The sequence below is a fragment of the Gossypium raimondii genome, chromosome 5 (assembly GCF_025698545.1).
Source record: "Gossypium raimondii isolate GPD5lz chromosome 5, ASM2569854v1, whole genome shotgun sequence".
Lineage (NCBI taxonomy): Eukaryota > Viridiplantae > Streptophyta > Magnoliopsida > Malvales > Malvaceae > Gossypium > Gossypium raimondii.
In genome coordinates this window covers 19,573,934-19,718,112 of record NC_068569.1, presented here as the reverse complement: position 1 = coordinate 19,718,112, position 144,179 = coordinate 19,573,934, and the positions used below count along the sequence as shown (strand labels likewise).

At 32.0% G+C, this 144,179-nt stretch overlaps 12 protein-coding genes and 1 long non-coding RNA gene across 24 annotated transcripts in view; 10 read left to right on the top strand and 3 right to left on the bottom strand.

Annotated features, from left to right (window-relative positions):
* LOC105769630 (DIS3-like exonuclease 2) overlaps positions 1–740 on the bottom strand; it is a 5,748-nt gene extending 5,008 nt beyond the window's left edge. Inside the window, exon 1 of one of the 2 annotated variants that reach the window (XM_012590397.2) lies at positions 217–740. In XM_012590397.2, the coding sequence (XP_012445851.1) occupies positions 217–331 (115 nt within the window). In that variant the 5' untranslated portion in view covers positions 332–740. The remainder of the gene's footprint in view (positions 1–216) is intronic. The other variant, XM_012590396.2, reaches the window with a different exon arrangement.
* Positions 741–17,372: 16,632 nt separating this feature from the next.
* Positions 17,373–20,394, top strand: LOC105770108 (G-type lectin S-receptor-like serine/threonine-protein kinase At5g35370). The gene has a single exon (XM_012591167.2). It carries the CDS (start codon positions 17,538–17,540, stop codon positions 20,172–20,174), a length of 2,637 nt encoding a protein of 878 aa, XP_012446621.1. The 5' UTR covers positions 17,373–17,537; the 3' UTR covers positions 20,175–20,394.
* Positions 20,395–32,629: 12,235 nt separating this feature from the next.
* LOC105770109 (uncharacterized) lies at positions 32,630–34,589 on the top strand. Its single transcript, XM_012591168.2, has 4 exons — positions 32,630–32,741; positions 33,861–33,964; positions 34,084–34,234; positions 34,350–34,589. The coding sequence occupies exons 1-4, from the start codon at positions 32,723–32,725 to the stop codon at positions 34,385–34,387; spliced, it is 312 nt and encodes a 103-aa protein (XP_012446622.1). The 5' UTR covers positions 32,630–32,722; the 3' UTR covers positions 34,388–34,589.
* A 7,032-nt stretch (positions 34,590–41,621) lies between these two features.
* LOC128041180 (uncharacterized) lies at positions 41,622–42,257 on the top strand. The gene is made up of 3 exons (XR_008195841.1): positions 41,622–41,760; positions 41,839–41,923; positions 42,034–42,257. It is a non-coding gene; the product is annotated as an uncharacterized LOC128041180 (long non-coding RNA).
* Positions 42,258–57,601: 15,344 nt separating this feature from the next.
* Positions 57,602–59,371, top strand: LOC105770783 (flavonol synthase/flavanone 3-hydroxylase). The gene is made up of 3 exons (XM_012592121.2): positions 57,602–58,167; positions 58,277–58,604; positions 58,964–59,371. The coding sequence occupies exons 1-3, from the start codon at positions 57,707–57,709 to the stop codon at positions 59,174–59,176; spliced, it is 1,002 nt and encodes a 333-aa protein (XP_012447575.1). The 5' UTR covers positions 57,602–57,706; the 3' UTR covers positions 59,177–59,371.
* Positions 59,372–61,901: 2,530 nt separating this feature from the next.
* LOC105770857 (cold shock protein 2) lies at positions 61,902–63,025 on the bottom strand. Its single transcript, XM_012592211.2, has one exon. The coding sequence runs from the start codon at positions 62,790–62,792 to the stop codon at positions 62,235–62,237; it is 558 nt and encodes a 185-aa protein (XP_012447665.1). The 5' UTR covers positions 62,793–63,025; the 3' UTR covers positions 61,902–62,234.
* A 1,516-nt stretch (positions 63,026–64,541) lies between these two features.
* On the top strand, positions 64,542–67,889 carry LOC105765946 (pathogenesis-related thaumatin-like protein 3.5). Its single transcript, XM_012585233.2, has 3 exons — positions 64,542–64,598; positions 66,782–67,445; positions 67,620–67,889. The coding sequence occupies exons 1-3, from the start codon at positions 64,550–64,552 to the stop codon at positions 67,756–67,758; spliced, it is 852 nt and encodes a 283-aa protein (XP_012440687.1). The 5' UTR covers positions 64,542–64,549; the 3' UTR covers positions 67,759–67,889.
* A 6,614-nt stretch (positions 67,890–74,503) lies between these two features.
* Positions 74,504–80,283, top strand: LOC105769619 (O-fucosyltransferase 10). Of its 3 annotated transcripts, none has more exons than XM_052630008.1 (11): positions 74,504–75,152; positions 75,897–75,999; positions 76,199–76,266; positions 76,346–76,396; positions 76,486–76,574; positions 76,659–76,856; positions 77,070–77,274; positions 77,366–77,533; positions 78,305–78,472; positions 79,013–79,050; positions 79,183–79,363. In XM_052630008.1, the coding sequence occupies exons 1-11, from the start codon at positions 74,721–74,723 to the stop codon at positions 79,208–79,210; spliced, it is 1,548 nt and encodes a 515-aa protein (XP_052485968.1). In that variant the 5' UTR covers positions 74,504–74,720; the 3' UTR covers positions 79,211–79,363. The 3 variants fall into 3 exon arrangements, with proteins under 3 accessions (XP_052485968.1, XP_012445827.1, XP_012445828.1); XM_012590373.2 differs by lacking the exon at positions 79,013–79,050 and adding an exon at positions 79,563–80,283 and having other exon boundaries at positions 74,518–75,152; positions 79,183–79,373; XM_012590374.2 differs by lacking the exons at positions 76,346–76,396; positions 79,013–79,050 and adding an exon at positions 79,563–80,283 and having other exon boundaries at positions 74,520–75,152; positions 79,183–79,373.
* Positions 80,284–82,666: 2,383 nt separating this feature from the next.
* LOC105769620 (uncharacterized) lies at positions 82,667–84,374 on the bottom strand. Its single transcript, XM_012590376.2, has 2 exons — positions 83,538–84,374; positions 82,667–83,457 (listed from the first exon to the last, which is right to left on the bottom strand). Exons 1-2 carry the CDS (start codon positions 84,199–84,201, stop codon positions 82,841–82,843), a joined length of 1,281 nt encoding a protein of 426 aa, XP_012445830.1. The 5' UTR covers positions 84,202–84,374; the 3' UTR covers positions 82,667–82,840.
* A 4,209-nt stretch (positions 84,375–88,583) lies between these two features.
* On the top strand, positions 88,584–94,531 carry LOC105770337 (serine/threonine-protein kinase MPS1). 2 transcript variants are annotated; one of them, XM_012591496.2, is made up of 6 exons: positions 88,584–88,977; positions 89,311–89,688; positions 89,933–90,897; positions 91,500–91,700; positions 92,868–93,029; positions 93,726–94,531. In XM_012591496.2, the coding sequence occupies exons 1-6, from the start codon at positions 88,824–88,826 to the stop codon at positions 94,293–94,295; spliced, it is 2,430 nt and encodes an 809-aa protein (XP_012446950.2). In that variant the 5' UTR covers positions 88,584–88,823; the 3' UTR covers positions 94,296–94,531. The 2 variants fall into 2 exon arrangements, with proteins under 2 accessions (XP_012446950.2, XP_012446949.2); XM_012591495.2 differs by having other exon boundaries at positions 89,864–90,897.
* Positions 94,532–94,928: 397 nt separating this feature from the next.
* On the top strand, positions 94,929–99,940 carry LOC105770129 (biotin--protein ligase 2). 3 transcript variants are annotated; one of them, XM_012591190.1, is made up of 9 exons: positions 94,955–95,478; positions 95,573–95,634; positions 95,711–95,859; positions 96,023–96,143; positions 96,555–96,710; positions 97,268–97,313; positions 98,073–98,139; positions 98,716–98,792; positions 99,658–99,940. In XM_012591190.1, the coding sequence occupies exons 1-9, from the start codon at positions 95,117–95,119 to the stop codon at positions 99,698–99,700; spliced, it is 1,083 nt and encodes a 360-aa protein (XP_012446644.1). In that variant the 5' UTR covers positions 94,955–95,116; the 3' UTR covers positions 99,701–99,940. The 3 variants fall into 3 exon arrangements, 2 of the variants coding, with proteins under 2 accessions (XP_052486292.1, XP_012446644.1); XR_008195791.1 differs by lacking the exons at positions 98,716–98,792; positions 99,658–99,940 and having other exon boundaries at positions 94,945–95,478; positions 97,214–97,313; positions 98,073–98,113; XM_052630332.1 differs by lacking the exons at positions 96,555–96,710; positions 97,268–97,313; positions 98,073–98,139; positions 98,716–98,792; positions 99,658–99,940 and adding an exon at positions 96,325–96,547 and having other exon boundaries at positions 94,929–95,478.
* Positions 99,941–102,853: 2,913 nt separating this feature from the next.
* Positions 102,854–109,600, top strand: LOC105770136 (oxysterol-binding protein-related protein 1C). 6 transcript variants are annotated; one of them, XM_012591201.2, is made up of 10 exons: positions 102,858–103,702; positions 103,800–104,156; positions 104,235–104,328; positions 104,655–105,097; positions 105,362–105,517; positions 106,426–106,593; positions 106,692–106,832; positions 106,948–107,178; positions 107,585–107,698; positions 109,242–109,600. In XM_012591201.2, the coding sequence occupies exons 1-10, from the start codon at positions 103,211–103,213 to the stop codon at positions 109,395–109,397; spliced, it is 2,352 nt and encodes a 783-aa protein (XP_012446655.1). In that variant the 5' UTR covers positions 102,858–103,210; the 3' UTR covers positions 109,398–109,600. The 6 variants fall into 6 exon arrangements, with proteins under 6 accessions (XP_052487813.1, XP_052487812.1, XP_052487811.1 ...); XM_012591200.2 differs by having other exon boundaries at positions 104,652–105,097; XM_052631853.1 differs by having other exon boundaries at positions 102,854–103,702; positions 103,800–104,328; positions 104,652–105,097; positions 109,154–109,383.
* Positions 109,601–120,374: 10,774 nt separating this feature from the next.
* LOC105769617 (phosphatidylinositol 4-phosphate 5-kinase 1) lies at positions 120,375–125,041 on the top strand. The gene is made up of 8 exons (XM_012590371.2): positions 120,375–121,853; positions 121,945–122,109; positions 122,300–122,465; positions 122,657–122,767; positions 122,854–123,047; positions 123,130–123,260; positions 123,338–123,431; positions 124,076–125,041. Exons 1-8 carry the CDS (start codon positions 120,742–120,744, stop codon positions 124,377–124,379), a joined length of 2,277 nt encoding a protein of 758 aa, XP_012445825.1. The 5' UTR covers positions 120,375–120,741; the 3' UTR covers positions 124,380–125,041.
* Positions 125,042–144,179: the final 19,138 nt, after the last annotated feature.

The following is a 144,179-nucleotide window of genomic DNA, read 5'->3' as shown; positions in this document are numbered from 1 at the left end:
CACCACACTTAAAAGAATACCCAGAAAAAGAATTCTACAAGCAGCACACAGCAAAACATAAACAAAACTCGCTACAGTTCTAGAAATAACCTAGTAAATAAATAAATAACCCCACTAAGTTCTAATAAATAGCAAGTAACATCACCAAAAACTCAGTTTGAATATACAGAATTAGGCTTTTATCAGGAAAATTTAGTGCAGTAATATGAAAAACACCTGAGTTATGTTTGGATCGACGATTAGATCGTCGTTTTTTCTTCTTCTCCTTATCAACATCGTCAACCCTCTCAACAATAACAGACGACTCCACAACGCCGCTACCTCTCCTCATAATTTTTCTAATTAAAACTTCAAATAAAACCCCAAAAAAAAAACGAAAACGAAAATTAATTTGACAAAAAAACGAAAGAAAATTATAACCCTAGATCAAATAAAAACTCGGATAACTTCCAATTAGTTCAAAAAAATATTAGGAAGGCACCGAAAAAAAAAGAAAAAAAAAACAAAGGGAAAAAGAAAGGTTAGGGTTTTAAAAGAAGTTTCGAGAGAGAGAGAGAAAAGAAATTGTTTTTAATAGAGAGAGAAGGAGTGTGTGGAGGTGGAAGAGATAATGAAATGAAGATTGGTCGGCGGAAACATGGGGCGCCGACAATCGATTCCTTTGTCTTCCCTCTTTCTTCTCCCTTTTCTTTTTATTTTCCTTTTATTTTCCTTTTCTTTCACTTTCTTTCTCTCTCAGTTTCTTTTCCTTTTCTCTTATTTATATTTTCCCTCGTTTTCTTTCGGACCCTTGGGGAAGGAAAAAAAAGAGCGCGTGGAGTTGGGTGTGGAGTTAGGATAGGTAGATCTCGCAACACGTGTCAGATTATGAGGTGATAAGTTGTCGTGATTAGAGACGCTTGGGTTTGGTGTTCTGTTACTTCAGAGTTGTGCTACCCAGTGGTTTTGACATACCTTTTAAAAGTAATTAATATTTTAGTTTTTAATAATAAAATAATAATCTAGAAATTGTGAGTTAAAATGTACTTTAACGCTTCTAAATCCTCTAAATCAAAATTTTGATGGTCATGGATACTATGCCAATCCTCCTCATTTTATTTTTTATTTTAAGAGAAATTATTTACAACATTCTCTTTCGAGTTTTTGATTCCATAAATAAGAGAAGTGTCCCTATAAAGTTATAGTAAAATATTAAATATTAAATATTTTAAAAAGTAGACACATAACAATTTTTAAGGCTACTTATGGAATAAAAAATACACTGTCGGTATACCAAATAATAATTTTATTTTTAATTTATTAGGGATGATTTTAGAATAATACTTTAAAAATATTATTAGCAAGAATTCTTTATTGTTTTTAAGGTTAATATATCATTTGGTATCCGAGTTTAGTTTCAATGTCCAATTTGATACTCAGACTAAGCGATATCATGTGGCTTAATGAATATTTGACATGTGTACTCTAATTAAAAATGTAAATACTTAATCGAGACAAAAAGTTTAAATACCAAATTAAATATTAAAGTCAAACTTAAGAGCTTCGTGAGTAAAAAGAATTCAAGTGTCTAATTAAAAAACCTCGTATACTACCTTAAACATTAAAGTTAAAAAATTTTAATAATAAAGTTAAATTAAGTACAAATATTTTTTCTTATTTTTGTTTTTATTTGGATTAATGGACCCTAAAATTTTAATACTTCTACTTTTAAAATGTTTAATATTGTATGTGCATTAATTCAAAAACTTTTAACTTTACTAAAAAATTATAACAAAATTTCATTTTCAATACAAATTAAATTTAATTTTTAAAAGTATGAAAATTATTTTTAAATTAAAATATATTTATTAACTATTTATTCTATTTTATTTTAACTAATAAGTTGTTTTTAAAACTAGTTGCTAATGTTTAAAAATAGAATTTTAAACCTTTCAAAAAATATAAATTTAAACATTCTCCTTTTAAAATGTATTAAAACAAAATATTAAAATGATTTAATTACATATTTTATATTTTTACTTTTGTTTCTAAAATATTTTTGAAAAAGAAACATATAGTATAAACAAGTACATCTAAAACTTTTATACTTAAAATTTATTTTTGCTCAATATTTAAAATTTAATTTGTAAATTAATACACTTTTTAAATATGATTTTAAAATTCTTATCTTAAAAAATTATTGTTTTGTAAAATTAAAAAATCTAAAAATTACGCTCTTAATAAATCAATTAATATCACTTGTCATTAGTTGATCGGTCAAAATTGTTCCTTTAATAAATCTAAATATCGTTAACTTTGCACATATTATAAAAGTTAGGTTATATATTATGTATAAAATACATTTTACATATATTATATAATATAATTGTTGTAAAAGCTAAGTTATAAGAAAGCGTTTCTAAAATGAAAGTGATTCACATTGTGTGTGAAAATTTACTCAGAAATGATGATTTATAGACGAAAGAGGACCCAATGTGGATTCCTCATCGTATGATTGTTTTTTCTAGTCAAATCCAATTTAGATCAAATCAAGGTATGATTTAAATGTGATCAGATTCAAGACTTATGATGGGTTTGGATGGGTGACTGGGTGCGGTGCGGTGCGGTGCGTTTAGCTTACTTTTTGTCTCACGCTACAGTATCTAATATCACCGCCACCGCTGTTTTTACACTAACCGCAAGTAAACACACCGTTCATCCAAACTCACTCTTAAAATTTTGAAATTATTAATGAGATTGGATGTTACATAATTGTTGTTCTTAGTGATATTGCGATTATGCTATTTTCATAATCGCACGAGGCATAAAAGACGTAGGAGGTATTTTAATCTTGCTTATGCATATAGTATTACTTTTACAAGAGATTTTAGGAATAGTTTTGTTCTTATCCTCTTCAGATTGGTGGGTGCTCGATTCTTTTGTTGTTTTTACCTGCTCGCCGTTTTGGACCATCTTGGATTTATTTTCTTATTGTGGTAGTTGCTTGCAGTCAATCCAGATATACCGTGCTTGAGTTGTGACAAAGTCAATTGTCAATATGTTGTAATATTCTATTTACGCTAAAACTGAAACATTTTTCATATTGATGGAGCTTGTCCTTCATTGCCACTAAAGAGCATTTGTTGTTTTTTCTTTTACCTTAATTGTATAGTCTAATTCATGAACTAATGAATTTTCTCTTTAAAAAAATCATATAAAGCAACATAAAGTTGAGATGAATCTTAGTGATTCCAGAATAGTTGGTTCCAATTGATTTGGCTTCTGGATTTTCACAACTTCAACATTGTGTTCCTTTGGAAGATAAGGATTTTAAGAAATTTTAATTTAAATAGATATGTATAATTGCATATTTTATTTTTATTTAATTTTCATAATTCTTAATATATCTTATTTTATATACACATTATTTCATTTTTTAAAATTCATCAAATATTTTTATAGAATTTTTAGTTAATATTTTTTAACAAATGTCATCATTGACATGCGTTATAATCTTATAGTACCGTGCGTGTGTCCTAAAAATACGAAGATAATTTACAGAAAAAAAAACATTCAAGTACTAATTTCAGACAAAAAAAGTATTTATGCCTATATTTTTTCATTAAGGTTTAATTGCAATCTTAATAAAATAATGTCAAATTATCCATAATATTATCAACTTAGACTTTTTTTTTTAATCTCCATCCTATTGAGAGGTTGAGGCTCCAACAAGTCTCTATGATGAAGCTTTAATTTAGAGTAATTAATTAATACTAATGTTAAGTTGAGATTGGAAATAAAGTGCATCCATTTCACAATTGCCAAACCAAAGAAAAAGCAAGATTTGTTTTGTGGGAGGGTCGAATTGTCTCCACACCACCCTATACATAATGAATTATAGGTTTCAAATATTTTTAAGACATGTAATTTAATATTGGACGGAATGCTGAAATGACTGAATCTGTTTCTTAAATTAGAAAATTAAAAGAATATATTAAGTGCGAATTTAAAATTTCGACATTCAAATACTGAATTAATTATCAACCTAAAAATTAGATGAAAATTATTTACCCTTAAATTGAAGAAAAATAAAATAAAAATAACATAGAAAAATTTAATTAAAATAAAAAGGTTTTAGTGGCAGTAAAACGCCTCCCTTTCTATTCCATATATATAATAATTAATTAAACATAAAAATAAACAAGTTAAATAGAAATAATAATTAACCATCCTAAAATTTTTGTTTTGTGTCATAACTCATATTCGTTTGTTTTTGATACAATAGATAATAATTATACTTATATGGAAAATAATGAATTAAGTGCTAAATTATATAAAATTTATGTACAAAATAAATGTTAAAAATATGTATCTTAAAGAATACTTAAAGATAAAGAAATAAAGCTCTCTTGTAATTTTTAACTAATTCACTTGTATCTTACTTCTATGCTGCATCAAGCTGTAAAATTGATCCTAAATTAATCTTAAAATATTATAAGTTAATTCATGATCTAAAATCTTTAAGATTGCTCCTCTATAATATTTAAAGACTACATATTTTAGTCTTTTTTCCCCATAGTTCTTTTTAGGGTTTTGTGGGCACTGTTCGTGTTCATTGTACCATATCAATTAGGGTTTGTAGTGTGTCGCATTTAATCTTTTTAGGTTGAGTGCGATTTTAAAGCTTCTTTTAAGGTATTTGCGAGTAGTGGTTTTGTGAGCAATGGCAAATTCCATTGTTAAGCTTACAAGTAAATTCTTAACCTATATTTTTCTTTTATTTTTATAGATTTTGATACTATCATTATTGTGTTGAAGTTTTGCATTGAGAATGTGTATTGGGTTATTTCCAAATTATAATGATATTGTGCTTGATTTTTGCCGTTACCCTCTCCCCCTCCTCCTTTATAAGGTGGCGATAGAATGCGACTATTACGGTTTTTGGGAGCTTTAGTCCTTGGACTTTCATTATTGTATTTGTCTTTTAGACTTGTGGCCTATTCATTGCAGTTGATATTTTTTATTGAAAAAAAAACCTAAACAAGATCTTTCGATATTAATCAATTTCTCAAAGAAGTGTATAATCTTCAAACAAATTTCATTCAAGTCCGATTTTAATTCATCAATCGGATTGGCAAAAGAAAAAAGATTGCAGTCCCAAATTACGACGTGATTGAAATTTTCTTAATTGAACAAAATCTTTGAGGATCTTAATTTCACTTGAGTTAATATTGGGCACACAATTATGTGAATTATTTTACTATCACATTAAAAAATTCCTTCTTCGGAATCACTTATAAAGAATCCAATAAAAAGTTGATTATGGAAATTCCCACGTCATGTCCACCCAATTACAAAATAGGTAGTGCAATTGACGGTACCAATTTTTGAAGTTTTTGTCATTTTCATTTCACCTTTTTGTATCTTGGTAGGCAATTTTAATTAAGACTTTCCTCCTTATATATATAAATTATAATAATAGGATAAAATCTAAATAATAAATATAATTAATACTACTCAAATTAAGACCACAGTTAAAATACTGAACATTTTAACTATCAGACCATCACATGGACGTTCTTTTATATTTTAATTAAAATAATAATTTTTGGTCAAAAATAAATTTGGAATGTTCTTACGCCAATATAAAAGTTTGGCCAAAAGTCATGGTGGACGGTTCCTACATTGTAGTGGAGGGAAAGTATTTATTTATTTTGTTTGTTAATCCACTTATGGAAAAAAAAAAGACGAGAAAAAATTTAAAATTAGTAAAGAAAAAAAAAAGTAGTGGCTAAGGCTTACTGTTTTTTGTTTTTACTTGCCACATAATTCTGGAGGTATATGCTTATACCTAATGAATACTAAACACATAGATATATGTGTAGAATATTTTAACTGGTTTGCATAAATCATGTCAACCACATGTATTTCTAATTGTTAGTTGTATTGAAAGATCTTTTAAAATTAGAATATAAAAAGGACTTCATCTCTATCTTATTAATAAAGCTAATTTGACTAAGCATGGGATGCCTTAATGCCAATGGTGATTGAATGATGGGCCATTATAGTTTTAAAATCCATGTGTTGGTCATCATAGTTGGAGTATTCATCGTTTTAAGTATGGTCTGAGATTGAATTACACTAACCGCATTATTAATAGGGATTTATATTATTATTGTAATTTATCAAAAAGAAAAAAAGCATCCTTACAATTAAACTAACAAATCCTATGTTAGTTAAAAAAAAAAAGACAAAATGATGAGGACAATCGCATAAACTATGACATAAAATTTATAATATGATATGAAAAATAATTAAATATGATATAAAATAACTAAAGACATCTGAAGAACATATACATAGAATGAGTCATGGTTATATTGATGAATGATATTTTATAATAATACTCAATAACTATGTTTCTAATATAAAATTTAATTATTTCTTGTTTATTATGATTCATTGCACATAATTTATTAAAACAATTTAAAATAGAAAAAAAAATTATAAGATATTATTGTTGTAACACCCCTAACCCTTATCTGTCGCTGAAACAGGGTTACAGAGCATTACCGGACTTTTTATATCAAAAATAGACATTACATATTATTTAACATACATGTCATAAATCAATCATATTGTCCCTTATATGAGCCATCGAGGCCTAAAATATATGTTAGAAACAAATCGGGACTAAACCGAGTACTCAGAAAATTTTTCCGAAAACATCAAAATTTTTCAAAGAAATAGGGGGACACACGCCCGTGTGAAAATACCTGAGCATTTTGTTTTGAAATTTTAAAGTTGCAGGGGACACACGGTCAAACCACACGCTCATGTGTTAGCCGTGTGTCTCACACGGTCCAGTCACATGCCCATGTGTCTGGCCGTGTGGACTCAAAATGAACCTTAAACATCAAGTTTACCATTCCCTACAATCTTGAATATTAAACAACTAAAAAATCAATTGTTCAACCAATTCGAAACAAAATCAAATATCTTCAAAACATGTCAAAATAATCAACCTAGATGTCTAACCAATGTACCCTCATAGGTACCACAATTATATTATCAAAACATATTAATTTAAACATCATTCAAATCAAATTTGTAAAGATACCAAATTCAACCTAATGTTGCCTATATCATGTTCATTTACGCAATAATTTAAAACATGTCATAATATGACCTCAAATATAAACACATATTTATATGTGTATAACCAAAAAATATTAACTTATAATCTTATTTAAAATCAATCCACAAAATTATTAATATTTAGACACTCTAGGTATATGCCGACACAAATGAAAAAACATCACCACGTTTGAGTTCGAGATCATTGTTGAATGCTGAATCGACGATCAAAATTTAGTACTTAACCTACGCACGGAAAACAAAACTGTACACTGAGTAAAAACTCAGTGGTATTTCTATAATCTGAATATTTATAGACAAAAGATAATATAATATGTACATTTTAATTATAAGTAAAATTGAATATTAAAAACCACATTAATTTATACAATAACATTAGTCATTCAAATTTTCACTTCATAAATACATCATTCATACCATACTCAATTCTCATCATTTGTTATATAATAGCTTTTCACAATATGATACACATATCATTAAAGCAACAATATTGTTCATTCCATATGCAATTCATGAATACACAATTCACGTGTCTCAATCCATATTTCAATTCAACGGCCCATTTTCATTCCACATACCATGTCATTTCAATATCGATTATAAAACTTTATTATTCATTTACCCTTATTAACACAACTCGGACTCGGACGGATACACGGATCCAACCAAAACACACCAGTTTGGCACCCAGTGCCTCATCGGATAATTCGAAGTAATAAATTGACACCCAGTGTCTCATCAGCTAAACCGAAGTAAATTGGCACCCCGTGCCTTATCGAATTAATCCAGAGTAGTAAATTGACACCCAGTGTCTCACTGACTCGAAGTCGAAGAAATCCCTGAACTCTTCCAATCATATGGCATACCATCTATATCCGACTCAACCTGATACAGTTAATAGAGTTTCAATTCACTTTCCAAATACAACCAATATTCATTTCATTTCAAATAATCAATATACTCAATATATATATACCAATTCAATCAATATAAATTCAATAAATTCATCACATACTAAATAAATCCATTTCAATTGTAAAACACAATAATTCTCACCTTAATCACTTACCATAACATTTAATCAAAATACAACAATTAATAATTAGATTTGGATTATAGAAATACAAACCAAAAATTCCGAGCTATTCCTTGTCGACTTTATCTTTTCCCTTTTTAGTCGAGGATTCCGGTACGACGTTAGCTACAGAATTAAAACAATTAAAATTCATCAATATAACGCAATTTAATCTCATATTTAATATTTCAATTTTTACTCAATATTTGCCTAAATTCTAATTTAGTCCATAAACCGAGACTAACTTTATTTCTTCACAATCAATCTTATATTTTCATACAAATTCTACTTTAAACTAAATTTAACTCCCTAATTTCATTTAAATTCCTAAATTTCAAAATTTTCACAATTTAGTCCCTATTACTCAAAATTTACAATTTATTCTACAATTCAATCCTTTTTCATTTCTAACTTAAAATCTATCAATTTAATCCCTAATACTAAAATTATTCAACATAAACAACACTTAAAAACTTAATAATTTCTAAAATTTTGACATGAGTCGGGTAGTATTTAATACGAAATTCTAAAAATATAAAATTACAAAAAAGACTAAATTAACTCACCAATTGAGCTTTGAAATTTGAAACCCTAATTTCTCCTTTCTTTCTTTCCCTTTCTGTTTTCGTTTCTATCTCTATTTCTTTTCTATTTATTTTATCTATTTATTATTTATTTATTTGTTTTTATTATATATTATTATAATATATATACTTAAATGTTAAGTAAATATATTTTATTATAATATATATTAAATTTTACACATGTTTTAATTTTATGCCGCCTCATTTAATGCCAATGGTATAATTGCTTCTTTAGTCCCTTTAATTTTTCTTTAATCTATAATTCAACTTTTACTCTTTATGCAATTTAATCCTTTTACCTAATTACTCTTAATTCATGCAATTTCACCTAACCAAAATCTAATTAACTAAACAACTAATGTCGTAAATATTTTTAATAAATATTTACGAGTCTAATTTACTATAACGGAGTCTCAGAAATGCACTTTTCGACACCCGTGACTAGCGAATTGTTACAATTGTGATGATATGCATGTTAATTAAATATCTCATTTTCAATTTATTATAATATGGTAAAAATGATGATTAATATTTTCTTATGGGTATTCAATATTTATGTTATTAAAGTTAATATTTTATTGCATCGATCCAAGTGGGAGATGTAAGATTTTAGTTCATATTATGAATCAAAAGTATATAAATTAAATGGTTCAATTTAAAGTGGTTGAATTATTTAAATTAATAGACATTACATCTTATCGGCTCATTCGATTGCTACATAATTATATTGGATTAAAGTTGATCATATATACATTGGTCATCCTTATACTTACTAGGGCTACACATAAACTAATAGAAAGTTTTAGTCTCCTCACTAAGGGTTTATGTAACAAAAGAGAAAAGATTAAGAGAAAGAAATTAATTTATCGTGATATTCTTCTTCGTCAAATATAATAATTGACTCTAATTTTACATTATATTCGTCAAAATCATAAAATTATAAACTAACTAAAATTTGATTTACTTTGAATAACAAAACATATGAACACAAATACACTAGTTTGTAAAAAAAAAACCCTAATAACTTTTTTTTCTCCAAGTCGTTTGCTTCTTGTCTTTTTGTTATTGTCTACCGTACGTTTTTTTCTCCTACCCGTCAACCCTCTTTTTCTTTCTTCTTCTCATTCAGTCCATGCTCTTTTCTCTTTTCAGTTTACAGATCTATTTTGTGGGTATCTTTGTTGTCTTCACAAGTTGTGATGGACAGATGACGATGCCTATCATAGTTGAAACACCACTAACTACCGACAGTTTCTTTTAGAAAGTGGGTAGCTTTTCGTTGAATTCTTAATCTCTTTCTGTTTTGAGAGTATTTCAAAATAATAAATGATTTCATGAGTCAGTTTGGATTCGTGTTGTTTTAAGTTTTATATGTTTTTTTTGTTTGTTTTTCCATTGTTTAATAAGCCTTCACTTTTAGAAGTTTTTGTCTATTCTTGTAGTACGCTTTTTAGTCTTGCTTATACATGTAGTCTTGCTTTTGCGAGTGATTTTAGGGTTGATTTTGTTGCCGTCCTCTTTAGTTTGGTGGATGCTCGATTCTTTTGCCGATTTATAACCGCCGCTTTGGACCATTGCAATCATTCTTGATATGTTATGCTTGATTTGTGACAGAACCAATTGTCAGCGTGCCATAATGTTCTATTGATGCTGAAGTTGAAGCTTTTGTTGTGTTGATGGAGTTTATCCTTCAATAAATACATCAGGTGTTTGTTATTTTTCTCTCTAAATTATATCATCTCATTCATTGAATGAATTAATAAATTTTCCTTTAAAAAAATATACTAATCTGTAAATATCCCTAAATCTTTGTGATGGTTTTGGTGGATGCATCTCAACAATAAAATAATGTAAACAAAAGGATAGTCGATGGTAAAATAATAGGAATCGGAACAGGAGAGTTGAAAATTAAAGAGATGATGGATGGGGCGACAACTCACAACCAATCATGGAGGGGATTCTGAATCTAAATCCCGAAAACCAGCAGTTGCAGGCGTAACGAGATTCATGTACCAAATTAAGTCTTTCACATTATTATATGCAATATATAATCCAAGGGACACAACTTGCTGTTGGCTGGCGGAGACTTGAATTTAAGCCGTTTGCCGTTAGCAGCTACGGCTAGGCAGGTAGGTTGGCAATCAATGCAAACCCATCTGTTGGTATTTGCTAGCTCGGATTAAGATTTCTAGTCTAATAATTTATTATTACTCTGCACTGGTAAAATCAAAATCAATCCACAAGTTGTTTTTATGACTAATAGTAAGTCTAAATGATGTCAAATTATTCGTATAGTTGTTTACATAATCAATTGTATATTAATCGCCGAATAAACTTATTTTTTTTCAACAATTTCATTATAGGTTACGATAATGTTTGTTTTTTTCGACATTATATTTAAAACTACTCATAGCTCATCCCAAACCCACAAATAGGAGGACAATGCTGTTCAACGCATTTGAACCCATGTCCTCCTATATTGGCAATTGATATACTATGGGTCGAAAATGATAGCAGGAATGGTCGCAAAGTAATAAAAAAGAAAAATAAGAACACACGAATTTTACGTTGAAAACTCTTATCGAGAAAAGCCATAAACATAGGAAGAAAAATTCACTACTATTGAAAAACAACAGTATAAGAGGTTTTCGGCTACATGCGTTTTAAGAGTTAAACAATCCTGTTATAATCAATGCATAATAGAAGAAGCATAGTCATATACAGATTCAACTTGTGCAGTATGGTCCGTATCACATTTTCAACCCAGATCAAAATTTTATTTATTTAACAAGTGAGTTATACCTCAAGCTTTTCAGATCGGATAAAGTAGGATTCTAATCACACAACTCTAACAATAACAATATTCATACCAATCAAGTTAAAACTCAATCGGCCTAAGAAGCATATGTTTAGACTTAAAAATGTACGCGGATGACTAAACCATTAATGCGTTACTTAAGACATATACCAGCATGATAATATCCTTTCATTAATAGTACTTTTGTTTTTCCTACAACATTTGTCAAAATTAAACACCGACTTGTTACGTGCAAAAACAGTAAACCCATTTGATTAATTTGACATTTTATTATGGCTTTTTTGGGGGTTAAGAGTCAATAAGGCCAACTTGATTGTTACATTAATAAACCACTGTTCACTAATTTGATTACTTCTGTATTTGACTAAATCAAATTATTTTATTTAAAATTGATACATTTTAAGTAATGAAAGAAATTTTAATCACTCCATTCAACTTCCCCTAAACGCTGAAGTTTCAAAGTTTAAGCATGTTAACTTACGCCATTAATAGTTTCTTTGTACGGATTTCATTAAAATATTCGCCTTAAATTTGAATGTTTTGATGTAAAAAAAGTAACGTACGGTTCATTATGTAGGGGAATTTTATTCAAATCGACCTTTCGAGATACTATTAGGACGGAGACTTCACCTTTTACCTATCACTTATTTTAAATTATGGAAGGTCTACTAAAATATTAATATGAGACCCATACTTTCATCATTCTATATTATTGGATAATTAAAGAATCGGAAATGAAAATTAAGAATAATACAAATGAATCCATCAGTTTAAAATATTATTACGGGATGAAAATATTGATGTAACATTAAATTATTTAAAAAAGATATAAATAGTATGAAATCACTGTTTCGTACAATCACTTTTCCTCAAACAAAATATAAATTTTGCATGTCCCTATGGCTTGTAGAATAAGAGTACCACATGCTAGAAGCTATGTTATTTGAAATAGTTTGTAATAAGGCTTCGCATTATCTTAACTGTTTCATTAGTTATGTATAAAATTATATATTGTGAAATATCATATATTAACTCATATATATAATAACTTCTAATTTAACATACATGACACCTAATTTTATACATTTAATTTTAATTCATTAAATAATATATTTTTACTTTCCTTAATTTTAATTTTCTTAGAACCAGTCACTCTCTTAATATTTTCTCTTCAAAGAACTCTCTCTCACATTTAATCTATATTAATATTAGTAGTTATTAGTTGATAGATATAATATTTCAAAATATTATAGTAAAAAAATCCATAATTGTGAAAAAGAAAAAGCATAACTAAACTAATTACAAAAACTAGACTATCCCATCCAACGGGGAGGTCTCAAACAAAAGTAAATTATATGTTCTATGTTGGACCAAATTGACCAAGCAATCAGCTTCTTTATTATCCTCTCTTTCTACTGTCTAAACCGGAATAACATCTGATGGATCCTCCTAATCAAGGCAGAATTGTACCTTTCTAGAGAATTCGCTTGGATAACTATGACCACCTTGAAACAGTCAGACTGAATAAGCACCTTGTCATATCCTCACTCAATAAGAAGACTCAGACCGTCCAAAATACCCCACCACTCGCATAAAAAAGAGGACAATTACCCATAAATCTATTATAACCAATAATCCACTCTCCATCTCGATCACGAAAAATTCCCCCTGTCACCACGAACTCAGCTTATTTCTGGACAGATCCATTTGTACTCAAACATACCCAACCTTTAGCTAATTCAGAAAACGGAGACTCACCTCGTGTTTCATTCGTCTTGCCCTATAGTAGTAGATAGGTACTGCTTTGCCCAAATATATAAAGCGGTTTAATAGTTTCACTAACACTCCATGAAGCACCTTGGAAGATAAAAAATTTGAGATTCTTCCAAATACGCCAAGCAGTGATCCCGAAAAGACATTGCCAGTCCACATCTCCCAAACACCAGTCGTGCTGATTTTCAAGGTTAGAATCTAGCCACTCATGTATGTTACCTGCATAGAATCTAGAATACCAATCAAGAGGGATTAATTGGTCCCAAATATTCCTTGCTGTTACAGGACAATCCCTAATAGCATGTAACACATCTTCAGGACCATGATCACAAACCCCACAGGCTAAATCATGTCCTATTCCGCGGCGTGTTAATTCCACTTTAGTAAGCATGAGTTGATTGAAAGCAAGCCAAATAAATAATCTAATCTATTGGGGTCCTTGAAATTTCCATGAAATTCTTCACATAGGCTCTTTCGGATTCCATGATCCCTCTTGAAGCTTCATATAAGCATTTTTAAGGGAGAAACCACAAGTCGAAGTACCTCTCCAAATAATCTTGTCAACCCCGGTTGCCGAATGAGGTGGAGGTATCCCAACGATCTTCTGAATTATCTCCTCTAAAAGCCAAAGACGAAAGAGATCTAGATCAAAACCAAAGTTTTTGAAACTAGATTGGTGATTGAATTGGTTAGACCACAAGTTTCCAATTGGTCAATTAAATAATTTATTTAAAAATAATAAATATTAAAATAGAGAAAATTTGATTTTTTGGCCAATTTGTACCAGTTTGCAAGTTAATCGGTCCAATCCCTTGTTCTAGACTAATACCCAAGCCGATTCCTAATCCAATCCGACTAGTTAGTCCAGTTCTAAAAACAAAGACCAAAACCTATCAAATAATACTAAAAGCTTAATTATTTTCAATTTATTGTTTAGATGCTACTAGATTAAGGTAGTGTTTGGAAAGGCACTGAATAATTAGATTTTTGTGTAAGGGTGATATGTTTTGATAATTATTGTAGTTGGTGTGTCCCACTGAATTGAGTGTGATTGGAGCACCCCAATTACATGTAATTACGCATGTGAGGATTGGAGTAATTACGTGAGTAATTACATCAAAATCTAATTACTCTATGACTTTCCAAACACTCCTACATGATTTAACTTTTAAAATTTACTTTTTTGTATAAGTTTAAGTTATAAAATTATATTATAAGCATGAACATCTACAAGTGCTTAGGTTGATTATGACAAAAAATTAAAATTTTATTATAAATTCTAAATATTATATTTTAAAAATAATTTGTGTATCTCATAAAGTTATAAAAGATTATATTATTTAAATCCTAAAAAGATCTAATGTTACAGATGAAATGTATATTATAAAAATAATTTATGTGTTATAATTATGTTATAATATGATTATTTATAAAAAAGTTATAGTAAAAAATAGACTTAACTTATTTATGTGTCCATATTATACATTATAAAAATAATATACTTATTTATATAAAATGTTATAATTTTTGCCATAATTTATTTATAAAAATAACCTTTTAAACCAATGGCAAATAAAAATTATTTATGAGAAGTGTTAGTTATTGGACACATGATAAAACTATTTTTCTAAAAGTTATATAGTTTATATTATTTTTAATCTAATTTACGTAGTATAAAAGAGTTATAACTTTATATAAAAAATTTATAACCTAAGTTTCTCACTATATTAATTTTATATAAATTTTTATAATGAAAGTTATAGACTGCTTTTACTGTGAATCCAGTATTATGTGGTAGATGCTAGTTATATAAATACAAAAGTTTTTCTTATACGATATCGTGGGATATGATACCATTTGAAAGAATTGAGCTAGACATAAGTATCAAAGACGACTTGTGAACTCTTTAATTTAATACATTCAAAGTTTTAAAATGTGGTAGAGAACATTTGTTGTTTTAACAAAAGATTTTTCATATTAATCGTGTTAATGGATCGTACTAGCATGTTGCGTACTTCATAATTTCATTCGTAGGTGGAATTGAGATATCCATACTTTGAAAAGTACATGTAAGAAGAAGATATTGATAATTTTAATGATGTTTATTTATATTTAGATGACAAGGAACTCATCCAGAGACCAATGGATGATTATAAAGAGTATATGTTTAATGTTAAAGAGGAATACCTAAAAATATGAAATGCTAGAATAATTAGATAAATTTGCATATGATTTTATTTTTCTAGTTAATTTTATTAGTAATCATATAATTGACTACTTTCTTGAACTAACATTTATACTAACAAATTTTATAGGAATTAATATTTTTAAAAATATATAAATTATGTAAATGTTTACTTACAAACTGTAATTATAATTTGTACTTCGAATATTATATAGGAATTGCAATGTAATTATCACTCATCACCAAACAGTTTGGAGAATTATAATTTTTGTAATCACAAAAGAATGTAATTACTACCCTAATAATTACACTTTCACCCAATTACTTACTCTATATTGTTCAAACCGACGCTAAAGTTATCTTGCTAATAAATCAATGTATAATGATAAATCTTATATTAATTAGCAAACAAATTAAGAACATAACGAATGAATAAAGGTGAATGCGAATGGCTCAGTGTTAACAACGAGACCAAAGGCGTCCATGGGGGAATGGTGAGAGGACTAAATTGAGGTTGGATGGGGGCCTTTGAGATGAAGATAGGACTGCCAGATATTTTTCAGGTTGAAGCTTGAGCACTGCTTAAAGGATTAAAATTTGTTTGGGCACAAGGATACCGCCAAGTGGAGATTGAACGCGACAATACTTTATTGATTGCTATCATCCAAAACAGGTTAGCTGTGAGTAGCAAGTACAGTGAAGTTTGTCAAGCATACAAGTGGTGCTTCAAAGATTGGGATGTGGCATTTCACCAGATCTTGAGGGACAGCAACAAGGTGGTTGATTGTATTGCTAAAGAGGCTAGAGGCGAAATGGAGCAATTAATTATCCATGTAGATCCACTAAAATATGTGAGAAGTCTACTAGAAGACAATATCCATCATGTGATCATACATTGATAGTTGAAGATTGGTACTAGTACAGTTTACCCTTGGCTAATGTTTCATTATTTACCAAAAAAAAAAGAATTAAATTATCTCAGCACAAACAAACTACAAATTGGAATAATCTAGATTACGTACTAACTAAATGGATTAAAACCCACACATAATAATAGTTCATGGTGGGGATCAAAGACTCGTACATTTAATTGCGTATAATAGGTCTCCAACCTTGAGACTCAAAAACCAAAACTTCCGCCATTGTCAATTATGCCAAGGCCTTATTAACATTAAGTGATAATTAAATATAACAAGCATAACTTAATATGTATTCGGAGTCTAATTAGTTGTGATAATAAGGGTAACACTATTAATGAAAATATTATTTTTATATTTTATATTTTATCTATACTATGTATAAAATGGTAGACTGAATTGGTGTCATAAGTCAATTCAGCACCAACTTAACTGTGAAATTGCTAAAATGCCCTTGCTTAAAAAGAAAATTAATATTATTATAAGAGTATTTTCATATTTTTCATGCTTTTACATAAAGTTCAAATAAAATAATTAAAAATATTATTTGAGAATCAAATACAAGACCAACAATTCATATAAAAATCTTTATTATTTCACTAATAACCATTTGTTAATATATTTTTTAATGTAAAATATTTTTATTCACCCACCATTTTTTTTTTCTTTTTGATATCGAATCCAAATTGTTTAGTAGCTTATGATTTTACTCCTTGGGTAGAACTTTAAATATATTATCACTTTAACTATTAATCAATCAATATTAGTTCATATAAATATGATTTTATTTCAACCCATGGGAACAATCATAGACAAACATTTCACTGGCTTTGACCGGCAATGTTTCGTTATCTTACATGCCCAGTTGCTGTTAACATCAAATGAAACTGATTTTACTTTTATTAATCTGGATTTGTTCAGTGTGCACCTTCATTGGTCAACGCCTGCTGAGCACGAAGGAAAAAAAAAACAAATAAAGAAAACCATAGCAGTTCCGCCATTATCATCAACAAGGCCTCCATCGTTGAGTTCTTTTCCCCCACCTCTGATGGGATCCTTATTCTTTCTTATCGGTCTCCTTAATTTCTATCCCTTTTCCGTCTCCGGGGTTTCTTTCACGGAATTTATCTCCCCAAACTTCACTGCTTCACACTTTCAATTTATCAACGACAATGGCGCCTTCTTGTTCTCTCGTAATGGAACATTCAAAGCTTCCATCTACAATCCCAAAGCTCAGGAAACCGACTTTTATTTATGCATCATACACGTTGAATCCAACACCATCATCTGGTCAGCCAATCGTGATTCTCCCATCTCCAGCTCTGGCGAAATGGGTCTTACAATCCAAGGAATTAGCATTGTTAACTCAGATGGTCATCTCAAATGGTCAACTCCACGGTTAAAAGCAACGGTTCACGCGTTGGTGTTGACTGAGATGGGCAATCTCGTTTTGCTCGATCAATTCAATGCTTCTCTTTGGGAAAGCTTCCGTTATCCGACGGATACAATTGTGTTCGGACAACGGCTTTCGGTCGGGGCGAATCTGTCGAGTGCTGTCTCGGAAAGTAACTTGTCGACCGGTGATTACAGGTTCACGGTTACAGCTTCTGATGCAATATTGCAATGGTATAAACAGGCGTTTTGGAAACTGTCCATGGATACCAAGGCCTATGTGGACTCAAGCTATGATGTCGAGTACATGGCAATAAACAAAACAGGCCTATATCTCCTTGGTCGTAATGGATCGGCTGTTGTCATTCGGGTTAACTTGTCGACGACCAACTTCCGGATTGCCAAGCTGGGTTCTTCAGGTCAGTTCTCTGTAAGTAGTTTCTCTAGTGGCAAATGGGTTCAGGAATTTGTTGGCCCTATTGATAATTGTCAAATTCCAACAAACTGTGGCAAAATGGGATTATGCACTCGTGAATCAACCTCAAATTCCCCCACTTGTTCATGCCCCTCTGGTTTTCGTTCAGCTTCACAAAATATTGGTGGGTGTCTGCCAAATGATCGTTCTTACTCTCTACCCACTGCTTGTGATTCAACCAAAAATGTCAGCGTTAGCGAGTCAAATTCTTCGGATGTTTCCTATATCAAACTAGGCTCTGGTATGCAGTATTTTTCTCTTGTTTTCTCTCAGCCTGATATATACGGTGTAAATTTCTCAGTTTGTCAAGATGTATGCACGGGGAACTGTGCTTGCTTGGGAGTTTTCCACGAAAATTCTTCTGGTTCTTGCTACGTGCTTGAAAATGAATTAGGGTCCATTATATTAAGCGATACCGGTGCAAATGATCTTCAAGGGTATGTTAAAGTACTTGTTGGACCTACTTCGACTGATCCCGATGGCGACAATGGTATTAGCAACCAAAGGAAAAAGTTCCCAACAGCTGCCGCTGTGCTCTTACCTTTTACCGGCGTTTTCCTATTAGCTGCTCTAGTTTTTTTCTGGTCGAAAAGATGGAAATTCAACAAAACTGAAGAGTTAAAATTAGGCCACCAAAACTCAGTCTCGTCGGACGATCTCGATGGGTTTTACATTCCAGGCTTGCCCCAAAAGTTCAATTACGAAGAAATTGAATTGGCCACTCATAATTTCAAGACCCAAATCGGATCAGGTGGCTTTGGTGCAGTATACAAAGGCACGCTCCCTGACAAAACTGTTGTTGCAGTGAAGAAGATAACAAATCCAGGCACGCAAGGGAAAAAAGAATTCTGCACTGAAATTGCAGTCATTGGAAACATTCACCACGTCAATTTGGTTAAACTGAGAGGTTTTTGTGCCCATGGGAGACAAAGGTTTTTGGTTTATGAGTATATGAACAGAGGTTCCCTCGATCGATCCCTTTTCGGCATTGGTCCAGCCTTGGAATGGCAAGAGAGGTTCGATATAGCACTTGGGACTGCTCGTGGGCTCGCATACTTGCACGGCGGCTGCGAACATAAGATCATTCATTGTGATGTTAAACCAGAAAACATTCTCTTACACGATCATTTCCAGGCAAAGATCTCCGATTTCGGGCTCTCAAAGCTTCTAACACCTGAACAATCAAGTCTCTTCACAACAATGAGAGGCACTCGAGGTTATCTAGCGCCGGAATGGCTTACAAACTCCGCCATTTCCGAAAAAACCGACGTTTACAGTTTCGGGATGGTACTGCTTGAATTGGTGAGCGGCAGGAAAAACTGCTCGTTAAAATCAATCAGGCATACATTCAATGAAACCAACAGTGGCGGAGCCAACAACTCCTCAACGTCATCGGTAGCGGGATTGGTTTATTTCCCATTATTCGCACTCGAGATGCATGAACAGGGCAGATACTTGGAGCTGGCAGATCCGAGACTCGAGGAGCGAGTAAACAATAACGAAGTGGAGAAACTAGTGCGGATCGCTTTATGTTGCGTTCACGAGGAGCCTGCACTTCGGCCAAGCATGGCTGCTGTTGTTGGGATGTTGGAAGGTGGGCTTCCTTTAGGTCAGCCTAGAGTGGAATCCTTGAACTTTTTGCGCTATTATGGCCGCACATTTACAGAGGCTTCCATGGCAGAAGGGGATAATAGGCAAAGCGATGCTCATTTCGTGTTTTTTCAACAAGATAATGCTACTCGTAGTAGTAAAAATACAAGTGGTTCAAATACATGCCTTTCGTATATCTCTTCACAACAAATCTCAGGCCCCAGATAATGTAAATGGTGGTGGAACTTGGTCACTATTCTATTAAGAATTGGCAATGTTTGTGTATATTTTCCTGTAGAGGAAAAAAAAATCTAAATGTGGGGGTTGGCTGTATTTTATTCAGCTTTTTGTACAAATATTTCCTTGAGAACTATTAGAATCACAGTTAATATTATTAGATGTTCACTTTGCCTATTTGATGAAATTTATGTTGTTATTTTGTCTATTATGACTAGACGTATTGTAATATCCCGAAAATTACTACTGAAATACCCGAAAACTACTATAATAAGAAATTAGGTATCCTTGATATAGTAAAATAAGGATATAAAGTGACAAAAAGGGAAATTTTGAGTTATGCCAACATTGGGAAGTATATTATGATATATTAATTCAAGAAAGGATTAAATCGCAAGAGTGAGAAAAGTTTTGTTAACCAAGAGTAAATACTCAAAATTTGAGGGGGTAAAGGTAAATATGAAAAAATTGAAAGACCAATAGTGCAAATATTTTAAGGGTAGAATAATCTAGAAACTAAGGAAAATGGATGAATTAGGAACAAATTGAAAATGTGAAGAATTTTGAGGGACAAAATCGCAATTTTACCAAATTAATTGATGATTCAAGGGTGGAATTTTAAAAGATTATGAAGGGTAAAATGGTCAATTAGAGAGAGAGAACTCTAGAAGGTAATGATGATGTTGGTGATATTTTTAATTAATTAATTAGATAAATGTTATTTAATTAATATTTTATTAAGATTTTTAGTATTATTTTATTATTAAATGATTAATATAAAATGGAGGAAAGATGAAAAGAAATCATCATCTTCCCATGCATCCAACGTGAGAAGAAGAGAGAAAAAAAATTTTGCTTTCTTTACTATTTGGTCCTTCCACCAAAAATTTACCATTTTTACCTAGAAATCAAAAGAATTTTCATAGCCATCAAGAGAGAAAGATAACAAGGGAACTATGGGAAGCTAGAACATCAAGTTAGATTCAAGAAAGAGAAGCTGGAGGAGAGAGAAAATCAAGTTAAAGGTTGAAACTAATTGGACAAGGTAAGAACATCAAGATTTCAATATATTTTTAAGTTTGATATTATTGAAAAAGTATGGAAATGATGTTATAGTAGAGTTTTCTTAAATAAGGTCTTACGTTCTTGATATATTAGTGAAGGGAAATAAGAGACAGTGATAGGAAATATTATAGAGAAAAGGAATAAGGGAGTTATAAATTTAGTAATCAACATCTTGCATTAAAACAGTTTTAGACAGCAACAGTAGTCTGACTTTGAAAATTCACTAAAAATCGTAGAAATTGAATTAGAGGATAAAAAAAATGAAATAAAATTTTATTGAGTTTATTTTCACATAAAAGAGACAGAGAAAGCAAAAGAGTTTTATATTATGAGATATTTAAATTTTAGTGAGACAAGGTCAGAATGATTTCGGAATCTTCTGTCCTGACTTTGGAAAATCATCAAAAATTGTAAAAAAATAATTATGGGCTAAAATTTATATTTTTAGAATCCTAAATGAGTTTATTTTCAAAAGAAACAAATGACAACATTATACAAATTCTGTAATATGAGATAATTAATTTTAAGTGAAGAGTGGCCCAAACTGTTGAACAGTGAAACAGGGGAGATTTTAATGAATAAACTGTACTATTTGGCTAAACCAAAAATTCTGAAATTTTTATGGTAATAAGATATGTGAGTATAGTTTTGGGGAAAATTAACGGATCTTAATTTGGAGTTCCGTAGCTCGAGATATAAATAATTAGTGACTCTAACTCAGGCAGACAGCTTTGAATTTACATATGAGCAAATAGTGAAATTTTGGATAATGATAATTGAGTGTGTTATATATTAAGGATGTGGAATGAAGAGGAGGAGCGGGAAAATAGATATGAATGAATTGTGTATAATTGGTTATATGTTCGATTATAATTGATAAATGATGAAATAGAAATGATGCTTATATTTGTGCATTATTGGTCATGGTTTAAACTCATGTGGGAAAATAAAGTTTCATAGTATGTATGTATGATATATCTGGTATATGATTTGGCATGAAGTAATGTCATGAATGGTTTATGAATTAACACATGTTGGTAAGTTTGATACGTGAATAAATGTTGTGCTCATCCATGCTTATAATGCTTATGCTATATGTTTATTTGACTAATATGTTTGGTGTACATGCTTAGGCTTTGGCCAAGTTGTGGCTGAATTATGCCACGTTAAACTTATAAGTTATGCATTGTAATGATATGTTTATGTTTTGTGTAATATGCATAGGAACAAGTTTGGAAAGGTAACGAAATAGTAAGTTCATACTTGAAGGATAAAATGACGAAAAAGGGGATGATGAGTTGAATTGATGTCGTTATTTAAGCTAGAATGATATTTTCATTACAAAATTGAGAATTTCATAAATGTGTTAACGAATGATATAATTGATATACGTTGAGTTAAATGGTAAATACGTATTAGTATTGAACTTAATGACATTGAATTGTACGTGAATGAAATGGAAATGAAGCATTGAATTGCATGAGTATGTATCGGGTCTCGTAGGCCCTATTTATTATGATTAAAATATTTTGAGGATATATTGTGAAGAGTTATAAAAGCATGTTAATAATTTTGAAAGTTTTAATTTAGATGAAATTTTATAACTTGGTTAAATACGTTTACAAGTGGTAATGCCTCGTACCCTATTTCGGTGTCGAATACGGGTAAGGGGTGTTACACGTATGGGTAGATGTAAGTGTCATGGGCCGCAGTTCAAAGCCCATGACCATCGCACCAAATGCATCCGATGGAGGTCCATTGTGTAGATGGGGATCATTTGGCCCGTAAGAACTGGCTCGATTCGATAACCTGTTGGAAAAGCCTGTCAGATTGAAGTCTGGTTGGCCCGATAATGAAGATATGACAACTTAGGCTATTTTGGTAAATAATCTTAAAAGATTGATAGAATCATATCTTATAAAGATTAGATTAGATTTGATATGGCATATCTTGTAAATCCCATGATTTAAAGGATAAGGTGAATCTCGTCCGTCGATGTATTGTAATCTTGACCGTCGGTTTTAGGGAGCTCAACTATAAATAGAGATCCTCCCCCTCATTTGTACTCACTCCATTCATTGTTTCATTATTTTTTGTGAATAAGAGAATATTGAGAGCATTTACTCAAACACATTGGTGCACTCTTTTTGTTGTTCTTTGTAAGCTTCTTTTGGTATAAATTGTTTCCGCTCTACAAATTGGTGCATTGGATGAGTTCTTAAGGAATCCTCAGTTGAGTAAATGTTGACTTAGGTGAGTTTGGACGAACGAATTGCCTAAGGCCGCATGGATCGCGAGATGAAATATCTAGCCCCATGATAAGTGGTATCCGAGCTATTAGTTCGAAGGCACCGTTGGGATGCCAAAAGAAGAGTTCGAACAAAGGTGGGCCAAAAAGTCTTTGAGGGAAATGTTGTCGGCTATTGAGGAACGCATGGGTAAACTTGAGGAGTCCATAGAGGACACGAAAAAGTCAGATAATACACTTGGGGAAAGCATAGATAACTTGAGAGAGAGTCCAAGGACTTTGTGGCTATGTGTCTCACTTCCAATAGGGATAGCATGCAAGAGTTAATAGATTTCTAAAGGAAAATGTTGGCAGAAAGGAACGATGCTCTCGAAGCCATGGTGATAACTTTGAAGGAGAAAACAATGGTCACGACGATGGCTTTGAGCACAAGAATAGATGAGCTCGAAGGAGAGCTGGCCTTGTGCCAAGCAACCGTGGGAAAAAGGAGTGTCAAGTGCAGCACTCAGTAACGAGGATGTCCCAAAGCTGAAAAAGTTTGTAGGGACAAGGTCTGTATGTGGACAATTTCTTGTAGAGGATAGAAAACTACTTCCGTGCCAAAGGCATCACGGATGATGCGGTTAAGGTAAACACTGTTTCAATGTTTCTTACAGATATTGCGCTTTTATGGTGACGAGGTAGGACCACAGATAAAAGGCAAGATAAGATTGAGACGTGGCAAGAGTTTCAATGTGAGTTGAAGGGAAAATTTTACCCAGAATTTACCGAAGAAGAAGCTCGGGCAAAGTTGCAAGGGATAACGCAACAGGGCACAGTGGGGGAGTATGTTCGAGAGTTCAAGGAACTCATGCTTCAAGTTTCAGATGTGATTGAGAAAGAAGCATTCTTGCTTTCTAGAATGGATTGAAGCCGTGGGTCAAACATGAGGTGGAACAAAGAGGTGTCCAAAAGCTGTCGGAAGCCATGATGGTAGCGGAATCTATGGTCAAGCTTTGGTCTAGGGAAAGACAAGCTTGGGCCATCCAAATTCGAGGAAAGGGGCGTATGTGAAAGGGATTATAAGGAAGGTGTTGTTGATGGCAATGGCAACGGCGACAATGGTGGTAATGGGAAATCACGATTTGGGAAGAAGAAACCTAACAGTAAAAGGGACAAGTTAAAATGCTTTCTCTGCGATGGTCCACATATATTGAAGAAATGTCCGAAAAAATCAACGAATAAAGAAAAGCCGGTAGGTAAGGCCTTGGTACTTAGTTCGAGCACAAGGGGTGTTGAAGCCAATGAGGCTGAAAGTGAGAAGAAACCAGTGGAGTGCTTCTTATGTCATGGTCTGCATAGGTTGCGAAAGTGTCTGAGGAAGTCTGTCATCGAATGGGATGATAGAACAGACAAAAAGCCCAATAAGCTTTGTCCGAACAAGGGAAAAGTCGAAGCCAAGAGGGCAAAGAGGAGCAAGAATAAGCGAGTAAAGTGCTTCTTGTGCCGTAGTCCGCATGAGTTGCGAAACTGTCCAAAGCAAGCCATAGTCAAAGGAAATGCAACATTTGAGCTTAGTGAGTCATCGGAGGGGCTTCCACCCAAGGAAGAGGTGAGTTTGTCATCGAACTTAGAGGAAAAAGTTACGATGAAAACAGTAAAGTTGGGACCAATAAGGCTCAATTCGAGTGAAGCGTCGGAGTTGATCGAGTTATCAACAAGGCTTCCACGTATAGGGGTAGTGGGTGGTGCTTTGAACTTTAAGGAAAAAAAAGTGATGCAAGTTGGATAGTTGACCAGAGTAAATGCAACGAGTAGGACAATTCGAGTTAATAAGCGATGTAAGCCGAGGTAGAAGTCCCGAAAGAAAGGAAAAGCTAAGGCGTTAAGACGAGATCGAGGCGAATCAAGTCAGTGCCATTCGAAAGTCGCAACAAAGGCGTTGTAAGAATGGGTGGGGGAGAATGTCAAGGGCCGGAGTTCAAAGTCTATGACCATCTCACCAAATGCATCCGGTGAAGGTCTATTGTGTAGATGGGGATCATTTGGCCCGTAAGAACTGGCCCAATTTGGTAACTTGTTAGAGAAGCATGCCAGATTAAAGCCTGGTTGGCCCGATAATAAAGATATGACAACTTACGCTATTTTGGTAACTAATCTTAGAAGATTGATAGAATCATATCTTGTAAAGATTATATTAGATTTGATATGACATATCTTGTAAATCTCATGATTTAAAGGATAGGATGAATCTCATCCGTCGATGTATTGTAATCTTGGGAGAATGTCACGGGCCAGAGTTCAAAGCCTGTGAGCATCGCACCAAATGCATCCGATGAAGGTCTATTATGTAGATAAGGATTATTTGGCCCGTAAGAACTGGCCTGATTCGGTAACTTATTGGAGAAGCCCGTTAGATTGAAGCCTGGTTGGCCCGATAATGAAGATATGGCAACTTAGGCTATTTTGGTAACTAATATTAGAAGATTGATAGAATCATATCTTGTAAAGATTAGATTTGATTTGATATGGCATATCTTGTAAATCCCATGATTTAAAAGATAGGATGAATCTCGTCTGTCGATGTATTGTAATCTTGACCTTCGGTTTTGAGGGAGCTCAACTATAAATAGAGAGCCTCCCCCTCATTTGTACTCATTCTATTCATTGTTTCATTATTCTTTGTGAATAAGAGAATATTGAGAGCATTTACTCAAACACCTTGTGTGTGCTTTTTTGTTGTTCTTTGTAAACTTCTTTTGGCATAAATCACTTTCGCTCTACAAATTGGTGCCTTGGTGGAGTTCTTAAGAAATCCTCACTTGAGTAAAGGATGACTTAGGCGAGTTTGGATGAATGGACCGCCTAAGGCCGCACGGATCGCGAGACGAAAGATCTAGCCCCCTGACGTAAGGATGGGAAAAAGTGCTCGAGAAATGGTTTATTTTTACCTATTAATTTCTATGGAAACGAAATTTGATTTTAATTGAAATGATATAATTGAGTGCCGAAAGATTTTAAGATTTTAGATTTTGAGAAATTCATTAATTCATTAAATGGATGAGATCATTTAATTTAGGGATAACAAGCACATGTTGTACGAGTTGAAGGATAAGTGCCATCAACACAACAAAACCTTTCGTTTTAGCATCTATAGAACATTATGATACGTTGACAAGTGTAACACCTCTAACCCGAATCCATCGTCAGAATAGGGTTATGGAGCATCACCGAAATTTACAAATTAATTTAAATTTTTTTTTGGCATTTCATTTCATCTAACGTTCATATTTGAAACCAACCAAAATCAAAACATTAATGAGCCAACGTTGGCCAAATTAACTTATACATGCCTTTATAACCAGAATTAAATCATCCAAAATTACCGATAAAACCAATGGATAGTGTGATATATCTCCGACAAGTTTCCAAACCAATTGAGTTTTTGATAATCTGTAGAGTAAATAAATAAATAAATAAATAAATGTGTAAGCAATGAATGCTTAGTAAGATTTTATATAACTTAACTTTTCATAATTTCTTTATTTTCATTTGCATTTCTTTACTTTCCACGCTTATTCCATATGCGTGACACATAAGTCATAAACATTTCATTTAACCACAGTCACAAGCTAATGCATTTCCAAAGTCTTTTTCGAATTGATCACATGATAAGTTATTTCATAAGAAATTGTATAATCTAAACCCTACCATTTTTTTTAGTGAGCGCTATCATATTTTCACTTAAATACTTTCCAATTCAATGCATTATATAAATTATCATAATACCATTCAACCAATAGCTTGGCACTTGCCTAAGCATCAAGCAATAATACTAGTTAGTTTACTTGCACACATTACATACAAACTCATCATGCATAATTTTCTTGCATCAACATATTAAAGATAATCATACATTTACATGTCATGATATATATCATTCTCTTGTCGTTTTTCATAGACATATATCATTCATTTCACTATTTCGATATTTCATGTACCATCATTTTCATGAATTTCGTACATACCAGTAATAGTTCATTTCAAATTCATGTTATCTCACTTTAGAACTTTACCCGTTATATCATTTAAATATCAATGGTTATATTTATTTAAGATCAATACCAATAATAATTCAATTTCATGTTTTCTATTACCCTTATTATTTCCCATATTTATCCCGTTGAATTTCTTAGAAATTCGATGGATTTTTCAGATGTACACTTTTAGTGTACAATTCCGGGTCCGTCAATTCATATTCATGTGCACACATTTCCATTTCAGAGAGCACACTCCCGCGAACCTCATTCCTTACAGTAGGATTACCAGTCCAGGCTAAATCCCCTGTAATATAAACTCATCGAGTGTTGTCGGGATTACCAGTCAAAGCTAAATCCTCGCAACGACAATTACTCTAATGAGCTTGGATCCGAATTATCATCGAGCTAAATTGAGACCTAATTGATTACCCGTCCAGGGCTAAATCCATTTTCCACATATTCTTCGGGAGGGCTATATCAAGATCACCAGTCCGGGCTAGATCTTTTTCACACATATTCTTCGAGAGGGCTATATCAGGATAAGATCACCCGTCCGGGCTAGATCCTTTTTACCTTCAATTCCTTTTCAGAGATCCATCGAATTTTCCATCCATTCAACCAGAATTTCTTCCCCTTTTTATCAAATATATCACTGTTTCATCAATTTTCATACAATGAACATTCAAATCATATTCACATCAATAACAAGCATTTCAAGCATTTAAAAATATAATTCAAGTTACACGAACTTACCTCGTTACTTGTTCGTGTTTACAATTTCACTAATCCGATGTCTTTTCTTTTCCACATTCAAGTCTTGTATTTGAGTCATTCGGATCTTTCTAAACAAATTTGATCATCGTTTTCATTCATTTCATATTCTGATATATTCAATTAATGCTCTAGGCAAGATTACCATCTTGCGCCTAAACTTTTAATTAATGACGATTTTAATCCTTGGGCTCAGAAAAATAAATTATTGTAATTTTAGTCCTTGTTTTAAACCTAATTATTCCCATACATTTTGATAACAAACCATGAATTCTATAAGATATCAGAATTTTTCATAATTTCAACACTTTTCAATTTAATCCCTAAAACATGTTTTCACCCGATCTTGTTCTAAATTTCATTCAATTTTATAATTTAAATAAATAAACAATTCATTTCATGCAATTTGATCATTTTTGACATTTTTACAAATTACCCATAAAATTTTACCTTTTATTCAATTTAGTCCTTGAATCTAAAACGTGTAAATTATCCATGCTAATTGAATATTAATATATTTTCCTCCTTCTCCTCTCCATTCCACGTCCTGAATTTATATAACATGCTGTCCATTTGAGTCATAGTCACTAAATTATTTTTATCTTGAGCTACGGAACTCCAAATCAGGATCCTCTAATTTTATCTGAAACTATACTCACATATCTTCTTACCATAAAATTTTCAAAATTTTTGTTTCATCCAATAAGTACAGTTTATTCTTTAAAGTGAATATCTCTTTGTACAGAATTCGGATGATGTCCCCATTTGTTTCTATTGAAAATAGACTCATTAAGGATTTTAAACATATAAATTATAACCCATAATTATTTTATTACACTTTTTAATGATTTTTCCAAGTCGAATAGGGAACCCGAATTCATTCGACCTTGTCTCACAAAATTTATTATATCTCATAATTTACAATTCCATTACTTACACCATTTCTTTTATGAGAAACTAGATTCAATAAATTTAATTAAATATTTTATTCATACTCTAAATCGATTTTCATAATTTATGGTGATTTTTCAAAGTGAGCCTACTATTTACATTCAAAATTGTTTTAGTGCAAGATGTTTATTACCATGTTTATAATACCCTTATTTTCTTTCTCTACACTATTTCTCATCACTTTCTCTTATTTTCTCTTCACTAACATATCAAGAACATAGGACCATATATACAAAACTTTACATTAACATCATTTCCATACTTTTCAATAATATCAAACTTAAAAATATATTAAAATCTTGATGTACTTACCTTGTCATAGTGATTCCAATCTTTAACTTGATTTTCTCTCTCCTTCAGCTTCTATTTCTTGAATCTAACTTGATATTCTAGCTCCCCATAGTCTCCTTGTTATCTTTCTCTCTTGATGGATATGGAAATTCTTTTGATTTCTAGATGAAAATGGTGAATTTTTGGTGGAAGGACTAAATTGTAAAGAAAGCAAAAATTTCTTTCTTCTCTTCTCTTCTAACGTGAAATGCATAGGAAAGATGTTGTAATGGTGGCTTTTCATCTTTCTTTCCACATATATATACTAAATAATAAAATAATAAAATAATATTTAAAAATCAAATTAAAATATTAATAAACTAATATTTATTTATTTAATTAATCTAAAATATATCCAACATCATCATTATCTTCTAGATTTTCTCTCTTCTAAATGACCATTTTTCCCTTTATGATCTTTTAAAATTCCATCATTGAGTCATCACTCAATTTGGTAAAATTAAGATTTAGTCCCTCAAAATTCTTCACCTTTCTCAATTTGGTCATAATCATCCATTTTCCTTAGTTTCTAGATCATTCTACCCTTAAAATATTTACACATTTGGTCCTTCAATTTTTTCGTATTTACACTTTAACCCCTCAAATTTTCTTGGGCAACAAAACTTTTCTCACTTTTGCGATTTAATCCTTTCTTGAATTAATATGTCATAATATACTTCCCAATGTTGACATAACTCAAAATTACCCTTTTTATCACTTTATTTCTTTATTTTACTATATCAGAGATAATATCTTACTGTAAAATTTTTTGGGGTATTACAATAATTAACTCTATCACAACTCAAATACAACATATCAGAAGTGATTGTATACACTTAATACAGTAAGGAAATCAGCCCCGGATAGTCTAAGATAGCGGACATAAATCGGCAAAAGAACTGAGCATCCACCAAACTAGAGAGGACAGCGACAAAACCAATACTAAAATCACTCGCAAAAGCGTACTACAAGACTAAAAATCATACTACAAGACTACAAGAGTAAAAAACGTACTACAAGAGTAAACAAAAATTTCTAAAAGTGAAGACTTGTTAAACAATGGAAAAAAAAACAAAATAATACCTTATATTGACCATCCAAACTATATCGAAATCATTCATAATCATTCCAAACATAAACCATAACTCAAATACCAAATAATACATTATATTTACTCACCAAAACACATCAAACACAAGTGTGAGAATCAGTTAGCTCCCTATTTACTTACATTCACCTAGATACATGCCATATACTTAAAACAAAATAGTGGAGATATCATACTCTTTTCCAAGCCCTTGAGATATGATGAGATGTGAAGACACTGATCTTCAGCAAATCCTCACTTCACATTTTTACCTACAAGTTAGAAATAATGTGATAAGCTTGTGAAAGCTTAGTAAGTACAAGGAGAATTAAACTTACTTTTTCATTCATTAAGTATAAACAAAATACAAAAATGTCATAATAAGTAAGTTTAGAACTTGTTAGCAATAGAATTCTATACTAGACATCATTTATCGTACTTGGATTCATTATCATTTCAATGGCTTACCTTAATCTTGTCACAATTATCATAACTTTTTTTTATCTTTTAGAATTTATCGGATGCCCAATGTAGACTTAACAAAACATGCAAGATATGTGAAATTAAAACAAATATGCACCAAAATGGATAAGCAGAATAGAGTAGCACCGAAGTGCAATAATAGAACAGAACGACATCGAAGGGCTTTATTAGAACAGAGTGGCACTGAAATGCTTCAACTGAACAGAGTAGCACCGAAGTGCTTCAAACAAACAGAGATCGTGCTAAATGCTTCCTAACGGCATGCAATCTATATCCTACTAGTTCATATATTGTCTACATGGACAAATATAATAGAATCAATTTCTCATTTACACTTCAAAACATAATTATATAAACGTTTGAATTATTTTCAATTTAGTCCCCCATCAATTCAAAATTCAATAATTATTCTCATAGCAATTCAAAGTCATTATACAAATCATTCAATAACATATATCTCTTCATATATATATATAATATTCAATCATAATTTTTATCTTTCATATAAAATTTTTCTCATTTTACATATTAGTCTCCTTTTCGATTCTTTCAATTCAAAACATAATATTGCCTTATAGGTAATATCAAATAAATTCCTACACATTCACTAACTAATCTTATATTAAATATTATCATATTCATGTATAAGATTAATCACATAAATATTAATATAATTAATCTAATAAAGTTCTATACTTGTAATAATTAATTTTGATCGAAATTGTTGATGTAATTTGTTAGCTGTAAATTAAAAGAAAAGGAAAAAAATTGGCTAGGTCTACTTGACATTATTTTGGATTATTTCACAAGACACCTTCAAACTATAGTTTAAATTTTAAAATATTTTAATTGAGTTCTTGAATTTTCAATATCGAATCAATCAAGTTATTATATTAGTTTAACTAATAGTTTAGGCATAAATACTAGATCAAATATGAAGTTGGGCATATATAAAAGGAGTTGGTTTTGCATGCATAATTTAAATTTAAGGTATTAAAATTAATCCTCTTAAAATTCAATGATACATTATAATAAACAATCACAGCATGTAAATGTGTTTAAAATTTAAGCTAATTGAAGTAGTTAATTGGTATGATATTAATATTTTGCATATAGTTAGGTTATAGTTTAAAACGCTTGTGAAACAAACCTATAATTTTGGTGATATTTTTGTAATGGTTTGACTGTGAAATTCATTTTTGTTTTAATTTTTAAAATTTTATTATCGTATTTTTAAAAAATTAGAAAGTTATTATAATTATTAATAAATATATAGAAATCGATAAATTATCTATTTTGGTAATTCTTAATATTGACGTAACTAATTGTCAGTTTTTATCAAATTTAGAGTCAGACCCTTTTGCAAATAAATTGTTTTACACGTGGCGGTCGTAGAGAGTTTTCCATAAGCATATCGAATCATAACAAGACGCGTGTACAGTTAAACGACTGCAAACCAATCAAATTTAAGTCTTCCAACTGAACATCAAAAGTCAATGAAACGTTTAAAATACGCCGATTAGAACACCGCAATCGTCTCTTATATTTTCCTCTTTTTGGAGGAGAAGACCCTGGAGTTTTTCTCATGGCCTACGTCGAGGGAGGTTTGTATCCCTTCTCTCTTTCTCTCAAAATTAATTTTTTTACTTATAATATTTCAAATTATTGTTTATGTTATGAGATCTTTTAGTTTCTATTCGAAATTTGTTGCCGATCTTTTCTTATGATGTATAAGGATTTCTTTCTGGGTGTTGAAATTTAATATTGTAGTAATCTAATTAGGTATGAGAAAGGAGCGTATTTATCGTATTTATGATATCGGATGATTATAGATCGTAATTTCTTCTGAGTTCGCCCAAATTGGGGTTGTCTGTGATTCGACGATGTCTTTAATGAGAATTGTTCTAGTTTCGAACAATCTTGAATTTCTAACCCTTTTTTTATATGAATCTGTCTGAGTTATTCTTCTTCACGCTGTTATGCCGCTTTCAGCTATTATTGAGCCTAGTTTGGCATTGTCTTAGGGTTTGCGGGAACTCTGGTTTAAAAGAAAAAACTTTTTAGGTAACATTCAAAATGAATTCGAAATTTGAACCTATTTGATATTCTGATTGCAGTCCAGATGAAATCACAGAGTTTTTCCAAACGAGGCAATGCATATATTATAGTGTTCTTAGGTGCTTTTCATTGGAATCAACTCAGGTCATTCCCAAAAAGTTTCAATGGTTTTGCAAAAGTCCTCTCTTTGATATATCTATCGTTGTGTTTTCATTTAATGGTTCAACTTTTTCTTTTTCTTGTTTTTACATCTAGTGGTTGATACCGGCTAAAACTGTGATATTTGAAGACTGTTATTTCCTAATTCCTAATGTTATTATGAATTTGAAAGTTCTTTATGTTCTTCCATATGTAGCCCTAGCCCATGAGTGTATGTACGTGTGTTTTTGTTATATATCAGGAGGATATAGTTGTGTTGATTTACCTGTCTTGGGTTGATTGATTGTGGAGTTGCTGGTGATATTCTTAAACTTTGCTCTGAGTTTATGGATGACTATAATTGCATAGCATTCATAAATACATTGGTAATTTGAAGATAAGTTATGGCATATTGTCTTCGTGATGAAAAAATGGCCTTTTCGTTACTTCAGCATATTCCTATTTGTCATGTAGACTTCCCCTCTCTTCATTCATAAGGAAACATTTGTCCATGCATGTTTGTTTAGGTGTTTTGAAATCAAAGCGTTCAATATGGCGACTGAGAACTATCACTGATTTTTTCTGGGCAATTATCAATTTCATCGGAGTGTTCTTCTCGACCATGTTCTCGGTAAGTTTTTCATTTTTTCCTTTTGTCATTGACCTTTGTTTAGGGTTTCTGTTTTCTTTTTCATTATTTTGTTAGTCTGTATCAATCAACTGGAAACTTGACTTTTGGATGTGCATCAGATGGAAAAGTCCGATGCCTACAGAAAAGGCTTTGGTTCAAGCAAGAAATGGGATGATGGTCCAGGAGGACCTGGAAGTGGACCATATGGTGGAGGTGGTGGCCCACGACGACCACCACGGGGAATGGACAATGTTCGGGGAATTGACCATAGTACGTCATTTGCCCCCTTTTTTATCTGTTGTTTGTCACAGCTTTCCTCTTTCTTTCGTTTCTTTCCTTTTGATTTGTCCGTTAAAAGATTTTTCTTTCTGGTGCTATATTTCAGGTTCCCTTCCTGCCTGTGGCTCCTGCTGCGGTGGCTAAATGCTGCAAGCATACATCTTGTGCATGTACACTGTTATATAGCTAAAGTCCTCTTATTATAAGTAAGGATGTTCCACATGTTTTTAATGTCAATAGATTGCCTGTGAAACAGGCAACTTTGAACCTCTATAAAACCAGAGATGCTTTTATGTACTTTCAAACTTTTGCTAAATGGTGGGCTGATACTGCTCTGTTTCTACAACATGTCGATTTGATTCGAGAAACATGTTCCATTAGTTTCTCTGTGTGTGAACTCTGTTTTGAAGAGATTATTTAGGGATGTCAAGATTGTATTTCAGGTAACAGTGAGGAACTTATGCATGCCCACATGACTGGAGACCTAATACATTATTGATGTCTCAAACCATTTGAATAAGGGGTGAGCGGATCAAATTGAAGTGAACTGAATCAATCTAATTGAAATAAGTTGGCTTTTTCAGTTTATTCGGACAAGGTAATTTGTTTCGGACCGAATGCCATATCCAATACCCAAGATGAAATAATCATATATACGCAATGCCCAACATACTTCACACCTTAATTTAAATTAATTTTGAAACGAGTAGCAAGATTTTTGGGTTCACATAAAATATTAGTCGAAATCAGGTATTCACTTCTGATGAAATTAATTTTCTTTTGGCGAGTGTTTTTTTAAGGAGGTAAACGATTGATCTTGATATGTATTTTACTTTCATGGATGGAAATTGCACTACAATATCATAGTTAAGTCATGATTAAGAGATGAGGCAAGGTAAGTAATTATCACATCTCACCTCATGATTAATTATTGTTATATCTATACTAATAATAAGGCTCCATTTGATTTTTTTTAAACTTTTTTGAAAATTGAAAAACATGTTTGGAAATTAAAATATATATTATTTTCAATAATGAAAATAGAAAAACATGTTTAGTACACTATTTTTTTTATAATAGAAATATGGAAAATAAAATAAATATGTATACATTTATATGTATTTGAATCTTTGATATTTAAAATTTGTTGAAAATATAAATATTTATACATTTCAATGAATTTTGCACCACGAACAAATAATTAATAAATCTAAGAACTCTCATTTTATAAAATATTTTCAATGAAAGTAAATTTTTTATTGTTTCTAATTTTTATTTCAAAATTATTTTTCAAAATGTCAATTAAATACTTGTTTTATTAGTAATTTTCATTTTTAAGAAAATGAAAAACAAAAATAGTCTCTAATTTCTAAAGCTATACGGACAACTCCCTAAAATCTTACATTTGAGAGATAATACATGCTTAAAAGCACTCGAACTCATGTTTTGTTACATATTATATAAACAATAATGATGTCAATTAAGCTAAAACTCAACCAACTTTTCCCACTTTTAATCTTTTATAATGATGTTTCTTCCAGGGATAAAATAATATTTAGTCCATGAATTTGGTAACTTTTTTCAACTTGATCCTTAGACCTTTGCTCTACTTTAGTCCTAGAACCTGTCAACTTTTCCCAATTTTGGTCTTGATCTGTCATAATTTATTATAACAAATTAGGCTCTTTTCACTACTTAAGAAGCTTGTATTCAAGCATTTTTGTGTTATTTTTATTTATTTTCTGAAGTATTTAGTGTTTAGTTGCAATTGTATAAATTGAGCTTCTTGTGATCTTTTATGACCTATTAGGCCGATTTAGGCCTAAGGTGGAACTAACAAGTTAATCGAGTATGAAGGAAACAACCTAAGCCAAGGAGCCAATGACTTAGCCTGAATGTCGCAACATTCAACATGGAAGTCACAACATTGGAAGCTGCCTCAACCCTTAGTCAAAATTTCAACCAAGATCCACAAGGCAAGCTTATTGGCCTCATAGTCGCAACACTAGGATAGTAAAGTCGCGACATTCAACCCAGTCCCAAAGATTCTACAATAGTGTTTTTGTCCGAACAGTCTCATTTAATTGTAATTCAGATTGTAATCGACTTAATTAGGTCAAAATACACCTAGACTATAAATATTATGTTAAACCATCACTTTAACGAGCTCGTTTTAGGGTTTTAGATTCATAGTTTAGTAGATTTCAAATTTTTCCAAGGATTGTTTCTTTATTCTTCAGTTTTCAACTTAATTTATTTTCAATTTCGTTTGCTATTTCCATTTTATTTTCTTTTTGTTCGGGCTTCATTGCAAAGCAATAATCGTCATATTTTGTGGATCATCGTGGCCATTCAATCAATCACAAGTCTTGGATTCACCGAAATTCCTGAGAATTTCTTACTCTTTATTATTTTACATTGTTTGTGATGTTTGATAATTGGGTAAGATTAATCGTATATAGAATGACTCATAATTAAATCCCTAGGAAGGTTGGTTGACTGAAGTGAGTGTGGTTAGCTTAGGCTAGTGTTCATAAACTAATTAATTGGATTATGTTGAATGTACTTAAATCCTAGAATTAATGACTCTAAGAAGTTATTTAGGTAAATGAGACCGAAAGGGTATTCTACTTAGAATCAATTCAACTTAACCTAGTTTAGTTCCGTCAAGTGAAAAGATAAGTGGACTAAGTTGATTAATTAATTTAGTTATGAGCCGAAAGGTATTAACTAGGTTAATTCTTAATTAATTGGTAAAATTTCCGACTTTAGGTTAATCACAACCATGGACGTTAATCACCCTTCTGCATGTTAATCTTGATTGTTAATTTGAAATTTTTATTATTTATGCACTTTAGACCTTCTTACTTTAAAATATCAATTTTAGTGTTTAATCGTACTACGTTAAGTAGATTAGTAGCTACCTAGACTTAGCTTAGCATGTTAGGCTTTACTATTAATTTTTTTAAACGGACCTCCCTTGAGTACGATCCTCAAAATACTTCCAAAGTATTTCGTTGTAGTTAATTATATTATAATTTAACTTGTACACTTGTAGATACTGCGCTTCATTAACATATTTAATTGCATTATTTTAAGTCTTAGATTTCATCAAGGTATGATGATATGGCACTTTGAGATCATGCCACATCATCACTTGGAAAATTTTAAAAAAAATCTAAAATTAACAAATGGTTATCAAATATATATATTTAAAAATTCAAGTGATGACATGGTATAGTCTTAGAGTGGAATGTCACTACCTTAACGAAATCCAAGCTTAGGGATTAAATTGAGAAAAGTTGTCATATTCTAGAACTAATGTGGACAAAAATATTCATAGATCAAGGTGAATTTTTGTCAAATTTAAGGACTAAATGTTACTTTATCTTTTTAATACCATAACAATACCTTTTTTACCTCTCTTATACATACTTTTATTAATATTTTATTACTTTTCACCCACAACGGGGGTTCAATTTCTAGTTTATATTAGGGCTTTGTTATCCAAATAATATAAAAAATAATTAATTACAAAAAAGGTATGGAAAATAGATTAATTACGAAAATAAGTATTTACTACAGAGTTCTGACGGTGTCGCCTAACATATTGGTGGCACCAGACTAAAACATGATGTAAAATATTCAGGAACCTGATTTATAAATTTTTCGTTTCGATTAGCAGTTGAAAAAAGGGTTTTAAGGGTGCCGCCTGACAGTGTAGTGACACCAAACTTTAAATAGAGTAAATTGCTTCATAAACCCTCTTTATTTATTATTTTATTTTATTCACCTTTAACACCGAAAATAGAAAGGGCAAATTACCAAAAAAAGTCGTGTTTTTTCAAAATTTACCGAAATGGGCTGATTTTTTTATTATTTACCGGATTGGGCCATTTTTCGGGAAATCGCGTCCACGTCGTAGCGATGTCGAATGCGATGTCGAGGACATCGCGTCCACATCGGTAGCGACTGCCGACGTGGAAGGAAATCGCGTCCCGAGGGACGCGATTTCCTTCCACGTCGCCAGTCGCTACCGACGTGGAAGCGATGTAGGCCGCGCGTGAACAGTACCCTAACGGTCAAAATTTTGACCGTTGCCCCCCCAACGGTTAAAAAAAAACTATAAATACCCCCACCCCTTTATTTTTTTTCACAAACAAATCCTATCTAATTTTTCCTCTCTAATCCTCTCAATTTCCTTCCAAAATTCTCTCAAATCCATATTTAATTTCAATTTCCCCTCAATTTCATTTTTTTAAATAATTTTAAATTTTTTAATATTTTTTAAAAATAATTTTAAATTTTTTTATATTTTCATCAATGGCCGGATCATTAATTCGTCTTGATAGGAATCACATATCGGTGGAGCAAATGAAAATGGTAAGTATTAAATTTAATTTTTAAATATTATTTAAGATTTTTTGTAACACCCCTTACCCGTATTCGACACCAAAATAGGGTACGAGGCATTACCAGAGTTTACTAATTAATTTTCAGACATTTCATTTTTATCTAGCTTTCATATTTATAACCAATCAAAATCAATACATTAATGAGCTAACGTTAACCAATTTAACTTATACATGCCATTATAACCAGAATCAAATCATCCAAAATTATCGATAGAACCAACGGATACTGTGATATATCTCCAACAAGCTTCCAACTCAATTTAGCTTCCAATAATCAGCTAAATGTATCAAATAATTATATATATTACATATAATAATACACACATATATATAATTTTCATTACCAAATAGCATTCACTTCAATTAAAATTATTACGAATATAGCTCATTCGAGCTTACTGGACTAAATTGCGTAAATACCAAAATTGTGGATATTTTGGAAGTTTTCTATTTTCTCAAATTTTCACCCAATCTTGATCTAAATTAATATTTCATTCCATTTACTAATTTAAATAATAAAACAATTCATTTCATGCAATTTGTTCACTTTTTGACATTTTTACAAATTTACCCTTAAAGTTTTACTTTTATTCAATTTAGTCCCTGAGTCTAAAACGTGCAAGTTATCCATGCTAACTGAATATTCATATATATATTTTCCTCCTCCTCCTCCTCTCCATTCCACATCCTTAATTTATAATACATGCTTAGAAGTAACATTATCTATGATTTCACAATTTACTTGTAAATTTATTCAAAGCTGTCCATTTGAGTCATAGCCACTAAATTATTTTTATCTTGAGCTACGGAACTCCAAATTAGGATCCGCTAATTTTATCTGAAACTAGACTCACATACCTTCTTACCATAAAAGTTTCAGAATTTTTGGTTCAGCCAATAAGTACAGTTTATTCTTTAAAGTCACCTTTGTTCTGTTGTCTGACAATTCCGACCCTTCTTCACTAAAAATTAATTATCTCTTTGTTCAGAATTCGGATGATGTCCCCATTTGTTTCTATTGAAAATAGACTCATTAAGGATTTTAAACATATAAATTGTAACCCATAAATATTTTTGTACAATTTTTAATGATTTTTCCAATTCAGAACAGGGAAACCTGAATTCATTCTGACCTTGTCTCACAAAATTTATTATATCTCATAATTTACAATTCCGTTACTTACACCGTTTCTTTTATGAGAAATTAGACTCAATAAGATTTAATTATATATTTTATTCATACTCTAATTCGATTTTCATAATTTATGGTGATTTTTCAAAGTGAGCCCACTGTTACTGTCCAAAACCATTTTGGTGCAAGATGTTTATTACCATGTTTATAACACCCTTATTTTCTTTCTCTACACTATTTCTCATCACTTTCTCTTATTTTCTCTTCACTAACATATCAAGAACATAGGACCATATATACAAAACTTTACATTAACATCATTTCCATGCTTTTTCAATAATATCAAACTTAAAAATATATTAAAATCTTGATGTACTTACCTTGTCATATTGATTTCAATCTTTAACTTGATTTTCTCTCTCCTCCAGCTTCTATTTCTTGAATCTAACTTAATATTCTAGCTCCCCATAGTCTCCTTGTTATCTTTCTCTCTTGATGGATATGGAAATTCTTTTGATTTCTAGATAAAAATGATGAATTTTTGGTGGAAGGACTAAATTGTAAAGAAAGTAAAACTTTCTTTCTTCTCTTCTCTTCTAACGTGAATTGCATGGAAAAGATGGTGGGTTTCATCCCTCTCATATTTCTTTCCACATATATATATATACTAAATATTAAAATAATAAAATAATAACATATCATTTAAAAATCAAATCAAAATATTAATAAACTAATATTTATTTATTTATTTAATCTAAAATATCTCCAACATCATCATTATCTTCTAGATTTCTCTCTCTTCTAATTGACCATTTTGCCCTTCATGATCTTTTAAAATTCCATCTTGAGTCATCACTCAATTTGGTAAAATTGTGATTTAGTCCCTCAAACTTCTTCACCTTTTTCAATTTGGTCCTAATCCATCCATTTTTCTTAGTTTCTAGATCATTCCACCCTTAAAATATTTACACCATTGGTCCTTCAACTTTTCATATTTACACTTTAACCCTTTAATTTTTGAGTATTTACTCTTGGGCAACAAAACTTTTCTCACTTTTACGATTTAATCCTTTCTTGAACTAATATCTCATAATATACGACCCAATGTTGACATAACTCCAAAATTCCCCTTTTTGACGCTTTATTTTCTTATTTTATTATATCAAAGATAATATCTTACTTAAAGATTTTCAGGGTATTACATTTTTTTATTTATGTATTTTTAGATAATTATTAATTTATTATTTGTTATAAAAGTCTGAAGATCGGGTATTGGAATGCAATATCCGGAATATGCATGCTCCTCCATCACTGTTAGTAGAGAACTACCTGCGGGAAGCGGGTTTCTGGCACGTGGCGACGGTAGGCCGATGATGCAAGTTGGACCCGAAACTGACCAGTGCATTGATCGAGAGGTGGAGACCCGAGATGCACACATTCTATCTTCCATGTGAAGAGTGCACTATCACTCTAGAAGATGTCCATCTGCAATTGGGATTGTCGGTGGACGGGCGCCAAGTCACCGGGTCTGCTTAATCTAGCAATTGGGAGGCGGTGTGCTACGAGCTTTTGGGCGCTATTCCGGATAAAATGGATGGAGGTAAGGTCGAGATGGGTTGGTTACGTGACACCTTCCTTGATCCGAATGCAAATTCAACCGAAATTGAAAGAATCTAATATGCTCGATCATACATTCTTCAAATAATTGGAGGTTATCTGATGCCCGACACAACACGGAGCCGTGTACATCTAAGGTGGCTGCTAAAACTCGTTGATTTTAGAGGAGTCGGTGAATTTAGTTGGGCGTCTGCCGTTTTAGCAACATTATATTGGGAGATGTGCGGGGCGACGGGACCGAGGAGAGCAAACATCGGAGGTTGCCTGTCACTACTGCAATCATGGGCACGGTTTCGCTTTCCATTTCTACGTCCTCGAGTGAACCACCCATATACATTCCCACTCATAACGAGGTAAATTTTATATTAAATTTTGGAATTATTATGTAGATTTTGTAAGAATAAAAGTATGCTAAAAATTTATTTAATTAGGTGGAACCATCCGGCAAGTTATCGTGGATTACCGTCTGAACTTGAAGATATACGGCTTCTATTGGAGCAATGGTCGGAAGCAGAAGTAAGTATTATTACAAATAGATATTTTCATACATTCGCTAGTCGATTGATATTTAGTATTTAGTATTTAGTATTATGTATATAACTAATATTTCTATCATATTCATATAGTTTCAATGGACACCATACGAGGACCCGGCAATTCGGGCAGTAATCTCGGAAGAGTTTTTACAAAATCCAAACGCTTGGCACGCGAAAGTGGTGTTGATCAACTATGCAACCGTGGAGCCCCACCAGACAGACAGAGTGCTACGACAGTTTGGATGTAGACAACCGATTCCTGCGGACCCTGAAGTGTTTGACGATCACCACAAAATCGACCTTCAGCTATTAGGTACGGATTGGCCTAGATACTCGTCTGAGTACACGAAAATATGGGAAAATCAGCATGAATATCTACCTACTCGGGAACAAATCATCGTTCCGGAGTTAGCGTGCGTTCCAGAATACATGCCATGGTTTAGGATCCATAGCAAGCCGTATTTACTTACGCCAGAGGAGAGGCAGCGGCAAATACGTGTCGGAAGGGAAAGGCGCGGGCCTCTAAATCCAAGACGAGAAGACTACGAAGGCAGCCCCTCAACGAGGCCCAGACAGTCACCCGGCTCATCATCAGCGGCCATGCAATCACCGTCCCCAACGAGAGCACCGACGCAGTCACCTGACGCAGCAATTCAACAGATGATACCCACGCAAACGCCTTTCCCTATGATGCCAGGTGTGGTTCCTAGCCCTTATATGTACCCTAACCCTTACATGTATCCTTTTCCGAATCCTATGGCAGGTTGGAGCCAAATGTTCGGTTCAGCTCTATTTCCTATTATGCTGAGCGGACCGCCAATATCTAGGCCAGCGACGCAGGAGGGATCGCAAGGGGGGCCGTCGAGGAGCTCTCCTTTTTACCACTCGCCACCAACATATGGCTTTCAAACACCGTCACCGTTCATGATTCAAACACCTCCACATACACTATTCTTTGAAGGTGGATCATCGTCCCAAGTCCGACAACCAGATGTCGAACCAGAAGAACCACAATCACCACCGGAGGAATAACAACCGCCCCCGAAAGCTAGAGGAAGGAGGAATCTAGCGCATAACCGTCGACGGCCGCCATGTGGAACCGAATCCCCCGGGCATAGACATTGATTGCCGTATTTAAATTTATTATCTGATGTAATAAAATATAAGTTTATTTAATATAATAAAATAGAAGTTCAATTTGATGTAATAAAAACCCTAATTTATTTAAAAACCCTAACTTAATTTAAAACCCTAACTTAATTAAAAACCCTAACCCTAACCTAACTTAATTAAAAACCCTAAACCCAAAAAACCCTAACCCTAACCTAATTTAATTAAAAACCCTAACCCTAACCTAACTTAATTAAAAACCCTAACTTAATTAAAAACCCTAACTCTAACCTAATTTAATTAAAAACCCTAACCCTAACCTAATTTAATTAAAAACCCTAACCCTAACCTAATTAATAACCCTAACCCTAACCTAACTTAATTAAAAATCCTAAACCCTAGAAACCCTAACCCTAACCTAATTTAATTAAAAACTCTAACCCTAACCTAATTTAATTAAAAAACCCAACCCTAACCTAACTTAATTAAAAACCCTAACTTAATTAAAAACCTTAACCCTAACCTAATTTAATTAAAAACCCTAACCCTAACCTAATTAAAAACCCTAACTTAATTAAAAACCCTAACCCTGGACTGCATAAGTTGCTGCTCGTTTTGGAAATAGCGCCGCCAAAAGGAAATATGTCTCTCGCACAACCGATGTTATCGGTAGATGGTGCGTTCCTTTAAGAACAGAATTTATGTATTCTGCCAGGTTCGACGTCATATGGCCATATCGTAGGCCTCCGTCGTATGCTTGTGCCCACTGTTCGAAACGTATGTTACAAAGGTAGTCTGCCCCTTCTCCGTTTTGGGATCGTAAAATTGCCAACATCTCGACAAAACGATCTTTATTTATTTCATACCCTGCCAATATAAGATCATAGCGAATATTTTATACCACTTCTACCAATAAAACAAATTCAAATTGACAAACGAAATAATACAGTTATAGACTAAATACCCATGTTGGTCACTTATCGTCGTTCGCTCTTAGATGGATATTGCCTGTAGTAGTTCGAAGCAACGTGTCTTAGGCAATATCTATGGTGTGTGCGCTGCCACAAGCTTCCCTCTCGATCAAATGCAGCTAGTATATCGGTGTCCCGATCTGAAATAACACAGATATCAGGTTGGGGGCACACAGGTTTCCTTAACCTCGAGAGAAAGAAATCCCAGTCATTAGACGACTCCCCCAGTGTTATTGCAAATGCAATTGGAAGAATTCTCCCACCGCCGTCCTGTGCCACTGCAACCAATAGCCGATGAGTATACCTACCGAACATGAAGGTACCGTCAATTTGTACCAACGGCTTACAGTATGGAAATGCATCTCGGTATTGCTTAAAGGTCCAAAATAGGCGTTTGAACACTTGGCATCCACGTAGCAATCGGCCGTTGTAGTACGCATGTTCCGTTTCAAGGTCTGTGATGGCACCTGGGACGTATCTCTCTATCACCTGACACCACTGCCATATTTCATTATATGAAGCGTCCCACCCACTATGCATCTTCTCCAACGCCTTCTGCTTAGCTATCCAAGCCTTGATGTAAGAAGGCGTGTACCCCATTTGGCTATGGATATTGGCAATTATCACCGGTACTGAAGTCCTAGGATCTGCTTTTATCGTGGGCAGTATCAAGCTAGCTAACATAGTTGAATCCATTTTGGGATGATCTTGTGAAACACCTACAGAGGGAGTACATTAAATAATACAACATTGCAAAATAAAATTATTATTCAGATACATTCAATCAGGTACCTGCAGCACATGTATGTAGACCTTTGTACTTTTTTATCTCCCACAACCCTGTCCTTTTCCTTAACAAGGCGACGATTTTCCATGAACATGTGTCGTCTTGCACCACACACTTCGCCTCAAACTTATCAGATTTTGATTTAACGACGTGGTAATTAACGCCGTTTTTGATGCTATGCTATTTCAAAGCACCAATAAAACTATCTTTGTTAGTAAACTGATTACCAACTTCAAGTTCACCGAAATCTACCCCCAAACTTGTACGATCGCGCAACTGGTATGGTAGATCTGGCAACTCTAAAGCATCATCCGTTGACAGATCGACATTATGCATGTGGGTTGGAGGTGAGTATGCTCTGAATCGTGGATTTTCTTTTTCATCTGAACTCCTTTCAGCATATTCACCCTTTGTTGGAATCGACTCCGGTTCAGAAAATAATCTCACTTCTGCACCATCCGGCCTGGGCTCTCGAGGTGGATTCACATCGGAGTCATCTTCTAACCCACAATCATCTGCAGCGTACGACGTCCTCTCACCGGTTGACGTCGTAGGTAGTACGTCATCCATTTTTCTGGGCATTTGATAACGTCCCCAATTGGATGTAGATTGCCATCCACTAGAACTTGATGCGCTTCCCAAGACGTATTTCAAAGATCAAACGTCGAGCCACCGACGACATGTCCCATCCATCGGACAAAGTGTCTTGCGGTGGATATGCATTCGACATCGCCATCGAACATGGGTCGTTCCATATTTTGTAACTCACGAGTGTCGACCTGTGGGTCGTGTATACATCTCGAACAATGACGGAAGTACATCAGTTGGCGACGTAAATTGTACATATAACTCAATATAAGTTGCTCCACTAGCAAGATGAGTCTGCACCATTGCCTCCAAGCTACGAGCACATTTTATGTCGAACGAGTCATATGTCACTGGATCAACACAAGAATAAAATCGATACGTGATTGACAGAACTTTCATTGGTGTCGTTCCGAAGATTTTACGCCTAATTCTTTTACGAAGTTCTGTCAAATCTATGTTCTGGTTAAATGACAGTCGCACCGTATTCTCCGACAAAAAAACAACACAATTCTCGGTTTGGCAAACCTCACCATCGTAGTAAATAACAGCACTAATACGTTCACTCATTTTGAAACTCTAACTTTCTTAGCCTCTCTAAATTGTTTCTGCTATGACTTATGCATTCTAAGAACATTTTCTGCCTAATTTATAGCCTCAGCCCAAACTTGCTACTGTAGCAAAATCGCGTCCACGAGAGCGCGATTTCACAATTTCTTCCCAAATAGCATCCTGGTAGAGGCGATTTTATACTATTTGCTCAGAAACGTAAAAAAAATTTATTTCTTACATGACCTACTGTAGCAAAATCGTGTCCACGAGGGCGCGATTTCACAATTTCTTCTCAAATAGCATCTTGGTAGAGCCGATTTTATACTATTTGCTCAGAAACGTCAAAAAAAATATTTCTTACATGACCTACTGTAGCAAAATCACGTCCACAATGGCGCAATTTCACAATTTCTTCTCAAATAGCATCCTGGTAGAGGCGATTTTATACTATTTGACCAGAAACGTCAACTTGAAATAATTTATTCCGGGACCTAAAAACCCTAAAAAGCCTAAACCCTAAACCTTAAAAGCCAAAAAAAAACCAAACGTGAAAAATGCGTCAAAATCGCGTCCCCGGGAACGCGCCACGTGGCAAGACGTCGCGTCCATGTCAGCAGGTCGCGCTGACATGGACGCGATGTCCTGACACGTACCCTGACATCGCGCTGACGTGGACGCGATTTCCCGGAAAATGGTCAATTCCGGTAAATAATCAAAAAATCGGCCCATTTCGGTAAATTTAAAAAAAACGGCTTTTTTTGGTAAATTGCCCAAATAGAAAGGCCTCTTACCAATTAGTCTAAAAAATTTTTTTCTACCAAAAAGTATTTTGATAAAAAAGCCAATTCCAACTGAAAATAAATTTTATTTATTTTTTTAAAAATAATTATAATTTTATTATCAATTTGATTTACGGACACGGTATAAATTATAATTATAAAATTTTAGAAAAATTTTATTATGTATAATTTATAATTATTAGTTAAATTTATAGTTTTCAAATATAATGTGAATGAAAGAAAACTACTATGAATATTGTTAATTGTTAGACGTAATTTGAGCAAATAAATTATTTTTGAAAATTAAATAAAATTTATTTCAGTTGAATAAGTTTTTTACAAAAATACTTTTTAGTAGAAAAAAACTTTTTGGACTAATTGGTAAGAGGCCTCTCTATTTTTTGTGTTAAAAGAGAATAAAATAAAATAATAAATAAGGGGGTTAATGAAACAATTTACCCTATTTAAAGTTTGATGCCGCAACTCAGACAACACCCTTAAAGCTTTTTTCACTTGCCAATCAAAACGAGAAATTTACAGACAGGTCCCTGAATATTTTAGATCGTGACATTTTAATTTGATGCCGCCAATATGTCAGGCGACATCGTCAAAACACTATAGTAAATGCTTATTTTTGTAATTAATCTGTTTTCCATACCTTTTTGTAATTAATTAATTTTTTTATATTATTTAGGTAAAAAACATTATATTAGACGTATTTTGTTCTATATCCGTACTAATATAATTTTTTCAAGTGAGTTTAGTGTCATAGATTAATTAGATATTAACTTAGTTGAAAAATAATATGATTATATTTAGATATAAAAGATATAACATTAAATATTTTAGTAATTTCCCAAAGCTTGAAAATCTACCCACTAGTTCCTTATAATTTCTCCACAAACCCAATGTTTTACAATTGTGTACAATTTTATCAATAATTGTTTCTTATTTTTTATGTATTCTTTTATCTACAATTGTGTACATTTTATTAGTTTATTAATAATTATTAAAAATTTTAAAAATTATTAATTATTTTATATGTTTCTTTGTAATTTTGCCATCCATATAATCAACATGGTATAACATTTAATAATAAAAGTAATGAATCTCACTAAATAGTTAAAAATAAATTCGAATTGTTGGGAGGGCTTTACTTGAATACCATCCTTTGTCCGAATAAGACTATACTTAAAAATACGGATAAAGATACTTTTAATTTACTGAAAAAATTAAAAAAAAATAATGAATCTCATAAAATTATGAAATTAAAAGCCGTGAAAAACTTGTTACTAAATCTATCCCAAGAGTCAAACAACTCGCCCGACCTAACTCAATTTGGAGCAAGTTCAGACAAAAATTTTCTTGTATTATGTTAAAAATGAGGAAAATATAGTAAAATGACGAAATTAAAAAACACATTCCCAAAATTTAGAAATTGCACCATAAATGGATCCATCATTTTTGCCCCATGCTCTTGCTTGCTTTACACAAACTCATCATTATTAACATTTTGTGTGTGACACACTTCCATATTATAAATTTGAATTTATAAATTATCAATGATATTAAGTAAATAATTTTTTACTAAAAAATAATTTTAAAATATAAAAACAAAACGATAATAATAACTATATTTTTAACAAATATGATATTTACTAATAGTATACGAATTTATATCATATTTATTAATCCATCAAATATGCAATTTTGATTTTTAGATATAGTTTAAGCATTCTCCTCCTTTTATATCCATTTTTATTAGTACAAAAGCAGTTTATAAGAATCTAAACTTGAATGCTTGATTATGGTCTACAACAATGGTTTGTCAAAAATAGCAAAGAGAAAGAAAAATGTTGTGTGTGTCCCACCTTATTAATTGGATGCTTTACATTTCATATTATTTGCAATATATAATGAAAAAAATTAAGAACTATTGAAATGTTTGCCGTAATGTACGTTTCTCTCTATTTTGTCGGCATGGATTGGAAAAAAAGAGTTTGAAAAGCGCAGCGGAAAATAAATTTAGGAAAAACAGAGTTTTAATTTTTTTCAAAATAAGATCTTGGTTGTGATATCTAAAGCAATAAACACTTAATCAAAATTATACCTTTTTAATTCGTGTAGGATAAGCGCTTCGACCGAGTAGTCTTATCCGTTATCCTCAAGCTCACGTCTGCCGAGTGTAGACTCGATTCGAATTAGAAAAAATTTCATAAAAATAACCAATGAGATAATTTCGCAATTTTTCTAAACTTTTGAGTCAATTTGTAAATCAAAAAAATATCTCTAAAAATTTTCTGACGTAATCTCTTCAAAGAATTTTCTCTCTACAACTTTCTCTTGAATTTAAGTGTGTGTAAAATAATAACCCAATGCTTTCTTTATATAAGGAGAATTTAAAAAGTTCAATTATAATTAAACTTAATCACTTTAATATTAAATTAATATAATATTTATAAAGATTAATTTTAATAATAAGATAATCAAATTAATATTAAGTTAATAAAATAGTATTAAGATAAGTATTAAATTAGATTTAATATTAAACTATTAAACTATTATTATTATTGGAATAGTTAATCTGAAATCAAATTCTCTGGTAGAATTCCAGTAAGAGTGTAACACTTCCACTACTCAACTACCGAAGACCAACTGTCACCGGCAACTAGGATGCTGCTGTCACAGCCGTCGTGTTAAGTAATGCAGGTGCGACACCTTTACGGCACCCCAAGCCGGTTCGGCTACTGCCAGTTCGGTCTGGGTCAGTGACAACTCAATCGGTCTAGCCACCGGTTGGATCGTCGGTCCAGCTTCACATACCAGGCCTAGTTCGACCAGTTTTTGGGTCATGGTCTCGTTTTTTGCTCCATACTCAATTTATGGTCTCAAGTCCAATTTTCAAGTTCAATTACTCATTGGGCCAATTGTCTGACTTGAAAATTAATTTCTAAAAATATCATATTAACTTTAATTAATTTGATTAATTTAATTTTACCTGATCAAAATTAATTTTGTTAGGAATCAACCCGATTAAGCAATAAGAAAAAAATAGCGAAATAAATTGAGAAATTGAACACACAAATTTAACATAGAAAAAACTCCTTCAAAGAGGATAAAAAACCACGGGCAAAGATAATTTTACTATAATAACAAAAGAATGAAGAGACAAAAGATGGAGATAAAACTAAACCCTGAAAGTAAAGAACCCTCAAAATGTAAACACAAAATTCTCTAAATGTGTTATGAGTTATAATCTTTAATGGGTGTGTATTTCTAAGGTTATAAAAGAGCCTATTTGTAGGCTAAATTAGTAAGTCAAATAAACTATGCTAATAAATGTTAAATATATTATACTAATAAATACTAAATCTTCTAGAAAGAAAATATATTTTTTGTTTAACTTGCAAGCAATCTCTTAGAATTTAGGTCACACAACTCTAACAATCTCCACATTGACATTAATTCATTCAACGCCATCTTTGTCAAAGCCCACCACGGGCCTATCTTGAACTATGCAAGAAATTAACTGAGTTGAATCTGTGCTTAGAAGCTAGAAGACTCTAGCCTTCGACTTGTGCACTGCCAAATCAAAAATAACTCGGGTTTGATTTTCACGAACACAGTGCCCTAACTTTTCAAAACCTGCATCCAAAAGAGAATCTCTCTTCAACGAAACAGTCATACCATTTTCCCTCCTATGACCAAGTTGTCTCCGCTCCAAACGAGTTGACTTCGACTCCGTAACGAACGAGGGACGTCCGATTTCACCAGTCACTGTAAAACCTTCCAGAATATAAAGACTACCGGTTCTTTTACCTTTTAACAAAATGAGAGCTCCACAAGATACATTAATGTCGCTCGACTCGATGTTGATTTTGCATCCTTTCAAGTCTAAAATACTCAAGGAGATGAGATTCTTTCATAAATCAGGTACATACCTGACATTTGAGAGTGTACTAATTGTCACATCGTGTATCCTAATTTTAACAGTACCAATACAAATTACCTTACTAGATGAATAGTTTCTCATGCGCATAACTCCACCTTCAACCAAATTGTATGTGGAGAACCATTGTCTATTGGGATACATGTAGAAAGAACATCTCGAATCTAGGATCCACTCAGACGTAAGCTTGGAGTTATCGCTCGTTGACACTAACAAGAAATTATTACCACCTTCATCGGTCAAATTAGCACCAGCTACATCTTCCTCATTACTCTCAGCAGCTCTTTTATTTCATAGTTTATAACAATTTGCTTTGACGTGACCTAACTTTTTACAATAGCGATACCTTTTGTCTCGTTTCTTTGATGCTACCAAAACGGAAGTTGGCCTATCTGCCTTGTTATCCAAACCAAACTCATTGTCGAGTTTGTCCCTACTCAACAAATGACCCTTCACAACTTCGAACAAGAGTTTGTCTCTTCCATAAATTAAGGTCTCATTGAAAGACTTGTATGAATAGGGTAAGGAGCACAATAATAGCATAGCTTGATCTTTATCGTTAATATGAACCTCAACGTTCTTTAAATCATTTAAAAGAGTAATAAATTGACTGATGTAATCTCTAAAAAGCCCACATTCGTTCATACGAAACGTAAATAGATATTTTTTCAACACTAAACGGTTAGCCAAAGACTTAGTCGCATAAAGAGTTTCTAACTTTTTTCACAAGGCAAATGAGGTATTCTTCATCAATACCTCCTACAATACTGTATTCGCGAGGCACAACTGGATTGCAGACAATGCCTTTTCATCAAGCTCTTCCCATTCTGTTTGATTTAGATTCTCAAACTTTTTCCCGGTAACAACCTTTTTCAAGCCGGTTTGAATTAGAATTGTCATCATCTGAACTTGCCACAAATTAAAAATTTTCTCACCATCAAACTTCTCAATTTCAAACATTGTTGCTGCCATCTCTGAATGGGCTGATCTATGAAAATTAAACTAGCTCTGATACCACTTGTTAGGAATCGACTCGATTAAGCAACAAGAAAAAAAATAGCGAAATAAATTAAGAAATTGAACACACAAATTTAACATGGAAAAACCTAAACCCTCCAAAGAGGATAAAAAACCACTAGAAAAGATAACTTTACTATAATGGTAAAAGAACGAAGAGTACAAAAAATGGAGATAAAACTAAACCCCGAAAACAAAGAACCCTCAAAACGTAAACACAAAATTCTTTAAATATGTTATGAGTTCTAATCTCTAATGGTTGTGTATTTCTAAGGTTATAAAAGAGCCTATTTATATGCTAAATTAGTAAGTCAAATAAACTATGCTAATAAATGTTAAATATATTATACTAATAAATACTAAATCTTTTAAAAATATTTTTGTTTAACTTGACTTGCAAGCAATTTCTTAGAATTTAGGTCACACAACTCTAACAAATTTTTCAAAAATCACTTAGATTTTCTAAATTAAATTTTCAAGAAAATTCTTTAATCAAATTCTCTAGTTGAATAATTCTCACGATCACTTAATTTAATTCTACATCAAATAAATCGACTCAATTAAATTATTTCCAAAGTCGTAGAATTTTCTTCTTATTCAAATGTAGTCCAATTGAGTTTTTATTGAGCTAGTGGAGGGACCAATCAAACATATACAATTAGGCTCTAGTAATTGCAATTATGTCCAGAAGTATCGTTCCAATAATTCATAATTACTTAATCATGGAGTCAATCTACAAGAAGTACCATGATTGGAAACTCCTTATTGTATACTATTTACGAAAGCAATTTATCCAATTGCTTTGTCCAATGAGCTCATAATGTGTGTGTTACCCTCATATGATATCCTTGATTCCTTTAAGTTACATTTGCTCTCTCAACACAATCCTATTTTATCTCATTGTCACTATTGTGTCTTCCTAATGATTAATATGATCACTATCAACAAATGATTGTGATAAATTATTCATTCGAGAATAAACAACCCGTGGTCACGTTTCATATTTATCAATCCACACAATATCAATGAGAGGATATCATTAACTCTTTAATTGGCCTATGAATTCCACTATTGCTAGTAAAGTCATGCCATACACAAGTCATGTACCCAACATACCGACTATGGGCTCGATGATCTTTAGAGCATAAGCCTCCACTTATGTCAAAGCACATGATTTTTTTACGCATAGTCAGTGACTAACTCAAGATTTAGGTAAATCACACCATGAACGTCACAAGTGAATTAATTCACAAACTGATTCAAAATTAATTCATCTTGGGTCTAGTCCAATGTATCATTCTACCAATAAATACATCTATGTCTCTACCTGTAGAGTCAATTGCTCTAATAGCCAAGACTAGTCATCTCCCAAATTGAAATTGTAGACAACATAATAATCCTTCTCAGTATTTGAATCAAATGCTCACTTCGATTTTTTATAGGATTACAAACTTATTTAGATTATCTACTGAAGTAAGTTATCTTTCTCATAATGTAACCGTTCTTACAATGCCAATTATCTTCAGTTTGAACTTAGACAATTAATGAGCTAATATTTGTTTGTCACAATTTCGCTATGCATGCAAAATATAGAAGACATCAATACAAAAGACATAATATTGATATGTAAAATTAACTTTATGTATTTATTTATCGTTCAAATAAATAGAAAACAGTTGCATATTTACTACAATATGAGCACATTTCTCAACATGTACACCCTTCGGGAGAAAGAAAACCACCAAGGGTTTTATTTTGTTGTTCTAAGGGAGGGAATGAAAAACTCATCTTCAGAAGTGTGGTAAAGCTAAAGCTAGACCCTAAAAAGTATATTTTGGTGGAGTTAAAACTAGGCTAATGCCATCTTACTTTCTATATCGTCTGAAGGTGGAGGAGATTCATGATTGGGCTAAAAATTATATAATATTCTTAATCATAATGGTCATTTGGTCGTTTCTCAGGACATCTCTCTTTGAGGATATTTGGTTATTGCCTCCGTGATAAATGTGCAATAGGATATGTACCTGCAAACCTACTAAATGGCTTGAATGATCTTAGGCACTGGAAACAATGTGAACACTCATAGCCTTTTTACTCCTAGGATACTATTGCTAAGTATCTCCGAGGATTGTAGCTGGAGCCATGAAACTTTATCACTAAGTATGCGAGGCTCTTGGATCGTAGGTGGTAGGTCCCTCGCTAAGCTCTACACATGGTGTTCATGCTGAAGCCAAAACTGAAGGAGCCAGTTTCTTCTCCCGGTGTCAGCATTTCTTCAAACAAGTATGTCACAATAGTTGTTAGGTCCTCGACGGGTATGTAGTGCTTAACCACTTTTCTGATGGCTTACATGGTTGGATGCTAATTTTGTCTTTTGTAGTTTTTGCAAATATTGCCTCAAATAATAGAAATAAACAAATGAGGGTGTAACAATTCTAGTCAAAAAGTCCAGCTGAGAACGTTTACGACCTTGATAAAAGGTAAAAGGTGGTCGCATCCCCAAAAACCGTAGCTATGAGCAATGACAACTTTGTGACTCACCATTTTTTATAAAAGTAGGAAGTTATGTGAGAGATAAGTAACAATAGGCAAAAAAATGGTGCATCTAAATAGTTAAGAAAAAATAGTTATATAAAAATAAATGTTTAGTTCTAGTTTTATTAGTAGTGGCGGCTCAATTTTTGTCTTCTTATTGACTTGGTGGGAAAAAGGTTGCACCCCAAACAACCGTCAATTTCACACACGTGGCACTTATCCATAACTTCACTCGGTTGTAATACCATAGAAGTAGAAGAAGAACCCCCAGCCACAGTCAAGGTATCAAAATCCAAACTAAAGTCAACAACAACATCAACAGTGAAGGAAAAGGAAAGTGTTGAACCAGTGATGACATTTTTTAGGGCAGAAACCATGATAAAGTTTTCTTGTTCAGGTGAAAAACAATGGAGCGGAGATGGTGGTAATGTCATAGAGGGTAGAGTTATGTAAATCTTTATATTTTCCTTTGCCTTAGCATAAAAAAATTAAAACTTCGTGGGTATAGCAATAGTATTAATTGAAATTTTGTAATTTTTAAGGAGCTAAAAGAACGAATTTCCTTTTTTTCCAGGTCCAATTAGCAACCTGTTAGGGGTTTAATGGTTGAGTGACCATTTTGATCAATTTTTCTAACGATAGTGACTATATTGACTTTTGTATATAGTCAAAATAGGAATGATGCAATTTTTAAGGTAACTTTTGGTATAGTTTACCCTAAAATAAATCTCAAATTTAAAATTAAAATTTGATTTAATCTATAACGTGATACAAGAAAATTGATTTTAAATACAATTATATATATTACACTTTAATCCTGATTTAACTTTTGTATACAATGTAAGCATATATTATATGTATAAAAATTATATTTATCCAAAATAGAAATACTCAAAAAAAATTCTAATATACACAAGTAACACAACTAACTTACAATTAAATTTTAATGTAGGATGAAATCTAAATTTTCATATATAACATCTAGAGTTCATCACCCATATAATCACAAAGATGAAGCTTAAACTTTTGGATTATTTTATTTTTGAGGTTTACATAAAGTTTGATCATTTAAGTTTTTGAATTTGGTCACTACAGTTTTAGAATATTTCAAATTACTTATTTAGATAAATGTTTGAAGTCATTTTTATTTGAATTAATTTTGAATTTTAATCGATCCAAGTTCAAATTAAATAAGTTTAGACTATTGCATTTTAAAATAAAAATAGATTAGATCGAGTTGATTGAGCCAGGCTTTCGTTTCTAGATTAGATTTGGCAGATCTAAACCTAAAGTAACTAATAAAAGGGACTAAAAAAGAAATTGAAACTAACGTTGTGCAAATAATAAATTGGACAAATCCTACTCTTAAGCAATTTCACCTCATTCATTATTATTTTCATTCCTTCCAGCTAGCGACCTACCCTTGAGCCCAAATCCCTAAAGCTAAAAATATATATATGATATCGTGTATAATATAAATATTATTAAATTAAATAAAAATATGAAAAATTTGTAAATAAATACTAATGATTTTATTTAAACATAATTAAACATTAAACATAACTATTATAAATAGATATTAATATCTTTCATATTTAGGATCTTTGGTTTAAGGGTTTAGAGTCTAGGTCTTAGGTTTAGGGTTTTAACATTTATTTACAATTAATTATTATTTAATTATATTTAAATAAAATTATTAATATTTATTTATAAATTTTTCACTATTTTTTGCTTTATTTAATAATAATGTGTCATGTTATTATTCTACGATGGTACATAAGACTTATAAAACATCTGTTATAAGTATTATCAAAATTTACAAAACATATAAAATATTTTTGTTGGTAGAACATGTCTAAGGGAACATAAGGGCACTCGCCGTCTATCCATCTCCATCAGTGACGGTCGAACCTCCTCTGCCAAAAGCAACTGATCAATTCTACCCAATTAACAACTTTATTAGCACCTCTCTGAATGTATTGATGATTAACTTTCCACTTTTTATAGCACCAACCATATATCATTCTGATTTCCTCTACATTACTTACCCCTTTTTAACCCATTTCGAATACTTTCAATCAACGTCACATTGTCGCTTTCCAAATTTACCCGTCCGAAAACTCCGCTCCAAGCGAACTTTAGAGCTTCGAGAACCACTCTAACTTCAACCCAATACCCGTCGACATTTTGAAGACCACCAACCACCCTTCACTTGGTCCTCTAATCACCCCGCCAGTTCCCACCTTCGCCATATATATTGGCACCAATCATCCACTTTGAAGCTGGTAGTTGGCTGGTTGCCATCTTCCAACATATAAAATATTTTAAATATAATTGTTTACCAACATACCATAAATATTACAATAATTGTCGCCAGACCACTACTTTCCCCTTTGGTGGTCCTCGGCCTCACGCTGTTAATTTTGTTTTCATAAGTAATAATTTAATATTGTATTTATTGCATTCCAGAAGTTGTCGATATCTAGTAAAATAGTTGTATACTACTAATGAAACTGGATTCAATTACTTTTTAATTTTCAATATATTTTATTTCAAATTTAAAAAATTTAAATCGAATAATTATAGCAATTAATGAAAACTATAAATATTCTAATGAAATATCCTCAAACTTTAAATTGTTTGTAAAAAGCACATATATAGTTATTAGTTTGTTTTTTTTTAAGAAAGGTTACTACGTTGGTTTCATATGAATAGATTATTAGTGAAGTACATATACAAGCCTATATGAACCAAAAAGAAAAGGAGAGAACATATTGAATCAATTTATACTTCAAGTTCTAACATATTAGTTTATAGAGAAAGGTCAACCTTAAAATGAATAAGGTTTTATCGTTGTTATATCATATATGTTATTTTTATAGAGTTATCACGTCATAAATTTATTTAATAACAACTTTAAACTTATTATATTTCAGTTTTTGTTTTATAATTCATATTTGTGGTTTGGAGTTGGCTTTCTCAACTCAATAATCTTGTTTCCAAAGCTCAAATATGAATTCTCTTCTTAAAAGTGTAATATAATTTAATATGGTTAGTGTTGGATTATAGATGTAATGCGATAATAAGTAATAATTATGTTTTATACTAAGGCACGTTGTATTATTAGGAGAGAAATCAAATTCAAATTGTAAAAGTAAGATTATTGAGAAAAGTAACCATTAAATCTGATAAAATTAAATCTCATGGATCATAACATGTAAAATATCAATTGAATATGTGGGTACTCAATTAACTAATTCTGGTTTTGATGCTTACATTTTTGATCTCCTATCATAAGAAAAGAAACTCGTTTTATGTAAAAATCTCTAGGTACGTAGATTCTGTTCCATATAAAAATTATTATGTTTTTAGCAACTACCAATAGGTTGCTGGAAATTTTGTGTTGGATGTTTCGGCTCCTATATAATCATAAATAGTGAAGCTATTTTAAACATCTAACCAAGAAAAATTGAGAGAAATGGGGGTGGAGAGAGTGCAAGAGATTGCTAATTTCTCGAAAGAAACAATCCCGGAAGAGTTCATTAGGACAACGTACGAGCAGCCAGCACTGACTACGGTTCAGGGGACGGTGCTAGAGGTCCCGGTTATCGATCTAAGCGACCCCGATGAAGAGAAGGTTGTCCGAGCCATTGTGGATGCGAGCAGTAATTGGGGAATGTTCCAAGTTGTGAACCATGGCATTCCCCATGAAACCGTAAGGAAGCTGAAAGAGGTCGGAAAGGCTTTCTTCGAGCTCCCACCACATGAAAAGGAAGCTTACGCCAAGTCCCCAGGATCTCAATCCATTGAAGGCTATGGAACGAAGCTTCAAAGAGAAGTTGAAGGGAAGAAAGCTTGGGTTGATCATCTCTTCCATAAGATCTGGCCTCCTTCTGAAATTAACTATCAATTTTGGCCTAAAAACCCACCTTCTTACAGGTCTCGAATCCACATTTTTCCTTCACATATATGCGTGGACTAACCTATATAATATATTGATTTCATGGGATGTTTCCATTTATGTATGATTTTCTTTGGATAATGGCAGAAAGAATAACGAGGAATACGCAAAGCACATGCATGGGGTGGTCAACAAGCTGTTTAGATGTCTGTCATTAGGGTTAGGGCTGGAAGGGAATGAGATGAAGGAGGCTATGGGTGGCGACAACATGGTTTACCTTCTTAAGATCAACTACTATCCGCAGTGCCCTCGGCCGGACCTGGCGCTCGGCGTGCCGGCTCACACCGACATGTCTGCCATCACCATATTGGTGCCTAATGATGTCCAGGGCCTCCAAGCTTGTAAAGATGACCATTGGTATGATGTTGAATACATTCCTAATGCACTCATTGTTCACATTGGAGACCAAGTCGAGGTATGTTACAAAAAATTGTGTATAATTTCTATAACACTAAAATATATATTTTAATATCAACTTGAATATACTTATTGCAGGGGCGAAGCTAGAACAATTTTTTAGAGATTAAATGAAATTTTAATTTTTTATAGTCTATATCTTTACAATTTTTAAATGATTAAATTAAATTTTTTAATTTTAGGAAGCCCCAACCTGCGAACCCTTAGATTCGCCTATGCTAGTGTGCACCTTAAACAAAAATAAATTAGCTTTTATAGATAAAAATATATCATATGACTTAAAAAACTGTATAGTATTGTTGGGAAAATCACCAAAATTATCCCATTAATTGATCTATTATTAACGTACTTTTACAGATTGTGAGCAACGGAAAATACAAGAGTGTGCTTCATAGGGCCAAAGTGAATAAAGAGAAGACAAGAATTTCATGGCCAGTGTTTGTGGAGCCACCATCGGACTTAGAAGTAGGGCCTCATCCTAAGCTCGTTAATGAAGCAAATCCACCTCAATTCGAATCCAAAAAGTATTCTCAGTACTGTTTCTGCAAGCTCAACAAGACTCCCAAATAAGCTGTTTCTTTACCATAAATAAAATTACAGCTTTAGCTAAGCAAGCTTCCATGGCCAGCTCTGCAGTGAGAATAAGAATTACCGTATCTAGGAATATGTGTGTGAAGCTTTATGTACCGTTTCAAGTTCCATCCTTCTTCTTCTGTTCATTGCTGTACCATCTTTTCAATGATTATTAGGTTATCATTCAAATGACCCATGGTTTCCATCATTTCTGAAAACCTGCAAACAGTAAAAGACTAACGAAATAGGCTCACAAGACTTGTTTATAATCAGCATGATTAAGGCAAATTAAGTTACAAACTCTTTATTATGAATATGCGGATACGATCTTTATGCTTTAAATACATGGTTTTTTTTTTAAAAATTCAAAGACATGCGCATATTCAATGATTTAATTAAATCAATTGAAATTTAATATTTTAGTGATTCATAATCTAAAATAAAATAATTTGATTGAATTTATCTATAGAAAAGTGTAAAATGAGAAGCAGATAAGAGTTATTTATGGCTTAATAGAGGATATTTTTAATTAATTTAATTGTATTTTATTTATTTTAACAATACATTATCTTATAAAGACTTGACATTTAAATTTTTATTGTGTTAAAAATTAAAGATAAAATGTAGAATAATCTAAAATTTATATTTATTAAACAATTTAATTGTATTTATTAAGTTTAAGTAAAATTCACATGTACTCTCACATTGACATTTAAATTTTCTTGGTCTAAATAATCTTTAAATTTAATAATTATTTTCGCATTAAGAAATAAAAGCAATCTATTAAAAACGGGGGGGAGCGGGTGATCAATAGTGAATGGCCAAGGGATGTGACTAGATGACAAGTGAAGTGGTGCAAAGTGGAAGATCATTTATGAAGTATTTCTTAAGATATTTCTCGTAAATCCTAATATCACATTTTCAATAATTATTATTATATAGATAACTGTTGGTAGGTAAATTGAATGGTGGAAACGGCCTGTTCGGTTTAAATTAAAGTGTGGTTAATTGATGTCTCTATCATCTGTTTTGTTGGGCACTTTATTTTCTCCCTATAACGTTTCACATAAATAAGCCCTACCAACAGTTAACTTCAATGCTTGTTTTCCATTTTGATTTGCTTAGACAAAAATATTATGCTCAAAAAGCACGTTTAAACTAAAATTAAGTCCGTTTAAAATATGAGTCAAGCTTGTATTAATATAAAATTAAAATATAAGTACTAGAATAAATGAAGAGGTTCACTTGCATTAATATAAAATTAAAATAGTTTTACTATTTTTATCTCTTTTTATAATTAATATTTTAACAATTCAACTATTAAATTTATGGATAGAATAATACTTAATAAAGATATCAAATTAATATTTAAAATAAAACTTAAAAGAACCAATAAGGTTGCAACTATCCCCACTTTGGAGTCTAATTTTTTTTAAGACCTAAACTTGACAATTGTTCTTATATTGGGGTTTGAACTTTTTTTTGTCCAATTTTATACTTGATATTTTCTTTAAAACCCTAAATTCCAGGCTTTAATGTAAAAACAGTTACCAAGTTTAAGCCTAATATGGGAATAATTATCAAGTTTAGGGATTGTGGGAATAGTTGCCTAGTTTAGGCTTCAATGTGATAAGAATTGCTAAGTTTAGGGCTTAATTTAAACAAAAAAAACAGCTACAATGAGAGAATAATTGTCAAGTTAGAAGCCAAATACTTATTTAACCCTAAAAAGAATAAAAGAAAGCAAAAATTTTAAGATTATGGTTAAATCAATATTTGGAAACTGAATTTTGCAATACTTCTCACATTGGGGGCTGAACTTTTTTTTGTTCAAATTAGACCTTAAATTTAGTAATCGTTCTCACATTGGGGACTGAACCATGCAAATGTTCCCACATTTGGGCTTGAACTTATTAATCATTGAACTTGGCAATTGTTCCTATATTAAGGCTTGAACTTCAAAGTTTTTAAAGAAATATTTACGGACTAGCTTGGAAAAAAAAAAGTCAAGACCCAACGTGGGAATAATTACCCAGGTCATGAGCTAATTTAGACAAAAAAAAATTAAACCTCAATATAAAATAATTATCGAATTGAAGGTCTAATTTGAAAAAAAAAATACTAAATTCAAAATCCAAAAATGATTTAAACCTTAACTAAATCTTGTGACCGTATCTGTAATCTCCGCCAATCAAACAGCAACCTCTCAAAAGGTTATAAAGCAAGATAAGGATTATATGGTCCTCAATCCTCATCCTTTTCAAAAGGAAACACGTCAGTTGAGCCCTTCAACATGCCCTTTTTAAGATTCTCATAACACAACAAGTGGAGACCCGCAAATCTCATGAGTGTCTTTCTTTCCCTCTTCAATGTACCTTCCATAACAACCAAATTACAATATCCACGAGATTGAAAAAAAAAAACCACAATATGCCAATACATTCTATCCTACGTTACTCTAGCGTATGTGTCCCATGACATGTACGTTTAATTTTTCTTTTTTATTTAAAAATAAATAATTTAATATCTAATATATGAATAATAAATTAATTATTTTTATTATTAAAAATTAGTGTGGATACAAAACAGTTACACGTCACCTATGTTTACTAGTTTAGCAAAAGGATCTAGTTACTTTTTGCTCTTTAATTGCATATATATTATATATTTCAAGCATCAAACTGTAAAACTAAAAGCAATCGATAGTCAATAACAGCGAACATGAAAAACAAAAGAAATTTACTTCAAGGAAGACAAATGATTGCCCATTCATACTGTAAATGCAAAGACTAAGAATAGAGGATTAAAGAAAGAAGAATCGATAAGAATTAAGAGAATGACAACAATTACAACACATTATACAAAACAATGGACTTTTTTTTTTTTAACGATGTTACCAGATCACTCGGAATCGGGAAAAGTAAGCCTGATCGGAAAGAATGGACAACTTTCCGGTTTCTTCTTCTTTTGCTGATAAACCCCTTTCCAAAACACCGTAAAAGAAAAACTTATACTCACTAAATATTATAGGAAATGTCCGGTTTTGTTTTCTGAATTATTTGTTAGGGCAATCCCTTGCAAAATGGCCTTCATCTCCACAATTAAAACATCGTCCCCCAGCTCCTCGTCCATCACCGCTATCGCCACCGTATCTTCTATTTCCACCACCATCTCCACGGCCGCTACTGTATCTCGTACTTCCACTTCCACCACCTTGATAACAATCCCTGGCTATATGCCCCGTCCTCCCACAATTATAACAAGCGCCACTACCTCCGCCACCGCCACCACCATAACCTCCTCTCCTGTAACCACCACCACCTCTACCTCTGCCGCCAAAATATCCTCCTCTTCCACCACCACGGGAAGGACGGCGAGGTCGAGGCATAGGAGTTACATCAACGGCCTTAGCTCGGCCATCTTCACCGACATCGATGGAGAACTCGACGGGTTGGCTATCGGAGAGGGTACGAAAGCCTTGGGAAAGAATAGAGGTTTGGTGGACGAAAAGGTCGTCGCCTCCGTCGTCGGGAGCTATGAAACCGAAACATTTCTGGGCGCTGAACCATTTGACCGTGCCAGTGGATCTCTGGGTGCTGGTCGCCTCAGCCATTGCCTTCGAGAAGGTTCTAGAAAATTCCTAAAGTAAATAAGTTTCTCCACCGGGGCCTTTTTTTTTTTTCTTCTTTTCTTCTGTGTGGATTTATTGGCTGCTCCAATAATATTGGGGGCGGGCTATTTTCGTGTTTGATGCGGGATAAAGATCGGAGGGTAGAAAGAGGAATTGGATTGGATCTGAGGGTTTGGAAAATTTGGTGGTTTATCCGTTTGGAGTGTTTGACTGGTGTCGCTTAATTGTGAATGGATTAGCTTTGGCCTTTTTCTCCTCTGTTTGAAATACTTATGTGTGACTGAAAATGAAAATACTATACGACAATACATACAGAAGACCTTATCAGTTTTAAAATAAAGTAGCTTTAAATATTTCTAAATTTAATAATACAATTTATTTTAATATTATTATCAAATACACTGTGAGCAATTTTAAAAAATATTTGGAAAATATTCATTTAAAATATAAATTAAACTCAAGACTCTTTTCAAATTTATAGTTTCTTTGTTTTATATTTATATATATAATTTTATTTATATAAAATAAAAATATCATATATTTTAATATAAATATTTAAAATATTTATTAACTTGTTTATTTTTTCATCATTAAATTGAAATAGAATATATATTATTATAACTTCTTCCAGGCTAAACACGTGGCACTCCCAAAAAGCATCAAATGGATGTCTCAAGACAATCCTTCACCTCCCATCCGTCAAGATGTCCTCAACTGCTATGAGACTCCCTGTTGATTGAAGATAACATCCCCTTTCATTGGATTATCAGCTCACCACAGTCTCGCTTTTCAGTGTGAACACTCTCTTTAGGGTCCCACCTAAACATAATGACCTCGTATTCTCTCAAAATGCATAACATAATAAGCCCCACTGTGCATGTCTTTTATTTACAGTATGATGGTAACCACCTTGCCACATCACCAGTACAGGATAAGAGGACCTCTCCCTCCCAAATGATGAGAAAAAGATCTTTTTCCCCTAAGCAATTCTTGAGCACTTATTCTCGGCAAGTAACTTCTTTAACCTTCACGGTCTCCTCCTTCTTTTTATTTTCTTTCTTTGACTCTTCACTTGTTAAGATGAACCGACCTCCATTAGACTACCATAACCTCTTTATTTCCTCTCTTGTTCATCCTAGTATCAACATATATAATGTAAGCAAAAAGATATATATAATTACCAGAATAATTATATTTTAAAATTATAAATTTAAAACCTAAATAAGAAATATCAAAATTTTGATACTAATATTTAGGGTTCGAAAATGGTTTCATGTTTGGTTTATTTAGGCCTCCACCGTCTTAAGTTGATCCAAAACATTAGATGTGGATCATGTGTGAATCAGTCCAAGCCTGTGAACATTGTTGCATATATTTAAAGGAACCTTATAGTAATGTATGTGTTGAAACAAGTTTTAAGTTTTGAGGTAGCAGAAGCAGAATATTGTCAGAAAATATTAATCCAATAAAGCAACAAAAAAGAGAGGGTAGGGTGGCAATTATTATCATAAAATAAGATGGGAACCTGAATAAACTTGCGGAAAAGGATTAGGGAAAGAATCACGTTAGCCTACCTTCTATGGAAAAGCCTCCCTATGACCGGTTAATGCCTTTTCAACTTCAACTCTTCCTACTTACTACGTTACCTTTGCACGTATTCTTCATCCCCCATTTTGCTTTAAATGTCTCTCTCTCTATACATACCTACTGCAAATTCCTCAAACAGATAAAACCACCAAATGGATCAGCTTTTACCTCTTTTGTTCATACTGCTCATGCTTTCATCAGGTATTCATAAATTCTCTTCCATATTCTTTATAATAATGTAACAGTGTATCCACACATAGCTTTATTCCATTTAAATAGCGATTCTAAGTTCTTTCCGATATTTTCTATTTCTTGGACTTTGGCAGGGGCAAAAGTGTATGAATGTGCAAGAACCTTCACCATTATAAACAATTGCAAGGATACTATCTGGCCTGGAATTATCCCTGGTGAAAGCTTTAATGGTGGAGGTCTTGAATTAAAATCACACCAATCTATCGTCTTTGACGCCCCGGTTGGCTGGAGTGGTTGCATATGGGGTCGAACTGGTTGCAAGTTCGACGACAATGGAAATGGTCCATGCCAAACAGGGACTGTGGCCAAACCCTTAGTGCGGAGTTGCCGGCAAAACCCCGGTATCACTCGCTGAGTTTACACTTGCTACTCTTGATTTTTACGATGTTAGCCTCGTTGACGGATTCAATCTGCCACTATCCGTTACACCGATAAACGGTAAGGGAAATTGTTCCACTGCTGGATGTAACTCTGACGTCAGGCATAATTGCCCTTCCGAACTCGCTGTCAAGGCCAAAGGGAAGGTTATAGCTTGCCGAAGCGCATGCGACGTGTTTGACACCGACGAATATTGTTGCCGAGGGACATATGGAAACCCTTCAACTTGTCGACCTACATATTATTCCAACATTTTCAAGTCTGCATGCCCTACTTCCTATAGTTATGCATATGATGATCCTACTAGTATTTTCACTTGTTCTGGTGCAGATTATGTCATCACCTTCTGCTCAACCAGGTTCGTATCTTTCCCGATTAAATATCGATCTCAAACCGAGTTAAGCTTCAAGTTCAGAAATCGAAACTGTCCTATTTTGGAACTAATAATGAAAGCAACCCATTTTACAATCTCCTTTTAATTGGTGATTTTTGAACTGAAAACTTTTTGTCCGATGTTTCGATTAAATCCAGGAATCAACCAGTATGCACATATCATGATCACAAGCTTGTTTGCAAGAACAAAGCAAATGGTTTAAACCCATCGGTAGGAAGATGGTGGGCAACTCTACTTGCACCACTCTTGATGGCTAATCTCAGGTTCCTTTTATAAGGAAAAAATCATTCTTTGTTTTAGAAATAGGACCATCTTTTTCTCTCCAACATGGCAAAGCATGTATGGTTGTATCCTGATTTTTCTTTTCATTTGAATATTAATTCATTTCAAGTCTCTTATTGTAAATATGAGATCATTTTAATTCTCTTAGAACAAAAATTAAATACCTGCTATATTCAAAAAAAAAAAATAGCTGCAATGTTTAATTTCGGCATGTATAATTATGCTTCACTAAGAATTCTCTAATGCTGTGGAGATGTTCATTATAAGTTCGACAGAAATGTCCATACCAATAATACCCATACCAATCAAATCTATATCCTCTTACGTTAACAATAATATCCGCATTCAATCGAGTTAAGATTTAATCGGTATAGTACATCTCAAAGTTAAATTACTATAATATTAAAATAGAAATATTTAAGACTTTTAGGTTATAATAAATACCTACCTCTCAAAATAATCATACACTTAAAATATTATTTTATTTTTCTTTTAAAGTATATATCTAAAATTGTTATTATTTTAATTTATATTTATATTTATATTTATATAATATATATTAAAATTTATTAATTTTCACCACAAAGTAGGTGTGATAAATTATAATGTTATATAATATTTTTATATCATTTTAGTCATATTAGCCTTCGTCTACATTACTGCTAGTTACGTGAATTAAACTTAGGTTAGGATGGAGAAAAGAACAAAATAATAATTTGAATGATGGGGTTTAGGGTTCCATTTTTTTAATTAAATTTGGTTCAATTAAATATATATATTTTTCAATTTTGGATTCGTTGGTGAGAAAGGTGTGACTATTGAAAATTTATTTTATTTAATTTTAGTTTTAATATAACGAAGTTAAGTATTCTATTTTTAGCATATTTTATTTCTAATTTAGTTTAGAAAACTTTAAAATATTATATAATTTATACTGCTCATGCTTTCATCAGGTATTCATAAATTCTCTTCCATATTCTTTATAATAATGTAACAGTGTATCCACACATAGCTTTATTCCATTTAAATAGCGATTCTAAGTTCTTTCCGATATTTTCTATTTCTTGGACTTTGGCAGGGGCAAAAGTGTATGAATGTGCAAGAACCTTCACCATTATAAACAATTGCAAGGATACTATCTGGCCTGGAATTATCCCTGGTGAAAGCTTTAATGGTGGAGGTCTTGAATTAAAATCACACCAATCTATCGTCTTTGACGCCCCGGTTGGCTGGAGTGGCCGCATATGGGGTCGAACTGGTTGCAAGTTCGACGACAATGGAAATGGTCCATGCCAAACAGGGGACTGTGGCCAAACCCTTAAGTGCGGAGTTGCCGGCAAAACCCCGGTATCACTCGCTGAGTTTACACTTGCTACTCTTGATTTTTACGATGTTAGCCTCGTTGACGGATTCAATCTGCCACTATCCGTTACACCGATAAACGGTAAGGGAAATTGTTCCACTGCTGGATGTAACTCTGACGTCAGGCATAATTGCCCTTCCGAACTCGCTGTCAAGGCCAAAGGGAAGGTTATAGCTTGCCGAAGCGCATGCGACGTGTTTGACACCGACGAATATTGTTGCCGAGGGACATATGGAAACCCTTCAACTTGTCGACCTACATATTATTCCAACATTTTCAAGTCTGCATGCCCTACTTCCTATAGTTATGCATATGATGATCCTACTAGTATTTTCACTTGTTCTGGTGCAGATTATGTCATCACCTTCTGCTCAACCAGGTTCGTATCTTTTCCCGATTAAATATCGATCTCAAACCGAGTTAAGCTTCAAGTTCAGAAATCGAAACTGTCCTATTTTGGAACTAATAATGAAAGCAACCCATTTTACAATCTCCTTTTAATTGGTGATTTTTGAACTGAAAACTTTTTGTCCGATGTTTCGATTAAATCCAGGAATCAACCAGTATGCACATATCATGATCACAAGCTTGTTTGCAAGAACAAAGCAAATGGTTTAAACCCATCGGTAGGAAGATGGTGGGCAACTCTACTTGCACCACTCTTGATGGCTAATCTCAGGTTCCTTTTATAAGGAAAAAATCATTCTTTGTTTTAGAAATAGGACCATCTTTTTTTCTCTCCAACATGGCAAAGCATGTATGGTTGTATCCTGATTTTTCTTTTCATTTGAATATTAATTCATTTCAAGTCTCTTATTGTAAATATGAGATCATTTTAATTCTCTTAGAACAAAAATTAAATACCTGCTATATTCAAAAAAAAAAAATAGCTGCAATGTTTAATTTCGGCATGTATAATTATGCTTCACTAAGAATTCTCTAATGCTGTGGAGATGTTCATTATAAGTTCTGACAGAAATGTCCATACCAATAATACCCATACCAATCAAATCTATATCCTCTTACGTTAACAATAATATCCGTACCAATCGAGTTAAGATTTAATCGGTATAGTACATCTCAAAGTTAAATTACTATAATATTAAAATAGAAATATTTAAGACTTTTAGGTTATAATAAATACCTACCTCTCAAAATAATCATACACTTAAAATATTATTTTATTTTTCTTTTAAAGTATATATCTAAAATTGTTATTATTTTAATTTATATTTATATTTATATTTATATAATATATATTAAAATTTATTAATTTTCACCACAAAGTAGGTGTGATAAATTATAATGTTATATAATATTTTTATATCATTTTAGTCATATTAGCCTTCGTCTACATTACTGCTAGTTACGTGAATTAAACTTAGGTTAGGATGGAGAAAAGAACAAAATAATAATTTGAATGATGGGGTTTAGGGTTCCATTTTTTTAATTAAATTTGGTTCAATTAAATATATATATTTTTCAATTTTGGATTCGTTGGTGAGAAAGGTGTGACTATTGAAAATTTATTTTATTTAATTTTTAGTTTTAATATAACGAAGTTAAGTATTCTATTTTTTAGCATATTTTATTTCTAATTTAGTTTAGAAAACTTTAAAATATTATATAATTTTTTTAATGATGAACCAATTTAAACCAATTTGGCCCTAATCACTTTTACTTTTTGTCTTTTTAAAAAAAATTATAATAATAGGGTAAAGCCCGAATAATAAACGCGACTCAAACTCAGACCACACCTGAGGTGATGAACACCCTTGACTGTCAGACCATCACATGGGCTTACTTTTGTCTCTTATTTTATCTTTACGGGTTATTGTTTTATGTATAAAAATACATATGATTTTTTTTAAATAATTAACCATAAGGTTTGTTTGAAATTCAACCAATTTATTCTAATTTTTTAAGAACCAACGTATTTTATGTTCTATAGAGACTAAATTTTCGAGCTCGTGGGTGTCCATTTTATTAATATTGTTTTAAAATTCAAACTTAACTTCTCTCAATAATATTAGAATATAACTTACCATTACACAATGTAATAATAGCTGAGTATATAATTTACACCCAGCACTAAGTGATTAAACCATTCATAATTGACATAATAGGAATATATATTTTATATAGGTTGATATATCATTTAGTATCCGAGATTAGCTTTAATGTTCAATTTGGTACCTAAACTAAATGACATTACGTGGCCTAATTAATATTTGACATGTATGCCCTAGTAATTTCAAATCAAGTCTCAATGTTGTTGAGCAATTGTCAAAAAGCACTTCCTTTTATAAAATAATAAATATTTTGTGGAGATATTTTGTCATTTGAAATAATGTGAAATCTAGAAAAATATGCTTAATGGATTCGAACCTAAAACATATAATTTTCAATGTCTTTACTATTTCAACAAAAAAAACTTTATTTAATCTTTAAATCGATTTTTTATAAATATATTTATTATATTGTGAATGTGCCATAATTTAAGTAAAGGTAAACTACATTAGAAGGCACTCAACTATTAGTAAATTTCTTTTTTGGTCACCCAACTATTCAACTTTGTCTTTTTTGGTCACCAATTAGCTAACGTAAAAATGGAAACACCTGAAAATCCAAGATAGATGGGTGAGAAAAAAAAGACAAAATTAAATAGTTAAATGACCATTTTGAAATTTTTCATAATTAGGTGACGAAAAAAAAAGTTTACTAATATAGTAGGTGACTATTTTGCAACTTTGTATAGGTAGGTAACTTAAAAAGAAATTTATTGAAAATTGAATGACTACTAAATATAATGTACATATAGAAGAGTTGTTTCTAAAGGAGATTATCAATTAAAGTTTTTATTGAGTTAGTGTGACCCTTAATCAGTCTTAATTCAATTGTAACATTTTTATTTAGATCGGACTTGAATAAAATTTTAAACTAATTTTCGAGCTGGAATTGAATCTAAAAATTTTTAATTGAGCCGTGGAATTATTTTAGATATAATAACATCATGCCTCCTAAATGAGGCCCATAACTTGAGAGACTTTAGTGGGGGCTGGTTGGAAGATGTGAATCACCGAATTCGGACGACTAAAGCTTCCATAACGCCACAGTAAATCTTTTGTCCCTTTTTAAAGATGGTAGACCCTTGCAGTTCCCTAGCTACCTTTCTTTTTCATTTTATTTTTGGCTTAAATAATGGTCGGCAGAGGGATTCAACTTTCAAATGGAAGCATCAAACTAGATTCCATCTACAATACCCACTTCAATTTTAATGGATCTCATTCAGGATTCCAGTCATCAAAGATCTACTCTAGCAAACAAAAAAACAACCACCAACTATAAACTTAAAACATTGACAATCGTAATACTTTGAGTTTTACATAAAATGAATTTATTTTTAACAAATTTTCAATGAGTTAAGATTTAATTGATAGGTGACACGAACTTAATCAATCTTTTAAATAATAATATAAATCATACAAAATCAACTTTTCTTTCTTTGTTATCAATAGTGCACAAGAACGATACCTTAATTTTATATATATATTATTATGTTATGTTTTTTCACTTAATTCATCGTTAAAGCCGGGTTTGAAAAGTCATATAATAATTAGATTTAAGTGTAATTAGAGCATCTAAGTGATACTCTCCGATACCAACAATTACACTTTAACCCAGTTATCTCATGGTCTTTCGAACATGCTGATACATTATTTAAGTTTAGAAAGTTATTTTTATTCAATAATAATATTTTAATTTTAAAATATACTTTTATGTTATTTTAATAAACTCGTTTAAATCATTTAAATTTTTATTTACTAAAGATAATTTTTAAAACATTTTGACTTACTAAATAATTAATTAAATTACATAGTATTTATTATAAATTATTTATACTAGATTTAACTAAATTAAATAACATTTACGATTAATTATTTACACTTGGTCAATGAGAAGTTGTTGATAATAAAGAGTACATGTTTAACCTAAGATTGAGACTTACCCAATAAACATGCAATTAGATAAAATTGCATAGAATGTTTATTTTATTAATAATTGTATTGTCAAATACTTTATTGGACCAATATATTATATATGACTTATTTTTAGATTCTTATTGTAATTTAGTCTTGATAATAATCATATTGTCGATTTTTTTTGCACAAACATATTATATATGATGCTTTAATTTTAGGTTTTATTACTAATGATTTTTCTCAAGCATTATTGATAATTTTGTAATAATTAATATTTTTAGAATTTATAATTATGTAATTGTATAATTACAATTTACCACACTAAACATGTCGTAGTTTAATCAAATAAGTCAATAAAATTAAAATTATTTATAATTACAAGAGGATATAATTACTATAATAATAATTGCATTTTATCCAACTACTTGTCCAAACTAGAGGTGTCCATGAGTTGGACCGAGACGGGTCCAATCAAAGTCTTAGACCCATTTGCTAGGCCTGGAAAAAATGCTTAAAATTTTGCCAAAGTCTGGTTTAGATAAAAATGCTAAAATTCGGGCCCGAACTAGCTGTATTAAATTTTTTATATTATTTTTAAAAAATATAATACATCAAAAATACTAAAAGCATTAAAATAAATGTTTCCCAACAACTTGAAAATAAATTAAAATAAATATGTATACTTAGATAACGCTAATATAGGTACAACTTAACAAGTAAATGTCTCTAAAATAGCAACAAAATTAACAATAAAATAAGAGTTATACAATATTCAAACAATAACAACAAAATAACAGCAACAGAATGGTGAAATTGTAGCAAAACAATGAGAAAATAATAAGAAAATAGCATCAAAACAATAAAAAAAAACAGCAATAAAACAATAAAAAAGATAGCAATTCTTTTTTTTACAAATTCGGGCCGGACCAGGCCGAGTTTGGGCTGAAAAGGCCTTACTGGAGGCATGACCCGTCTTTTAAACGGGCATTATTTTTTGTCGAAACTTATTTTTTTCTTATATTTTTACCTAAACCCACCCACATTTTAAATGACCCGGCTCATAAACAAATCTAATCCGAACACATTCTAAATTTATTCAATTATTTTATAATTAACAATAAATAAACATACGGCTGCAATGAAAGTTAAATTAGAACAGTTATATTTAATGATTTTGGTAGGTGAATATTGAATATTAAACACTGAATACTTTTAAAACTATAAAAAATCTTTATAAATATATATATATATACATAGAGTCTTATGTTAAATTAGTATATTTGACTTGTAATTAAACTTAATGTTAATAGAGATAAGTAATGCTGGGGTAACATGTCCCTTATTAATTATTTTAATGGAATCTATGAAAAATGAAATAAAAATATTGGTTTTATGTCAAATTATTTGTTAGAGGCTACACGATTTTTACAAGTCATACAAGATGAGTTCACATGTTTTCATACTACTAAAGAAAAATATATTAGACCATGATTAAGCACTTTGGTTATGGAATAATATATAAATATTTAAAAAACATTAAACGTATTTTAAATCAATAGTTAAGAAAACACTAATATGGATTAAGAAGTAGTAAAAATAGTTTCAACTTTGAATTTACGGAAATGGCCGTTACAAGGTCAACAAACATTCTCAAAAAGCGGGGTAAAGGAGTAAACCGTGCGATGTGATCCCAAGAAAAGTGCCTTGAAGCGTATGTTTGGCTCCTCCTTTTCATGTCTCCATGTGATGGCTCCACGTGGCATTTAGGGAACATATCACTCAGGATCATGACTGTATTTTAATATAAAATTATTTAAAAATAAATAAGACAATTATGTTTTAAAGAGGCGATACTTTATATTTTATTAATAATATATAAATCCCATAAATATTGACAATTTGCTTTAAAGAAAAAGCATTTTGTAGAATTATAGTAAAATGAAATTGATTTCATAAGATCAAACTGCATGACTCGAATCAGATAAAAATAATATTAAAAATCGAAGACAATACTACGGATGGTTCAATTTTATATTAATAAAATAAAATTATGTAATAATATAATCACAGAATAGAAATGGACTAAGAACTAATACAATCTAAATTAAGATTAATTAAATTAAAACTCATACATAATAAGATTCTTGTTAATTGAGCCAAGGCTTCATTGGCGTATAAGTAACAAATTAGATTTTGATTGAATGGCAAAATATAAATGTTGAAAACTATAGAAATTTGGGTTTAATTTTTATTATATGTATTTATATTTTATTTTTCCATATAAAACATATCAACCGATAAAAAAACACTTAAAATGATATAATTTATTTTATAAAGCAATGAAATATTCGTCATTATCCAACTTGGTGTTCTAATTGACTTGTAACATCAAAGGTATTTTTTATCACCCAATTAAATTAATGATCAATTAATTCGTGACACTTAATAGTATAGAAAGATTGCACTGGATTAATATCCAATTGACTTATGACACAAGATTTAATAAAGTAATTATAAATTTTGAAAGAAATTTATTAAAAAGTATTTCTAAAGAAATAAATTTACTATAATTATTTTAAAATTATAACTTTTTATACTTTAATTTAATTTAAATCTCAATGCTTTTATTATCATTAAATAGTAATTCAAATTAAATTAGCTCGGAAAAACTACTATCAAATTGAATTTAAAATCAAGTTACACAAACCCGATTCTTCTTTCTCAAACATCATTTTTTTTTTCTCTTCACTTTTGAGGCACCATTTGTCTCTGTCCTTTCATCTTTAAATATAGGGCTCCACTGAGGTAAAATATTGCACAATTTATTAAACGACAAAAGCTTCTTTTTTTTTAAAATTATATTTATATGATTGGATTTCGAAACTTTGACATGATATCAAAGACGACAACCATCCCTAAAATTGATTAAGTTTTAGTTTAATCGATATTATTATTAGTATAATTCTATTATTTAAAATTTAGGAGAGATTATAAAATTAATATATATTCATAAAATTAAGATATTTATTTTTAATAAATTAATATATGGGATTTTTTGAAATAGTATATATTATAACACAGATAATTAAATTGATCATCGTGATTATGTATGGTTGACTGGCTTTGGCTTTGTCTACATTTACCTGATAATGTAAATTTATGGTGTTTGGTATGAAAATGGGTAAGGAAGTAAATGATGTGTTTGATATAAAAAGGGGTCCAATTAATTAGGGTCACCTTAATTATTACCTATTAATATTGCTCCAAAAAAAAATCCAAATTGAATTTAAAATTTAACAAAGACTTGATTAAAGGTTATACAAAATGAACAATTTCTTCTTCAAATTTTTAGCTAAACAATAGTGTCTTCAACAGTCAACGTTTAAAATAAAATTAAATCGGCTAAGTTGAAGCCACGCCGAATAAAAGCCAAGCTTATGTCTGTCTGTATGTTATCTCAGTGGAAAACAACAGAACAAACAATATTAAGAAAAAATAAAATTTCCTTTCCTTTTCAAATTTTTTATTTTAGGAAAAGCTCCTGAAATCAGTCCACAATCTTCCCAGTTTCACTTTAGGAACTTTAAAAATCTCCACAAAAAAAAAAAAAGGAAGAAGACGAAGAAGAAGAAGAATCAGCTTTGCTTCCTTTTTGCTGGGTGTCTATTTACATGGCAGCTCACATTGCCACAGCAATGAAGCCCAAGAGCAATAACAGCAACAGTAACAACAACAGCAACTGTTGCAGCAATGGCTACAGCAGCGATGTCAGTAACGGGAGCGACAACAACTCTCCAAGCCCACCTCCATCGCCACCGAAGCCTCGTCTTACTCCGTCCCTGTCGCAGTGCCGCCGTCGGCTGCGTTCCAAGACCAAGTCCTTCGTCCGCCGTGAAAACCTTGGTTCCGGCCTGAACTTCCGGCGTAATCTCCGTTACTTGTTGCTGCTGCCACTTTTGTACATTTCCGGCTTGTTAATGTGTGTCGGTCCGTTTTCTGGGTTTTGGGGCTATGCTTCTGTTCCCGGATCAGTGTATCGTAGCTACGAGAATTTTCAAAGGCTTTGGGATGATATTCGCCTTGATAATTCTTCTGCTCTTGAGGTCTTCTTTCTTCTTGCTAGACATCTCTTTATAACCTTTTTTATGCTCTTGATTGCTGCTTTTTTTTTTTTTGTATTCTAGTACTGGTGGAGCTGGTTGCTAGATGTTGGATAAAGGTTAAATTTTGAAAGGATCTTAAATTTTATGTTAATGGAGTGTTTTTATTTTTATTTCGCTTGTGAAGTGAAACTAGATTTTCTTTTACAATTTTGGCTTTTAGTTAGAATGGGTTTTTCTTTAATCATAATTCTTAAAAAGTTGTCATAAAATAAATTTGTTTCTTGGACAAGGCAGAAACGGGTAGTAATATGGAAACTGATCATGAAATTAGAAAGCAAAGAAGCTTGATGGGGATAATGAATGTTGGTGTTTTGAACATTCTACATGGAAAATGATGTTGATAAGAAATGTTGCCTATATGTATGTTTATTGCTAATGCCTTTATCTTTTCTCCACTTCAATTATATTTGGCTAGTGTCGGTTACAACTCACAACAGAGATAGCAAAAACTTGTTTTTGAAAAGGACCACTCTAGGTTTTTCAGCATCATAATATGGTGACTTAGATAGAGCTAATTTGACACATTTTGTTTATTGTATCAATGATCTACATAAAAAGCCCTCCTACAAAAGAGACATTGAATTAGGAAATAAATTTCTCCTTCAGGTTTCAGTCCCTTTAATAGGATCTAAATATGAGATGTTTCTTTCTTCAGTAAGCTCAAAATGCTGCTTCTTGCTGCAGTTGTCCTCTGTGTGGAAATACAAAAGAAGGGTGAAAGTACAGAAACCTTGTCCAAATTCGACAGCTAGAAATCATTTCTCCATGTACAGAACGAGCATAATGGGTAATTCTTACTGAGATTGGTTCTCTCTTAAAGTTCTACGATACTTGTATTGGAGTTTAGGAACAGCTATTGTATGATTATTCCTACATGTTAGGGATAACAAATGAAGGGTGGGGCTGAACATAAAATTTTTTACTTGAGAGGGAGGAAATGAGCTCCGGTTTATTTGATGGTTCAATTTTTTTTTTTTGACATACAGAGTCTCCTGGTTCTAGCGGTTACTTGATTGTTGATGCCAATGGTGGTCTAAACCAGCAACGATCTGCGGTATGCTATTATTGTATTTTACTATAGTACTACATTTTGGTTTTCTGCAGTCCTTTTACTTATTTATTAAACTTAACAGATGTGCTTGGTTCTCACTATTCAAGTACACATATGGTTCTTCTATGCACACGTAAAAGCTCATTGTTTCTACTTCTTACCTGATTATCATAATATTTATTCTGTCATGTGCATGTAAGCATTGTTACTATTTTTTCTTAGATATGCAATGCAGTGGCTGTAGCTGGACTCTTAAACGCAATACTAGTTATTCCTCGGTTTGAACTCAACAGTGTTTGGAGAGATCCCAGGTATACTTTCATTGACCCATTATCTCAAAAATTAACTAAAGAATATTGAGAGACCTGATTCTTGAAAACTCAACTGTTTTACAGTCAGTTCGGGGATATATATGATGAGGAGCACTTCATAAACAACCTTAAAGGTTATGTAAATGTGGTTAGGGAGTTGCCTGAAGCATTGATGGAAAGATATGATCAAAACATTTCCAATATTCCAAATTTCCGTGTCCAAGCATGGGCTACTGTAAATTATTACTTGGGAGTTGTTCTTCCCATTTTGAGGGATCAAAGGTATGTGTCACATTGTTTCTTCTAAATCTATTTTTATGTTGGCAATGAAACATTAATTGTATTAGCATACTGCGAATGAAGTTAGCAGATTGTTTAGTAAAAAAACAAACTTCTTTTTTTCCCATTTATTTAGAAATTTTAGTACATGATATTTAATCAAAATTCTCCCAAGTATACTTCTGATTTGTTTGTGATGATGCATGTTTGATGCAGAGTTATCCGTATTGCACCATTTGCTAATAGATTGACAATGAATGTCCCATCTCATATTCAGTTACTGAGATGCATAACCAATTATAAAGCATTGAAGTTCTCTACGCCTATATCATCACTTGCTGGGAAGCTAGTGAGTAGGATGATTGAGAGGAGCTCAATGACTGGTGGAAAATATGTCTCTGTCCACCTGAGGTTTGAGCAGGTATGGTGCTAATCCTTGTTTTACCTCTTCTGGAGCAAACTATTCATTGTCCTAAGGAACTTAATGTGACAACTGCCCCTCCATTTTTTAGGATATGGTAGCCTTCTCATGCTGCGTGTATGAAGGAGGGGAAGCAGAAAAATTGAAAATGGATTCTTTTAGAGAACAAGAGTGGAAGGGGAAGTTCAAACGAAAAGATCGTGTCATTGTACCTGCTCTCAATCGAATTGAAGGAAAATGTCCTCTAACTCCTGTGGAGGTACCTAATAAAAGTTGAACCTTTTTTTGTTACTTTTTCCAACTATAGTTTATTTAAATAATTCTTTCAATACTTTTTTGGGGCTATGGAACCATACTATTTAAGGCAAAGGCTGCAGTGCTGCTATACCTATTGTGGTAGTACAAATTTATGAGCTCTTGTTGTTGGCTTATTCTGTTTTTGTTTAGCTATTATTTAGTTCATAGTGCTAGAAAGGGTAAGGAAGCCGGTCATAGTTTGAATTTCAGAGCTGTACGGAAAAAAGTAACCCATGGAAGTAAAATATCTCTAAAATCTAAGTAAAGCTGAGAGGCAGAATAAATTCATGCATAACAGTTCAATTAGGCCCTAGGCCTTGTTATGTCATATACTCTTCCTACATTTCTTGGAATAAATTATGTTCTGGTTCTCTTTCCTATATTGACTGCTAAGTAGGATTTGACCAGATTTTTCTTCCTTATTATCTTTGTAAATGCTACAAGTGAGAACATGCTTGAGTATCTCGTTATTGTTGCATTTAATTCTGAATGTATCATGTTCATCAAACCATAAAAGAAATATATATTTCTGGAAACAGACACTGTACCCCGATAGTAGCTCAAATATGATAATTGTTTTATACTATTCAACTTCTCCATGTTGTTTACTTGAGGTTATATGAATGCTTATTCTTATTTCAACTTATCTTTTGTATTTCTTTGGAATTACTCTGGTATATATGCTAGTCCAATTTTGGCAAATAATAGCACAATGTTTTTCCTGTCAGCATAGGTTGGATTGATGCTAAGAGGTATGGGATTTGACAATAACACCTCAATTTACATAGCCTCGGGGAAAATTTACCAGGCTGAAAAACATCTAGCTCCTTTACGAGAGATGTTTCCTCTTCTTTACACTAAGGAGTCTCTTGCTACACCAGATGAACTTGCACCTTTTGAGGTAAATCTTGTCTTACCATTTTTGCAATGTTTCAAGTTTGAAGTTTGTTTGAAGAAGGCATAGTTTGGATTTTTTTCTGTAAGTTAATTAGTTTGCCAATAAGTTACCTTTAACAGTTCTGTCATTTTGTATGCTAACTACTCAGATACGACAATTAATAGATTTTATTTTTCTTACCAAGAGCTAATGTCTCAATCAACGAGTTTTACATGTCTTAAATGCTCATTCCTTTTACTAGATCGTTAACATGTATTTGCTCTTATTAACAACTCTTACTGAGTTTTAGTTAGATAAATTAAGCAAGTTGTTCGAACTTTCTCTGATTTCTATAACAACTACACTTAGCATCACATCTTTGTCTTATGTATATGACCTGTATTAAGCCTTTAGGATACAAAAGTTTTACTTCAATGAAATTATTAATATACTTCTAGGTCAAAGACTTGGGAATGGTTAATTAATAGCTAGCGATCTAATGCCTTTATCAACAGTAATTATATGTAGAACTTAGAGGGCAGTGATTCTTTCTTTTTGTATCAGATCTTTATGAAACTGGAATGTCCAGCTGCATCTTTAAGGTTAGCCTGATTGAATGGAGCGTTTTATCATATTGGACTGCCTAGATTGAATCTATTTAGTTTGATTTATGGCACTACATCCTTTAAAAAAGCAAACTGCACCTGTTTAACATCCTCTGTTTCTCTTTGAAGGGGCATTCTTCTAAGTTGGCAGCTTTAGACTACACAGTAAGCTTGTTCAGTGAAGTGTTTGTGACAACCCAGGGTGGGAACTTTCCACAGTTTTTGATGGGCCATCGAAGATTTCTTTTCAATGGACATTCGAAAACTATTAAGCCCGATAAACGCAAACTCGTGGTCCTGCTGCAGGACATGGATATCAGGTATTATCTTCTGGACTTCTGGGGTAAAAACACCTTGTTAATGTAGCCATGTTGGGTTATGGGCAAGAAGGATAAAAGTTCAAGGATTTTATAATTTGAAAGAATATACATCCTGAACTTGAGTTATAAAGCACGTTTGTTCTGTTTCTGTCACTTGAGTTTTAAAACATTACTGTACCCATTTTGCAGTTGGAAAGCTTTTAAGGATGAGATGGAAGTAATGCTTGCGGAAAGTGATCGGAAAGGGATGATGGTGCCCAGAGTTAAAAAATTCAACAGAAAAACTTCCATATACACGTACCCTTTGCCAGAATGTGCCTGTCTCCAGAGTTCTAATAATTCAACATTCAGACTAACCGAAGGTGCAAATGTACTCAATTCCCACCATGAGTCTACAAGATAATAAGCGAAGTTCGTACGTCAATTTAGTCCAATACAGTGCAATCATCAAATCATATATAAAGAGCCTACTGTTTCTCTGTTTATGGTTGTTCTACATCATCATTGCTGCGCCTGATCTGCCAAGGCATATAAGGATTGCAGCTTAGGCGAACGACTTGTTGGTTCTCCAACCTTGAGTTCAATACTCCAACGATGGTGCTTCGGTTTTACTTAAAGATACAAATTTTGTTTTGCTTGCAGTGCGGATGTAAGACGTAGATGGATTTGCGACCCTGATCAAATGAGGTACTGTTTGACAAGATTCTTTTGTTTTTTTTTCATAGTTAATTTCACTTATAGCAGGAGCGGGACAGCTTTCTTGTTCTTTTCTATCATAAAATTCTGCAGATTACTGATACTGTCTCTATTGAAATTTTTGGTATGGCAGACAAGACTGGTTAGCATTGTCCTGGTTGGAAATGTATTTATTCCAAAAAAAAAAAAAAAGTGCCTTGAACTTATTTAAGAAGGTTAATTTCTCCATTTATTTCTGTGAGTGGGAATAGGATGGAAAAATGAGGCATAATTGGACAAGACAAGTGTTGTCTTTTTTTTTTAGCTTTTCCACATTCCTACTATGAAATTTGCCTGGATTCCTGGCAAAACATGCAAACTCTAAATAAGGAGAATCCTGCCCCGACAGTAAAGCAGATGTTTCGTTTTCAATGCATTTGAACAAAATCAAGGACCTGATTGATACGATATTAATATTTTAAAATTTTAATTAAAATATTTTAAAGTTTAGGATGTTTGGTGCAATTAACCTATTTAAATGAATGAGGTAAGTAAAAGCAATCCATCTCTAAAAGTTAAAAGTTTAATGATAAATTTGGTCACTAAAATTTGTATATTTTGTTAAAATAGTTTTAATTGTATTTTTGAGCCCTTTTGGCTATTAATTTTTTGATTTTTTTAAATTGCTTTCTTTAATATATTTAATTAATAAATTCAATGTTTCAATGTTTCTCTTTTTTCAAAAGATTTTAATCTTTCATACTTTTGTTTAGTGAGAGGTTTTTTATTGAGTTAAATTTTTAGATAATTACATTTATTTTCTTTAAATTAAGAGTTATTTTTTAAGTTCATGTGTTATTTATTTTATTATTTTCACATATAATTATCTTATAGGATTATTTAAGTAATAAATTACATCTCATTAAAAATATTTCACGTATGAAATTTCATATAATTCTCGTTAAATTTTTAATAGTATTTTTATTAAATCTGTTAGAAAAACAGTTTGAAAAGAAAAATAAAAGTGGCCAAAAAAAGCTCAAAAATACAATTAAGAATATTATAACAAAACATACTAACAGTAGTAGTGAAATTTATGATTAAGCAAAAATAAAATAAAAAGTTTGAGTTTTGATCAAAGAAGAACAAGAAGTGGGAGAGGGAGAGGGAGAGGGAAGATAACATGGTCCCATGCTATGCTAGTAGTTAAAAGGCTGGTCCAAGCATTGACCCTGACCCAACACACATGAGCCGATAACAACAACAACAACATGTGGCTGGGTTCCACCAACTGTCAGGCCACACTGTTTAATAATTAATCCCAGTGCCAAAAACTCCCACTGTTTTGCAAATTGGGAAGGCCTCTCCCTCTCCGCTACGCTTATAGGAGTCTTCACTGTCGTCAACATAATTTATACCCTCTTTTCCTTTTCCTCTCGTGTCACGTTGCTTTCTTTTCCTTCCCATCATTTTTATTCTCTTCCTTTCTCGAGTAAATATGAACACATGTACACCACACAAAAGATAATCAAAATATGCTACACATAAACACATTATAATACGATATAAATAGATGAATTAGGGATTGTAGGTAAAAAGCGTCCATGATGAATAGGACTTGAGCTTGTGTTTTAAGCATCTATCTATGACGTGGCCGTTGTTTCATTCTTACTCTTCTCATCCACTGTAAAAGTAAAACTCATTACTCATCAAAAGCTCTGAACAAAAGCTACCCAAAGCATGCATGAGAGCCACTTCCTTTATCCCTCTTTCTTTGGCGCCAAACCCGTCGTTAATTTTTTTTTGTTTGACAGTTCATGCATGCATCTTTTTGCTGTTATTTTAGTCACCTAAATTATAAATTGATATAAGAAATACCACAACACCTTTAGCTGAAATGTATGAGAAAAATATTCCCATAGTCATGTTTGTTATTTTTATGAAATAAATAAGTTTTTTATATAATTTTATAATTGAGTTGGAGTTTGATAGATGGGTGACACCATCTTTTTAAATAATAGCTTAAATGTTAAAATCATAAACATTAATTTATTATGTTAATCTTGTTTGAACGTGGTATATTAAATAAATAGGTTAATTTTCATATTTATTATATTCAAAATTATTATTTATATTATATCTGATATTGAAGCTTTTATCGTGTTCAAATTATTTCATTGTATAATGTTTTACATTTCTAATATATATATTTGTCGATCTAAAAGAAACTAGCACGCTGTACGGACAAGGAAGTGGGTCGAGGGCTGTTTCCTAAACTTGTTTCAGGGTGGTCTTGAATCATCGATTTAACACAAGATGTTGAGACAAACTGCAAATCAAAGCATCTTCAGTAATGTCTTATATGCAGTATTAAAAACCAAAGTTTGTCGGGTTTTTTTTTTTTTGTTTGCAGTAGTAGTAAAAAACCTGATCAAGACAAGACACGTCAGGCCTGTGCAGTGCTCCAAATCCATGGAAAGAAAGTTTTATTCCATATTGTTTCATGTTCCAAATTCCGAATGTACTTTATTCGGCATTAGCAAATGGAATGGGAATCTGGACATTGATGTAAGATAAACAATGCCACATGACAGAGATACTTCTTTATTGCCCTAAAATTTCTTTAACCTTCTTCGTTGATTGGAAAATTTTTGTCTGCATTACAAACATCTTTCTGCTACTTCCAACATTTTTCAAGGTAACAACAAAACATTACATGCTATTCTATTAATTATTTCTTTAGCAATTCAAACATTACATTTAATTAAACATGAAAATCCCTAATAACCAAACTAAAACCCTCTATAGATAACAACAAAACAAGGCAAGATAGCATTAGGGTTAAACACAAACAACTCGTCCAAATCGGAGTAGACACCAACCGCACCGGCCACCGAGTCGTATTCCTCCATGTTATCACCTTCCATGATGTTCTTCTTCACTCTCCCGGCGATCACCCTACACACAAGCATTGCCCTCTTTTCATAATCCCCATCTTCCACCCCAGCTGCTTTATCATGTGCTTTGCCGCTGGTAGCTGTGGTGAGAATTCCTTTTCCATTGGTTTCTTGAGCCACCTTGAACCCATTTTTTATAATGCTGCAAACATTGCACTTTGGGATTGTGTTGCACAAGTTGGTGGACCCACTGAGACCGAGTGAACATGCAAATGTGGTGCAGTGAAACCTTAGGAGCTCGTTCCCATCTGCTATGCAACGTGGGTGCTTCTTGGTGGCTTTGGATTTGATCGAATCGCGGTATTCTTCGAATTTAGAGATCGTTTTGGGGGTGTTTTGGACTTTAAGGATCCGATCAATTTGACAGATTGGTGTTTGTTTCTTCAACCAGCTTGACTTGAATATGATTTCCACTATGTTCTTGCTTGTGTCCTCAGGTCCCAGTTCAGAAACTGTGTTTGATTTATATAAAAAAAAAATTATCATATTATATACAAACGATGGGTGTCTCGAGGGAGTGAATTTATTTTACCTGCATGCCTAACAGCTTGATGAAGCTCCAAATTTTCAGCTTTCATGAAAATCTCACCACATTCAGGGCAAGAACAAATGGTGCCCCTCAAAGAAGGATCTTTGGATATACCAAGAAGGGGATCAACCACCAATTTGCACTCATAACAGCCGGAGAATCTCCTAAACGGCATTCCTCCAAAGGAACCACCGGCAGAGGAGCTGGCTGGTGGTGCTGCTGAAGATACAGAAAGAAGTGAAGAAGAATTAGTGGAAGAAACGGCAACTCCGTTGAGTTCACGCAGAGGAGCTTTCATGGATCTGCTAGAAGTATCAAATGAACCAAAGGATGCCCTTTTCTTGTGAACTTCAGGGGAAGCCATTTCAGGCCTGCAGTGGATGACCTTTGTGTTGCTGCATAATGAACCTGAACACCTCATTTTTTTGCATTTCTTGCCTGTTTCTTCCATCACTTGTTCCTTTTGTTGTTGCTTTTGCTTCTTTACCTTCTTCTTCGGCTGTAACTTCTGTTGCTCTTCTTGCTCTTGTTGGCGGTGATGATATTTACCAAAGAAAAATCCTTTGAGAACTGCCCAAGAAGGTGGCTTGTCAATTTTCTGAGGCCACTTGTTTTGGTTTTGGTAAGCTTCCATGGTGGGTTTTCTTTGGTGAGTTGAACCAGCCATATTCAAGGAGATATAATAATACTAGTGATGGGTTTTTTGTTAATGTATTAGAACCTCAGATAGACTGCCATCAGAGACATGAAGGGGAAACAGACATGCTTCTTAAATCCTAGGTACCTGCTGTCTACCGAATACAGACATTAGCTAGGATTTGTATGTTTTTGGAGTTATTTTCCAAATTGTACTTATAAATAATTGCTTTCTCTATGGAGATGATCACTATAGATTTTTCATGGCAAATAATGGCCGTTGATTTTCATTGCAAGTACTTGGATCATCTAAACGAGAAACTAACATTTGACCAAAATAAAAAACACGAGAAACTAAACCATTTAATTCTTCGAGTTAGATTAGCGTTTGATATTTCATTTTATTAAAAAAAGTATTAGATTAAGCCACATTTAAATAAAATTATGCAAAACTAAATTAGTTTTGATAATGTGTTTACTTCATATATTTTATAACTTATTAATTTTGACATTTACTTAATTATTTTCTAATTAGGTAATTTGTTGTTTAATGTGTTGACAAATAAATCGAGTTGCGGGCCACGTAGAAAATTTTACATGACCACAAGTCTAATTAAGTTTTTAGGAATATTTTATTTTAATTTTAATTTTGAAAAACATCTTAATTAAGATTAAATTTATTTTAACAAGCATGTAAAAACTCATTATATTTTATTTTAGAGTTATTATTATTATTATTATTGTTGTTGTATAGGCGTTAATGGGGTGCACACACAGAGCCACCGTAGTTTCCTTTTTCTATTGTTATTTACTTATTCGATTTTAATAATAATAATAATGGTTAAATTCAATTCTAGTTTGATAATTAATCTGGGATTTCAAAATTGCATATATATTCTCTAATTCGGCATTTGTTAATTCTCCGGTTTAAAGATTTAATTGTTGAATCGGTATAATTTGTAATTGTCATATTTAGTCCACCAAATAATAAATTGACGCGATCAATTGAGTGAGTAGTTGGATCTATCAAAGGAGTTAACGATCAAATTTAAACGACCTGTGCAATTGAGGCCATTGATTTGAGTCGTGTCCTAGTTTGCAAGACCCTCAAGGAATTAAATCACGGAAGCTAATTTTAAAATTATTCGCTTGGTAAGAGTCAGCTGTCAAATTATTTCCGCGGTTAATTTATATATGAAAGGGCTAGTGGTTTGAGGCTATTCCTTGATCCAGCGTTGAAATTAGGGAGCTGGTAAGGGCCGACCCCTCCTAAAATAAAAAAAATTCATATAACCCCTTTGAAAATTTTAAATTAGTAAAGATAAAATTACACTTTGACCCCCTAAAAATATAAAAATTTGATTTAATATTTTAAAAATTAGACATACATAGTGTGGGTTTGGATGGGCGATTGGGTGCGGTGCGGTGCGTTTAGCTTACTTTTTGTCTCACGCTACAGTATCGCTATAGTATCTAATCTCACCGCCACCGTTGTTTTTACACTAACCGCAGGTAAACGCACCGCCCATCCAAACTCACCCATAGTCTGTTAAAATGGTGGAATTGCCTTTTCTTTCTATCATGAAAATTACAATTTAATTTCGACCTCCTAAAAATAATTTCTGATTTCGCCCTGCCTTGATCATTATATTCGACTTATAGGTTAGATGAGAAAATCTATGGGAAGAGATTAGTTCGAAGCAGAAGCTGAAACTTTCGTATTATTGATTTATTCAAATCTAATTTCGTTTCCTTATTTTTATTTAATTTAGATTTAGATTTAATTACTCTTCTTTATTTTTGCATATTCACATTAATTTTTATCATAAGAAATAATAAAATTGATCAATTCAATCTCAAGGATCGACCTTACTCTATATGATGTAAATGAATTTATTTATTATGGTGGATTTGACACCCAGGTTGAATAGATATACTCTTAAATTGTTATGATATAAAACATAAATGGATTAAAAATTGTAGTGTGTATTGTATGCCCGAAATATGAAAAGATTATTTTATTTTATCATATTTTGATATTAAAATGGTTTTAAATTTTAATATATTACCAACAATTGCATAATAAGGAAACTTTAATAACTAACAGTCGAAAATATTAAAATATATGCAAATAATTTGAATAAAGTACATCAAATCTTACATCTAATATAACGACATTGTCTACTATACAACACAATTACATAAATATATTAGTTTAATAATGTTTAAAATAAACAAAGTAGTATTATATATCAAAACTAGAATTATTTAAAGATATTAAGCCTGTCGGTTGAGTTTTAATTCGGTTGGTATCAACATTGTTGTCAACACAATAAGACGTGAGTTTGAGCGCATTAAAACGCATCTATCCTCCAATTAAGGGTTGGAGAGGGTTTATGAGTAGTTCTAAATATGATATAAAAAAATTTTAAGCATATTTATACTTAAAAGCATTTTATAAATATAGAAGTATTTTAGTTAATTTTGTTATGAGTATACATCAGTGAGTGTGAGTTTTTTTTTTTAATGTATAATTTTCTATAATTATTTATTTATTAAGTGGAAATGTATTATTTTGTTGTTAGAGAAAAATATAAACAATGTAGAATATTTAAAGAATATAAAAGAACAATGTAAGTTAAAAATAATGAATTAGTTTTTTATTTTTAAAACGTTCATTTAGAGAAACAATTTTTTAAAAGAAATTCCATTATCAATATATATGGTTATTAATATAGTAATTATAAATGAAAATTTAATTTCACAAGTGGATTAGAGGTGTGACAAGTGTTCCGTTTATTTTGTTTTATTTTATTTTTAGTATAACATGTCACTCCCTTTTTCTTGTGTGGAGGCTAAATATTTCATAATATATGCGTGTTAGATAATTTTTCATGTGATATTAATTTAAAATATATAATAAATTTTATATTAATATTTGTTATACTATAATTATTTATACTATTATTTAACCCTTGATTGAGTCAATGTTACAAATCAATCGAGGATCAACTCAATTAGAGAAATTACGAAAAATAATTTGTATTTAAAATAAGTTGTATTATTCGAGAGTACTTTAGATTTTTATTTTAAAAAATATAAATATAAATATAGAGGATTTAAACTCGTCTCAATTGCGTTAATAAAATTTTAAATTTACCATTGAATCAAAACTTGATATTGATAATTATTATACATTTTATTAGCCTCATCAATTGTATATCTAGACTTACTATTATTTAAATTCCTAATTGAGTTAGTGTCATGAGTCAACCAAACACCAACTCGTTTTGAAAAATTATGAAAATTATTTAACATAAGTTATATTATTTGAGGGTATTTTAGTATTTTTATTTAAAAAAACAACAATTTTTTTAGCATTTTACTTCATCCCAATATGCAAATCACCTAATTTTTTAAGAACTTGTATACCCTGATCTTCTGCGAGGTAACTTGAGAAATTCTGGTACACATATTACGTTAATGTCAATGCTGAACATGTAGGATAGAGAATCATACGGTGGTAGACTTTCAGTTGTCCCTTTAGCAGGTTGGGAAGTTAATTTTCGAGATTATTCTCTTTTGTAATTACTTCAAGTTAAGAAAATAATGCAACTTCAACACCATTGGGCCCACCCTCTTGGATTTCTTCATCACTTATTTCCCTACATTTTGCCCGGTCATCGATATTAGCCTTAAATTCTGAATCATGTATCCGGTTGGATGTCCCATTAATAGTGTAGGGAGTTTGGACAATATCATTCATTGTAGACAACCTTACATTAAAATCAAAATTATTTACAAAATGCCTTCACGTAGAATTTGATGAAATATCCATATAAGGGTTTGGAGCACAATACATCAGCATATGGAAAGTTGAACTTGAATGCACTTACAAAATGCCTTGATGAGATTTCTGCATATGGGTTACCAATTAACCCAAAGGTTTGTTAAAGTTGCAATCTAAGGGTGAGTTTGGATGGGCGGTGCATTTACCTGCGGTTAGTGTAAAAATAGCAGTGGCGGTGAGATTAGACACTGTAGCGATACTGTAGCGTGAGACAAAAAGAAAACTAAATGCACCGCACCGCACCCAATCGCCCATCCAAACCCACCCTAAGACCCCAACTGATAAGCACCTTCCCATTAATAGTCATGTAAAAGAAAAGAAAAAAAATACAACAAATTAATTTTAACGGTGTTATATAGATACTTTGTGTTATTCATTTAATAAATGTGTTGGATTAGCTTTGTGAACCTAAAGCCCAAGCGATCGGGTAGGCCATGAGATATCTTTATTTGGGCTGCTTCTCAGGACATAAATTATTAAAGAGAAGCCGACTCAAACTTAAAAGAATCCAATGGCCCATCCACTGTAATATTTAATAAATTAAAAAAAAGGACAAATGAGAGCGGCAAAAAGGCAGGCATTCAAACTTCCAAAACTTTTTCACTCCTCCATCTCACTATGCCTCTCTCAGCGCGTTTCCCTTCCTCATGGACGAAGAAGATAGTAGACCACCATAACCCCCTAACCTTACCCATTTGACTCTTCGATCCGCCATTTCTGTCCTAAAAAAGCTTTATAATTTTGTTCCTTCTTTCAACTTGAACTGCCCCTCCATAGACTGGAAATGCCGTTGAGATCCGCCCATGGACAGGGAGGCTAAGCTTCCGCTCCCACCACCTGCCAATCTGGTCCGCCCGATCCCTAATCAGGACACCTCGTCTTCCACTTCATCATCTTCCTCCCCTCCTGGCTTCATCCGTGATGTCCAAGCCGCCTTCAAGCGCCACCGCTCTCTCGGTACACCTCTCTTCTCACTTCAAAACCAGATCCCTAGTTTTTTTTGCTTGGTTAATATTTTAATTGCTATTAGGGTTTTTGTGTTTACTTGTTCTTTTGGATAGCTTTTTTTTAGTTGATTTCTTTTAGCTGTTTAGGGCTTAGGTGCTACTTTAGTCCAGTTAAGGGAAGTAGAAATTTAGGCTGCTTATTTGGTTTTAGGTATACTCATGTTGATTCTATGGTTGATGTCAATTAAGTAAGTCATGATTTCCTGGATGGATCTTGGTCGCTAAGAAGAGACGTGAGTGGTTCAAATGTAAATTTATGTTGGAATTTTTGAGGGGTTTCCAGGTACAATTCAGACGAATGGTATAATGCCAAGACGAATGGTGGTTCCCCAGCGCGCAGCTTCTAGAAATATGGGTGCCAATAATGATACTAACAAGTCTCAGGATTGTGGTTCGTTGAGTCATGGTCAGTTAGTCAAGAACAAAATTAATGCTGGGGAGTCTCAAGAAGATGCATTCATTACTCCACCTTCCATCACGGGAACTACCACCAAAACCTTTGATGAAAATTTCAACCCATTTGATGTGGATCAAGATCAAGACAAGGAGGTTGATGCTAAAAAAGAGAATAATCCGATCCCTTTGCAGGATGTACAATCTCAAAATGCTGATGGTCAGAGAAAGGTTCAGTTTTTAACTGGACACAATGCCGTTTCCCAAGGTAATATGTTTTACAATGCTCTTTAAATTGCTAATTTATGTTTTTCTGGGCTCTTCTTTTCCGCAATACTTTGTGACACTGTGACTTAAATGGTTGAAATATAACCGATTACCTGTAGCTCCTGAATTTGTCACTATGCCCTACGATGTATTTTCTCTTCCCTTTAAATCTGCAGGGGCCGATGATGGAATGGCCACTGGATTGGAGAATTTATCATCTCATATGGGTTCACTTGCCTTGACAGAAATGGAATGGAACACGGTCAATCAAGTAGAAACATCGACAGTTGTCAATAATGAGTCAAAGCACAGCCACTATCAGAACCTAGAATCTGAAATTGTTCTGAAGTCTGATGGTGGGATCTCTTCTTTGGCGAAAAGAACTACTATTGTACAAGATCAGATACATCATTTAAGAAACTTTTTAGGGCAACCCGTCACTCAATCTTCAGTTGTGGGGTCATCATGTGCTACCACAACATCTATCCATTCTAGTTCAGTTCCAATGCTTAACCTGACAACTTATTGCTCACGTACCCAAGAAGAAGGAGGTTCTCATGTGGCAAAAGAACCCCCCGGAGATTCTGATGTGAATCGTCAGTTGCTAAATCAAGGAGATATGTTGCAGCAAGGATTTTCTTCAAAGAAGGAAATGAGTAGAATGCTAGTTGATCAGGCAGCTCAGGCTTCTACCTCTGGTAATAATGCCCAACTGGAGGTTAATGAATTTGATTTGTCCAAAAGGCAAGAAGGAAGCTTGGTCACCCAAAATGAACTTTCAAAAGATTCTTTTCCTCAGAATGATAAGTCAATCAAAGGGCAAGAAATTGCAGGTTGTGTCACTAATATACAATCTCAGCCTCCATTGTCGAAAGACTTGAATTCAGATCTAAAGTTAGAGCCTTCTAAAGCAGAGAAGCAAGGGAAGGTTACAAGTAGTAAAGGAGCACCAGCACCTCGAAAACGAAGTTATGACCCTGACTTGTTTTTCAAAGTGAATGGAAAGCTGTATCAAAGGCTTGGGAAGATAGGCAGTGGAGGAAGCAGCGAGGTCCACAAAGTCATTTCATCAGATTGTACAATATACGCGCTCAAGAAAATCAAGCTCAAAGGTCGTGACTATGCTAGTGCATATGGGTTTTGTCAGGAAATTGAATATTTAAACAGGTTGAAGGGAAAGAACAACATTATCAACTTAATAGACTACGAGGTACCTCCTTCCTACTGTAGTTATGTGTTAAATTTTGATATACTAATTTTTTCCCCTTACCAACAGCACAAATTGGTAAGATATAATCTAATTAAGTTGCTATTAAGTAGACACTCATATTGGTCAATGATTTCACGCTAAACTAATATGTTTGGAGTAGTGACTATTGATATTTTTGGACAAATTGAGCCTTTGATTTGCAGACTAACTTCATATGCTATGGAGCTTATCTGTCTTATTTCTGCAGTTAGACTATTTGGAACATTTTCTCGTCATTGTAGTTGTTTGCTTGTTATGTTCTCAGAAAGGTGGGGGCCTCGGAGGGGATTTGCCTCCACTGAGATAACTTTTGTAGCTCATCTCAATTTCTGAGCTTTCACTATGATGCAAAGATATGCACATGCAATGTCAGGATCAAGCGCTCCATTTAAAAATTCTTTATAGCACCCATGCACATAAAAGTAGATCTTGTTTGGCAAGAACGTTTATCATTTGTGTTTTTTTGTTTTTTTGGGGGGGGGGGGTGTTAATGATAAATGACTTAAACTTTTATGTTATATTCCGTCAGCTTTCTTGTTGATAGTTGTCTTTCTTGATATTAGGTGACAGATAAGAATCTGCTCCGAGAAGTGATGAATGGCTGCATGTCAAATAAAGATGGCAGAGTCAAGGATGATGGCTATCTGTATATGGTACTTGAATATGGAGAAATTGATTTGGCTCACATGCTATCCCAGAAATGGAAGGAAATGGATAGTTCCAATCAGACTATAGATGAGAACTGGCTACGATTTTACTGGCAGGTTTTAAAGCTTTCCTTTCTTTGAATCTGTGTTGATTTTTCCTAATAATATTGATAACTTTTCTTTTTTCAAATTATATGCATTAATTCTACTAGAATTTTAAAGCTGATTTGAATCTGGATAGTTGTAATCATACATGCTGGGCTTCTCTAATGGCAATCCACCTAAATAAACATTTCTTTGTTGTGGCTAACAATTTAGCATCTTTTTGGAGCAAACTCTGGTTTTCTCCTTTTCTTTGAGCTTGCTTATTTGTATTCAGCTTTCCTTCAATTTCTTTAGCTATTTCTTCACCTTTTTGTGTTTTGGGGCATAAGTATTTTCTCTTTTTTCTACTAACATATACAAAGACACATTCCATAAGATGATGTTTCTCTTTCACTTTGGTGTCTCGTACAGTCCAGAAAGCCAAAGTTGGATCTAATGAGGATTCCGGAAACAACTTTTTTGCTTTGATAAAAATTGAGATTTTGCAGGCTAAAGTTTAGGATCTCTAAATTAAAATTTCTAAAAAGAGTTGCAATGAGAAGTTGATAGGTGAAATCAACAGTGTTTAAACATGCAAAGATATATTTAGTTGTTTCAAATAATTTCAGCATGATAGTACAAGTTTCAGTGCTAACTGTGATGATATTTTCATGCACTCAGTAGTTTTTGGCATCATAACCAAGTGCATCAAAAGGAAAACTAGTAAATTCAGTAAGGCAAGAAATGGAGGAAAATGGAAATTACATGTAGGACAAGTGGGCAAAATTTTGCGGAGGCCACTGCATATCAGGGTCTAGAAAAGGTAAATGAGCCCCTGACATTGCAGGGATAGGAGAGCATTAGATTTAGGTACCTTACCCTTGCTTTCAGTTGCAGCTGTTTTGGCAGCTTGTATTGGTGACCTGCAGGTCATAATGGAAACCTACCATTGAACCAAGGGCACTTTAAGAAAAAAAATATAAAACTTCTTTCCCAATTAATGTTTCAGTATTTCAGAAAAAAAATGAAAGCAGAGTAATCACACTTTAGAGTTTAGATATTTATGCTCTTGTCAGCAAGTTCCTCAATGTTTCTACCTTTTTAAATTTGTGTGCCATTTATGAGTCTTTAGCGTCATCTTATATTATTAATTATGCAAAAAGGCTGAATATTTACTTTAGTTTGTTGAGCAATTTGTAGCAAATACTTCAAGCTGTCAACACTATACATGAGGAACGAATTGTGCACTCCGACTTAAAGCCAGCTAATTTTCTTCTTGTAAAAGGCTCTCTAAAACTTATTGATTTTGGTATTGCCAAAGCCATAATGAGTGATACAACCAATATTCAAAGGGATTCACAGGTATTCATTACTCATTGTTCTCTTCAACTTTAGATTTACGGTATTATTCTCTTTTATCAATCAAAACTTTGTTTTGCATTTGTTTTTCAAAATTATTACTTTTATCAATTAGAACTTTGATAGTTTTAGGGTTAAATATTCAATTGGCACTTGTACTATTTACTTATTGTCAATTTGGTACTTAGAGATAAAAATTCACAATTAGATGCATGAACTTTCATTTTGGCGATGACCTAATATCGTTGGTTAACTGAGTAATGTGGTAAGAAACCCAAAAATGATAATTATTTGGGACAAAGGGAAAAAGAATAGGAAGAGAGAAGGATAAAGGAGGGAAAGTGAGGGGAAGGGGAGGTGCCACCAATGCCGATTGCCCAGCCATAAGATTCAAATTGAATTTTAATTCTATAGATAGCAATCTCACAGAAGTTATATAGTACATGGGCCAGATGAGTATTTAATCTATTATCTCATGCAAGACAACGATAGTTAATGCACTTCTACTTACATTTATTTTCACATATGTTCTGGTATTCATATATGCTGTGCAGCATCATGTCTTAACTTCTCTCAATTTATCTGAAGTGGTTGACGACTTGGTCAAAGAAATTGCTTCATGATTTAGTTCTATCGTGTTAATGCTTTAAACCAATATATCTCGAACGCATGTAAACCTTTTGTAAACTACCATCGCAGGTGGGAACCCTGAGTTACATGTCTCCTGAAGCATTCATGTGCAATGAGAGTGATGCAAATGGAAACACCATAAAGTGTGGCCGACCTTCCGATATTTGGTCCCTTGGGTGCATACTTTATCAAATGGTTTATGGGAGGACGCCTTTTGCTGATTACAAGACTTTCTGGTCTAAGTTTAAAGTTATAACTGATCCAAACCATGAGATTTCATATGAACCAGTTTCTAACCCGTGGCTTCTTGATATCATGAAGAAATGTCTTGTATGGGACCGTAATAAGAGGTGGCGGATCCCTGAGCTACTTCAACACCCTTTTCTTGTTCCCCCAGTCCCTCCCCAACCATCTTTGGCTCAAGACCAAAGCTGTCAACTGCTTGAACTTATAGCCAAAGCATGTTCCAACAATCAAGATGCTTCGATGTTATGCTCTCGGCTCACTCAGCTACTTAAAGACCCGATGTCACAGGTAACATCTGAATCACTAACATCGCGAGAACAACAATGCAAGTTGCTATCTCAAATGTCAAAGCTCTGTTTTCAGCTCCAGGAACATCTAAGCCAATCAGGGTAAGAGTGTGAAATACTTGCCACAGCATTTTTGTTTGAGTGTTGCAACTGTGGGATGCCAAAATTGAGCTCATTTTTGGTCCCTTTGTAATAATATGTAAAAATTAACATTTGTTGTGTCCGAGATGAAACATTAACCTTCAGTGATTTCGTGAATGTATCTGCTCATGAGTCGTCCTGTTTTATAATTAAAAATATAATTAATAATAACACATTTTTTATAGTATTTTAAAGATATAATCTACGGAAAGCTCACAGTACATAAAATATTATAGAAGTTGTGATAATTTGAGCGATTGGGTAATGCTTGTAATTAGGATAAATTTTTATAATAATTTAAAAATATTTTAATTGGATAATGTTTTTTACTAGTGATATATACTTGGGTAATGTTTTAAGTAATTATACAAAATATAGTAAATGTTATAATTTGTTTAATTAAATAAATTTTTTAATTACAATTTACAATAATAATTTGGTTTATTTAAATAATATTTTACATAATTGGATACATGAAAATTATGATCATTAACTCGTCAGCTGTAAGTCTAAACCCACCAAACACCTGACCTTGCGGACCCAATGCATTGCCGCCCTCTCCGAGTCTCGTTTAAAACTAGAGTCACGGTCACAGTCAGAGTCACACATCCAGGACTCAGAATCTACGGTCTGAATGGTGTCTGTGATGCCGACTCCTCGATTATTGCCGTAAGAATAACTTCCTTTCATCGTTTTCTCCGTTCTAACCGTCAAAGTAAAGGGCAGGCACTCAAATGCCCACCCATCTCCATCTCCAACCCCAACGTCACCAAAAGCTGATTCTGCATGTTAGTACAAAGCAGCCGCTTCCGCCTCCTTTTCCCTCCCATTCAAAAACGTATTCCCTCAAGCCTTTCTTTCTCCGTCGCCTCCTCAGCCATGGATAGTGCCTCGCCTTCTATGCTGTTTTTATGTGGAAAATCATCAACGGAATCGGAAATCGCCAAATCCTTGAAAATCAACGACACTCTTAATCTCCCGAACGGCGGCAAAGTTTCTGCTCTTTTACAATCGGAGATTAATACTTTCCGATTTGGTGAAGATGCTTTTAATGTCGATTTGTTTTTGAACTCACTCACAACTAAACGATTCGGTCGGTTCCTTATTTGGTCCCCGCTGTTGCCTTCTACGCATGACATCGTTTCTCAGTAAGCAAATGATGAACTGGCAAAAAAATAAACGAATTTAGTTGAACTATTTTATTCATTGAATGTTAATGTTTGATTTTTAGCTTTCGAACAGTAATTTTTGTGAGCTTCCAGTTGGTACAGTTTGTGTAGCTGACACTCAGTTTAAAGGGAGAGGTAAATAATATTTATGAAATGTTAAAAAATTGAAATTCGGTTAATGTGATTCTGTAAATGTTTCGACACTTTGCAGGTCGGTCCAAGAATGCGTGGGAGTCTCCAAGGGGATGCCTTATGTTTTCATTTACTTTACAAATGGAAGATGGAAAAACTGTGCCTCTGGTACAATATGTTGTGTCTCTTGCTGTGACGGAGGCTATAAAGGATGTTTGTGATCGAAATGTAAGCCTGCCTTCTTTTTCTTTTCCGCCTATATGGCCATTTTGTTTATATTGGTGGTACTTCGGCAATTCAGATCATGCTCCATTACTACATTGGAAATTATTCTTCGGTGTAATCCTGAAGTTAAGATTTTTATAGACTTATTCTTCGTAAATTGTTTCAGGGCTTCCCCTTTATTGATGTTAGGATCAAGTGGCCGAATGATCTGTACTTGAATGGCCTTAAAGTTGGAGGCATTCTCTGCACATCAACATATAAATCAAAGAAGTTCAATGTTAGTTCTGGTAAAAAGACTCGCTCCTTTTGGGTGACAATAAAAAAATTCAATCTTACAATGTATATTTCTGTCTGTTTGTTCAAATCCCTAGATTCAGTAGCAGAGCCATTAGCTAAATATAAGCTTATGGGATGTGACCCTGTAAATTTCTTGAAAGTTAATTTCTGATATTTGGAATTTCCTTGTAGTTTCAAAGATGTATTTATATTGGCCCCGGTATTTCTGCTATGCCCTTTCACCTATGAAGGCATTTCAGTTAGCGTCCTTCTCCAACATGCAAAGTTCTTGCTTCATTAGGGGGTTTACTACTGATCTATTAAATCCTAACCTACAATCAAGAATAGGATATTGCTTGTGTTTTTTATTTGTACAATTTATGTGCATCATGAAGCTTACAAATTAATGGATGTCTTTGCAGGTATAGGTTTTAATGTTGGTAATGAGAAACCAACAACATGTTTGAATACAGTACTAAAAGAGCTTTCTACTACTCCTAATGAATTTAGAAGAGAAGATATCACGGCTGCCTTCTTTAATAAATTTGAGATGTTGTATGATATTTTTATAAATCAAGGTGAGTCAATCTTTTGGTCTTCTCTACAGTATCCTGGTATGTGAAAGTACTATTTACTCTCTTGAATTGGTTGTTCATATAAATTTACAATTTTCGTGCCATGCTAAAACTATTTTTCTATAAATTTCTGACAAACTGAAAGGCTTGTTACAGTTAATTCTAAATTAATTATAGGCTTTGAAATTTGTGTGGATTACCTTTGGTGAATAAAAGCAGTTGCATCTTCCTGACTGTTCCCTCCATTCCATATTCATTATTGTTTCCCTTCTCCACACCCCCTACGTCTCCCTCTGATAGTGTAGGTTCCAAAAATTTTCTATCTTCCCTTAGCTATAGTGTGTCCACTGTTTTTGTTTTCTCCATTTTGTTTTCTAAGAGGAATCCTATAAATATATAGAGTGTTCATTGTCTAAATTATGAAACAAATGGTTTTAGGAGTCTTCTTTTCGAAATAACAAAACAATGTGCTATAATTATTGATTTATATTAATTGTATTTAATAGCTTTCAATACAAGACCAAGTCAAAGTTCACTTTTGGTGGGGCTATAACATGCAGGATTTCAAACTCTGGAGGAGCTTTACTATAGAACATGGCTTCACAGGTGAAGTTCTTACTATTTTAACCTTTCAATATATGCACTTGATCTGTTATGAAACTTTGTGGATTTAATAATTCAAGAGAAGGAATTATTTTAGTTACTTAATATATGATTGAAGTGTGATCTAGGGATGATTGTGGCTCTGGTTGTAGCATGTCTGCGCCAAGTTGGCTTTCATGATTTAAGTTAGGCTGTTGCACTTATCAACCTCAATCTTTTCTTGTTGCTCCAAACAATTGCCCCCTGGCTGCATTAATATGAAGTCAAATAAAATTTTTGCCTTTCCACATCGATGGCGTCAAAGTCAAGGAAGGTTGGCGAATGAGATGATGTTCTTATTTGAATCCCACTGTCTTAAAATGTATATAGTGGAGAAACCTTTTAGAAAGTGGTTTTCATGGATGGCTATATCCAGAGAAAAGAATTGTGGTCTGCTTATCTTCCAGGGCTATTATGGCTTTTAGTAGTCTCAATAATTTAATTGAACTTGAACTGCCTATTCAACATGTGTGCTGATTTGTGTATCTCCATACTGATCTTTTCTATATAACTTTTATGTTAATAAACTTCTATGCATCTGTGCACTGGCATCATTTTGCTTCTCTTCTTAATTGATGCAACCCAATTGAGCTTGTGCATCTCCTATGTATTCTGAACCTTATGGATCATGTTGAAACTTTTCTATCATCTATGGCACGCCTATATATGTTGTAAAGCTTTGTTATTATATATGTGTGATTTTATTTTGAATTGGCTGTGCAGTGGGCAGAGAGTTATTGTACAGGAAAAGAATGAGGATAGAGTTGTTGAAAACGTGGTCACAATCCAGGTATGGTATACTCAAAAAGGTTACTGCTTAATTGGTTTCATGTCTACTTGTGGATATAAGCATGTGAAAAAAATGGCCTTCTAAATATTAAAAATCATCGAAGTTCGTCGGTGAAATATCTCTTTTTCTATAATAGGAACTTTAATTTCTGTTTCCATGACTAACTATTTGTGTTCTTGGAGTAAATAATTTCAATTAGTAAATTTATTCCCATCCCATTCTTCACGTTGTAATTTATATTTGCTAGTCTAGACTTTGACTGTCACTTGGTGAAATTTCATTTGCATATCATTTTTTGTAAAAGTAAAGGGTGCCATGAAAGAACATCTTCATTTTAGAGATCATGCTCAAACATATGGTTTGGTTATCTAGAGCTGCTGTGGATCTCTGACGTGAAAAGGGTATAGCCAATGATCTTGTCATAAAGATAGGGAGCTTGTTTTGTGAACCTCTATTGTGTTCTGTAGCAATTTCTGTTCCTTATAAATGAACATGATTTCATTTCATTGATGCTAACTTAAACTAGAGTGTTTTACAAGCTACGTTTATAAATTACTGATCACCTCTCTTTGGCAGGGTTTGACGTCCTCAGGTTATTTGTTAGCTATTGGTGACGACAATCAAATGTGTGAGCTTCATCCCGATGGAAACAGGTATCTATTTCTATCTATTTCTACTATTGTCCTTGCTAAAGTTGCCCTATGACGCCTTGGAAAATTTTCCACCAGATAGAAAGATAACATTAACACATTGCAGAATTCAGCTCTATTTTATGGGTAGTCTCTGATTTAACCTCTTCCAGGAACTTACAAAAGAAATCAAACAGATTAACTATACAGAAAATAAGCGGCAAAGCATGGATCCTTGAAGCTTTAATGGCTTCCTCTAAAACTGGATTCTTTGAGAACACCAGAGGATACCAAGTAATCGACACTGCTATGTGCTATTTTCATTCCTCATTAATCTAAACAGAGAAACCACTTCCTAAAAAAAATTTCTGCTCCTTGCATGTGTGGAACCTAAAATGCTATTAAAATTAAATGGTGCTGAAAGTCACAGAAATAACTTGGGCAAAATTTCTGACAATCCAAAATGATATATATGGCTCAAATGTAGTTATATGATAGGGTCCCTGAATTCTGGCCTACCCTGTAAAATGGGTCCTATAGTGACTGGAAAAGCAGAGGACAGACTCTGGCTCTGCCTTGCAATTTGGAAAATGGGTCAATAGTGAAAGCAAAAACAGATGATAAGTTCTCTCTCCACTGTTAAAGTGCATGTAGCCTCTCCACCATCCAACACATTCTAGCTTCAAAGGTTTTAGTGTTAAAATAAGCAATAATACGGCAAACTAAAAATTTAGGGCTTCCCTTTTGATTGTTCTAAAATATCCATGGATATGAAATCAACCGTCCGATTGCATTGGCAGTAATAGTTTCTATGTACTTTCACATGTCAATTTCAAGCCATTTAAGATTTCCTTGTTTCATTATAACATTGACATCCATTTGGCCACAGTTTTGATTTCTTCAAAGGACTGGTCCGAAGAAAACTTGAATGAAGATCATCCATTTCCATGGCATCTTTGACGGGAGGCAAACTGTCATAACATGTATGCTACTCATATGCTCTCTATTTATTTACTTGTGTCATGTATTAGTTTCACGTTTGTATGTTGTTTTTATTTTATTTTATTTTTATCATAAACGGGTTTGCAGTAGGTTATCTTTATATAATTTTTTGTTATATAGATTTTGACAGTTTCATATATTTATATTTATATTTATGGTGTTTTGTGTTATGTTGTTATTTTTCCCTTTCATGTCCAACATTGCCATCCCTCACTACCCTTTTTCTCCTTCTCAGCCTGGGCGTTGTTTCTTAGGTCCTACAAGAAAACTTTTTAGTCATTCTGACTCGATATTAGTGGGCGTTTTGTTTTTATTTAATTTTATTGGTACTATTTCTTTTTGGTGAAATTTATGAATTCTTGTTTGTCAAAAAACAAATCTTGTTCGAACCTATACGAACTGGTATAAAAACCCATACGAAATTATAATAAAATATTTTTAACATGAGAGACAAATAGCGATCATAACAATTACATCTCTCTGCAGCTTTTGTCAGGTTGATAAGACTGGGTTTCCAGTTTTTGTAAATGAAAAAAAAAAGGTGATAAATTAGTTAATCTTGAATACAATTTAATTTGACTCGTTCGAAAAATTATGGGAAAAAAAATGAAGTAATCATTTAAAGTAAATATCAACAAATTTTGGATTGTCGTGCGGTTTTAGAAGTTGTTTACTGTGCAGCACAGTCAACATCGTATAGTGATTTGTCATACTTGCCTACCTGCCTGCTGTTCTAAAACTTCCACACTCACAAACCAAACCAGTTGCTTTACAACAACAAAAAAAGAAAGTGGACAATAATTATAGATGATGGTGACAAATGTGAATGATTTTGTGGTTTTGTGGTTTAATGATACTTTCCCTAATCGAATATTCTATTTCTTGGACAATGAACTGAATCCAGTTCTAACATCCATGCTTTCTTCCAATTGTGCTTGATGGTTTTGTCGGGAAGGCCACAGATTCAATGCACTGCCAACGGATACTTCAACTTTGTAGTTGACGCTTCCCTTTTAAGATTTTTACCACACTAGAACCTCTGCCCTTGTCTTCCATCATAATTCTAGTTCTAATTAATTAATGCTACTTCTTCCACCATAAAATAATTTATTCTTTCATTATATATATAAATTAAGAAAATACTTTTTGGTTAATTACTTCTTTCTTTTGGGAACAAATGGTTAATTTTTTCCAAAGATGTTTATTAATATAAGTAAAGCAAATAACTAAAAACAATATACTATTAAATTTAAGGTTTTAAATTAAAAATAATGAAACATACAAAACTAAAATAATAAATTGATTTAAATTGTGAGTAAAATAGTATCTAAATAGGTTAATACATCATATTAAAGGGTAAGTATTGGATATACTGACAGTATATTTTTTTTAATTTCACAAGCAATCTAAAAAAATGGGTAAACTACATTCATGGTCACTTTTGTTTACCTTAGGTTACGTTTTAGTCACTTATGTTTGAAATGTTGCGTTTTAGTCACTTATGTTTGAAATGTTGTAACATTTTAGTCACTGAGCCATTAATTGTCGTTAATGGTGTAACGGTAAGCTGACGTGGCACGTTAAATCATCATTTCAAACAAAATTTTAGGTTAAATTATACAATTGATCCCTATATTTTTTCGTTTTAAGTAATTTAAATTTTTTTCTTTTATGTTTTTTAAACTTTCCTCTCTTTTTTCCATTCTCTTTTGTTTCTCCCACTGTTTTCATACCTTTCCCATTTCTTTTAACATATTAGGAAGTCGAATTGACAATGAAAAAAGAAGTAGCAAGTCGACTGTCATCATTTACCTATAACCAAAACCCTATAACCAAAACCCATAAACCCATACCATGCTTCTTTCTTCACTACCAATTCGACTTCTTAGTACGTTAAAATAAATAAAGAAGATAGAAAAACAGAGGGAGAAGCAGAAGAGAATGAAAAAAAAAAGAAAAAAAAAGAAAGAAAGTTAAAAGAACATAAAAGAATTAAATTGCCCAAAACGAAAAATTATGGGGACCAATTGTATAATTTAACCTAAAGTTTTTGTTTGAAATGATGATTTAACATGCCACGTCAGCTTACTATTACACCATTAACGTCGACCAACGGCTCAGTGACTAAAATGTTATAACACGATAACGTAAGTGACTAAAACGTAACATTTCAAACATAAGTGACTGAAATGTAACCTAAGGTAAACAAAAGTGACCATGGGTGTAGTTTACCCCTAAAAAATTGGTATATTTTTTAAAAAATTGGCATATTTTTTTGAAAAATATTTTACCATACTCTTATAGACTTATCAACCCTCTTATCCTACTTGTGGAGTTTAAAAACTTAACCGATAGTATACTAGATATTATTCCAATATTAAATGCACTTCAGTTATTTATCATGATATTATCATTTTTCTTGAGTTGGTATCAAGCCAACTTGTGACATTAACTCAATCAACGACAGAATCAAAACGATATGGATGAAAAATTTTGTGAAATAATATTGAAGTATTATGAAAATATTAAAATAAAGCTTTTGGTTAGAATAGTAAAGGAAATGTTTTATAAATGCTCACAATATGGATTTAAATCTCAATATATATATTTTTTCTGAATTTATTAAAAATATAAAAGATAAAATACCATCATAATAATATAAATTATTTTACACATATAAGGATATTTTTTGTAAATTTCTTAATCGAATCGATGACTATATCAACTTAGTCACACAAATATAAATACACATTGATTAGAACTAAAATTAAACTTAATACAAAGTATAATGAATTTAAATATAAATAAATTCTGTACATATCATTAAGAGTAACACTAAGTGAGACTAAATAAAGAATGCATGAGAATCGACTAATTATATTAATACAAAGTGGTGTTTAGTTGGACGAAATTAAATACAATTGGAAAAATTCATGCATCTCTTAACTAATTTCTGATATTATTATGTCTTAATTAAATATCATCTTTGTTGAACCGAACCGCTCAGGGGATTAAAAATTTCCCTCTCTCGCTCGGGTTACCCGCCCGAAGTTCCCGCCAACGGCCACCCCTTTCCTCAAACGGCCGTCCTTTTTTAGTACTATTTTTTTGTAACCGTCTGCCCAAATTCTACTGACATTTATGTGTATATATATAAACAAAATTCAACTATTGGATCTCCTTTTTCTCTATCTCGTAAATGACAATCCAAGAAATTTAAAGAACAAAAAAAAAAAAAAATGAAGAGTGGAGAGCCATGAAAACTGTAACTGTAACCACCGTGCTCTCCATCGCCACGTCAGCTTTTACCTATCCCGGTGTCTTCCGATTATTCTATTTTTTAATAAAGAACAATTAATATTACGCATTCTTTTTTGCTGTTTGGAACCACCGTACCTGGCCATTCTCCGATCAAAACATTTCCTACGGCGTTCGTCTTTATGAGTAATCCTTCTGTGAGAAACCTTTCTCCTTCCTCTTCCGCTCCTATATCCCGATCCAAGTCGACCCTACCCTTGGACCAAATTCAGTGCCCGTGCAATCCAAGCCACCAGGTTCTCTATCATCGTAGCAGAAGCGTGAATTATTATAATCGGATGAAACAGAAGAACGGGGTGTCGTCGGGACGAGAGGTGACGGCGGCTCTAGTGGATGTGAAGCTAAACAACATTGTAGGGAACGGGATATCCGGAGTGCTTTTCAAATGGGTGAATTACGGGAAAGGTTGGAAACCGAGGTGGTTCGTTTTGCAAGACGGAGTGTTATCATATTATAAACTCCATGGACCTGATAAGATCGTCGTCAGCCAAGAAACGGAAAAAGGATGCAAAGTTATCGGCGAAGAGTCTCTTCGTATTATAACCAGTTGTCGCAAACCCATTTGTCATCAATCCCTCACCCGTCGCAAACCCTTCGGTGAAGTCCACCTAAAGGTCAAAAAGAAGAAAAATGATTAAAATAAGCAAAAGAAAAACAAATTTGAATTTCATTTCTTTCTTTCTTTTTATTTGAATCTTGAAATTTTCTCAGGTTTCCTCGATTAGGGAAAGCAAATCAGATGACAAGAGGTTCTCGATTTACACCGGAACGAAAATGCTTCATTTACGAGCCGAGACGCGGGACGATAAGGTCGCGTGGATTGAAGCGCTTCAGGCGGTTAAGGATATGTTCCCTAGGATACCTAATAGCGAGCTCATGGTTCAGGTGAACAATGCGTCGGTTTCCACGGAGAAGTTGAGGCAACAGCTGATGCAGGAAGGGGTAAGCGAATTGGCTATCCAAGATAGCGAGCAGATTATGAGGACGGAATTCTTAACAATGCAGAAGCAGATGCTGTTGCTTAGACAGAAACAGTATCTCCTCATCGAAACCTTGCGTCAGTTAGAGGTATATGAAACAAAGGTTTTTACTTCTTTTTTGCAATCTTCTGCTAAGAAATTGCTAGTTTGTACTCTTATTTTGCAGGCAGAAAAAGTTGATCTGGAAAATACAGTGGTCAACGAGAGCCAAAACAAGTCGAATCAAGGGGCTTACGCCATGGTAAAGCATGACAGAAGTGGTAAGATTATTAGGCAGTAAAACTATTTTATTTCAATTGTCGCTTCTATAAACTAATTTGTCGACAACTTTAACGCTTGTTAAGCAGAGGTTTATCAGTCATCTTGAATCAATTTTTGTGTATGTTTATCAGCCATCTTTTTTATTGTTAATTATGTGTTCCATTTAATAATATTATCAGGTGTTTATAGTGTTGATTGCTAGGTTATACAAATTGCTTTCTGTCTTCTTTGGTTTAATTTTCATTCAAGTCATTGTCACTACTTTCTGTTCATAGCATTGTTAATTATGGTTTTTTTCCCCTTTGTCCAAATTCTTACTCAGAAGGAAATACAACCGACTCAGATGATGACCCTGAAAGAGTTGATGCTGCAGAAGAAGAAACTGATGATGATGATCATAATTTCTTTGATACTCGTGAATTTTTATCATCGAGTTCTTTCAAAGACAATGGATCTGATGTCCGGGCATCATCTTTCTCTTCAGATGATGGTCTTAATACTCTTGGTTCTGAAGATGACACTGATCCTCAAATAAAATCAGTTGGAAATAGCTTTCCTTACATTAAACGGCGAAAAAAATTGCCTGACCCTGTTGAAAAGGAGAAGGGTATAAGTCTTTGGTCAATGATTAAGGATAATATTGGGAAAGACCTTACAAAAGTTTGTCTTCCTGTTTACTTCAATGAGCCTCTCTCTTCTCTTCAAAAGTGTTTTGAGGATTTGGAATATTCATATCTACTTGACCGTGCTAATGAATGGGGGAAAAGGGTGAGTCTTAGAGGTCTGTACTCAGGAAATAGAACATTCATTGCAATACAAAGTTATCCTGCTCTAATATTCCTCTATCGCCATATCACTTCCTTAATTTAGTTACACATATCTTTCTTTATCTGATTTCCCAGCCTCTTTTCTCTGTTACACATATCTTTCCTTTATATGCTTATACCAGTTCCCTCTCTTCAGGAACTCTGAGAATCTGAATCTTTGGCAAGATTCCTCTCACACATAATCTTTCCCACTAAAAACTTGCAGGGGAATAGCCTCATGAGGATTCTTAATGTGGCTGCATTTGCTGTGTCTGGATATTCTTCAACAGAAGGAAGAATCTGCAAACCTTTTAATCCATTATTAGGGGAAACATATGAGGCTGACTTTCCAGATAAAGGCTTACACTTCTTCTCAGAGAAGGTTTGTCTTGGTCTATCCTTGTCTACTTTTTCATTTTACTCCATCTACGGGAAATTGTCTTGCAAACTTTACTGCCTGTTTCACCACGTCAACCAAGATTCAAGTAATGGACTTCCCTTTTTTAATGTGTAAATCTCAGTCAAGGAATATTGCTGAAATTAACTTTGCATGTTCTCTGCTACATCAGTTCACATGCTTATTTCAACGATCTGAAATTAACTCAATTTTTGTTGTATCCCTGAAGTCAAAATGCTGTACTGCAAGAGCTTTACAAATTTAGTACGTTATTGATGCTTTGGTGTGTAGAAAGGCAGAGTGAGAATTTCCTTCTTTTTTCCTTACCACTTTTTGTTTCTTCATCTGCTGCTGCTGCTTTTTTTTTTTTTACTTTGGTCTAAATGCTCATAGAAAAACTTGTTATAGGTTCAACCTTAACAAAGCAAATAAATAGGGCATTAAGTAACAAGGTAGCAAGTTAATCAATCATTAGTCATCACCTAAAATGATATTGACTGAGTGCCTAACTATAACTGAAGCTAGTGGCTTTGATAGACTGGTGAAATCAACCTTGCCATTGTTGGATTACTGGGGGAAGGGAAGGAGTGCGTGCTGAAGCCACTGAACCTCAATAGAGGATGTTAAACATCATATTATGCATTTAGATCTTAAGGAGTGGCAATGTTAGTGGCTCTCCTTTTGTTGAGGCATTAATACCTCCTGCTCTGTCTAGGGTACTGGAAAATGAGCTACAAAGTGCTTATTTTGTGTATATACTTCCATGGTAATATTTTTTACATCTGTGTGTATATATATACTTCCATAGTAATCTTTTTTTTTTTCATATTTGTTTGTTTATATCTTAACGCAATTTATGAATTTGCTGACAATTATTCCATATTTGGTGTCAGGTCAGTCATCATCCTACGATTGTAGCATGTCATTGTGAGGGTACAGGGTGGAAATTTTGGGGTGATAGTAATTTAAAGAGCAAATTTTGGGGTCGCTCAATTATGCTTGAACCTGTTGGTGTTTTGACCTTGGAGTTTGAAGATGGAGAAGTGTTCCAATGGAGTAAGGTATAACCTCAAAAGTTAACAAACAAATAATTAGGTTTGTGGTGTATGTACCGAGACATATTCGTTGTCTCCAATCGACATTGTACTTTCTTTTGCAGGTTACCACATCAATATACAATCTCATACTGGGAAAGTTGTACTGCGATCACTATGGTACCATGCAAATAAAAGGGAATCGTGAATATTCATGTAAGTTGAAATTCAAGGAGCAATCTATTGTAGACAGAAATCCTCACCAGGTGATCTTTCATTTTCCTCAATGTAACTTCTTGTTGAATTATATCAACTACATTTTTTAGAATTATAATATCTTTTATTATCCTCATTTTTATAAAAAAAAATATTTACATTCAGGTACATGGTGTAGTTCAAGATAAGAATGGAAAGACAGCAGCTACGTTATTTGGAAAATGGAATGAGAGCATGCAATATGTGAATGGAGAATGTTCTATCAAGGGAAAAGGGCAAGAGTCTTTATCGGAAGCCGATCTACTTTGGAAGAAGAGCAAGCCTCCTAAATTTCCCACCAGATATAACTTAACACGTTTTGCCATCACATTGAATGAACTCACTCCTGATCTAAAGGTATAGTTTTGATTGGATTTATAAATTTGGTACCAATCTAATGCCTTAAGGGGGTGGTGTGAAAATTCCATTGTGGTTTATGTCAGTTCATTTCACACAGGAAGATATTTGGTGACCTTTACATCTATATAATTTGGTTGCCATTTCATTTTTGAGTCATCCCTACAATAATTGCACTATTACAACTAGTACTTGGTACTATATCTCGCTTGGGTGCTACTAAGACATAAACTCTGATAATTTAATTTTTGGTAATAAATTCTTTTGTGTAATATCGGAACTAATGTTTCCATTTGAAACTATAAGAAAAAAATGGAACAATTTGAAACCATTGCACTATGTCTACATAGCTTATTAACTACATCGCAGTAATTGGATACTTTTTTAATCTCCTTCCTGTATGCAGGAAAAGCTACCCCCTACTGATTCAAGGCTGAGACCTGATCAGAGGTTTCTGGAAAATGGGGAGTATGAAATGGCAAATTCAGAGAAGCTACGGTTGGAACAGCGGCAACGTCAGGTAAGCTTACCATTTCATTTTATCGGTACTTTCTGTTAGGACCCGATTAAGCAACAAGTAAAAAAAATAGCGGAATAAATTGAGAAATTAAACGTACAAATTTAACGTGGAAAAACCCCTCCAAAGAGGAGAAAAAATCACAAGCAAAGGTAATTTTACTATAATGGTAAAAGAATGAAGAGTACAAAATATGGAGATAAAAAACTAAACTCTGAAAATACAAAAGATGGAGATAAAAACTAAACTCTGAAAATCCGAAAACAAAGAACCCTCAAAATATAAATACAGAGTTCTCTAAATGTGTTATGAGTTCTAATCTCTAATGAGTGTATTTTCTAAGGTTGTAAAAGAAACTATTTGTAGGCTAAATTAGTAAATCAAATAAACTATGCTAATAAATGCTAAATATTTTATACTAATAAATACTAAATCTTCTAAAAAAATATATATTTTGTTTAACTTGACTTGCAAGTAATCTCTTAGAATTTGGGATACACAACTTTAACATTGTAAATTCTAACCATCCGCAGCACAAATTGGCAGGGCATGGATTTAGATCACCGTGAAATTCTTTCTTTGAGTTTTTAGGGAACTATGAAGCGAAAAGACGAACTAAAGTTGCTTTTTTGCTCATTCCAAGTTTTAGACTCCCAATACAGAGTAAAAGCTTAATGACATAAAGACACCAAAGCTTTCTAGAACTGACTAGAAAATGCCAATGAGGTAGTAAATGTAAAAATCTTAAATAAATGCATATGGAGGTATAGCAGTAGCAAGACCTGATATGAATGTTTAATGTTTTGGATTTACTCAATTTGTTCTGAACGGTTGGACTCAAGGCAACCGTTTGGAGAGAATATGAGCTGAGCCAAACATGTACCATACACATTAAGAAGCCAGACATTTTCTTTAAAGTTTTCATAATGCACCTAGCAACTGGCCCAACCCAACTGCTGACTTGGACGCCAATGGGGATTGCCCATCATCTTTGTTTCTTTGTCCAATCTTAGTTTTGCAGATGCATAGGCAGTGATTTTATCCTAGACCCTACATGAAAACGGTTTAGTAATCATTTGTTGTGGGTAAACTAAGAAAACTACCATGTTGTGATCATGACTGAGTAGGATGAGCAATCTAGAGATCAACCTAACCACGTCATGAGTGTTTCTTTTTTGTTAATCTTAGAAATGGACTTGTAGGCGTCTTTGCTCTAAATATCCTTTCCAATGTTGGAATTCAGAGAACAGCAGTTTCTGGATTTGTAAGTGAATGAAACAGTGCTCGATAGCTAATACCAAAAACGCTATTACAACTACTGTTTTTTTTTTTTTTGGTTTGTTTACAACCCTCACTGCGATACTTGTTATGAGTTGAGTCATATTGCAGGTATATTATAGTTTGGTCACTAGGGAAAAAAAAAACCCTTACTGAAATGTTTAACGAAATCCTGTTCAGTTTTCTGGATTTGCATGAAAGGAATTAGCAAATAGGTTAATGGTTGCATGTGGTCTCATTTGTACATATGATTGGATGGGGGAATCAGGCTCGGAAGATGCAAGAGAGAGGTTGGAAGCCAAGGTGGTTCGCAAGGGAGAAAAACAACGATACATACCGTTATGTGGGTGGATATTGGGAGGCTAGGCAGCAGGGAAAGTGGGATTCATGTCCAGATATTTTTGGCCAAATCCTTTCTGATTAGGCTCCTCTCGACTGACTGACTGACTGCAAGTTGTCTCATCATTAACTTGTTGATTCTTTTATTCTTTTTCTCGATATTTTCACGAGACAGGGCGGGCACAGGCACACTTCCACTGGGCCAAAGCTGCCCCATCACAACTACAATTACACTGTAAGTAGGAGATTGCGTGGTCTTATATAAAGATAATAGTTTTAAGAATATTATTTTCTGTTGTTACAAAGAAAACATTGAAACCATAATCCAGTTATTGGGGTGAGTCAACAACAGAAAAGAAAAATAGGGTTTAAACAGATTGTATTGATTCAGAATACAAGGAAATTTTCGCAAACTAATCCAAGTTTTTAAAGTGAAGTGAACACACAGATACATTGAGTATTTATAGTAAACATTGAAGCACCGTACGTTATAAAACCCTAAACCATCTACCATATCCAGGAGCAAATTTGGTCGGCCTGGGCCTACCCTCAAAAAAAGAAAAGCCTCGTTTGTTGGTTAAGTGATAATTTGAGATTCTACCATCCAAATCCAGATCAATCTGGGCGTTTCTGTTACCATAAGGTAGTAAAAGATACAGGGTGACGCAATAAGGATTTGTGTGCCGATTTCTTGCAGAAGAAAAGATCTGCTTTATTTTCCTCTGCAGTTATTTTATTTTTGGTTTTTTTTTAAAGCATTAACTTCATTACATCGAATTATAGCGAACTTTCCATTAATTTGTGGCATCTATAACTGCTAATAAAATATTCTCATTTTAAAAATAAAAAAAAATTGCTAATATCGCATAATATTTTCTTATCAATTTGGTTGTTAATTAATTTATAAATAGTATAGAAATAAATGAAAAATAGGAAATGATGATGGAGTGGAAACATGATCTCTAACCGTCCAATCAAACTTCATGAGCCAAGCCAAGGGCCCACTTCTTTTCTCTTCTCCAGAAATAAATTAAAAATAAAACAAATGCCGGCATATCAGAGATTTTCTGTTTTTAAAAATAATAGAACCTTATAATTGGTGACCTTTCTGGATACAAAACAAACCCTTCTTCCTCAACTCACCTTTTTGTTGCCTTATCTATAGCATATTCATATACTTCTGAAAACTCAAGAAAATAATTATCAAATTAGCTGTCACCTTTAAACATATTATTTGGTTTTATAATTAATTTGATCCAGCAGTTTGGGCGGTTAGGCAAGGAATAATGCGGATTTTTAAATTCAACAGACATCTACTTCTACCTCTCACGTGTAATTTCTAAATCTGGAATTCCAACTTCCCTTTCCTTTTTCCAATTTTGAGTTCTAACTTATTTGTAAAGTAAATTACATTTGGGATCATTTTTGCTCTTTTCTCTTTCCACTCAAACTACTCTACCATTTAAAGTCTTGATCTTATATGTGTTTTGCTACAAAATTCTATGATTTCAGTAATTAATCATATTCCATCTTTTTCTTTCTAAATTGTACTTGAAATCAATGAAAATTATAGATTCAAATCATTTATAGAAATATCATTTAAGCACTTTTTCTTTAAAACAAATTCTTTCAAACTCTTTATATAAAACTATCGTTTTACCGATTAAGTCTTAATTCGGTTAGTATGAATATTATTAAAAATTATTATCTAAAATTTGACTCCTTTTATGTGTGCCAAATATGAAATATCTCCTGTTTCTTTTCTCTTTTCTTAGTGAAAGATGGTCAAACATTTCATGATCTAAAGTAAGTCGTTTTAAGAAGAGTAGCTCCAAAAACAGAAAATATTTACTCAAACAAACCTTTCCTTAATTTCATTTATTTTTCCGATTACAAGACATTCACCATGTAACTAAAATTACACTTTTATGCTAACTAGCGCTTAAAAAGTTTTTCCTTCACACACACAAAAAAAGGGATTAATTCTGAAGTGTAATATTTTCATAATAATAATGCTTAAAAAGTGTATAGTTACGTATCTAAATTAATAATAGATAGGAATATTAAATAATTTTATAAAATAAAAATAGTAAAAGATGATGAAAAATTACAAAGCGTTATCAGATTTAACGAATATAGACTTGTTTTATAGGTATCTAATCTTTATTGTTTTATTATCAACATAATTATTTAGGGTTATTCGTTTATAATAGTGTTTTTTTAATTATGTTGCTTTGGCTTTCAACAATTTGTTGCTGTAATCAACTTACTATAATTCTTATGCATTCTTTATCATGGGATGTTTGACTATTTTTAACATTTAAAACTCAATAATAATAACAAAGCAGCCAATAAGTTTGGTTCGCATGAAAATTGGTAACATCAAACCCATCATTATATAAAATTATTATTATTATTGGATTTTGGACGAGAAGAAATTTTATTGCATCATTTTTCAACGTTTTAATGATTGAAAACTTTAATCTCTTCCAAATTTAATGTTTATAACTATCTAATTAAAATTTAAGACACGATATCTATATATGTAATTGGCTCTGGGTTCTAGATTAGACACAATCTTTTCCAATAGTTGGATCATACTTCGTTTCATTCCAACTTGCATGTCGGATGTGTCAACGCCATTATCAAGTGAGGTTTCAAACCTGCGGGGATGAGGGAGTCCCGCATGCTCTTTTGTTTCTAACCTCAATCAACTAATAATTTTCGTACGCGTATTTTTTCAAAAATATTTCCAAGAATAACCCTTTGCTATGTGGGTCTTGCACATTAACCATTATCTCTTGACATCAACCATCACGATTCATTTGGAGTAGTTAACAGCGAGTTCAATTACCACCCTATCAACTTGCTTTGAGATCATCAATAGAGAAATAACACGTGACATTTTGATATCACAACTAAGGATACATAAGCCCTCAGTAAAGAGATCTGTATCTATATCTATCTCTCACTCTCTTAAACTGGTAACCTCTACTCTCCGACCACCTTATACAACAGCTTTCCATTTTACCCTAAACCACCATCATGTACGCTTGGTATGATCCCAGTATTCATAATATTTTTTGGTGTGTTTCAAAGGCTATGTGAGTCGACCCTATATCGCTTTCATTTGCATTGTCTTGTCAGAAACATGAAATATTTCCTGACCTCTCGCATTCCTTGTCTAAAACAACAGCAACTACACATTAATACAAGATAAAAAGAAAAATGTTCAAATGGGAAGGGATTTTATTCACTTAAGAAAATCATCACATGGATGGTGGACCACCCAAGAGCTTGTCTTAACCACTCGAATCTTATTTTTATTTATTTATTTCTTATTTATTGTGATCTAAAATCTCTGCCTAATTATATCTGATCGATTTTTATGTTTCTAAGTGCCTAAATGGACCCTTTTTATTCTTTTTTGTATTTGTTGATATTAGCGTTTAAGTATTGCTGAGGTCTTCTTCATGTTGCATGCACAACTGACACCCCAGCTATGGCCGTGTTGCAATTGCTTGTCCTTTTCCTTCCATTTTTCTTTCTTTTTTCTTTTTTTAAAAAAAAAAATTCAACTTCCCCTTCAATTAATCATGATATTTGGTCTCAGAGATTGGTATATGTATATATATATATATATATAGTTTGAATTATAAGATTTGTCTTAAGATTAAAGAAGACATAAGTTAAATTTGGAAGCATGATATGTAAGTTAAAATAAAGGATAAAAGCTGGGTAAAAATGAAGAGTATTTCAAATTAACTAACATGCAAATATTGTACAAATATGGGTATTTCAAACTTTATAAAAATATAATAGCTTAAAAATGTAGCAGGAACACATCTTATTGATTTATTTTATTTCATAGCTAATATTCTGTTTGATAAGTTGGATATTCGAGGACGCGTTATGCCAACATTGTAGAATCCAAAGCTTGGCTAGTTTAATCATGCTCTACGTATAATTTTATATATCTTGGATGTCAACCATGAATAAGATTCTATTGCCACTCATTTCACTTTCCTTTCCCTATTTAATTAAGTCTTAACTTTTGTTGTCAATGTAGGAGGATGCGGGTTCGAGTGCGGTGAAACGCATTCTCCTTCTATTTATAAGTTGGAGAGAGCTTATAAGTAATTTTAGGCAATTGAATGCATTAATTAAAATGCACTTAATTATTTTTATGAATCTATTTAATTTTTATACTCATAATTTGATTACGAAATTAAACTATGCTGACGTGTCATTATGTAATTATTAACTAAAAATTAAAGAAATATTTTGAAACTATAAAATCTATCCCAAAAATGAATCTTTATATATTCTCGTACCTTTAATGTTTACATATTTTGTCAATTTAACTATTATTATTTTTTAGTTAATGAAAATACTGACCAAAGCATTAACTTTTTAACAATGTTGGTGTGGCAGTCTATGTGTGGTTGTGTGCTTTGTGCTGACATGGTATTATTTACTTTATATATCATTTCAACAAATAATTTAAAAATTACAAATTACTTTTTGAATAAAATTTTTAATATTCAAAAATATATATATAAATAGTTCAAAAAATATGAAATACACTTGGATTGTTATGCAAGTTACCGTGTTTAAAATTTCACATGTTAGTCAATGTTTTCGTTAGAAAATAGTAGTTCGACTCTTTTAAAAAGTCGATGGTCAAATTTTGAATTTTTCAAAGGTTGAGGATTAAATTTATTTTTTAAAAATAAGGGTGAAATTGACAAAAGATATAAATGTTAAGGGTTAAATTCATCATTATACCTGTTAAAAATAAGATTATTTAATGATAATGACAATTCGAAATTTTATTAAATGAGCAATATACAAATACAATTTTATTTCTCGATAAGAAAATTAGCATTTTTTTTTCGAATAATTAGCATTGATTGTTATAATTTAAAGCTAGTAGCATATTCATATTTTATGGTCACATAAGTTGTTTTGGGTATATGATTAAAAGGTAGATTCTTTTAGAAGATTAAACAAAAAAAATTATAAAGACGTGATTCGTGTGTACTTCAAGAATAGATTAGTCTTAAAATAACCTTGATTAGTGATAAAACTTTCCGGACCATGCTCGGGCTGTTGGCCCATCCTTTAAGGGTTCTTTTTCCTAAATATATACATAGTTGAGTTAAAATTAAGTGAATAGATTGAATTTAACCAATCAAATTAAATTATTTTTAAAAATCAACTTCAGGTGGAATGCTGTGTGTTTTTTTGGTTTTCCAATTCCTTATTCCGAGACCTCGAGGCATTTATGAGTAAGTTCTGGTGGTATAAATCGGGGTAAGGGATTTCTTTGGTGTTTTTGGGCCTCTTTGTGTGAGTTAAAATTCAATAAGGGTATAGGATTTCGTGATATGACGAAATTTTATATTACTCTTTGTTGAGGAATTTTTCGTCGTGTCTCATTAGAAGGGACAATCGAATATTTATATACATTGCTATTTTTTATAGAATTGACGTTCTTAGTAGACTCTATGCATGTTTAACACGTGTACTGCTCTGGGCTGCCTGTTGGACACTCCTTGGGCATATGCAAGCCGAGACCGCATGCTCCCTTTGTGAACACCCCCTGACGTATGCGAGCTGAGTTTGTGAGCTCCCTCAACGAGCACCCTTTGCAAGCTTCGTACTATAGGTGACTCGTACCTTATCTAATTTTCGGGTTGGTGATCATAAGTACATAACAATCTAGTGCCTCCTATTGGGTCTAAGGAGGGCTATAAAGTGGCGATCCTTACGGCCATCACTTCGCATTTACACAGCTTGTTGAATACGCAATGACCACTGGGACATGACATTAATTTTACCACGTGTACGAGTGGATTGCGTCCGTTCGTAAATGACCATTGGTGCTCCTCGGTCATTTGAATCGTCAAAATACGGGGAAGAGAAACGTATTTAAAAGGGGGTTTTGGAAACCCTAAACTTATAATCTTAATGTTTTATGCAAACAAGCCTGATTGAGACTTTCTTCAAGGCAACATCTTTTATCCTTTTTCTTTTCCTTCTACATAAAAAACATGTCGAGAATGAGGGGTGCTGGTAGTCAATTAATTCCCCGTTGTCCACCGCGACAACGTGCTTCGAAGGTCCTTGTAGAAGCCAATTTCTTCGTTTGTAATACAAAAGAAGAAGAAATGAGTTGAGCTTTGCGTATATGTGGGATCCAAATCCCTAATCTTGTTTACGAATTTTCCATTCCTGAGGGGCCACAGAGGGTAAGTGATACTAGTGATGGCAGCTTCTTGCTCCCTCTCCATTCTCAGTCAACCCTTACACAAACACCATAGACAGCTCATGAACTTTTCAATTTGAGATATTTGGGGATTCAAAATGTGAATCAGCATTACCTTAATATAGCATAAAAATCAAGGTTGGATCGTGCTAACATGTTGCATATTTCATAACTTCAATCATAAAGGGAACCGAGACAATCCATGCTTCATAGAGTACATGGAAGAAGGAGATTTTGATCATTTTAATGATGTGGGTTCAAATTCATATGATAACGAATTTAGTTAATGACCAACATATGATAATAAATAGTATATGCTAACTGTTAAAGAGGTGATAATCCAACAAATATGCACTAAAACAATTAGATAAAATTGCACATCATGTTTATTTTTCTTACTATTTTCTAGTAGTCATATTATCAACTACTCTAATGTAATATATATGACGATATGATTTTATTTTGTCTTACTTGTTTAAAAATTATTTTTTTATAGTAATGGTTAATTTATACTACCACACATGATGGACTCACGAAGCAGTAATCAAGTAAATTGTTGGGAAAAGAAGTAATTGCATCACTTTCGATTTTAAAAATATCATACGTGTGAAACATCGGCTAATGTCACTGTAGCAAGATTTGATTTTATTGAATTTTTGTTTGGTCAGAAATTATTATGGGAACAGGATATGAACTCTAAAAAGTTAAAAGGAACATAAGAGATGGAATATGAATTTCATGCTTCAAAAGCTAAAAGAAAAAAAAAATGCTATTCATAAAATGTGGACAGTTTCATTTTGATACATCAATACGTAGAATATTTCAAAGTTAACGCTATTAAATTTCAACGATTCTTTTTAACTTTTTTAAGCATTCACTTCAAAAGAAACAACAACGTTTGACATACAACCATTAATCTAATTAGCTCTTTAAAACGAAACACTTGGGCAGACGTGGTTGGTCTTTATTTTGTATTTAGGAAACAAATTTTAATTTTAAGTCTGACGTGGCACTTAAAAAATGCGGGAGCTTAAGAAGAAGACACGTGGTTGCCATGGGTGGCGATTGTGTCCCGTTGAACGGGGGAAGATGGCAAGCACGTCGTACTTTTCATTAAGCGATGTCGTAAAAATGAGCCCCACTCGACAGCTAAAACACCTGGTCATGTGGGTCCCACTGTTCCAGCTCACGCGGTCGGTCCAACTGTGAAAGCGACTTTTTGATACTAAATAGGTTTGGCCAAAAATAATAGTAAAATAGGCTCTTTTTTTTTTTTTTCAATGACTTGTGAATTATAGTTATATGAACTAAAAAATCTAAAATATCAATTAATGAGAAAATTTCACCCCAAAAAAAAAAGAAATATTTGAGTTACGGCAGATAAAACAAAGTTTACTTGATTTAAGTTAAATTATATTTTCCTCCAAAACGAAGCAAAATGGTAAATTTCTCAACCGATTGGTAGTTGAAAGTTAACATCGAATCTCATTATTCATTGGCTGAACCAGTGCTTAATTTCGTGATTTGTTGACTTTGGGTTAAATTGAGCAAATATTATAATATATATATATACTCATTAAGATGATTACGATGATAAACGGGACGTCTAAATAAGATCATTGCCCCATATATATGATGCATGAATCATTTTTAATATTATTTCACACAGTAAAATCTTTACGAATAGGTTGTAGATTTGTCTTGAAGGAAAAAGTGTTCACAAAAGGTTGGCCCGTCCTTCATTCTTTCTAATGTATTTTTCTCCACTTATGGCGTTAATTATTGTTACGTAGCCCAGATTCTCATAAAAATAAATGAAGTAAATATAATCGGTGAAATATGTATATCACACGAATTCGATTAACAAAATTCACTTTAATTTTACTGTTAAAATAAATAATTATTTCATGAAAACACGAATGATCCTACAAATTAAGGCTTTTATTATGCACTGATAAAGTTTTATCACATCATCAAAATCTAAATATATGAAATTATTATTATGCATCCATCCATAGATAAATTATTTTATGGACCTTTCTCGCCACATTATTCATGGTCACTTTTCAATTATTTAATCACATTTTAACCATTTTTTTCATACCATTGACACATAATTTTGGTAAATTTTTACCCTAAACCCTGAATATAGAATCCCGAACCCTAAACTCAAAACCTATAACCTTAAACCTAAACACGTAACCTTGAATATTTAAGCTATGAACCCCAAACTCATAACTTGTAACCTCGAACAATTGAACACGAACCCATACCATTGAACATTGAACTCCAACCCCCAAACACAAACTCTCAACCTGAAATCTCAAACCCAAATCTTAAACCTCAGTGTTCAAGGTTTAAGGTTCAAGGTCTGAGTTCAAAATTTGAGGTCCTATGTTTGAGTTTCAGAGTAAAATAAGTACCAAAATTATGTGTTTATGACATAGAAAAATTACACAAAATTTACTAATTATTTTTAAATTGGTTGCACAAAAAAATTAACCTAAGAAAAAGAAAAACAAAATGATTAAAATTTGTAAAAGAAGAAGAAAATGTTTGTTTATAATTTAAAAATTAATTATTTTAAGTAATTCAATTAAGTTAAATTAAATTGGAGAATATATTAGATATAAATTAGCGTATAATAATATTTTGTTATTTTCAAAATTTAATGGCATAACATTAATTTATTGGTGCCTAAAAACCACACCTTCTAGGATCATCCCAATATAATTTATTGTATTAATATTTTTTTATATTATCAACTTAAAGTTGCAGCAATATTCAAGGTATAGGATCGTGCAGGGTTTTTTGTCGGCTTGGTTATGGTAATACAACAAAATTAGTTGATCTTATTCAAAACAACAACAAAAATGGTTAGTTTACCCCTTAACGATTATCAAGTATTTAGTTTAAGCCCCTTTAAATAATTTATTTAGCCCTTTAAATTTTCAAAATTCTATCTTCGACCCTTCAATATCAATTTCCTGAATTCATCTTTGGTAATACTAAATATATAATTAATAAATAATTTTGTTTTTTTATAAACGAAAAATAATTATAATTATTTGTTCAACTTTGAGTACACAATTAACATGTATGTTTCAATTTTATTATAATAAACTAGTTTCTTTGCCCACAGTTTGATTTGGTTTATTAAGTAAATTTTAAACAATTTCATAATCATTTAAAAAAATTAAAAATAGGTTATGAAACTCGTAGTGTCAGGGTAATAAATTTTATCGTGTAATTATATTTGATTGACAGGTTAATAAATATAAAATCAATAATTTATATTATTTTAGTTGCAATTCGAATCCTTTATACATTGTGACCATCAAATAATGTTTAATACTGTGTTGACTAGTGAAAATGTTTTTAAAAATAATTATAATTTTAATATATGATTGCATATATTATCAATAAAACAAATGTAATTATCATTATCGATGGATGTGTTGTTTCGTGTATTAATACATATGCATTATCATTAAAAATTATAACTAAATTCTAATTAAAATGAGTTAAAAATAGAACTTACTTTAAATAGAAACTGACTAATATTTTTATGTATAAAAGATAAGCCTGTAAGAATCGTTAAAATCGTATGTAGGAGTAAAAAGTTAAAATTATTTTGATGTAAGCTCCTTTTAATACGAGAGTTGATTTTCTGCATGAATTCCAATGTTCTAAAATGGACGTTAAGCTTCTATAACTACACTTTTATACTATTTCCATGCACTATTTCATGTAAGAGGTAGCTGGTGGAATAACAGAAACCATAGTGTAATTTAAATTTTCAAAGTTGATGGGTACTGTATTTTGTTTGATTATTAAATTATTTGTTTCGCCAAAAATAGAGCAAATTCCAAACAGTAAGGTTTTTTTACTGTAATTAATGGTTGGATTTATCAGTAAAAATTATAAGAATAAAATGAATTCAACCTGTTTTAATTCACTAATCTTTAAAAATCACAAAGTAAGCATTATTGTGTTAATTAACGGGTAAATTTTGATTGCTTTTAAAAGAAGGTATAGGTTGAAATTAGAAGGAGCATTACAAATAATATATTTGAAGAAACTTAATAAATACAAATTGCAATACATCTGGTTTTAGACAAAAGTTATTCAAACTCAAACTTTTGTTTGATCATGTAATAAAGGGCAAAGTTAGGAGTGGAGGTTTAATGGGTCATCATAAAAAGGATTTTTTATGTTCATTTCTGATCCTCTAAATTTTTATAATTTTATTTCAACCCCAAAAATGAATTATTTATTCAACTTGGATCCTTCCCAGTCTGTAATGTAAAAGAGATTATGAAATAACAAAATTCTCATTACAGAACCAAAGCGTAATTTAGAATTAACACATCATTTAAATGCATGGTTATTTTTTTTTATATACAATTGGACCAGCAATCTATATGGGACCAAATCAAGACGAAGGACCACTCTCACCCCATCTCTTTTTCTTTTTTGGAGAATAAATGAAAAGGAATGGTGTTTATGTAATTAAAGTGAATGGCGAGGACAGAAACAGAAGAGAGACGCAAATGACGCACTTGTACCCTCCGCATTTCCTAGACGATTCCGTCACGTCGCAAAGAGGACCAGTGGAGCATAGAAAACAGAGATACTCACTACTCACTAGGAGTTGGGGGATCCCGATATTTCGCAGGAAAGATAAGGGCATAATCGGTAGGAAGGAGAAGAAAAGAAAAGAAAAGTAGTCTCTGAAGCTGAGCTGGTTTTGTGTGGTACTAAAACATTACAATTACTGAGCATAGTAAACAACGTTTCCCTATGCAAAAGCCGCCTCCCTTAGTCCCTTCCTCTTCTCTCTTTTAATTTCCCCTTTTCCTTATTTATTTATTTTCACTTTCTTTCTTTTTTTTGATATAATTTAATTTCATTTCATTTCATTTAGGATTCCCCCATTCCCACCTATTTCTCCAAACACACAAAAGCACCAAACAAAAGAAAAAGAAAAAGTTGAGCAAAAAACGAGAAATTTATTTTTTGATAAGCGGTTGCCGGAGCCGGAAATGCTCTTTTCTCCGGCGTTTTTCGGAGTTGGGAAATCCAGTAGCTAAGGAGGGAAGTAAGACATAAAATAGTTAAGACAGAAAAAGCAAGTTTTTTAAAAGTAAAAAAAAAAATGGAGGAAGTAGTGCTCAATGAGCCGAGTGACGTCGTTTTAAACGCCAAGAAGAAGAAATCCGACGAGGAGAAGGACCAGTTGGTGGTTGCTGTTACGACACCTACGGATCACCATCACCGGAGCCGATCTCAAGCTGCCACACGGCGCGTGACTCCCACGACTACCGCCGCGTCTTTCTTCACCACGGGTTCGGGTGATACTGTGGAGAAATTCCTCCCTAACGGTGATCTTTACATCGGTAGCTTCTCAACCAACGCGCCACACGGATCCGGGAAGTACCTTTGGAAAGACGGGTGCATGTACGAAGGAGAGTGGCGTCGTGGGAAAGCCAACGGGAAAGGTAAGTTTTCTTGGCCATCTGGAGCCACTTTTGAAGGTGATTTCAAGTCGGGTCGGATGGAAGGATTCGGGACGTTTATCGGATCCGACGGCGACACGTACCGTGGGTCGTGGAGCTCCGATCTAAAACACGGCTATGGTCACAAGTGTTACGCAAATGGGGATTACTACGAAGGATCATGGAGGAAAAACCTACAAGAGGGGCACGGCCGTTATGTTTGGAGTAACGGTATCGAATACGTCGGTGAATGGAAAAACGGAGTCATCTCCGGCCGTGGAACCCTGATATGGGCAAATGGAAACCGGTACGATGGGCAATGGGAAAACGGTATGCCCAAAGGAGACGGAGTTTTCTCTTGGCCGGACGGAAGTTGCTATATCGGAGCATGGAACGGAGATAACATGAAGAAAACTCAAAAGTTGAACGGGACGTTTTATCACGGGAACGACGGGAAGGAGCATTGCCTGAAAGGAGGAGAGAGTTTGGTGCTTATGCCGAGGAAAAGATCTTCCGTAGATGGAAGGGGAAGCTTAGGGGAAAGAAACATGAATTTCCCAAGGATTTGCATATGGGAAAGCGATGGTGAAGCCGGAGATATCACCTGTGATATAATTGATAATGTGGAAGCTTCGATGATTTACAGAGATGGGTTTAGGCAATTTAGAAAGAATCCTTGTTGTTTTAGCGGGGAAATTAAGAAGCCAGGACAAACTATTTCCAAAGGCCATAAGAATTATGAGTTAATGCTTAACTTGCAATTGGGTATCAGGTGAATACTCTTGGAAGCCTTGGGCGACACATGATTTCAATATTTCGATTCTGAGGATTTTGTCTTTAACTGTGAGTGTTTTTTGTTGTAGGTATTCTGTTGGGAAAGATGCCTCAATTTTGCGCGATTTGAAGCCAAGTGATTTTGATCCCAAGGAGAAGTTCTGGACCAGGTTTCCTGTTGAAGGATCAAAGCTTACACCTCCTCATCAATCTGTGGAGTTCCGGTGGAAGGATTATTGTCCGGTGGTTTTTAGGTCCGTTTGCTTTTGCTTCTTCTTCTTAGTTGAATATCTGTTCTTTGTTTGCAATTCGTTGGTTTATCTGCAAATTTTGAAGATAAGTGTTTAGGTACGATTGGTTCAAAATGTTTTGTTGCTCTTCCTATTTGTTTTAATTGCTTTGTGCTATATTGTTGACTGCATTCCTTTTGGATTTTTTTTGTAGACATTTGAGGGACCTATTCCAAGTTGATCCTGCTGATTACATGGTAGCTATTTGCGGTAGTGATGCCCTTAGGGAGCTTTCTTCCCCGGGGAAGAGTGGAAGCTTCTTTTACCTTACTCAGGATGACAGATTTATGATAAAGACAGTAAAGAAATCTGAAGTCAAGGTTAGTTGGCACCGTTTTTGACTTAACGTGAAATTTGCTGTGTTTCCCGATGCATTAATTTCTCATATTGCATTCTTTAAAGTTGGAAAATTGTTTGCTTTTCATTTTTCAAATTACTTAATTTGTTAAACTAACATTTTTTAATGGTAGGGATGTTTAGACTGATTTAAGTCTATGATTTGCTGTATCAGGTTCTTATAAGGATGCTTCCAAGTTACTACCAACATGTTTCTAAATACGAAAATTCCCTAGTGACAAAATTCTTTGGTGTGCACTGTGTCAAACCTATAGGTGGCCAAAAGGTACGTGTGAATTTATTCTCATTCAACGCCTTGATCATTGATGAAATTATCTCACTTGCTCAAAAATTGTTGTTGTTAAATACCAGACACGGTTCATTGTGATGGGGAATCTGTTTTGCTCTGACTACCGAATTCATAGACGGTTTGACCTGAAAGGATCCTCCCATGGCCGCTCAACTGATAAGCCGGAAGAGGAAATTGATGAAACCACTACCCTTAAAGACCTGGATCTTAATTATGTGTTTCGCCTCCAGCGGAATTGGTTCCAAGAGCTTATGAAGTAAGCTGTATTTTATTACTTTACTCCTGCTATGTCACAGCGTCGTGTATTTTGCTAATTTCCTATGACTACATGGTGATAGGCAAATTGATCGAGATTGCGAGTTCTTGGAGGCTGAGAGAATTATGGATTATAGTCTTTTGGTTGGACTACACTTTCGGGATGATAATAGAGGTGATAAAATGGGGTTATCACCGTTTCTCTTGCGCACAGGTAAGTTAATAGATAACCATACTATTCCTCATGAAATTTGAATAGAATCGGGATTTGAATATGCCTTCCCTATGCAGGCAAAAAGGATTCATATCAGAATGAAAAGTTTATGCGTGGCTGTAGATTCCTTGAAGCTGAGCTACAGGACATGGATCGGATTTTAGCTGGCCAGTATGTTTTGCTCTCTTCCTTAAATAATATTTTTGGTTCTAGTTATTTCCTTATCATAGATGTGGAATTAGGCAAGGCTCCTCCATGATGATGCTTAAATTTTAAATTTCTCGGTCAACTGTTGATACTTGATCATATTCGATGGAATAATTGAAGGTTGATTGTGTTGTCTGAGTGATTTTGTGGAAATAATTCAGAAGACAATTTTTTTTTTGGTGGGGCATGTAGCAATTGTGGCCCTTTATGATCCTACTAGATAAGAATCGAGGGTTGCCTTGATTTTTTGTTACCCATTATCTAGTTTCTATGAAATGATTCATGAACTCAGTGGACGAGAATGGTGGAGAATGCGACCCGATGGTTCTGTGCATATCACTAGTTATTCTATTTTAAGGTCTCTTTACCTTCTAATGTTTTTTGGACTGTCACCATATGACATACCATTTGTTCATCACCCTCTTGGTGAAAAATTATATATGCATTCGAGATACTTTAGGGAATTGGATCTGAAATGGACTTTGATAGTATGCAGTTAGAATTTTATGTGTTGTGTATTGATGCCTCTTCAGCGAGTTGTGATTTTGTAGGTGAAGAAAACTTAACAGAAATTCAAAATAATTTTCTATGTATTTTTCTTTCGGCAGGAAACCATTGATACGGCTAGGAGCAAACATGCCAGCAAGAGCAGTGCGAATGTCAAGAAAAAGCGACTTTGATCAGTATACACAGGGTGGAGTCGGTCTCTTTTCACATAGCGGCGAAGTTTATGAAGTTGTGTTATACTTTGGCATCATTGACATCTTACAAGACTACGACATCAGCAAGAAATTGGAGCATGCCTACAAATCACTACAAGCTGATCCTTCTTCAATATCAGCTGTTGGTCCAAAACTCTACTCGAAGAGGTTTCGGGATTTTATAGGAAGAATTTTCATTGAAGACGAGTAGAGCATGATCAGAAGGCTAATTGGAATAAAACATCTGGCCTGTGTCTAGTCCGAAAATGCCACTTCAGTTCTCCCATAGCGGGGAAATCGTTCAGGCCCCTGTTACAAGCTTTGAGCTAAGACTCCACAGGGCACACTTAAAACCAAGCTAGTGAGCAAAACATCTTGGGATAGCTCAATCTCGGCAGACAGCAGCAGGGTTGGAAATGGTGGTGGGTGAATTGAGGATTGATTCATCATCATCATGATTTTGATGGTGCAAGCTCCTGTACATTCAAAAGAGAGGGGGGGGGGGGACAGAAATTGGGGGATTATGGTGGGGTTCCTTGTTTTTATTTTATTCAATTTCATTATGATTTGCATGGGGGTGGAAATTTTGTGAATTGTGAAGATTTAGGGAACAAGATGGTTCCAAGAGATAGATTTAAAAAGTAGGGAGGTGAGGAGAGGAAACTTGGAATAACAAAGTGTACAGCTTATAGCAAGGAGATGGGAAGTATGATGATTTTTTTTTTTTTTGGGTGAGATATATGTTTTGTTAAAAGTTTTTTCTTAAAAAGAAAAAAAATATGAGGAATGAGATAAATTATAAAAAGAGGAGGATCAGTGAGAAGTCCCATACTGCTATGGGATTATCTCATCATCTCTTTTCCCTTTTATTTATTTGATCAGTTTGTTTATATTTAAAAATGTAAAAATGGGGGGGGGGGGGGCCTCATTCGCTTTTCTTTTTGCAGTAAAAGAGCAAGGGTTGGGGGTTTGAAATTTAAATCACATGAAAAGGCGAGAAAGATGCGATGTCGTTTCTTTTTAATTTAATCCTCTTGAAAACCAACTCAAAATAGTACCTAAATTATTCTACGCTTATTATATGGATAATAAAGATAATGAAAGCGAAGTTTGGGGGGACAAACAAGAAGACATATATTGGGAAGGGTGTGGTATTTTAATTGAGAATGGCGGATGGGTCAAAGTCGGGCTAAGGAAACAGTAGAGTGATGCTTTTAATTTAAGGGGGTGGGGGGGGGGGGTTCTTTTGACCTTACTTCTCTTTTTGGGAGCTTCTACTGTCTGATTGCGCAGACCCAAAGCCACGAGTCTGGTGATAAGTGGGACCTTTTTCCATATGATCTGTCTCCTTTCATAATTAAATTTAATAAATCAATAAATTAAAAAGAAATATGGCTATAGGTTTATCCCTTCCAGTTTCACAAATATTTTCCCTCCTGGGTAGATTATTTTACAAGTCAACTGATTTATACATTATTTATTCCTGGATGTTGGAGTCAAAGAATGTTTTCGGGTTTTGCTACATTTAGTAATTACCAACTTCTTCATGTTCTATGTATTTCTTTACCTCAATACCACAAATACAATAAAAAAGAAGGAAAACTTAGAACCGTCATGTCATTTTGTTTCATATAGCAATGTATTCCTCTCCCTTCTACCCCCATCAGATTCAACCTTTGCCTCTTCTATTTACCGTTTAGGTTTTTCTTTTTTTTAAATAAGATAAAATTATATCGATAGAATCTTAATTTGATTGATATGAGTATTATTGTAAGAGGATATGGGGTTGAATATGCTGAAACGCGTTATTCACCTATTTATGTATTGAAAAAGGGTTATGGATAGTTCTAGGCATTTTGTTAAAAAAAAAATCAGAACCTATCAAAAAAAAGTAAAAATAAAATTAGAAGTAAATAATAAAATTATATGTATTTATTTCTCTGAATTTATGTATATTTATTTATGGAAAAACATTTAGTAGATTATTCATGGGGTTTTAAATTCCACAAGCAAAGTCAAGAGGTTAACAAATGTTCTATGAAGTATAATAAATTATTAAAAATACATATCAAAAGAAAAAGATGTCAAAATTTTAAAGCTATTTGTGAAATAAAATAAAAAAGGTACACTGAGTGTAGCAAATACTCCCCATTTATTTATATAAAATATATAAATACCCTCAAAATAATATTTATTGCTTTGTAAAAGGAATGACATTTTGGTATTTTTATAACTAAGTTGAGACTTAATTGATGGCTAACACCAATCCAATCAAACTTTTATAGTAATACATATAATTAACAATATTAATATTTTTCTAAATAATGGTTTTGTGATATTTTCAATTTTATTATATCATATAGTATTTTAATTTACTGAAATCCAACTTACAATTACATCAACAATTCTATATTAAAATAAATATAGTTTTTAAATAAATAAATAAATAAATACATACATTATAAGTTTTAAAAATTGAATCCATATTTAGGCGATTTTTATATTTATTTACACTAACATCAAATACATAACAACTTAATCACATTAAATTAAATTTTGTACAATACAAAAACTATTTTTAAATATATCTGGTTACGAGGAGAACCAAAATACCAATAAACTAACTTACTTAGTTTACCATTGAAGTTAAAAAATGCATTTACAAAAATAAAATGTTGATGTTTAATATTATAATATATGAAATACATATACTTAATTTATAATCAAAATATTTAAAATAAGGTATTAAGTAATTAATATTATGATATATAGAATAAATATATAAACTTGAATTGTAATAAAATTAATAATAGAATCAAATGTGAATTATTCTTATTTTTACATGTTATTATTACCACAATGCCAAATTAGTATTAATTTAGTATTAATAAATATTCAACTTGAACGATAATATAAATATAATAAAATAATTCACGGTAACCCATTGTTAATATTGTGGTATATGAAATATAAATTTTAAGTACTTTTTAAATAATTAATATAAATAACTTTTAAGTTTTAATTGAGTCTTTCTTTTTATTCTATTATTTCATTTCTCTATAACGAAGTCTCTAAATCGACTTAAAAGATTAGAGAGCGTTCTAGAACTTATGCTCTGATTCCTTCAAACTTCACGTTTATCTTACAAGAATCCAAGAGCATTCGAATTCATCTTACCTATCTACAAGGCTTATTTTAAGCTCAATTCGTAACCAAATATAGTGTTGAGAAAGAAAGAAAAAAAAATGAAAATTGATGTTTGGATTATTTTTAAAATGTAAATTAAAAAGTTGTAGATGCTCAAATCGAATTGGAGATATTTTATATTTAAAATAATAAAAAATAATTTAAATATATTTTTCAACAAGAAGAGAACGCGGGTTCAAAGAGATAATATTGTTGGAAGAGGTATCTACAAATTCGAATATGAACAGTAAAATAAACATGAAAAATATAAAATATATATTTAAAAATAATTTATAGAAATGAAGTAAAAAAGTTCAAGCCCTATATAAATATATATATATATATATATAAAAACGAAAACCAAATTATTACAAAATGATTAAAAAAAACATACGATACGAGTAGGACGGTGCAATAAATTGAATATTTTGGGTTGAAAGAGGTAAAGGAGGTTGAAGATGAGTGGCATTAAATTTGTAAATTGATTTATTTCTCGAGAACCAAACAGTGAAAGACGTGAGAGGAGAAACGTTTAGGAGATAGCTAGGCGTAGGCCTGCAAATATTAACAGAGACGAGATCTGTTTGGGGTTGAAGGTAGGTGGGCGTTGCCTCTCCTGCAATTGCATGCCTAAAAAGTATATCAGTGTTTACTAAAATAAATAATAACAAAATTTTATACTCAGTCAGTCGATCCATCTTTGTACGGAAAGATTTGATCTAATCTGTTTTCCTGCCCTTTTTCTTTCTTTGTTTTTCAGTTGGACCATTTTGAACTAAAGCATTACGGTGGTGGTTGTCAACTTGTCATACGGGAGTATTATTGTTTTTTATATTATTCAGATTTTTTTATTTTTTCAAATTATAAAATTTAAAATTTTTTTGGGTTCATTGTTGTTTTTCTAATAATGATACTTTTAATCTTCGTATTCGAATTTTTAAAAAAAAATATAATGTAATTTATCAATATTTACTAACATAAAAGTATTTATTTTATTTTTCAGATCTAATCTACAAATTTAATCTTAATTTATGAATTAAATGTATGATTAATGTTTGATGCACATTATTATTGGTGTAATATAACACTCTTAACCCGTATTCAATGCTGAAATAAAGTTACGGAGCATTATCGGAGTTTACAGATCAAATAAACAAACATTTCATATCATATAACATTTATGTCAGAAACCAATCGAAATCAAACATATTTTCCCTTATACGAGCCTTCGAGGTCCAAAATACTCATTAAAAACAAGTCCGGATTAAATCGGATACTTAAAGAATTTTTCAGAAAACATTAAAAAATTTCAAAGCTGCAGGGGTCACACGGCCGTGTGGCCAAGCTGTGTGACTCACACGGTCAGGAGAGACGCCTGTGTCTTAGGCCGCGTGAGAATTCGAAATAGGGACACACGGCTGTGTCCCAGCCCGTGTTTGTGCCTGTGTAACTCTCTGACTTGGGTCACACGGCCAAGCCACACGCCCGTTTGCTAGGCCGTGTGAGCATACTGACTTGCACAATTTAAAATATACAGGGGACATACGGCCATGTCACCTGGCCGTATGTCACAAACAGCTGAGATACATGTCCATGTGGACGAAAATAGGTCATTTTCCAAGCCACATTTCTCACCCAATTTGGTACCGACATAAACACAACAATTTGCACATCAACAAGCCATAACAAGACATTCAAATCAAGCTAAAATCAAGTCTTAAACATGTAGTATCATAACATACAAGCAATATGCCCTTACGCACCTCAAATGACAACTTAAAATCATGTCAACCAAATATCCAAATTTACTTAGATAACCAAATACATATATGCATAATTGTACAAAATATATGGGAAGCTCAAGCAAGCTATGGTATGTCCGCAACTCATGCAGGACCCAAACCAAATCGGTAACCCTAATGACATGTGATTTGTATCTTACGAATTTCTAAGGTTCAAATGGGACTCGGTAATCGTCGGATATGCGATCAGTATTTATACATGGCAATTATACAAATCACAAACAATTAATTCAATTTAAAACATGTAAATACTTAATTTAATTACACGAACTTACCTCAACAAGTGTACGTAGATACGAAGACTACTAATAAGATATTTTCTCTTTGCCTCGATCTAACTCTGTACGAGGTCTAACAGGATCTATACGAATAAATTTAACTCATTTCAATATAATTCTCATTCAATTTAATCCAACATGGAATTTTGGCAAAATTATCATTTTCCCTACAGTTAATTCCTTTGTAATTTAGTCCCTAGGCTCGAAAAATGAAATTCATATAATTTAATCCTTACTCATGCCTAGCTGATTTTATACATATTAATAGTAGCCCATATATTTCACAAAATTCACAAATTTTACCATAAATTTATCTTTTTTAATTTAATTCCGAATTGATAATTCTATCAAAATTCTCTTTACAAAAGTTGTTTATCTAACAACAACCATTCATTTTGTATCATCAAACTTCAAAATTCAAGCATATTCATCAATGGCAAAACCCCAATACTTTAACAGTTTTGCAAATTAATCCCTGAGCTAGCTAGATTAAGCTATTACGATCTCGAAAACATAGAAATCATCAAAAATAGGACAAAGATTCATACCTAATTGAGCAAAATAAGCTTGCCCAAAATCAAGCTTCCATGGCTAGGTTTCTTTCTTTATTTTTTTTTTCTTTTTGGTGGATGATGATGACTACTCATGCTTAACCACTAAGCACTTTAATGGCCTATTTACTATATAAGAACCTCAAATTTAAAATTCTACAGCTATTTTATACCTTTAGCTATTGGAGCACAACTTTTGCACTTTATGCAATTTAGTCATTTTTATCAAATTAGGCATGTAAAAGGTAAAATTTCTTAACGAAATTTTTATGTGATATTTCTATTATATTGTAAACCATAAAATAATATTAAAATAAATTTTTGAATTGAATTTATGGTCTCAAAACTACTGTTCGATTTTACTTGAAACGGTCGTTACATGTAAAATAAAAATATTGAAGGATTTAAAATAAATAATGTTAACTGTATTAAAGATGATTAAATATTAATTATAATTATTTTGTTTTTCTTTCAGTGTTCAAGTTTTTTTATTTTAGATTAAGGATTCGGGTTTTGAATTTCAAGTTTATCTTTTAAACATAATTAATATTTATTATAATTATTTTATTTTTCTTTTAAGTCTTAGGTTCCGGATATTGTGTTTTAAAGTTGCGATTTTTGAATTTAGGATTTGATGTTTTAGTATAATGATTATAATTAGTATTTATTTCTTAAATAAAATTATTTATATTTATTTTAATCCTTTCGATATGTTTTGTTTTACATCTATGACAATATATTATATTATTATTAATTGATGGTGCATGAAATATTTAATGCCTTCAAATCAATTACATTCAAAATGTTATATTTTTAATTAAATAAATTTAGTTGATACATCGAATATTTGTAACTACAAATTAAGTGGTTTTTATTAATTTTTTCAACAATTCTCGATTAAGTTTTTTTTCCAAAATTTATATTCAATTTTAAATAAGAAAAACCACGCTTAAATGTACTTAAACTCAATAATGATATCAACTAGATTGAAGCTCAATTGGCTTGATTGATTGGGTTTCTAAATCAAGTGCTGTCCATGAATTTAATAAGTTTGAAAATATTAAAGAAAAATACTTTTTAAGTACTTTAATTTTCTTTAAAAAAATAGGCTCTATAGCTGGGTTCCCTCTAGAAGATCATATATTTGCCATTGGAGGCTTGATTTCACCTAAAGTTTTAATTAGAACAAGTGGGGAGTAAAGAAAATGTAGGCTTTTTAGGGTTTTAAAAAAAAAAATAAATGAATAATAGGATAATATGGTTTGAATTTCTACAATAATTTTAAATAAGCTTTACTCAAAATAAAAATAATTCCACTTATTTTTTCGATTTTTGTTTTGAATTTAGATATTTAAATGTTGCATTATATTTGTGTAATTTGTTGGTTTTTGAAGAAATAATTCTCACTTAATAATATACTTATGTTTGGTTCGGATCAATATCCAAATTAATTAATCTAATAATTGGTTATCATTTTCTATATTATTAATAAAATTTTTAATTAAGTTGGTGTCACGAGTCAATCAAGTATTAATTCGCTTAAGAAAAAAAAACCTTTCGTGTTTAAAACAAGTTATTGAATGGTAATTTAAGATTTTTAAATTTTAAAAAATAAAATATACATATGATGGGATTTAGACTCATGCTAATTACATTAAAAATATTAAATTTATAATTCAATAAGGGCTTTGTTACATTTTAATTTTATTTTGTACATTTTATTACCCTCCATCAATTATATATCTATACTATTAGTAAAATTTCAGACTAAGTTAGAATAAGAGTGAACTGCACCAACTCAATTAAAAATATAAAATAACTTCTCGTATTTAAAATAAAGTATATCATTTGTAAACATATAACCATATTCTAAATACGTGGTTTCCAGTATTAAAGATTTTAAGATGTTATACATTCATGTGGTGATGTTATATCATATTTTATACCCAAATAGCGAATAGGTCATCAATAATAGAAGAAGAGGAATTTAGTGTAATTATTAACCCTTAATTTCTCCCCATTCAACTTTTTGAGTTAAAAATAAAGTGAGAGTTGTCCTTTTTTGTGAAGGCAGGCAGACATTTCATTTACTACACACTTTATTAATCTAAAAGCCGTAATTTTTCCATTAAACCTAACATCGACAATAACTCCAAATGCACTTTTTCTTTTAATAATGTCAGGGAAATTAATAATGTTAAACAAGTTTTTGTAGCATACGGCATCATATGGCACGAAAGTGACGAGAAACTCTCTTTGTTACCTAAGAAAGCTGCAACTACAACTCACTAAAACTTGTTCTCTTGTCTTCTAATGTTTTTTCTTTTTACTGAAGTTTCCAGTAAAAAAGAAAAAGAAAATTCAGAAAACTGCTTTATTTTAATTTTATAGTCTGACTTGCTGACTATAGCAGTATATAATTATTGCTCACACGATTTTAGATTTTTAAATATAAATATTTTATCGGTAAAACGATTTTTTATTATTTACATGCTATTAATATTCTTCATGTTATACCAGAAAAATGCCTTGTTAGCTGAAGACAATAAATTGGTTATATTATCATGATTTTATTGATTTAATAATCTCAACATTCTTGTTTTAATCATATAGTTTATATTAATTTTAGGTATTATTTTGATTAACTTTAGTTTGTTTTATGATTTTTAAATATTATTTGAAAAAATTAAAAGTTTTTCAATTAAGCCCTGCAACAACAACTAATTAATATTTATTTTCTTTCCTGAATTTTCCAGGAAAAGGAAGAAAAATCATTAAACTGTTATATTTCTTTTCAATAAATCTGACTTGCTGACTGCAGCGGTAATATAATTATGGCTAAGACAATCTCAGAAAATTTTTCCTTATAAGAGGTAGAGTTAGTCCATGAATTAAATTAGAAATTGAAGTTAACTAAAAATTATATTATTTTATAAATTTTTGTTTATTTATCTTTTACATGTTGTACAGAAAAATATGCCTTGTTAGCTCAAGACAATCATTGGACACATCTGTTTACCAAGAACGAATATAAATAATTGAATACATTATCATGATTTAATTTTATTTATTTAATAATCGGAATATTATTGTCATAATCATATAATTTATATAAATTTACATTTTTTGGGGGGTGTTAGATAAATTTCCATTATTAGTTTTCAATATATTAACATAAATTGTATTGGCTGTCCACAGTCCACACGCATAAATACGAAAGCAATAGGTCTAAAACCAAAAAACATAATAAAAATGCACGTGCACGTGCATTTGCCAGCAAGCACCGTAGAAAGAAAACTGTCGCAAAAAACCCCCAAAGTTTGTCAACATGTATTGGCAAAATCTCCATGCATGCACATGCACGCCCAGGAACATCAACAAGCCTGCCCGCTTGACTCCTTCCTAATTCAACCATACTTCCCCCAACACCTTCTCATGGAAACAAGAAAATAACAGGCAATGTTTCCCAACTCTTCCACACTTGCTTCTGCCATGTCCTCTAATATATATGAATTTATATCATGTTGAACTACATGTATATATATCAAAGAGAAAAAACTCCTTCAGTTTCTGTGTATTAGTCAAATTTAGTCGGCGTGAATCCAAAGAATTATCTCGTACGATGACTATGAAATGTTGGGTTTCCAACTTGCGTTTCGTAGTAGTAGTTGGGAGTTTAATTACATGAAACTGAATCCAAGGCTAGGTTAGGTGAGGTTAGCTTAGCTAGTTTGTGATCCACTGGGCAGCAGCTATATAATATAAGAGGGAGAGCTAATCTCTAGTAAAGTTTTTAATGAGTAATAATGAAGAATGGATCAATGGAAGGTGACTGTTCACATGCAAATAGTGTAGAAGTAGGTATATATTGCCTTCAAAAATGAAGTGCGTTTTTAATTATGAGTTATGACGGTCCCTTTGGTTAAATGCCTTGAAAACAACTCCTTATTACCTCCCTAACCCCAATTATATTCATGTCACATTAATTCCTCTGTACTGATTATTAGCGACTACATTATAAACAATTTGTTTTTAAATTACCCAATTAAATTAATTAATGGTATCTTAAGAAAAATAAAAAAAAAACCACACCATTCAATTATCAAACAATTACTCCGTATGTGATTATTTGTTTGTGATTGACTATGTTTCTATACTCAAATTTTTGTATATTCACTTCGAATGTCCCAAACATAAATATCGTTACGATGCAGTCAACGATAATCATCATATCAAATCTAATCTCATTAATATTTTTAATTTGCTAAGTTTGTTAACCCCAAAAGTAGTCACATCCGACTCATACTTTAATCTTAACTTAAGTTAGACTTTACCAAGATATTATCATGAGATAAATGTCACACTTTAATCCTTCTTTCGTTTATAAATATCCCTTCTTTCAATAAAATCAGACAAGAGACAAAGCTCATTACCCAAGCTTTGCTCAATTACGGCCTCGACTCCCTCAACCCATTAGTTCTTGCGGCTCTCCACATTATTCACTCTATTTTAACGACTCTTTGTACCTCTTGTAATATAACCTCTTTCAACATTTTGTGTAACTTAATTAAATCAATTCCAAGAGTTTGGTTGATACCTAGGCCAGAAGGGAGAGCCATTTTCAAAGGAATAGTCAGGAGGGTGTATAGGGGCGGAAACTGAAGAATGGAAGTATCAAATATCAATGAATGACCAACAAATATTTGCAATAATTTAGGTTTAGTACATGGGTGCATGTGCTATTGAAATTGTTACTTTCTTCTTTTCAATTTATTGTGATGAGAGTTGTAGCAACTTTTTCGTCCCTAATTATGAAATTCAAACTTCACAATTAATTAGGCTCCAGAAAGAAAGAAAGAAAAAACTAAAAACAAAAGTCGATTCCAACGGCAATGTTTACTTGATTTTGGGAATAAACTCAAAACAAAATTTTGTTTTTTATTTAAATTAATATTAATTTTAATTTTTAGAATGTAAAACAAATATTTTAATATTAAAATTATATAAGAGTTATTTTTATTTATTTGAAAATTATATCATAAATTTTTCAATGTCAAAAGCTATAAAATAAAGTTTATTTTGTCAAAACAAGTTCAAAAACTTAAAATTAGTATGAAAATCGAGAATCATATTGAATTATAATAACGGATTTGAAAATTTCAAAAATTTGATGGAACTAAATCGAATCAAATTCACCGCTATGATTAATTTCCCAACATAAAAGTAGGTTATTCCTTAACCTATCATAGAATAATCAAATTTGATTATACAATTAATAGGTTATGCATAACCCTTTTCTCAAATTTATTCAATCTATCCTTCAATTATAAATCTCAAATCCAATGATAACCCTTGTGGATTACTGCATTTTGCTTTGGATACAACACAATACAAATTGGATTTAGGACTTGAAAAAAAAGTTAAGGCCTCAAGGGTGTGTACAGAATTCTTAAACAATATATATTTTAAAAATAAAAATATAATTTTACCATTATATATATTAACTTTTAAAAGGTTTTAATTAAAATTTATCCTTTCTTAAAAGGTAAAGTCTCCTACTTGTCACTTGAGACCACCCCTATGGATGATTTTTTTTTTTAAGCTAAACAAATTATTAAGTTTTTTTATTAAACTCATTCAAATTTTAATATATATGATTTATATGAATAAAATGTGTGATAGAAGGGTCAAAAATTTAAGTACAAAATGTGAGAGATACCATGCTGGGGTTAGGGTCAAGGAAAATAGAGACATCCACAAGAATAACATGGAGTGTTGTGTGGGAGTACAAGTTAAAACATGAAGCCAAACATATCTAAAATGATGCGAAGGGGGAAGCTTACATTATGAGATTGATGGGCTCTTTGCCTTCCTTTTCTTAAATGTGGTTCCACCCCATGTCGGGAAAATGGCATACTCGTACCGAACATGAGGCTTGTCTAGAGGGGGACATGATCTCCCCCAACAATTAATTTCTTCTTTTTATATACACCAATTATTTATACTTCATCTACCCAATTTAAAATTTTATATTAATTTATATATGCAACAAAAAGTAGCTTGAATTCCTAATTATATGTCCCTATGATGACCCAAATACGTGCATTATTATTGTACTTAATTATTTCTTCTTTTAATAGAAATACTTTAATAATTAGGCCGAGGGGTGGGTTGGTTGGATGCATTGAAATTGCTAATTCTGCTTCATACTTTTCTTTTCCTACTCATTCATTTCTTTTCATGGAAATTTTCAAAGTTGGCCCCCCAACCTTATGAAAAAAAAAAAACATTTTAGTCTTTTATTTATTTTTTCGTACTTTGTAGTCATTGAAATTGTATTTTTTTTGTTAAATCACCTCAAAATAGATGGAAAGGTTAACGTTTTTTAACTTTGCTAATGTGACATACACGTGGATTACCATGTGAATGACATGTCAACATTTAATTATTTTTTTAAAATTTTAAAAATGCTATTTTTAATAATTTTAAGTTTTTAAAAATAATTTCTTATATTTTTTTGAATTTTTAAAAATTAAAAAAATTAATTAAATGCTAATGTGTCATCCATGTGGCAATACACGCGTATGCCAGATTAGCAAAGTTAAAAACTGTTAACTTTTCCATCTATTTTGGGGTGATTTGATAAAAAATGTAAGTTTAAGGATTAAAAAAAACAAAAAATTAAATAAAAGGCTAAAACGATTTTTTATAAAGTTGAAGGGCCAAACAAGTCATTATGCCATTTTTTTTGGTAAACCTAAATTCTAAATACTGAAAAACTAAAATTTTAAAATTTTGGTATTTAAACTTTTTATTCTTACTTACTTTGATAAGTTCAAATAGATTTATTCAAGGGTTTAGTTATTTATTTAAATTTTATCAGATATTTAGAAAGATTTAATTAATATTAGACTTGAATAAAAAAATTAAGTTCATTTAAACATAAACTAGGCTCAATTTAAATATTCAAGTGAGTGAAGCGATGTTGATCTTTGAAAATTTTATAATATTTATAGTATAATATTTTTATTCAATATTTAGTAAACATAAATTTTTTTATATTTTTTTATATTTAAAATGTTGATAAAAATAAATTTCAAAAACAAAAAGAAATTTGATCAAAATAAAAAATAGTTTTTAAATGTTAAATAAAAATAAAATGTGATTTTTTAAAATATATAAATTTTAAACAAACTCATTTTTAATGAAAGTTTGGAGGATTGAAGCGGAAAGGCAAAGACAGAGGCAAAGTCTAATCAGATGTACTGTCTGCCTGCTATTATGTAACCTTAAACAGCTTATTTCAAAGGTCAGTCTAATCTGAAACAGAAATAGGGTTCAGCCTTGACTTACCATTTACCGCCATGTCGGGGGCTTATATTGGGATTTACATTTGGATATAGTTCCAAAAACAAAGCTGTTGGGTGATTATTGTATTCTAATACTACTTTTTGTTATTAAATGAAAATTAACTAATGGTTTGTTTTACATGTAAGTGAGAGAATTTGTTGAGATTAGGCAGCAGAATCTTTAGTTAATTGGAAAGCACATATGTGGGAATTCATTACCCTAATATTTATATTTAAATGCTAGGAAACGTGAGTGGCAGCAACGAGAGCTGTGCATGATTCACGTTTTCTTCCCTTCAACTAAATCTATATTCAGGAAAACCAAGGAAGATTATAGACAGAGTAAGGGTACCACACCATAATATTGTCTCATCTTCAGAAAAAGGCATAGTTTATGATACCATTTTCCAGTTCCCTACTTGCCTCCCTTCACTTTTATTTTTAAGGAAAGATCAAAATAAAATATGCCATCTTAAATCATCATTTCTTGTTTTGGTATAGTGGAGTATGTTTAATCAAGTTTATTGTTGGAATCTTGAGCTTCCATAATAAGTTTAATCAATATTTCTCTGCCGGTTGAGTTTTAGTATGATTGATATCGGCATAGTCATCAATGCAGGACGATAAATGTTCGAGTGCGTTGAAGCGCACTATCCCCTTGTTTATGGGTTGGGAGGGTGCTATGTCTAATTTTAAACATTGTGTCAAAAAGAACAAATACGACCAAAACTTATCTATCCGTTCTTTATTTTATTTTTAAATATATTGTATTGATTAAAAAAAGTTGGAATGATTGGGTTGATTTTTAAAGATTGTAACGTTATGAAACACAACCATACATGGCAATGGAAGAGGATGTTATTGGAAGGCAATGTTGTCAACATCCCCAGCTATGGAGTGGAAGAGTGAAAGAGCTATTGTCGGTTGAGTGTTGAGGATGGAGTCCATTTAAGTTTGAGTTGTAAAACAATTTATTTTTTCTTTTAAGGATTTGATACATCCGGAAATTTGCTTTATCGTTTAATTAAATTGGTTGATATTTTAAAATTTACTTAAATCACAATTTGAATCACATGTTTAGATTATAAAGGTGACCTAAATCTTAATCTACACATTAGTTTTATGGCTTATAATTAGAGGTATTTATGGATTGAGTTTAAGTCACTTATGAATGGTATTAATATACTTTATACTTGCTCAAGCAAAGATTCAAATATAGACCTAAAATTTTACTCAAGCTCGTTCATATTTGTAAATGACTAACCCTACTCATTTTAGGCTCTCTATATATATATATATATATATATATTTAAATATCAAAATGTATATTTATGTTATTTTTAATTTAATATTTAATAATTTTATATTTTTTATTAAAATTCATATATAGGCTCCTTAACAACTTTTAATGTTTACATCATGGTAGTAATATTATAAATACTACTATAGATTTAATTTTTATGTGTTATAAATTACATAATATATAAAAATAAAATAACATAAAACATTACTAGTCAGGACGGGGTTTGGCCTTGAATGTTCAAGCCCTAGCTGAACTCATATTTTAAAAGGGCTTAAATTTTTTGCCCGAACTTATATTTCGAGCCTAATATTTTTGCTTAAATCCTTCTAAATTTCGAATTGCCCTTTAGACTTAAACGAATAGCTAGACCCATGAATATTGAATATGAGAACTGAAATGAAATGGAGTGAGACTTGTCATTCTAGTTAATTTTCAATGTCTTTTAATTTTGAAATTATTGTTTTATGAAAACATTTTATTTTTCTCGAGGAAGAAAATCTTGATGTTGGACAGAAATTATAGTGATCGAACATACAAATTGGTTGCTAGCGACTGCCACTTGAAAATTTGGGACCTACATGTCCAATTGATAGGCCATTTTTCTTGCCAACTGTTTTTTATTATGATTCAAAATGTCATTGCCCATCACCCATCACCCATCACCCATCACCCTCATAATAATATTAGATACCAAAATTTGTGGGAAAAAAACCATCAAGACAGTTTAGGGTTTGGGCATTGGAAATGAGTTAAGAAAATGCCTCAGCCTAGTACCTATGGGTCTGCATTCTGCAAATTTTGTGACTAACAGAAAAGTGTATGAAACCCAGCACAAGTAGGCTTCTTAAGGCCCGAAATCTCTTCCTCGGCTCAGTAGGCCCAAAAACTATATATAGCCTTTTATATCAAACCCAAAAAATTTATGGACGGAATGATATTGTATGTATTGTCGGTGTATAAGTTTCAAGCACTATCAGTAAATAATAATACGATTAACTATCATTAAATTAAATATAAAACTATGGAGGACCTGTCAATTAATATTAATAATTTTATTTAAATATTAATCATAAGTATTATAAATAAATATTAATAGCTCTTGAATTTATGATATTGGGTTTAAGGGTTTTACCATTTATTTATAGTTAGTTATTATTTAATTATGTTTAAATAAAGTTATCAGTATTTATTTATAAGTCCTCCAGTATATTTTTATTTTATTTAATGATGAGGTATCATGTTATTATTCACGATGGTGCATGAGACTTATGCATCAAATATGTTGTAATATATATATATATACACACACTAATTTCTTATCGACATATGAGTTTGATTGTATATATCAATTAAATATATTATATTTGTTTCTTGCAAAATTGCTACAAAATTTGTAGTATTTTAGAAATACTATGATTAAGAAATTAAAAATAAAATAATATAAATATTTAAATTTTAGAATCTCTATAGTTTTGTATTATGATTAATATAATATAAGAATAAAAATTAATATTTAAAACAAATTTAAAAATTTTAAATAAAAATCCACAATTTAAAAATTATATAAACATATAATGTTAATAGTAAATTATGATAGTAAAATTTGTACATGAGCATTAACAAATACTAGTGTTGTTAATTTATGGATTGTAAAATGTTTAATAATAATACTTATTTTGTGTGATTATAAATGTATAATTTTGAATAATGTTATGTAAATATTAGATATTAGTAAAATAATGTGAACATGTATTATTTATTTAATTAGGTTATTGAACATTATTGATTAGAAAATTATTTAATTAATTTATTTGAAATTACAAAATTAAAGTTTTTAACATGTATTAATTAAATATTAATTTAATTTACAATTGATATCTAAAAGTAAATGTAATTTTAATATACATTAGTGAATTTTTAATACTTAGTTAAAAATACATAATATAATTTTAATATTTATTAGTTAAAATTTTAAATATAGCAATAAACAATTTCAATTAATTATTTGAAGTTATATGTTAATTATTAAAAATTTTATGTTAATTTCATAAAAATAAGAAGAGGAAAATAACAGTTTTTTCATAAGTAGTTGAAAATATATAGGGATTTTGTTTTTGAATCTAGAATAACTATAAAACTTTAGAAACTAAATTAATAAATAAAAAATGCGAAAAAATTAAAAGGATTTAGGTTGTAAATAACTCCGTTTATTTTTTAGATATAAAATTGTCAATATAAAAATTTGGGTAAGAAAACTTTACTTTAGTGTGTGTTAGTGAATTTTATGTGATAGCATATGATCAATATATATTTTTATACATAATGGAAATCCTAAGAGCATCCTTACCACAAGCATCGGCTTGAAGCAAGGAAAGTGGACTATTAGGATGAGCATTGAGCAAAACCAGCCTAATTCCCCGGCTTTGTCAAGATTCGTCAGACAATCGGCACACATATTACCCTCTTGGCTCTACTTCAACTCTTGAATAAGAGTGTAGTCAAAGGATGAGTAGAAGCATAAGGTGTTGGGAGAATGTTCACAACCGTCATAACATCAATTCAATTCGAAAACCTTCTCAAACACCCCAGATCTCCGCTTGCAAGTTATCCCTTGCGCCGACTTCATCATGGAACCTCAAACCTAGTCACCCGTGTCATGTTTTAATCAAATCCCAAGCTGAAGCCGATTTCACAGCCCCATTCATATTAAGAATATTGCTTCCTGCAGGTGGTTTCAAGGGTTTTTTTTTTACCTATATATTATAAAATAAATAAAAAATTATTAAAATGGCATGTTTAAAAATTTATATACTAAAATTGTACATTCAAACTGGCGGAGAGTGATGCATAGGCGGCACCACCCTAGTATTCTGACAAATTTTACTGAAAACAAAAAATAAAAATAAAAATTGGTGAAGGCAATGTAATAAGCGGCACCACTTTGTCCAAACTGGTGAAGGCAATGAAATGTTGCGATTAATTGTCTTTAGATGCTGACTTTTAAAAAGAAATTAAATACTTTGATTTTAGAAAAAAAACCAATTTACTCAAGATTAAAATTAAGTGAAACTAGAAGTGTTTTCACTTAACTATTAAAAGAGTAGAATCCAAATCTGAAGCTAAAACCATAACACTTAAATCCTGAAAAGCAAATTACAATCTCAAAAATTAAAACCTTAAACTCTAAGATGTTATTTGGTAAGCTAAAAGTTTAAGTATTAAAAATTAAGTACCGAATTTTCATTCCTAAATTTTATAAGAGTTGAATTTATATTAAAAATTGTTTGAAAAATTAGTAAAATATAATTAATGAATATGATTATGTTGTTTGATAAAAGAAAATACCGATTTTAAATTTTAATTAATTATTTATTTTAATCTTATTAATATAATATTTTATATTATTTTAATAATTTTTATAAAAGTTAAATATGATAATTTGAAACTCAATTTTTAAAGATAATTTATTTTAATAACCTAAAATCAATTTAATATTTTGTATATTAAGTGATAAGTAACCACCTACCGCTTATCTCATTCAAAACTTATTTTTGTTGAAAAATTATATTTAAAAAAATTAAAATAATTATCAAACATATTTAAAATTTTAAATATTGAAAATTGAAAATTTTCATTTAATTAGAAATGGATATTTATAATGATTTATCAAATATACTCTAAAACCCCAAACCTCAAAACCTAAATACTAAAACCTAATGGAAAATATATATTTGGATTTTTTTTCTTAAAAAAATTAAGACTCCTAACTTATCATATTCACATGGATTTTTTGTAACAGCCCGATTTTGGGTCTAGTCAGAACAGTGGTTTTGGGACCACAAATCCGACGAGGAAAAATGTAATGGCCTGAATTTTCAGAGGTGTCGGAACGGTGATTCGAGATCACTAAATTCGAAAAATGGGTAGAAAATATTATTAATTTAGTGAGTATAAGTTAAATGTGAAGTTAGGAAAATTTTTGAAATAGTGAATAGTACACTAGAAATAAATATTAAAATAATTAGAATCGAAAATGAGGTATCGAGACCTCGAGGATTTTAAACCGAGCCATAAATATTTTTATAAATATTTATGTTGTGTTAAAAAGTTAGTATTAAAGTTTCGTTAAGAAATTTTAAAGTTCCGATAATTAATTGAACAAAAAGGACTAAATTGTAACAAATGCAAAATTATGGAAAATGATTAAATAGCTTAAATGATAAAAGGAAGAGGGCTTAAAAGGAAAATAGACCCAAGGTCTATTTGGGCTGGACGGCAAAGGCATGAAATCAGCAACAAAGTAAGGAGAATTAAGGGCAAAATTGGAATATTGTAAAATTTACTTAATAAAGTTGGGACCAAAGTGGAATTATCTAGATTTCTCTTTATTTTTCTGCATTCTCATCAGAAAAAACACCATAGAAGGGTTTTCTTAAGCTGGTTCTTCCTATTTTTACTGCAGGTAAGTTCAATTCTTGATTATTTCTTAAAAATTTTATGTTTTTGTGACTTTTACAACTAGGCCCACTTGTTTTTTGATTCTATGAAAGAAGTTGAAAGTTTATATGAATATGTTCTGGAAGTATATGATGATTTAGCATGGAATTAGAGCTTTAAATTGTTCATATGTTGATTTTATTGAAAGAATTGAATAGAAAGTGAATGTTTGGGACCTAATAGTAAAAGAGTTTGAAGATAGAGTTATATGTGGAAATTCTGAATTTCAATAGTTGTGAAACAACTTATAATGTCTAGATAAAGTATTAATTGAGAAAATTAGATTAATTGAGGGGTTAATTGAGAAAGGACCGAATTGTATAAACTGTGAAATTTGAGGCAAAATGGAAATCAACATTTTGCACTAAAGCAGTTTTGGACAGCAGCAGTAGTATAACTTTGAAAAATCACCAAAAATTGTGGAAATTTAATTAGAGAGTGAATAAAATATGAAATTAAAGCTTATTAAGTCTAGTTTCTCATAGGAGAAACGGTGTAAGCAATGAAATTGTAAATCATGAGATATAATAAATTTTGTGAGACAATATCAGAATGATTTCGGGTTCCCCTGTTCTGACTTTGGAAAATCATAAAAAATTGAATAAAAATAATTATGAATTATAATTTATATGCTTATAATCCTTAATGAATATATTTTCAAAAGAAACAAATGAAAACATCATCGGAATTCTTTACAATTCGCTAACTCATTTTTAGTGAAGGGTGGTCGGAGCTGTCAGACAGCGAAACAGGGGAAATTTTAAAGAATAAACTGTACTAATTGGCTGAACCAAAAATTTTGAAAATTTTATATTAAGAAGATATGTGAGTCTAGTTTCAGGGAAAATTTACGGATCTTAATTTGGAGCTCTGTATCTCCGGATAAAAATAATTTAGTGACTCAGACTCAGACGGACATCTTAAATTTTACATACAAGAAAATAGTGAAAGTATGAATAATGTTGTTTAAATGTGTTATACACATTAAGGATGAGGAATGGAGAGGAGGTGGAGGAAAATTGGGAAATATATGAATGATTTGTGT

Excerpts from the sequence above, each read along its gene's own strand:
- LOC105770108 (XM_012591167.2), top strand. The coding sequence starts at position 17,538 with ATGGGATCCTTATTCTTTCTTATCGGTCTCCTTAATTTCTATCCCTTT.
- LOC105770109 (XM_012591168.2), top strand. Across the intron at positions 33,965-34,083 it reads TCTTCTCGACCATGTTCTCG|ATGGAAAAGTCCGATGCCTA; the intron begins GTAAGTTTTTCA and ends GATGTGCATCAG. Across the intron at positions 34,235-34,349 it reads TGTTCGGGGAATTGACCATA|GTTCCCTTCCTGCCTGTGGC; the intron begins GTACGTCATTTG and ends GCTATATTTCAG.
- LOC105770783 (XM_012592121.2), top strand. The coding sequence starts at position 57,707 with ATGGGGGTGGAGAGAGTGCAAGAGATTGCTAATTTCTCGAAAGAAACA. Across the intron at positions 58,168-58,276 it reads AAAAACCCACCTTCTTACAG|AAAGAATAACGAGGAATACG; the intron begins GTCTCGAATCCA and ends GGATAATGGCAG. Across the intron at positions 58,605-58,963 it reads ACATTGGAGACCAAGTCGAG|ATTGTGAGCAACGGAAAATA; the intron begins GTATGTTACAAA and ends GTACTTTTACAG.
- LOC105770857 (XM_012592211.2), bottom strand. The coding sequence starts at position 62,792 with ATGGCTGAGGCGACCAGCACCCAGAGATCCACTGGCACGGTCAAATGG.
- LOC105765946 (XM_012585233.2), top strand. The coding sequence starts at position 64,550 with ATGGATCAGCTTTTACCTCTTTTGTTCATACTGCTCATGCTTTCATCA. Across the intron at positions 64,599-66,781 it reads ACTGCTCATGCTTTCATCAG|GGGCAAAAGTGTATGAATGT; the intron begins GTATTCATAAAT and ends GGACTTTGGCAG. Across the intron at positions 67,446-67,619 it reads ATCACCTTCTGCTCAACCAG|GAATCAACCAGTATGCACAT; the intron begins GTTCGTATCTTT and ends GATTAAATCCAG.
- LOC105769619 (XM_012590373.2), top strand. The coding sequence starts at position 74,721 with ATGGCAGCTCACATTGCCACAGCAATGAAGCCCAAGAGCAATAACAGC. Across the intron at positions 77,275-77,365 it reads TCCACCTGAGGTTTGAGCAG|GATATGGTAGCCTTCTCATG; the intron begins GTATGGTGCTAA and ends TCCATTTTTTAG. Across the intron at positions 77,534-78,304 it reads GTCCTCTAACTCCTGTGGAG|GTTGGATTGATGCTAAGAGG; the intron begins GTACCTAATAAA and ends CTGTCAGCATAG.
- LOC105769620 (XM_012590376.2), bottom strand. The coding sequence starts at position 84,201 with ATGGCTGGTTCAACTCACCAAAGAAAACCCACCATGGAAGCTTACCAA. Across the intron at positions 83,458-83,537 it reads TCAAGCTGTTAGGCATGCAG|TTTCTGAACTGGGACCTGAG; the intron begins GTAAAATAAATT and ends AATCAAACACAG.
- LOC105770337 (XM_012591495.2), top strand. The coding sequence starts at position 88,824 with ATGGACAGGGAGGCTAAGCTTCCGCTCCCACCACCTGCCAATCTGGTC. Across the intron at positions 88,978-89,310 it reads CAAGCGCCACCGCTCTCTCG|GTACAATTCAGACGAATGGT; the intron begins GTACACCTCTCT and ends AGGGGTTTCCAG. Across the intron at positions 89,689-89,863 it reads ACACAATGCCGTTTCCCAAG|GGGCCGATGATGGAATGGCC; the intron begins GTAATATGTTTT and ends TTAAATCTGCAG.
- LOC105770129 (XM_012591190.1), top strand. The coding sequence starts at position 95,117 with ATGTTAGTACAAAGCAGCCGCTTCCGCCTCCTTTTCCCTCCCATTCAA. Across the intron at positions 95,860-96,022 it reads AGGATGTTTGTGATCGAAAT|GGCTTCCCCTTTATTGATGT; the intron begins GTAAGCCTGCCT and ends AAATTGTTTCAG. Across the intron at positions 97,314-98,072 it reads TATAGAACATGGCTTCACAG|TGGGCAGAGAGTTATTGTAC; the intron begins GTGAAGTTCTTA and ends TTGGCTGTGCAG.
- LOC105770136 (XM_052631850.1), top strand. The coding sequence starts at position 103,211 with ATGAGTAATCCTTCTGTGAGAAACCTTTCTCCTTCCTCTTCCGCTCCT. Across the intron at positions 105,098-105,361 it reads CTAATGAATGGGGGAAAAGG|GGGAATAGCCTCATGAGGAT; the intron begins GTGAGTCTTAGA and ends AAAAACTTGCAG. Across the intron at positions 105,518-106,425 it reads TACACTTCTTCTCAGAGAAG|GTCAGTCATCATCCTACGAT; the intron begins GTTTGTCTTGGT and ends ATTTGGTGTCAG.
- LOC105769617 (XM_012590371.2), top strand. The coding sequence starts at position 120,742 with ATGGAGGAAGTAGTGCTCAATGAGCCGAGTGACGTCGTTTTAAACGCC. Across the intron at positions 123,261-123,337 it reads ACCGTTTCTCTTGCGCACAG|GCAAAAAGGATTCATATCAG; the intron begins GTAAGTTAATAG and ends TTCCCTATGCAG. Across the intron at positions 123,432-124,075 it reads GATCGGATTTTAGCTGGCCA|GAAACCATTGATACGGCTAG; the intron begins GTATGTTTTGCT and ends TTCTTTCGGCAG.